Source organism: Panthera onca, chromosome F1 (genome assembly GCF_046562875.1).
Source record: "Panthera onca isolate mPanOnc1 chromosome F1, mPanOnc1 haplotype 2, whole genome shotgun sequence".
Lineage (NCBI taxonomy): Eukaryota > Metazoa > Chordata > Mammalia > Carnivora > Felidae > Panthera > Panthera onca.
Genome location: NC_138355.1, coordinates 15,048,336 through 15,192,514, shown reverse-complemented (window position 1 = coordinate 15,192,514; position 144,179 = coordinate 15,048,336). Strand labels below are relative to the sequence as shown.

General features: G+C 43.4%; 2 protein-coding genes and 2 long non-coding RNA genes across 18 annotated transcripts; 2 read left to right on the top strand and 2 right to left on the bottom strand.

Moving 5' to 3' along the window:
- The first annotated feature begins 23,410 nt into the window (after positions 1–23,410).
- SELP (selectin P) lies at positions 23,411–62,902 on the top strand. 14 transcript variants are annotated; one of them, XM_060643459.3, is made up of 17 exons: positions 23,411–23,529; positions 31,948–32,038; positions 33,646–34,032; positions 36,653–36,760; positions 37,212–37,397; positions 38,147–38,332; positions 38,933–39,118; positions 40,600–40,785; positions 42,605–42,790; positions 46,455–46,640; positions 52,530–52,715; positions 54,109–54,321; positions 55,591–55,776; positions 56,994–57,113; positions 60,216–60,246; positions 61,513–61,568; positions 62,230–62,902. In XM_060643459.3, exons 1-16 carry the CDS (start codon positions 23,527–23,529, stop codon positions 61,565–61,567), a joined length of 2,496 nt encoding a protein of 831 aa, XP_060499442.2. In that variant the 5' UTR covers positions 23,411–23,526; the 3' UTR covers position 61,568; positions 62,230–62,902. The 14 variants fall into 14 exon arrangements, with proteins under 14 accessions (XP_060499442.2, XP_060499446.2, XP_060499445.2 ...); XM_060643463.3 differs by lacking the exon at positions 23,411–23,529 and adding an exon at positions 29,796–29,866; XM_060643454.3 differs by lacking the exon at positions 23,411–23,529 and having other exon boundaries at positions 31,709–32,038; positions 56,997–57,113.
- On the bottom strand, positions 47,146–49,856 carry LOC145713347 (uncharacterized). The gene is made up of 3 exons (XR_014136416.1): positions 49,758–49,856; positions 47,932–48,081; positions 47,146–47,223 (listed from the first exon to the last, which is right to left on the bottom strand). It is a non-coding gene; the product is annotated as an uncharacterized LOC145713347 (long non-coding RNA).
- Positions 62,903–64,932: 2,030 nt separating the features above from the next.
- On the top strand, positions 64,933–141,586 carry F5 (coagulation factor V). The gene is made up of 25 exons (XM_078441172.2): positions 64,933–65,210; positions 69,433–69,524; positions 75,189–75,311; positions 96,121–96,333; positions 97,490–97,633; positions 100,069–100,290; positions 101,792–101,957; positions 106,868–107,045; positions 108,514–108,613; positions 108,987–109,198; positions 110,288–110,438; positions 112,318–112,530; positions 114,079–116,533; positions 119,205–119,379; positions 120,592–120,828; positions 121,673–121,889; positions 124,782–124,961; positions 127,077–127,193; positions 128,057–128,128; positions 129,364–129,464; positions 129,892–130,047; positions 132,476–132,620; positions 134,780–134,931; positions 137,925–138,107; positions 139,468–141,586. Exons 1-25 carry the CDS (start codon positions 65,053–65,055, stop codon positions 139,612–139,614), a joined length of 6,309 nt encoding a protein of 2,102 aa, XP_078297298.2. The 5' UTR covers positions 64,933–65,052; the 3' UTR covers positions 139,615–141,586.
- LOC144614914 (uncharacterized) lies at positions 97,995–102,377 on the bottom strand. 2 transcript variants are annotated; one of them, XR_013553223.2, is made up of 4 exons: positions 102,308–102,377; positions 102,113–102,222; positions 99,148–99,228; positions 97,995–98,044 (listed from the first exon to the last, which is right to left on the bottom strand). It is a non-coding gene; the product is annotated as an uncharacterized LOC144614914 (long non-coding RNA). The 2 variants fall into 2 exon arrangements; XR_013553224.2 differs by lacking the exon at positions 97,995–98,044 and adding an exon at positions 98,281–98,352.
- Positions 141,587–144,179: the final 2,593 nt, after the last annotated feature.

Genomic DNA, 144,179 nt, shown 5'->3' with positions numbered 1-144,179 from the left:
ATGGTCTTCCATAATCATTCAAAAATTTGAATCTGTAGTTAAAACTCTTGCCACAGAGAAAATACATATCAGGCTCAGATAGTTTTACAGGTGAGTTCTACCAATTTCCAAACCAACAAAGAAATCCCAGATTTTCCCACATATGTTCAACAATTTTTAGAGCTCTAAAGAACCATTCCCCAATGATTCCACAAGGCCAAAATATTCTTGATTCAAAAACCAGATAGACTTTGTAAGATAAAACAATGATTGTCCAATCTCACTCACGAATATACATGAAAAAATTTTAAACACAGTATTAATAAGCCAAATATAGCAGAAATGAAAACTATAACCTCATGTTCAATTTAGGTTTATTTTCGGAATATAAGGAGAGAATTCACACTAGAAAATCCTTAACTATAAATTACCAGATCAATAGATAAGAAGAGAAAAACCATGTACTCGTCTCAAAATTACACACAAAAAAGAATTTATGATTTTTAAAAAGGAAAAGAAAGCCGTTTGGCAGGCCAGAAATGGGAATTGCCTTAACCAACAACAACAACAAAAAAGAATGAGGATTCTCAGCAGATACTTCAGCAAGCATTATCCTTTGCGATGAAATGTTGGAAGCCGTGCGTCTTTAATCAGGAGTCATTCAATGATACTGACCAACTGCGGGATGGACATTCCCCCCCCACCCCCTCGGATCTCCTGTTCGAGGGCAGAGTTGACTGGCAATCCCAGCTGCTGCCACTCTGGATCCACCACCAATTTCACGCTGGGGCTACACATCCTTCCAGCTGCTCCCGGCCAGTGACTGATGACATTTGTGACACAGTACAGGCTCATCGTAGGGGTGTGGGGCTCCTCTTATGCAGGACTTGGCCTTGAGGATTCCCTGCCGGTCTGGCCAAAGCTGTGTCAGGGCTCAGAGTCTGCTCCTATGGCAGGGCTGCAGAGTCTCCTTCCCATCCTCCCTTCCTTCCCCCCTCCTCCTTCTCCGAAGGCTCTCCCTCCCTACCTCTGCTTTGCTCCCTTTGTCCTCCATGGGGGTTCCTTCCAACACAGCTCTTGAGCCAGAAGGTGAGTTAAATATTTAACTGTCTGCCCATCTAAATGCCCGTGTCTTGGAGAACCCGACCTGACATGCTATCACCGCGTCTAGTCACCATTACACCGTGTGCTGGGGTCTGGCTGGTGCCGTCTCTGGTCCTCAGTTCTAGATGCACTAGACGAGTAGACTTTCCTTGAACTGGCTCAGGTCCCAGGTCCCAGTCTCTTGTTTCCAGATCTTCACTGGAGCTGTTGCCTATACCTTCCCCAATCCCCACTTACTGACTCCCAGCCCATCCTACAAGACCTAGCTCATGAAAGGGGATTTCTCCTAAATCCCCACTTTGGAGTAATCTCTTCCTCTACTAACATGCAACTGCACTCTGTGGGATTATAGTACTGATCACAGTCTGTCACACATATCCGGTGTGTGTGTGTGTGTGTGTGTGTGTGTGTGTGTGTGTGTGATTCTTCTACCAGATGATTAGCTCCTGAAATATTGTCCCTGGCCAGATAATTAACTCCTGAAAACTGCTCACTGTTGAGCTGTGATCAACAAATGTTAGAATTAAATCAAGGTTTAAAAACAAATGTAATCCATCTATTTATGTCTTGTAAATAAGAAGAAAGGCATCTTGGGGCACCCGAGTGCCTCAGATCATGATCTTGTGGTTCATGAGTTTGAGCCCAGCTTCGGGCTCTCTGCTGTCAGCACAGAGCCCACTTTGGATCCTGTCTTCCTCTCTCTGCCCCTCCCTTGCCTGTGCTCGCTCTCTCTCCCTCTCTCTCTCTCTCTCTCTCTCTGTCCCAAAATAAAAAAAAATAGAAGGCTAAAAAAATTAAAACATTCGAACACAAAACGTTCTCACTCATTCCACCATATTTCATTACAGGGATAATAGAATAAATGTCAGGGTGGACCCAGACCCCACAGAGTTCTGGTCAGCTGCAAGATAATCTTAGCTTTCCTTTTCCAGGAAGGACCCTGAAAAGATCCTCCCTGGAAAACAAACAAACAAACAAACAAACAAACAACTGCAACATGTGATTAAACCAGTATTCGGAAAGTTCTTTACATCTAGCTCAGATTGTCTTGCTGCAAGCTCAGTATATTTTCTCTTCTTTGGGGGAACTGGTAGAGACAGATGTGATCGGCCCGCTCTTCCACAAAGGGAAAGCCAACGTTCTAGTCAACAGTTAACCCGAGATCCTTTCATGTTGACAGTCCTTGAGTGCTTTCAAATGTTTTAACAGAATCTGGTGGTGGTCCTGAACTCCTACTACTCCTACTGCCGCAGGATAGGGTCTTCTTCTCCTGGTTAGGGTTTGCATTTCGCCCATGTATGGCGGCGTTCTAGGCTGAGCCACTTCCTCAGAGCAGGGGAAAGATTGGGTGGGCCATCTGGAAAATTCCCTGAGGTTATAGGCCACCACTTCCTCTTCCTGCTCTATTGAAAAGTAAAGCCTCCCTGGACGAGCTCTAGTCGGTCCCCAGCTTGGCCTTTCAGTGACTACTCATCTGACACTTTCAGATGATGCCCAGAAGAAAGCCCTAGGGAAACCCGAGGCTGGGGCCTGATTCACACACTGGCAGCGACAATAGCAGAGGCAGACAAATAACGCATTCGGGCAGCAGAGTGTGCCGGCGGAGTAAGGGAAGATAAATTTAGCTTTCAGCTTTGTAATGCTGACAAAGAACATGCCAAGAAACTCACTTTTCCTCACAAGCCACTTGTTATTGCCAAATATCCTGTTCATCTGATTGCAGAGGAGGGTCTGTGTGTGCTCTGTAACTCTGTCCTGACTGTGGGCGCCCGCTGAGGAGCTTGTGGGTTAGCAAGAGAGACATGGCGTGCAGAATGGCGTTGGTGGTACCCAGCTCTGGAGCATGACAGATGTTGACGAATAATAAAGCAGCACATAGCTCAATCACCAATACCCACTTGTTCATTCGGAGGTTACCTTACCCTTCTTCCTCTGCCACTGGTTTTATTGGGCTTTAGAGAATAGTGAACCTGGAATTTCAAAGGGTTGAGCTTAAACCCAGGTCCCAAGTTTATAGCTGCGCCTCATTTTCCGTGGCTTTAAGAAGGGAGTATCACTTGTAGAGGGTCTCTGCAGCTAATATTAACCCTAATTTGTTCTTATGGACCCCAAATACACCCAGCCCTGAAAGACTCCGATGGAGGGCTGCTGCATAATTATCACGAGTGGCAAAGTCTTCTGTGGAAGGGGCCTCAGGGCTCCTACGCTGCATTATCCCGGGGGACACCATTTATGTTGGATTCCATATGGCTCATACCCCCTTGGGTCATGGAAAGCAGTCACTCTGGATACTATAATGTAACATTTGTACAAAGAAAAATCTCTGCCATTTATCGATAAACTGTCACAATCCATGCAGCAGTGTTGCAAGAAGGAATTATTATTTCCATTTTATAGATGGGAAATCAGAGGCTTAGAAAAGCTCTGTAAGTTGACCTCCCCTCCCCCCTAAAAAAGTCAACAGTTGAGGATGAGGACATAAGGTTTGAAATCTGTTTGCCTGACTCAAAAATGTGGATGTTTCCCACTATTCTGTCAATCTCAAACACCTCAGCAGTAAATGGGTATTCCTTCACCCATTCAATAGATATGTATCAAATACCATTAATAATGAACACACATTATGTACTGGGCTGAGGATACAGTATGAAACAAAAATGACTGTCCTTGCATGCACGGAGTTTCCTGGAAAGGAAAACTTCGGGCAACTAAGACAATAGCTAATACGTTTTGACTTAATACGTGACACACATTGTCCCACATAGTTTACGTACAGTTCACTTATTCCTTATACCAACCTGGAAAGTGGGTATTATTTTTGTCTCTTTTTTACAGACAAAGAAGCTGAGAAAGAAGAGTAACTTGCTCAGGATTACGTAGCTGGTCAATGACAGATCTGGGATTTAAATCCAGGGGGCTTAGCTCCAGACTTCGTGCACTTAACTCCTGGCAATACTAACAATGATCACGTAAATCACCGTTTCGTGACTACTGTGACACATGCCGTAAAGTAAAGGCATGCTGTTAGAGCACATAACATTGTATTTCTTTTTTATTCATCTGTTTTCATTAAAACCTATTGATGCATTTATATAGAGAAAAATCTAGGGATGTGTGTATATGTGTGTGTGTGCATGTATGTAGATATTTGACATCAAATTCTTAACCACACCTATCTCCAGATCCTAGGATTTCAAGCAACTTTTTAAAAATTATTTATGATTTTTGTAATATCTAATTTTTTTGTAGTTTTTTTATTTTGAGAGAGAGAAAGAGAGAGAGCCAGGGGAGAGGAAGAAAGAGAGAGAGAGAGAGAGAGAGAGAGAGAGAGAGAGAGAATCCCAAACAGGCTCTGAGCTGTCTGATTCTTACACTCCTAGTTAAGTGACCTTGCCCCCAGCATTTAATCTCTCTGAGGCTAGAGACATTGATATAGATATGTCAGTGCTGCAGGGTTGTTATAAGATTAATGTTCATTGTGAGATTAAACATCATATATGTAAGGTACCTGGCTCTTTGCTCAATAAATATTAATTTCTCAGTGAGTTAAACACCTTATTCTAACACAAATGCTCAGATTTATAACCCAAAGCATGTCAACCCTCCCCCACCTTCTTTTGGGTGAAATGTGTTAGCAATACTCAGCAGGTATTAAGAGAAACAAGTCTAGGGTGATATATGTATATATGTGTGTGCGTGCACACGTGTCTGTATGTACTGGTTATACACCGAATTCTTTACTATTATCTCTGGGTGATAGGTTTCAAGTGAACCGTCTCTGGCCCAGTCTGCCCTTTGTCAGAGCTGGCTCTGGGAGTGAGAAATGAAGACACGGCAGCAGATGGGGGAACAGATCTTGAGAGCAAAGAGAAGTCTGAAACTTCCATTCTGTGGCATACATTTATTCGCAGATTGTTTTCCCTGACAAGTTTTAAATACTTTCTACTCTCTCTGATAGGAAATAGAACCAAATTGCTCCTCCCGATACCTTTCTCTGGTTTACCAAGTGTGGTTAAATGCATGTATTGGTGTCGGAGGCACATTTTTGTCTTCTCAGAAAAAAAGAGAAAATACCCTATTTAAGGGCTGGGATCAAGGAATAAACCCATGCTGCTGTGCTATGTGGGGAATAAACCTATAAATGTAAGAAACCCACGACCCAAAAATGACCTAATAAGCCCAAGTTCTGAATTTTGTATTCCAGCTCCCCCCTCCCCCCCAAATTTGCCCGTTCTTAAAATGATTGATGGCTTCTTTTCTGGAAAGGTGAAACCACGATCAAGCCAGAATGCTGAGGCTAACTAACTTAGCCAGCTGTTATTGCTAGTTTGAAATGTTTGAAATATAAAATGCACACAAAGAAGGGTAGATGTCAAGGATGTATAGCTTGATGAATTTTCCCAAACTGAACACATCTGTGTAATCAGCACCCAGATCAAAAAAAACACACCCCAGAAGCTTCCCTCCTTACCTCCTCTAGTCCTTAACTGACCACACCCACCAAGGGTAATCCCTCTCCTGGTTTCTAGCAGCATAGGTGGGGTCCACCTGTTTTTGAACTTCATAGAATCTTTCAGTTTCAGTATACCTCCACTTTTTTTTTTTTTTTTAATTTTTTGGTCTGGTTTCATTCACCCAGCATGAGACTCGCCCATGTCGTATAGAGAGGGTTCACCGGCACTGCTTTTTTCGAGCAAACTGTTTCTCTGTGTAAAATCTCTCCTATCAGATATTCGCTTTCCACACATAAAAATAGTTAACATGCTGATGTTAAGGCTTTCTTTTTCCAATTTCTAACCCTCCCTCCCCAAATGGAGTTTCCTAAAAGGGTTCGGCAAGGAAACTTTTCATGATGGAAAGGAAGACGCCGAATTCCCGTTAATTCTGGTTTGTTTAGAGTTTTCTACAATGGAAGGTACTCACAGGGGAAGTATAAGGATGCCTGGGGAACGGCAGCCACTATTCATCATCCACATTTGCCAGGTTAGTGTAACCGGCTTCCTGTGTAATTTTCTAGCTGCTTGAGGACAGGAAGGGACGCTGCCCCCACGCGGCTCCTGTGGCAGTGCCCAAACCAAAGCGGGGGGCCTGGCCCAGTTGTGACGACCAGTCTCTGGTGCTGACCCATTCTGCTCGTCACCACCTGCTCTCTTATATTGCCCCTCAAGGAGGCCGTGATTATGACCGTCTTTTTCATCCACAGGTACATGCCACCTAGAAACGATGGAATCTGCTGGTCTGATTGTTTGTTTCGCCCCCACTTATCACCTCTGTTGGGATCTTAGTGATCATATGAGCAAGGCAATTTTTCGAGACCATGCCATGACGCTTTGTGTGTAATTGTGTCTGTATACCCGAGATCCTTGAAGATTGAGCATCTCTAAAGTAGAAGAATATAAGCTGAACAACTGAGTCACACAGGGAACCCTAGTGAGAATATGAATCTTCTACAGGCCGTAGGGAACAGTTTATGATTCCATACTCAGGGGTAGGGTCTGTGAGCACCATCAGAATTCTCCAGCAGTCAGGTCTGTCGCGCGCAGGAGATTGGGAGGACCCCAGAATCTGGTGCCTCCCTCGTGCCTCTCTTTACCTGCTTTGTCATGGTCGCACTGGGGAAATTCAGCTTTCCTCACTCTTCAAAATATTGGTCATCTCTTCCTTTTTCTTAGGCAATTGCTTGAACAACTTGCCTTATGTGAAGTGTTTGCTCAACAATAATGATCGTATTGTGCACGTGTATCTCTCCCAGGGATGATGGCATGTTAACGGAAGATCCTGAGGGCCTAAATCCAAAGAACAAATACCAAGTTTATTGGTTAACACAAAAATAATAATAGGCATTATGTTATGGAGCATTTGCTGGGTGCCGTGTGCTGTGTTAAGCTTGATAAAGGTATTATCTTCTTCAATCCTAGTCCCCTCACTTTATGAATGAAGCATAAAGCTGTAGTAATTTTCTCAAGGCCATATAGCTGACAAGTGGCCGAATTGTAATTGAGTTGAAACCAAATCCGCCTGACTCAAGAACCAAGTTCTCAATCGTAACAACATAGAGACTCTTTCATATTCTGCATTTCGTTTTCTAGAGCAACAATTCTGCGCTTTACTGCTTTCTGCCATTATTTTGTTAGCTCTGTCACACATAATGTGAACTTGTTTTTTTCCTCATGCCTGTTCCTGATGCCACTTCCTCTTTTCACTGAATCTAGCAGATAACAAGTGGTATGAAATAGTCTTCTGACTTTTCAGATTCATGAAGTAAAGCCCTTTCTGGAGGAAGGTTTTTGCTTAGCTTATGGCTTGGTTTCTCTGTGGCAGACAATATTTTATAACTTTTCAACCGTATCATATGATCTTTTTATTGTAGTATACTTGATATACAATATTATATTTGTTTCAGGTGTACAACATAGTGATACAACATTTATATATATTGCCAAGTAATCACTACCATAAATCTAGCTACCATCTGTCACTATGCAAAGATGTTACATATTATTAACTCTATTTCCTATGTTGTACATTGTATCCCCACGTCTTTATTTTAGAAGTAGAAGTTAGTACCTTTTAATCCCCTTTCCCTATTTTGCCCATTCTCCCACATTCCTCCCCTCTGGCCACCACCATCAGATTATTCTCTGTATTTATGAGTCTTTTTCTATTTTTTTTTTTTAGTTAGGCTTTTTTTTTTTTTTTTTTTTTTGGCTGTTGTTCATTTGTTTTTCAGATTCCACATAAGTGAAATTATATGCTATTTGTCTTTTTCTCTGATTTACTTCACTTAGCATAAAAACCTTTAGGTCCATCTATGTTGTTGCAATCGGCAAGATTTCATTCTTTTTTAAAAAATGTTTATTTATTTATTTTGAGACATAGAGAGAGTGTGAATGGGGGAGAGCAGAAAGAGAGGGAGACAGAGAATCCCAAGCAGGCTCCGCGGTGTCAGCATAGAGCCTGACTCAGGGCTCAAACTCACGAGTCGTAATATCATAACCTAGCAGAAACCAAGAGTTGGACGCTTAACGGACTGAGCCACCCAGGTGCCCCAAGATTTCATTCTTTTTTACAGCTGAGTAATGTTCTGTTGTATATATACACCACTTCTTTATCCACCCATCTATTGATGGACACTTAGGTTACTTCCCTCTCATGGCTATGTAAATAGTGTTGCAATGAACATGGGGTGCATACATCTTTTTGAATTAATGCTTTCATTTTCCTTGGGTAAATACCAAGAAGTGGAACTGCTGAATCATATGGTAATTCTACTTTTAATTTTTGAGGAATCTTCATACTGTTTTCCAGAATGGCTGCACCAGTTTGCATGCCCACCAATAGTGCACAGGGTTCCCTTTTCTCCACATCCTCACTGACACTTATATCTTGTCTTTTTGGTAATGGTCATTCTGACAGGTGTGAGGTGATCTCTCAATCTGGTTTTGATTTGCATTTTCCTGATGATTAGTGATGTTGAGCACCTTTTTTGTGTGTGTCTGTCAGCCACCTGTATGTTCTCCTTGAAGAAATACCTATTTAGATTCTCTGCCTGCTTTCAACTTGAGTTGTTTGGATTTTTGATATTAAGTTGTGTGAGTTATTTATATATTTTGGATACTAACCCCTCATAGTTATATCATCTGCAAATATCTTCTCCCATTCCGTGGGTTGCCTTTTCATCTTATTCACAGTTTCCTTTGCTGTTGCAAAGGCTGTTTAGTTTGATGTGATCCCATGTGTTTATCTTTATGGTTGTTGTCCTTGCCTTCGGAGACACTAGTTTAGTTTTTTATACGGTGTAAGAAAGTGGTCTGGTTTTGTTCTTTTGCATATAGTTGTCCGGTTTTCCCAACACCACTTATTAAAAACTGCCTTTTCCCCGTTGTATGGGTTCCTCTTTATTCTGAAGCATTTCTTTTCCCTACTATTTAGTTTCCATGATTTCGACTTGTTGATCTTCATTGGCTGTTGTCATTCACAAATTCGAACAAATAGTTTTAAGTAATCATCTTATGCACTGAAGCTTCTTAGGACAGGGGTGAAGTTGCAGGCCGTACAGAGTGGAAACCCTGAACTGCCAGCAGGTGGGCCACCAGGCGGGGGATCCCAGGTCCCATTTCAGAGGAATATCGTATATATATATATATATATATATATATATATATATATATATATACACACACACACACACACACACACACACACACACACTATGTAGTGTGTCCCCCCACGATGCACCCACATGTCAAGATTAGGCAATTTAGAGGAGGAAGCCAGACGGTGGCAAAATCTTACTCATTTGTGGGGCAGGATAGAGCCTTTGTGCCGTCGTTGCGGTCACCGGAAACACGTTAAATTACATTAAGGCATTGAAGGCAAGGAGGTCGCTGATGTTGCACTTACCCCATCATCTTCCCAGAATTCCTGCAGCCTGAGCCTCCGATCATGGAATCTTTTGAAACCGAAATAGCCCAGGGAGGATAGCTTTTAGAAGAGAAGCATCCCTGTGATCACATCACAGCTGCTGCCACTTGGCCTGAACAGAGCCCCACGGTGCCGACGTGCGTGAACACGCAACACGCACTTTGCTGCTGCTGTTGCAGCTCTGGCTTGTGCAGCTTTGTGCCCGGGTAATGCGTGCTGTGTAGGTGTTCTGGAAGCATTCGTGGCGCCACAGAGGCACACAGAGTGATGTACAGTGGCTCCTCTCTGGGCCAAATGAGGTCTTAGAAACCTGCCTGGTGACATGGAAAGAACATGAGCTTTGAAGTCAGACTTTGTGGCCTTGGATTCAGGAAGTGGCTCTAGTATTTACTAGATCTGCAGTCCTGGACAAGGCAATTAGCTGGTTTAAGCTTCCATCTATCATCTGTGAAGTGTCACTGATAGCCTGCAATCAATGTATCATATTCGTAATTACTGTGTTTAAGTCAGTTCCTCCCACTAGGTTGAGGCCCGTAGGCCTCACCTACCTTTTTATGATCTTGAGGTATGATCCTTCTGTCCCTACTTTCTTGAGGGTTTTTATCAAGGAAGGATGCTGTATTTTGTCAAATGCTTTCTCTGCATCTATTGAGAGGATCATGTAGTTCTTGTCCTTTCTTTTATTGATGTGATGTATCACATTGATTGTTTTGCAGATATTGAACCAGTCCTGCGTCCCAGGTATAATCCCACTTGGTTGTGGTGAACAATTTTTTTTATGTATTTTTGGATCCGGTTGGCTAATATCTTGTTGAGGATAATTGCATCTATGTTCATCAGGGAAATTAGTCTATCATTCTCCTTTTTAGTGGGGTCTTTGGTTTTGGAATCAAGGTAATGCTGGCTTCATAGAAGGAGTTTGGAAGTTTTCCTTCCATTTCTATTTTTGGAACAGCTTCAAGAGAATAGATGTTACCTCTTCTTTAAATGTTTGGTAGAATTCCCCTGGAAAGCCATCCGGCACTGGCCAGATATTTTTTGGGCAATTTTTGATTACTAATTCGATTTCTTTACTTGTTATGGGTCTGTTCAAATTTTCTATTTCTTCCCGTTTCAGTTTGGGTAGTGTATATGTTTCTAGGAATTTTTTCATTTCTTCCAGATTGCCCATTTTATTGGCGTATAATTGCTCATAATATTCTGTTATTATTGTTTTTATTTCTGCAGTGTTGGTTGTGATCTCTCCTCTTTCGTTCTTGATTTTACTTATTTGGGTCTTTTTTTTTTTTTTTTTTTTTTTTTTTTTTTTTTATCAAACTGGCTAGTGGTTTATCAATGTTGTTAATTTTTTCAAAGAACCAGCTACTAGTTTCATTGATCTGTTCTACTGGGGTTTTTTTGTTTCTTTCTTTCTTTCAATAGCATTGATTTCTGCTCTATTCTTTATTATTTCCTGTCTTCTGCTGGTTTTGGGTTTTATTTGCTGTTCTTTTTCCAGCCCTTTAACGTGTAAGGTTACATTGTGTATCTGAGACCTTTCTTCCTTCTTTAAGAAGGTCTGGATTGCTATATACTTCCCTCTTCTGACCGCCTTTGCTGTGTCCCAGAGGTTTTGGGCTGTGGTGTTATCATTTTTATTGGCTTCCTTGTACTTTTTAATTTCCTCTTTAACTTCTTGGTGAGCCCATTCATTCTTTAGTAGGATGGTCTTTGGTCTCCGAGTATTTGTTATCTTTCCACATTTTTTCTTGTGGCTGATTTCGAGTTTCATAGTGTTGTGCTCTGAAAATATGCAGGGTATGATCTCGATCTTTTTGTACTTGTTGAGGGCTGATCTGTATCCCAGTATGTGATCTATTCTGGAGAATATTCTAGGTGCACTGGAGAAGAATGTGTATTTCACTGCTTTAGGATGAAATGTTCTGAATATATCTGTTAAGTCCATCCGGTCCAGTGTGTCATTCAAAGCCATTGTTTCCTTGTTGATTTTTTGATTAGATGATCTGTCCATTGCTGTGAGTGGGGTGTTGAAGTCTCCTATTATTATGGTATTACTACCGATGAGTTTCTTTGTGTTTGTGATTAATTGATTTATATATTTGGGTGTTTCAAGTTTGGTGCATAAATGTTTATAATTGTTAGGTCTTGTTGGTGGATAGACCCCTTAATTATGATATAATTCCCTTCTTCATTTCTTGTTACAGTCTTTATTTTAATGTCTAGATTGTCTGATATAAGTATGAGTACTCTGTCTTTCTTTTGGTGACCAGTAGCATGATAGATGGTTCTCCATCCCCTTGCTTTCAATCTAAAGGTGCCTTTAGGTCTAAAGTGGGTCTTTGTAAACAGCATATAGATGGATCTTGTTTTCTTATCCATTCTGTTACCCTATGTCTTTTTTTTTTTTTTTTTTTTTTTAAATTTTTTTTTAACGTTTATTTATTTTTGAGACAGAGAGAGACAGAGCATGAACAGGGGAGGGTCACAGAGAGGGGGACACAGAATCCGAAACAGGCTCCAGGCTCTGAGCTGTCAGCACAGAGCCCGACGCGGGGCTCGAACCCACGGACCGCGAGATCATGACCTGAGCTGAAGTCGGCCGCCCAACCGACTGAGCCACCCAGGCGCCCCTACCCTATGTCTTTTGATTGGAGCATTAAGTCCATTGATGTTTAGAGTGAGATATGAATTTATTGCCATTATGTTGTTTGTAGAGTTGGAGTTTCTGGTGGTGTTCTCTGGTCCTTTCTAGTCTTTGTTGCTTTTGGTATGTATGTATGTATGTATGTTTTTATGTATTTTAATCTTTTCTCCCCTCAGAGAGTTTCCCTTAAAATTTCTTTCAGGGCTGGTTTAGTGGTCACAAACTCCTTTAATATTTGTTTGTCTGGGACGTGTTTTATCTCCCCTTCTATTTTGAATGACAGCATTGCTGGATAAAGAATTCTTGGCTGCATATTTTTCCGATTCAGCACATCGAATATATCCTGCCACTCCTTTCTGGCCTGCCAAGTTTTTTGGATAGGTTTGTCTGCTGCAAACCTGATCTGTCTTCCCTTGTAGGTTAAGGACTTTTTTTCCCTTGCTGCTTTCACTATTCTTTCCTTGCCTGAGTATTTTGTGAATTTGATTATGATATGCCTTGTTGATGGTCAGTTTTTGTTGAATAATGGGAGTCCTCTGTTCTTCCTGGATTTTGATGTCTATGTCTTTCCCTGGGTTACAAAAGTTTTCTGCTATGATTTGCTCACATAACGCTTCTACTCCTATTTCTCTCCCTTCCTCTTCTGGGACCCCTATGATTCTGATGTTGCTCCTTTTTAATGAGTCACTGATTTCTCTAATTCTTAAATCGTGCTCTTTTTTTCTGCTTCATTGTTCTCCATAAGTTTGTCCTCTATATCTCTGATTCTCTGCTCTGCCTCAACCATCCTTTCCACTGTGGCATCCATTTGAGATTACAGCTCAGTTATAGCATTTTTTATTTCATCCTGACTAGATTTTACTTCTTTTATCTCTGCAGAAAGGGATTCTAATCTATTTTTAACTCCAGCAGTATTCTTATTATCATGATTCTAAATTCTGGTTCAGACATCTTGCTGGTATCTGTGTTGGTTAAGTCCCAGGCTGTAGTTTCTTCCTATTTCTTTTGGGGTGAATTCCTTCATTTCATAATTTTTAAGGGAGAAAAGGAATTAATGAGGTGAAAAAAATAAATTAATAAATATTAAAATTAAAAAAATTAAAATTAAAAAATTAAAAACAACACACACACACACACACACACACATCAAATACATGATGCTAGATCCTCAGTGTGTTTTGGTCTGGGTGTTGAAAGGGGCTTGACAGATTAGAGAAAAAAGGGTAAAAAACAAAAAAAAGGAAATTGTTTTAAAATTTGAAAAAAATGAATACACTGAAGTAGAATAAAATGAAATGATGGAAGTAAAATAGAATTTGAAAAAAATTTACACAAAAGTAAAAAATATAGTAGAAAAATATTAAAGAAAAAAATTTTTAATAAAAATTGAAAAGAAAAATAAATTTTTTTTCTTTGCATTCAAGAAAAAGAAATGAAATGGAAAAAAGGGGGAAAAAAAGAAAGAAAATTGAATAGATGGACCAGTGAACAGACTGAAATACAATTGAAATTACTTCGTTTTCCCCTAGAAGTCAAACTATGACTTCTTTCCAGTCCAGAAACTAAGCAAGCGGAGAGATTTGTGTTCCTGAAGAGCGAGGTTGGCCCAGTTGCGCGGGGCTTAGTGTAACGGCTCCGTTCTCCACTAGATGGCGCTGCTTAGCTTACTGGGGTGGGTTGCTGTGGCGCTCGTAGGTGCGTATGCGCATGCGCGGGAATGGTGGCGATGGTGTTGCCCGGCTACCCGCTCTCTAGTATCGAACTCCCTTCTTCCGGATTAGCTTAGCAATCGTGTACCTGTCCTTTGTCTTCGGCTTCCGTCCACTACCCGCTTTTACACCATCTGCAACCGAGCCCCAGGCAGCACCTCCCTCCTGAGTTTTATCTCAGATGCGGCTGTGTCTCCTGACCCCTTACTTCTGAGGGACCGCGGCTCTGACCCTTTCTGCCCCTCTGCGGAGGGTCTCACCGAGCCATGGCCGGGTGCCGGCCGCACCCGGGAACGTTCGCAGGACCGTGCTGCTGCCGACACCCCGAGACACCCCGAGACTGCGGCCGGGGGCCAGCCCGCCCCAGAGAAAGTTCGCACGATCGTGTAGCAGCGGCGTTTCAGAGATTATGGAAAATCACGACACGCATCTGCCACCGGGCTCCGCCCCCAGCGACCTCGTTCCCGCACCAGCGAATGTGGCCATTCTCCCGGGTCCGCCGGGGTCTTTGCCTGTGCGGGGGCCACACCGCCTCTACCAGCTGTCCTCCCAGCGGGGGAACCGCCTCTCCCGTGTGGCCCGAAGCCCCCCGGACCCCACTCTGCTCCTGGGGATTCGCCCTTCCCACCCGAGTGCCGCCAGGTACGGAGCTGCGGAGTTTCAGCCTCTGCTCCCCCTGTTTATAGAGTCTTCAGGGAATTTACAGCCTCTCCTTTCTCCTTTCTCCCTTTTTAGTCCAGTCCCTGCGGCTGTTTCCACTTTCCCGCTTACTCTCCAGCTGCTTTTGGGGGGGGGTGCTTTTCCTGTATTTCCTCCCCTCTGCCCCCCATCTCCATCTCTCTCCAGACGCAAAAGAGGCTCCCTGTCCGCCGCAGTTCTGTCCCCCAGTTCCCATCTCTGTGCCTCATACCTGCTGAGTTCGGTGGTTCAGGTGGTTCAGATTGTTGTGTGAATCCTCAGATCCGTTTTCTAGGTGTGCAGGATGGTTTAGCGTTGGTCTGGTTGTATTTCAGGGACGCGAGACACACAACAAACTTCCAAGCTGTTCCGCCATCTTGGCTGCTCCCTGACCTCCTGGTTTTTAATAAAGACTTTTAGGGGCACCTGGGTGGCTCAGTCAGTTAAGTGTCTGACTCTTGGTTTCGGCTCAGGTCATGATCTCACGGTTTGTGAGTTCAAGCCCCACATCGGGCTCCACTCTGACAGGTTGGAGCCTGCCTGGGATTCCCTCCCTCTCCCTCTCTCTCTCTCTCTGCCCCTCCTCTGCTCTGCCTCTCAAAATAAATAAACTTAAAAAAATAAATAAATAAAAAATAAAGACTTTTATTTACCTAAAATGTAGCAGCCTCGTGTTCAGCCTTAAAGCAATAAACTTCTCAATAATCGATAAGTTTGACATTTGGATACATAATGGAAACTTTTTATTTTAAGGGCACGTGTCCCATCGGTTGGAGTTAGTACCTTAAAAAAAAAAAAGGCAGCTCTTGAATGGAATTCATAATGACATAAATGTTTGATACAGGCATTACTTTTATAAAATATGCTGGAAATCACATCCTGTAATTTTTTTAGATGAAACAAAAATAACAAGATTTCATCAGTATGGGATAGTTTAAATAAGTTATGCTGCATTATAAAATAGAATATTATATAGCCATTATAAAGGCTGATGTAGAAGTGTGTTTATTAACATGAGAAGATGTCTTTAGTGTGCAGTTTCATTTTAAAAACTAATATACAAAGATAAAACTTGAATCTATTTTTGCCGCAAATTTATCTGTGAATATGTCAACTAAAAAAGTCTGAAAGCCTACCAACATATTAACAGTGATTGTCTTAAAAAATACAGTGGTTGGGGGATAGGATAGTTGATAGAATGGATGGTTTACACCTCTTCTTTTTTGCCTTTTTGTATGGTCTGGATCTTTCATAAGAGAATATATTACTTTTATGTTTGCATTTTAGCAAAAGACTATTTTATTGTGGAAACTTACTTTCATTAATTAGATTGACAGGTGAGCTACAAAATTTTAGTTTTCTTGTAAGAGCAAAGAGCAAAACAACACATCAGCCATAGAAAGAGAACACTTATTAAGCACGGTGTGAGTACAAAACTGTCACCCAAATGAAAATCTCAAATTACGCCTTTTCCTGTCTCTTCATTGTTAAAAGGAAAGCAAATCCCTAAGTGGCTATTGTACCTTTTGGTAAAACAATTCCCTTTTATCAGGAGCCAGAATCGCAAAATTATTTGAAGATTAAAACTTTGGACTTGATTTGATTGCTTCCAGCCAAGGGACTTTATAACAGCTACTGTTTTTCCGGTTCTTTATTTTATTCTAAGCTATTGTTTAATGTCTTAGTTTACATGTATTTCAATACATTTTTGAGAACCAAGATATTTACAAGGACATAGTTCAAAATTACCTCTGCACTTGACAGACTCACTCACTCAAGCCAGCGGGATGTCCAGTTAAAGTTTACCCTCGTCCTATTCAGGCCTGGGGGCTCTGCGTCCTCTGGGTAAGAATCCACTCGGTTAGACTTCTTAGTCCCACCTTCAGGACAGAGATACTGCTCAGGAAGCCATTCCAAAAATACACCTCCAAATCTATCTGGGGGAAAAATGGGATTTCTTCAGTTTTATTATATTTATGTTTAATTTTTTTAATGTTTATTTTTGAGAGAGAGAGACAGAGTGCGAGTGGGAGGAGGGGCAGAGAGAGAAGGAGACACAGAATCCGAAGCAGGCTCCAGGCTCTGAGCTGTCAGTGCAGAGCCTGACGCGGGGCTCGAACCCACAGACTGTGAGATCATGACCTGAGCCGGAGTCAAAGGCTCAACAGACTGAGACACCGAGGTGCCCCTATTATATTTGTGTTTAAACAGAAAGCTGTGTCATGCGTAAGTTAAGTGTGTGGCAGGAAAGCACTGAATGTGACGGACACGGACGAGGTACCAGTCCCACCAGGGCTGTGGAGAAGCAGTGGTGGTGACCGGCCAAGAACTGATCACGGCTCTGGGCGCACGGCTTGTGGAGCGAGGGACTCGCTCAGAGGCAGGGAATCTGACGTGCTCAGGTTGATGGTTAGTGAGTATACTAGGAGTGGGAGGATGTAGGAACAACTGAGACGCGGTTCCTGCACCGGAGAAACTGACCGCCCGCTGAGGGAGACGAGGTCCAGGCCCAAGCAGCAGAGCCAATGCCTGAAGGAACCCAGGAGAACCCTTCCAGAGCCCGCAGCCGCCTCCACACAAGTGACCGTCTCACGGCTGCCATGTCAGGCTCTGCAGCAAATATGGTTCCTCTTCCGCAGAGAAGTTCTGCAACTACTTGTAGAGACCCTGCCCCAAACTCTTTTCCTTTCACAACGCAGGAGATGATGTTTGCCTTTCCTGACACTCCTCCTGATTGTCCTCCTCAGCTGGAAGCCAGGCTGACCAAGAAAGAGGACGGGATGGGTGCCTCTCTTGCATCCCAGCCTGTCCTTCCACTGTCCGTCGGCCTCCTCTCCCTTTAAAATCCCGCCCTCTCCTACTCTTTGCCTTGATGTTGTCTGTGGCCTGCCCCCCAACCGGGGTCAGGTCTCCTAAGGATTTGGTCCCACCCCCACCCATTTGACTCCTTCCAGGGCCTCCCTCACTTAGTTCCTAGGGACTCAACCCTCAGCTTAACCTGGCTCGGACCCTGCTCCCTAATAGAGTTCAGACCCTTCCTGCCAGTGTAAGGCAAGGGTCTCGAAGGAAGTCATATGTTTTTGACTCTGAATTTAGGCATTCAGGGGAAAGCATCAAAGAAAAATAATGTTCAACATTTACCAGACCCATAAGAAAGGTATTATAAAAAAATTGTTTAATGTTTATTTATTTTTGAGATAGAGACAGAGCATGAGCGGGGCAGGGGCAGAGAGAGAGGGAGACACAGAATCGAAAGCAGGCTCCAGGCTCTGAGCTGTCAGCACAGAGCCCAATGCGGGGCTCGAACTCACAAACTGCGAGATCATGACCTGAGCCGAAGTCAGACGCTCAACCGACTGAGCCACCCAGGTGCCCCAGAAATGTATTGTAGTTGAAAATAATATTAAAAAAAAAAAAAGCCTATGTATATGTGTGTGTGTGTGTGTGTGTGTGCACATGTGCATCAGAAGAAACTGTAGATGCATTTCTCCCCTGCAATCCCTCTCTGCTTAATCTGAAACTGCTCAGTTTCTAAAACCTAATAAATATTAGCGTTTTCAGAAATAATAGAATTGGCTATCTGGGAAGATTCACATCGTCTAGACTTGTCGCAAGTGCGAGATGCACTTCGTGTGTAGCCAGTTCCCAGCGAGCTGTCTCCCTGGGCTCAGGCTGCCCTCCCGGTCTGTGTGGGTCTGCCCCGTCTCAGGTCACCATCTCTCCCTTCTGTGCATGTGACCTACATCTCCAACCAGACCAAGGGCGCCCAGAGGCAGCTTTCTGCACAAACTCAGCAAACTGACTTTCAATAGCTGTGTCAAGTCCAAACCCTAAAACAATGTCCTACTCACAACAGCCAGTCAATAAATTGTTGATGATGATGCTGTTACATAGACCGATGCTTGCCTGAGAGGTCTCACTGCATAATTTGCTTAGTTCTCAGTTTAAAAAAAAAAAAAGTTCATTAACTAGAGGAGCACTTTTCTGAACCACAAGAGGTGCCTCTGAATGCCAAATTAGTGTTTTTAATTCTGTATTTGGCTGCCCTGCCTCTAGAATGCTGGAGGTGCTAGAAACAGACCTACAGAAACTGTGAGGCTGTTATTCGTCTCAAGAGCAGTTCGGGTCACCAAACCAGCTTTACTGGATGAAATTGTGTGATGAAAATATGTCAGGTAGGTTTCTCTCAGTTTGATATCCATTTCAGAGATGTATCCCCAAAGAAATAACTGACTGCAGAGAGCAGGCATAATCGTCATTAGAGGTAACATTCCCTTGTGTGCATCGAGAGAAAGAAAATTATGTGATCCAAATATCAGCAGCTCTTTAATCTTTTATTATATGCAAAACAGCGAGGCTCAGAAATTAGCCTGTTCTACTTCCCATCCAGTCTTGCCTTTTTTCCTCTGAATCGGAGCACTTTTACGTCTGCCTCACGTTTCCAGACAACAAATACAATCAGCAAGTTGGCTACAGTTTCCCTTTGTGATCAAGGCAATTTTAACCCAAGCAGGCTCCGTAACAGAGCCTCGGTGACCTGAGACGTGACACCATGTCCCGACATGGATGTGAGAAGTAGCTCGATTTCCTTTCACTCTGGACTCATCTTTCATTATCAGAGCTTTTGAGCATAGAATACTCGCCAGACTACCAAGAGAAGTGTGTTTCCTTTTTTCTGAAAAAAAAAATTCCTTTTTTTTTGAAAAAAAAAAGTTTTGAGAGAGAGAAAGAGAGAGAATATGCACGCACGAGCAGGGGAGGGGCAGAGAGAGATGGGGGGGGGTGGTCAGAAGATCTGAAACGGGCTCCACGCTGCTGACTACAGTGAGCCTGATGTGGGGCTCAAACTCATGAACTGTGAGATAATGACCCAAGCCCACGTCAGGCGCTGAACCGACTGAGCCACTCAGGTGCCCCGTCTCAATATCCTTTTCAATAAAATGCCGATCATAATAATTTCTGAGTAGTTGGACCAACTGTGCCATGGAATCTGCCTCAGAAAGTCGTTGTGGGGATTAAGTGAGATACAGATTTTTAAAAGCTTATCATAACGTCTGGCCTAAGACTAAGTGCTCAGTAATGGTAGCTCATAAAAACAGTATCTCTGCTTCACTTCCTCAGTGACTTTTAAATAGTCTATTCGTGGTGTTCATTTATAAACAGGTCACCATTGAATTGTGTTTCTAGCGTTCTATTGTAGGTGATAACCTCTCTGTGGTTATCACAGCCTTCTGGTAATCAAAGGGCCCCAGACGCCGTATGCTCTTGGAAGAGTAAAAATACTTTTAATGTGTAAAACCACTTCCTAGCTCATCTGCTGAGTTTAGAGTCTTTTCTGCGTGTCCGTGTCCAACCGCTGAGCTTGCACAAAAGAAGCCGGCTTATTCCACCCAGCCGAAGGGTCGTGTCCTTCCAGCACCTTTTCCAAACACCTCTCCACCGCCCCCAGCAGGCAGTTAGTTCGCTGTCCTCTCATGGGGTCTGTGCAAGAATGGGTGTATATACCGGCTCCTCTGTGATGTTCGTCATTATCTGTCTCTATGCCTGTCCCTCAAAGGTCTTTGACTCCTTCAGGACAGGACTGTGTCCTACATTCATTTATGTGACAGCACGGAGCACATCCTCACAAAAATATATGGGATGAATAAATGAACCCCTGGGTAGGGCTGAGAGGACATAAATATGGTTATGTGGGTGAACATGCTTACTATGGGAGACCTTTGCCAAGATGACTGATTTCACTGCCTTTCCTTCCCTTTCAAAAACTGGAGAGCAAAGATAGAGAAGAGAAATGCTTAATCATAACACCACAGGCCAATTTAAATGGAGTTTCAGCAGGAAGAGTTAGAAGCTCGAAAAACTTACGTAGGATGTCTTCCGAAAGCTGTACGGGCAAGATTGACGTATTTGTTCAGGACAGCGTCAGCTATCAGGGGAGGGACAGACACTTCAGGCGTATAGGCCACAAGGTCTCCCCTTGTGTGATAAGTTTTTTTTTTTCTCTTCTCCCGTTCCCTCCTTTCTGGGAAGTTTTGATAAAGTCCATTTAAGCCATGGGAAGATTGACTTTATCCTTCATTGTTCATCTTTATGTTGTAGGTGTATCTGTACTTACATCCAGTTGTATATTGGGGGGTTTTTTTTAGCTGTAACTACAGCAGAAATATATTTTAAAGCATCCCAAAAGTTTATGATATATTATCAAACAAAACAGAAAAAGCATCGTAATGAATGTACAATGGGATGCCAATTCCATTCCAATTCTGCAGCATCACGGGTGATTTGTTTCCACTTCCCTGTGCTTTTCTGAATTTTCTTTTCTTTTTCTTTCTTTTTAAATAAATTTTAAAGTACTTTTTTTTAATTTTTAAAACAATTTAAAATTTTTAAAAAAAAAATTTAAATGCTTATTTATTTTTGAGGGAGAGAGAGCGCACGCAAGCAGGAGAGGGGCAGAGAGAGAGGGAGACACAGAATCCGAAGCAGGCTCCGGGCTCCGGGCTGTCAGCACAGAGCCCAACGTAGGGTTCGAACCCATGAACCCATGAGATCATGACCTGAGCAGAAGCTGGATGCCCCCGCGACTGAGCCACCCAGGCACCCCTTAAATATTTATTTTGAGAGAGAGAGAGAGAGAGAGAGAGAGAGCGCATGTGAACACAAGTGGGGAAGGGGCAGAGAGAGAATCCCAAGCGGGCTCCATGCTCAGCACGGAGCGCGATGCAGGGATCAGTCTCTTAAGTGTGAGATCACGACCTGAGCTGAAATCAGGAGTCCGATGGGCAACTGACTGAGCCACCCAGGTGCGCCTCTTTTTTGTTGTTGTTAACAGCAAATACATTATATTAACAACAAGGGGGAAAACCTGTATGCTCTTTTTTTATGTTCTTGTCTGTCATCCTACAGCCTATTATGTAGAAAGTCCCCTAGTTTCTCTGAGTACAGGGACCAGCTGTGCAGGAGGAATTAACTGCCTTCCATCTCACCTGATGGCAGATGGTGCACGTGCTGACAGCTGTAACATGGCCGGAGACCGGGCACGGTCCCAGTGCTCCCTACTGTCCAGCCTCCTGTACCACCCTCCCCGGGGCTGTCCAGAGACCCCCAGGCTGCTCCAAACCTTGACTGGCCTAGAGCATTCTCCCCACCTGATGTAGTAATGTTTACTCATCATTACTTTCTCCAGCTCTGGAGTCACTTTCTCTGGGGAGGCTTCCCCAGGTCAAGTTCCCATCATATCCTTTCACGGTGCCTCATTTTTTTCTTTCTGCATTCGTTTGCGTGGTTTTTATGTAATGCCTAATGCCTCCCCCCTTAAACAAGTGTGAGGTCCGCGAGGATTTCACCGAATCCCTAGTGCTAGCAAGGGGAGCCTTGAAGGGATGCAAATATTCCTTGTGTGTCTGGATTCCTTGTGTTAATGGCCACATAAGTAGAAGCAACTTAAAATTTCCACACAGACAATATCCACGTGAGCAAATGGCGTTCAGCCTGAACAGCCTTTCAACAAAGTCAAGTTGTCGTCCTGCCATTCCTCTTCCCCCAAATCCTTCTCTCCTTCCCTCAGACTCCCTAAAAACTTAGCATTATCCGACTTAAAATGCATTGGCTGAGTCGGTTGAGCGTCTGACTTCGGCTCAGGTCAAGATCTCCAGGTCCGTGAGTTCGAGCCCCACATCCAGCTCTGTGCTGACAGTGCAGAGCCCGCTTCTTCTGATCCTCTGTCCTCCTTTCTCTCTGCCCCTCCCTTGTTTTCTCTCTCTCTCTCTCCCCTGCTCACCCTCTCTCTCTTAAAAAAAAGAAAAAAAAAAAAAGGAAGGCAATGCCAAAAAGAGGGTCCAAGTCCTTCCCGTAAAAATCCATCCATGGCCCTGATGCTTCCATGCAGCGACCACAGTCCTTGTTTATTACTAAGATAGCTGAGGGAACTGAGTCACAAGGAGGGTAGGAACTTGCTAGGGCACACCCCCGGCGGGCGAAGAGTAACACCCATTACTGCACAACTAGATTCCCAAGAAAATAAATCAAGAGTTAGGGTTTTCCGACCTGACGCTGAGTCCTGGAGACTTGATTTTGCTGGCTGATAACTCTGAGCCAGCAGAGCTGGCTGTCGAGCGCGACCGTGTGCCAGACATTGCTTCAAGCATCCGACCTCACGACAACCCTGTGGGGTGAGTTCTGGTACCATCGTTCTGTTTCACAGGTGGGAAGACAGGTATAGAGAGTTTAGGTCATTTGCCTAATGGTGAGACGCCTGTGCAGCCAACACGGATGTCAGGCAGCCGGGTCACAGAGCCCAGGTCTTCAGCCCCGAGCCCACAGCCTCCTATCCCCACACACAAACCTTCCAGTTTTACATCTTTCATTTTTTCCTGACACAAGAAGCAGAAACCCTTTCCTAATAACGACCCATGTCTCTTTTATATTTCGTGTCAAAACTGTTTCCAGCGATCGCCCCCAGTAGCCAGGATTTTCTCAGTGGTTTTTTTCCTTCCCCACCTTAATTATTTTTATTACAATTTTTGGTCCCTTGCCTCGCTTCTGGAATAGTCAACATTCATTGAGATTCCACAGTAACTGGAATATTTACACTAGGACATTATGATTAGGACAAAGCATGTTTTCCAGTTGTACAACCTTAAATTGGAGCTCGTAGCATAATCAGAGGAAACCTGACTCCTGGGGGGGTGTGGGCACTATTCCTGCACCACTTAGCCCGGGATGTCCTGAAGTGATTCACACTTGCCCCTGTCTCCAGACCCTCCCCCCCATTGAAGTAGGTGACCCCTGTCCCCTTGGTGACCACTGCTAACTATTATCAACCACTCCTGTGTTATCAACATCCAACTTCATGTGAAGGGCTGTGGCGAAATTCTGGAACTTGAATAGGAAGTTGCTTTTCTAAACAGCTTAACACAGAGGGGAGGCAGGGAGGCTATAAAGTCTGGGTTGGGCAGACAGCCTAGAGGAAGCCGAGGCGCAGAGGAGATGGTAAGTTCGTTTCTCTGTACTCTGGGAGGTGGACGAGATGCTGCGTGGAGGCTGAGTCAGGCAGGCAAAGGTTTAGAGAGTGCAGAAGAGCAGTGGTCGTGGCACTTTATGTTGAGTAGCCCTTTAGACTGTGAGCATCTGAAAACCTGCTGTCTGCTTTGACCCTCCCAACATCCTTGGGAGGTGAGGTTGCTATTTCCGTGTTACAAATGAAGTCGCCGCGCCTTGCAGAGACGAGGTGTTGCACCTACAGCCCCGCTGTTAGGCTTGATGTTGTCTGCATCTAGACTTCTGCCCTCTGGCTCCCCGGCGCCAGCCTACTAGAGCTTACAGAAACTCTCGAGGGCACAGATCTTGGTAAACCCTCGACCCCCTTCCCCAGGATCGGTCTTCTCTGTGGCTTGAGGGCAAGGCTGAGCAAATGCCCTGTGGCACACCTGTGGGTAAATGCTCTCTCATCCGGGCTCTCCTAGTTCCTTCTCTGAGCCCTAGGAGTCAGTTGGGACTCTTGCAGAGTAACCACATGGTTTCCATAGCTGCCTTAAGTCTCAGTGCTGTTAGTGACTCAGTTTCCTCATCTGTAAAATAGACATACATACAGTGCTCTGCTTTATTTTTTAAGTTTATTTATTTATTTTGTGTGTGTGAGAGAGAGTGTGTGCAGGGGAGGGGGAGAGAGAGAGAGAGAGAGAGAGAGAGAGAGAGAGAGAGAATCCCAAGAAGTTTCTGTGCTGTCAGCATGAGCCCGTTGCTGGGCTCAAATTCAGGAACAGTGAGATCATGACCTGAGCCGAAGTCAGGAGTCTGACGCTTAACCGACCAAGCCACCCAGGTGCCCCTATGGTGCTCTACTTTATGGTGTCATTTTGAAGATTAAGTAGGATTTGCTCTGAAAAGCGTGTAAATCTGAGGCTGGCACATGGTAACTGATTTGTCAATGTCAGCTATTATTGTTGTGAAAAAGAAAAAAATTCGTGGGGGTTTGGGATCCAGGGAAGATCCAAGGAAAACTAGGCATTCATGAACTTATCAACAGATAAGAAACACACGGTTTTACCCCCAACTTGCCAGGAGTCTCTCCCACAGTCCCAAACCCTGCAGTCCATGGCTAGAAAGGAACCAACCGAACATCTCTGTTGTTGAGCTCCTTTCTGCGGGATGCCAGAAGAGAGCAGCACTCACACATGATTTCAACCCCCTCTTTGCTTTACTATCGTTCACTTTTCAAATATTGGCAATGGGGATTTTCTGCGTTGGGGAGAAATAGAGATAAGAGGACTAGGGAGAGAGGGGAAAGGAGTTTGAGTCTGTCCTGAGTTTGAACTCCAGTGACAAAAGAACGTGGATTGCTTTTGTCTCCTCTTTTGCATATCAGACATTCCCGGTATTGGTCAACTTACATGGACAAGGACTTAGTCATCTCTTCCTTCTATTCTCTTTGGGATCCTCCTCTATTTCGGAAGTGTATTAACACATTGGACTGTGGAGTTCTTTGAGATTCTGGTGAAAGTACAACTCTCTGTCCCAGATGAAAATGCAAACATCCACATAAACACCGAGCTTTCTGGGCAAGGACAGGGGGTTCCCCAACCCCCACATGGGTCTCAGGTTAGGAAACCCACCCTATTGCCTCCTTTGCTTTATGCTCAGAAGCTCCTCCACTGGCATCTTGAAACTAGGTTGGAATACTACTTGGCAATGAGAAAGAATGAAATATGGCCTTTGGTAGCAACGTGGATGGAACTGGAGAGTGTTATGCTAAGTGAAATAAGTCAGGCAGAGAAAGACAGATACCATATATTTTCACTCTTATGTGGATCCTGAGAAACTTAACAGAAGACCATGGGGGAGGGGAAGGAAAAGAAAAGTTGGAGAGGGAGGGAGCCAAACCATAAGAGACTCTTAAAGACTGAGAATAAACTGAGGGTTGATGGGGGATAGGAGGGAGGGGAGGGTGGGTGATGGGTATTGAGGAGGGCACCTGTTGGGATGAGCACTGGGTGTTGTATGGAAACCAGTTTGACAATAAATTTCATATTTTAAAAGAAAGAAAGAAAGAAAGAAAGAAAGAAAGAAAGAAAGAAAGAAAGAACTGGTAGATGACTTGGAAAAAAAAAAAAGAAAAGAAACTAGGCTGAAACTCTGCAATCCAGGCCTGATGGCGCCACCTCCGACACTGTTTCATTATTCCAAAGACTAGACCTCTTCCTTCGCCCCTGAGCACATTTGGCCCCTGGGATTCCGGAACCTCAACCCTTTCTGTGTAAATTTGGCTTCAAGTTCAGAGTGGCTTCAGTTAACCTCTAGGACCTGAGGAAAGAGGTTAAGAGTTAGCTGGTGGGGTATTTTCCATCAGATGGATCTCAGGGAGGAGAGCCTTTGATTGAGAACTTGCAGTTAAGTTGCACTGATGTTGGGAGAGATGTAGTGGGCTAAGAGCAGGTCTGGATTCTCTGCCATTTTACACCGGAACCATCTGAGGTCTGTGGCTTCTATTTCTTCCTTCCATGACCTGTTTTTCAAAATGTCACTACGTGGTTCACACTCTCCTGGGCTGACCACTGGCTCTTAGAATATGTAGCTTCAGAATTCTGTAAGCAGAGGCTTATTAATCAGATCGTCAGAAGTCAAAATGACCTACCACGTGATGGGCAATACTGAGAAAAAGACCCTGGACCTAACCCTAGAGAGTAGGCCGTGGTGGTTTCATGAATGGCATTTATTACATTGCCTTCTAGGTGTCTCGCTTCTCTGGCTGAAAAGCAAACAGAAATGTTACAAAGTCACATACAAAATGATTCTTTTATGTTTGTAGGGATGTAGCTCAGCCAGGTTCCGATGGACTTTCAAAATTAGGTATGCTGCTTTATTTTTAATGCTAGTATATCAACCTAAACAATGGTGATCGGTAGTCTAATGTAAACACGTGCTTTGATTCTTAGCATTAATGTCCGGGGCTCCTTTCTGTCTTTATTTCTAACTTGCTGTTGGCTTGGAGACCTCTTTTTTCCACTGTGTTTCATGGTCTGCCTTTAAGCTGGGGCTACCAATAGCCGTGCTATGCCACCACCACTCCCATCCAGAACCTGAGGGAAGTGTTGTGTCCGTTGTAATGCCTTGTGAAACCTGGACTCTGCCACCAGCACCTTGCATAGTCCTGCCTCCCCAGTGACCCTCATATCTACCTCCCCACTTTGCATTCCCATTGACCCCAGCCCCAGCCCGTCCCCCATTTACTCCCACTGGGACTAGTACAGTAGTCTCCTCTCTCCACAGCTCAGCCTCTCTACCTCTGAGTCATCACAGCCACCATGGTTATGTGCACCTGTTCAGAACACTGATGGTTGGATCCCTTCTGCTGACATTTATGTCAGACCCGCAAGATCGGGCCCCAACTCACCTTTCCAGTTGACCTCTGGGACCTCCCAGTTCTTCACACCAAATGACCACATCATTGCCTCTCTTAAAATTCACACCCCCCGGCCTCTGACTCCTCTTTGCTCTTAGAACCAAATATCACCCCCCAGCTTCAGTTCCCAAAGCCCGGAGTGATCTGTAACCAGCTTCGTGTCATGCCCTTCTTGCTCATTCCATTCCAGCCACACTGATGGCTTCACGTTCTTTGAACTCTCCACACACACAGGGCTGCCACCCAAAGCCTTCACATTCGCTTTTCCTTCTGTCTTCAATGCTCTTCCTCCTGCGTCTCCCTGGATGGCTTCTTCTGGCCATTCTGCTCTCAGTTTCAACATCATCTCCTTGGAGAAGTCTGCCCTGAACTCCCTGCCTAAGGTGACCACAAGTCCCTGTATCCCATAGCCTCACCTTATTTCCCCTACTTCTCGCTAGCTTCCAGTTTTCACGTTTACTTGTCATGAACTGCCATGTATTTATTGGTGTTTCATTGCCTGTCTTTCTCAATAGATCATACATTCCGTAAGACAGGAATGATGTCTGTTTTTACCATTTTAATGCCGGTGCCTAGAAGAGCGCCTGACACATTGTAGGCACTTGGCAAATCAGTAGTTACTGAAATAGACAAGGGGCCAGGAAGTGCCTGTCTTGGTGACCGGTGGGGAAGGATCGATCGTAGAGAAGGCTCCTTTCAAGAGAAGATGTTTGGACTTATAGAGCCAGGCACACATAGAAGGAAAGAGTGCTCTGGGCAATAAGAAGAACATTGGGCACATACAGTGCCTTCTGGAAACTACGAGATGTTTCGTTACAAATGCATTGTAGAATTGGGGTGGGGGGGGGGAGAGGCACAAATAAATTGAAAATTAATGGCAGGAGATGAGACTTGACAAATAGAGGCCACATTTTGAGGGGTCCTATATGTGTCATCTCGAGGAGTTTGTAGGTATTGCTCAAGGGGTAGGAACAGCCGATGGATTTTAGGTAGTGAAGTGATGCGGTCAGGTTTTTGTGTTAGAAACATCACTCTGACTTCATTATAGAGAAACAATGGAAGATGGGCAACTTGAGGATAAGAGACCAGTCAGATGATGTCCAGGAAGGAAAGGATGATGTGTCTACTAGTTCTGTAGCAGTAAGCAGAAATCCGGAGAACGACCAGGTATCAGGTCAGAAGGTAAAGCCAGTGGGATTTGATGACAGGTTCATGTGAAGGGTTTGGGCAAAGGAGAGAAATGTGCTTTCTCATCCCCAACATCTAAGAGATGCTGCTATTTGATACCCTTCCCAGCTTTCCTGAAACATATGACCTATGTTAACAATCCTTGATTCCCGCACTTCTCCACATATCCCTCTATCTTACCCGCATGGCGTGAAGAGAGTGAGTCCTACTCATTTTTTCCCTCACGTGGGATGTGAACCATTATGCCCCTTGCTTCTCTCACACCCAAATAGAATGAGAAAAAGTGCCAAGATTATTTTTTTGCACCGATTTCTTATGCTCTTCTGCCTAATAATATACTTTCAAATGTGATACAACTACTGCTGTAGCCCTTAAATACTTAGGTCTAATGATCACATATTTTCCAACATTTTCCTACTCAGTACACCCTTCTATCTTACTTTCAGTCATTTCTCTGCCATTGCTCTTTATTTGTTCATCCATTCATAAAATATTTATTAAGCAGTAAGCACCTGCTCTCTACTATAGCTGAGATTCAGACCTAAGGCAGAGCCCTTGCCCTTGAGAAGCCTCTGCCAGCATCCTCCTCCAGCTGGGCGATCATTTGTTTGCTTTGCACTTGGATTGCAGACATCACGCTCAAGAGGGAAGTCAGGGATGGAGATACAGTGTTGGGGCCGTTGGCAAAGAGATGACCAGAAGGTGACCTCAGGACAGCAGATGAGTGATAAGAGAATAGGGTCATGGAGGCCAGAACCCAGGGAAATCTCTATCTCTACAAGTGCCAGAAGGGGGTCGAAGTAGATTCAGAGGGAGACTCATCAAAATTGCTCAAGATGTAAGAGAAGAATCAAGAGAAGGAACCACGGAAGCATTTTAAACAAAAGGAACTACTCAGCAGTATTTATTGCTGCAGAAAGGTCAAGGAAAATAACAAGGGCACATGTTCACTGGGTTTGGTAATTAGGATTTCAGTGATAAAGGTAGCAAGGGCCATTTCACAAGCTGGAGTTCGGAGGAGGCCGGAGAGTAAAGGGAGGCAAGGAAGTTAAGGAAGCTGAACCAGAGGAAGGAGAGAAATCAGATAGCATCGGGGCAGAAGGCAAAGGGTCCAGGGAGGGACTTTGTCAGTTCTGCTCTAAAAGTGCAAAGCTGTGGTCTACAATGTAGACAGGAGAACAGAATCCCTTTCCGCGGTATCATCTCTCCCAACTTTGTGCGCCGCTCGCAATGCCGGCAGCTATGGGACTTCTGCTGGCATCCAGTACCCAAGCCAAGTGAGGGCAAGGGATAAACACTTTCTCCTTCCACTTTCTCCCTGCCCCTCTCTTCACCCCATACTTGTAGTTCTTAGGAAAGGTAAAAGTTAAAGACAATCGCGGTGTGAAGTGGCTTTAATGAAGGTTTACGCAGGCACAGGATGTTATTCTAATGACCCAGTCTCAGACGGCTTCTCGGTGACTTCCAGTTTGAAGTGGGCTGCCAGAGAACATTAAAGATTAGCAGAGCGCATGGCCATTTCTCCTAGAGTCATTTCCTCTTGTTTCAACACTAAACAGGCTTAATAACACTAGGACACAGCCATTAACTTTCCAGGATCTTAGATCTGAAGACGACACTGTAGAACAGGGGCAGGTGTGGAAGGCCTGCCCACCCCAAGGAAGCCTCAGAGGAAAACGACCACTCAAAGGCGTCATCCATTCTCCACATAAAACCCTTGTCAGTTTCCAGTGAGCCAAGGTGCTGCCTTACAGTTAACAGAGATTCGAACTTGCGGTCCATTAAACGTGGACAGACTTAGAGGATCTATGAGTCTTCTGAAACTGTCTAAAAACATTGCAACTGTGCTTTTTTTTTTTTTTCTTTTTTGAAGAACCCTGACGATAGCTTTTATCTGGCTTTCAAAGGAGTTCAAAAGTCCCGCAAGGGTAATCACTATGCTAACCCAACATCCATCCAGGTGAGCAAGCTTAGGCAAATCATCTTTACTCATTAAAACTCATCTCAAGTATTCACGGTCCAAAAGATCTGCTGCAGAATGCTGGAGAAATGCTTAACTGACCTGGCATTAATCTTTATGGCCTCCTTTGTCTCTCACATAATCTGTGAGGAGTCATTCTTAATATTTAGTGATTTTTTTTAACGGAAAAATATGATCAGATTAAAGTAGGAGATGCATCATGTATTTCCCTTTCTTACATGTTGTGCTTGATCAGAAGCACCTACCAAGTCCTCTAAAACCTTGAAATGTTTAAAACCATCTCTCTCTCTCTCTCTCTCTCTCTCTCTCTCTCTCTCTCTCAATTCTGTTTAAACCAAACCATATTTCAAAGTTTAAACAAAGAAGTTACGACATGAAACAGCTCTTTTAGGATAGTGGCCAGAGTTGGACGCTGATAGGGAAGCAGGAGCCTCCCCACACACTTCCTTGAGCTTGCCCCAAGGCCAGAGAAACCCCTAGAAACGCTCTGCACAGGGAGAAAACCACTTCCAAAGGGCACAGGGAGAGCACCATTAGAGTGAAAATACTATACTTCTCTCTAGTCCTACTGGAGAAGCCCAGCGCAAGGTCAAAGGTGAATATTGGGGTCCCCTTCATGCAGCCTACGCTATTGTGCTCTTTAGCAGCAATATTTTTGTTCTTTGTGCCTCTGAGAGAATTCTGGAAAATTGTGTAACGCCTTACACCTGTCTAAGTGGAAAGCTAGTATTTTTCATCATCAGTTTTAAAATTAACAAGAGATGGGATTTCCAACACATTGTAAAGATTAGCCTTTTACAATAAGTGAATGTCCCATCATGTCTTTTATTCCAGTGGAATTAAATACTGTAGTGATCTGATAGCCCTCATCACTTAAAAAAATATATAAGCAAGCTCCTAATAATAGGAAATTTTATATTATTCATCTTCTCTCCTCCTCCTCTACAAAATTTTTACCTAATATAATGCAACTTTAAGCTTAAAGTCTTTTCTTGATCACTAAATCTCACTTCTTTTACAAAAAAGGTAATAATAAATCCACATTTAAAAGGTTCAACTTTTTGAAAGCATATGTGATTTTAGACTCACCAACATTTAGTACTTTCATGTGCAGCATGAGGGAGTTGGCCAAGGTGAGCATTCCCGGAACTTATTTGTCTCGAAACATTTTTTAAATGTTAACAGATTTCATGAAGTCCCCACAGAAGGGAGCCCATTAAATATAGTACTTGCTATTGATCCAAAGGGAATAGGATTATTATACATATTAATAAATATTAAATATATAGGTACCGCGCATATGTATTAAATATTGAACAGTACTGTGGACATAGGCCGCCAGTGTAAAGCAAGGAGACAAGACATAGGTCAATAATACAGAGCAGACGGCATAGCCCAGCACCATTTGTCGATTCCCTGTGCATCAAAGTATAGGTCAGACGTATCTGTGCAGATCGGGAAGTTTGCGTGCAACTTCCTATTATTTTGGGGTATGGCATACTGGTTCTTACAGGAAGATTATTGCATAATAATAATGACAATACTCTTCTTACACGAAAATTGTAAAATGTTTCGTAAATGAAAAATCTTAGTTGCACAAAGTAGTTACTTGATAAATACTTATCGAATGAAAGAAGAAACAACTTCTGTCCTCAGCCTGGGTGCAGAGCAGGGCTGGGAGCAGAGCAGGGAGAAACAAGAAGGAAGCAGAGCACTTGAACCTCCACCCTGCTGGAAACAAGGAGGATTAGAACTCAACACAATGATGACTAACAGGGATTGGGGGGGCCACGCTGATTTCACCTGGGTACTAAAAGGAAGTTTTCCTTTCTCGTTTCAGGCCAGCTGCCTAAAAGCCATCTGGAACTGGAGATTTCAGACGGTGATCTTCAGAACTGCCCAACTCCTTTGCTTCAGTGCCCTAATCTTTGGTAAACTTGGTGTTCACCTTTTGTCTAGGCCTGAGTAATGAGGGGAAGTTAAGGATGCTAGCCAGTTGTTACAAGGAATGGGAAAACTGTTCCCGCCCAGATGCCTTGAAGAAAAATGCACCCAACACCATCATATTGGTGGAAAAGCTCTGGCACAAACCGAAATGGACATATCCAGGACCAATTAGCCACTGGGCACAGCAGGCCCTGGCCCACAGTACTGTCAGGGACCCACAAAAAGGTCTTAGTATACCGTACTGATATGTATGTCTTTCTACTAATGCAATTATAAAATATAGTTTTTAGTATTTTATTACAGAGGAAGGAGCTTATAAAAGAAAAGCTGCCCAGAGTCCATGAAAGTCAATAACGCAGCCCTGGTGATGCCAAAATAAAGTCTTAGGGCAAAACAATGCAGTAGAGGTGTCAGTGGGGGAGGGACAAACATAAATGACCCTTGTGCGGGCAGCAGAGGACAGGGTTGAATAGGAACAAGATTCTATAAACAGGAAAAAGAGGCACTTCCAGGCCTGATTGCTTACATTGTACACCTCTTCGTGTGCGATCTGGCCTCTTCTGGCCCGGGTGAGCTCCCACTGGCCACGATAACAACAGCTTTCATCAGAGTCCCCCTTACACTTTCAGAGGGCACAAACTTTATTTCTACTTGCTGCCACAGGCGTTGCTTCAAACGGCTTGTTCTAAGCCCTATTTTGCCACGTGAGTGAGCAGAGATGGAGGACGTAGCGTAACTTATCAAAGAGGAACAGTCAAGAGCAGTGGAACGAGCGTAGGATCGCAGGCCAGGAGATCTGGTTTGCGACCTGCCTCTGCCACAAACACGTTGTGCTTCACTCAACAAGTATTTACTGAACACCTGTCAAGCACCATGCTCTGTGCTTGGTGTTAAGGACCCAGAGATTAAAATTCACAATCTGGCTGGTGTGGACCGTGTCATATGAAGAGACGTTCCAACGCCCAGAGGGCGATAACGGGAAGTGGAGGCAGAGACGTGCCTACCCGGGGAAGTCAAGGAAAGCAGGGCGAGGAAAGGTTTACCAGGCATAAGTGGGGAGGGCAGCCAGACTAGCAGGGAGCATGTGCAAAGCACAGAAGTGGGAGTTCTGTTTTGCTAAGAAGGTAAATATGGCGGGTGATGAGGCTGGCCCAGCAGGTAGGCTCCGGATCATAAGGCATCTTATTTTCCACGTGAAGAGGTTGAACCTGTAGATATGAGGCAGCCACCAAGACATTCTGTGTGTCCTTTAAACAGGACAAATTACTTACTATGTCTCTTCCGTTTACCAAAGGAGACTAGATGCCTCATAAGGTCCCTTCCAACTCTGTTCTCTTATGATTCCAAATCTTTCAGCACCAAGCGTCCTCAGAACAGTACATTTTCTTATTTTGACTTCACATATATATGTGTTTGGGTGAAAGATGGAAACCACTCTTCCTTCTTAAGACGACTAGATTAGACACAACATAGTCATATTTTAGCTCTTTGTCTTCCAGTCAGAACCCCATCTGACTTACACAGAAGCATATTTATGCTCACGGACTCCCGGTGAAGGATGCTAACCTGGCACTCGCTCTCCTTTACTCAGAACTAATAAAGCAGAAAGAAGTGGCAGCGTGGACCTATAATTACAGCATCAAAGCATATTCATGGAATTATTCCCGGATGTTCTGCCAGAAGCATTACACGGATTTAGTGGCCATCCAGAATAAAAAAGAGATCGCTTACCTCAATGATGTCATGCCTTACTTCAACTCTTACTACTGGATTGGGATCCGAAGGATCAATGATAAATGGACCTGGGTGGGAACCAAAAAGGTCCTCACCAAAGAGGCCGAGAACTGGGCTGACAACGAGCCCAACAACAAGAAGAACAACCAGGACTGTGTGGAGATCTACATCAAGAGCGTGTCGGCCCCTGGCAAGTGGAACGATGAGCCCTGCTGGAAAAAGAAGCGGGCGCTATGCTACACAGGTAGGAGCTTCTGTACTCTGAAGTTTATCTGTTTCAAAAAAAAAAAAAAAAAGCCTTCCCTGGTTCACTAATAGAGCCACTGAGTCAATAACATCGAGTCACAAAGTCAGGTATGTGAAAACAAAGAATAAATGACAGTTGGAGTGCTTGGGTGGCTCAGTAGGTTAAGCGTCCTGATTTCTGCTCAGGTCGTGATCTCACGGTTCATGAGTTTGAGCCCTGCATCGGGCTCTACACTGACAGCGGGGAGCCTACTTGGGATTCTCTCCCTCTGCTTCTCTCTCTCTCTCTCTCTCTCTCTCAAAATAAATAGATAAACTTAAAAAAATAAAGTAATTAAAAGAAAAAACTACAATCATGCAGCATTAAGGAGCACCTTGAAGAATATAAGATCAGGAGTAGAGAAACCTGGGTTTTTCTGAAGCTAGAAGGACATTTTTTTTTAATTTTTTTTTTTAACGTTTATTTATTTTTGAGACAGAGAGAGACAGAGCATGAACAGGGGAGGGGCAGAGAGAGAGGGAGACACAGAATCCGAAACAGGCTCCAGGCTCTGAGCTGTCAGCACAGAGCCCAACGCAGGGCTCGAACTCACGGACCGTGAGATCATGACCTGAGCCGAAGTCGGACGCTTAACCGACCAAGCCACCCAGGCGCCCCTAGAAGGACATTTTATAATCATCGGATCCACCTTCCTCAGTGTACAACTGATTAAATAGATGCTCAGGAGTTTCTAGTCCCCTAAAATTTATACCCAGAGCTTTTCGGCACCACTGCGCCCTCATATAATGGGCAGTATACGTTGGAAGATAACTTGGCCCCTAGGAGACACAGCTATAACTGATAGCTATTGTACATCACTACGTTATTGTGATGTTATTAGTTCATGGGTCGTAAGCCTGTTTCGTATTAGTTTCATTTAGTCCTAGTGAGAACCTCATCAGTCAGGTCCTCTCATTTCATTGATGAGAGGAAGGTCCAGGCTATGAAGGAATCTGCTCAAGGTTCGAAGCTACCTGATGGTAGAGTCGGTTTCAAACTCACGACTCTAAAGTTGGTGTTTTGTGGCCGCGTATGCTACGGTACTCTCTACTCTGCCTTCTCATGAGACAACACGAGAACAGGGCCGAGAATCGCAGATGCTTACAGATTCCCTTCGACGGCAGCATGTATTCAGGTGTGCTGGTAGGGACCAGCGGCATGAGGGAAGGGAACTGACAGTGAAGAGACCCTGCGAGTGTGTTCGCTTCTCAACAGAGTGAGCGGTTCCCGAGTAGGCAGACATGCGTGGAAGCGTGGTCCTCCTGGGGTCACGCGCCTACGCTGGAACCGGTTGCATCTTTCTGATGTGGCTTCTCCCGCCCCCTGTAGCACATGAGATCATTCTGAGATCCTTAGGAAGCTACGATCAGAACAAACCATGTGTGCTCCAAGAACATAGGGCACGGGTATCACGGCTGTAAGACATTGGTGGGGTCAAGGTGAATACGATGGAAGACGTGGACCAGACCTCCTGCATCTTCCCTTTACTCCGACCCTTCCCAGGGCCCCCGTGCAGCCCCACCAAACTTGCCGGCTGCCTCGGGAATGCCCTCCTGTAGAACCGGCACGACCTCTAGAATTCGAGCCTCTCAGAGTTGAGAGGGAATGTAGGTAGACATCATCTAGCACAAGCCTGAATGTGACATATGACTTCCCTCTTGTAATCAACCCTAAAGTGGCCCAATGTGTGCAGAGGAAACGCCACGAGAAAATATAGCCACAGGCCTTGCCCCCAGCTATGACCTCATCAGTGACGACATTCTCAGAACCCTCCATCGGGTGCATGATGCACACGCCCACAAAGAGTCTCTTGTAGGAAAGGAACCTCAGCCCTTCTCCACTGGGACTCACTGAGAAGGGTGTGGCTAGTCAGTCGTACTCTGCACTACCTAAGCCTGGCATATTTAGGCCCGTGAAACATCTCTCCATGGGATTGTTTGTCCTATACCACGAGGAGGTCTTAAGCGTCTCAGGTGGTTCCCCTGCCCCTCCATTGTGCGGCGCTGGGCACAGATTTGAAATCAACAAACAGTGGAAGGGCTTTGGCCCTAACCCGGGGCAGGCTGGCCTCGGAGAAGTCACTTGCCTGAGGTCCTGTAATAGTAGGCAGCAGAGCCAGGACTCTGATGACATATGTGTGACCCACCCACCGCCCCCCACCCCCGCCCCGCCACATCTGATGCCCAGCCTTTATGTTGTAATGCCCCTCATAGGGGTTTCCGTAATAATACAACTCTATACATATTCTTGGTTAAAAAGCCACAATCTATTTTGTACCACATAGAGGAGTTTCTCTGTCTACACATCGATCAGTGGCTCTTTTGTCTCTCTGGGCTACACAAAGCAATCCCTCCTTAGACCACAGCTTAAAATGGAAGCTATGCAATGCTCTGGTAGGCTTCCCCAATGCCCTTTGCAGGGAACAGGGTGGCACTCCAGAGGACACTGTAGTTTTGTGTTGCTTGCCTAGCTCAGTCTTATACCAAGAGGGGCTGAGTCTGCGGCTTGGAAAGGAATCTAACTTCTCTTCACACCTCCCGGGAACGCGTACCACACTGACCCTTTTGCATCCGTGCAGCGTCCTGCCAGGACATGTCCTGTAGCAAGCAAGGAGAGTGCATTGAGACCATCGGGAACTACACCTGCTCCTGCTTCCCCGGATTCTACGGACCAGAATGTGAATATGGTGAGGGCGCTGTTTTGTTGATATTATTGTGGCCTTTGGTCTTGTGCTGGAGGTGGTCCAGGAAGCAAATCATGCTGGAGACTCTCCAGGGGGTAAAGCTCATCCTGGTCCTCTCTGGGGTCAGTCAGCCAGCCCCACTCAAAGTGTCCCAAGACACGCCCTCTGGGTGAAACCTTTTATCCGTAGACCATTGGTTCAAAACAACCTACACGGTAAAAGGGAAGCAAAACAAAGGCTGATTTTGCTTGCTTGAAATAAAAACCACTGAAAGAATGATTATATCCCAAGACGTAGCCAACACAAAGGAACCAAGTAAAGATGACCAGGTTGGGTGAGACTAAGCCCAGGAAGACAGGATTAAGAGGGTCATACAAAGAGTTCCAACGTCCAGCAAACCTGACGTTGTCTTTAAACCTGCAATGAAAAGAAAATTAACGTTTTGTCCCCACAGTCCAAGAGTGTGGGGAATTTGGTCTCCCCCAACATGTGCTCATGAACTGCAGCCACCCTCTCGGGAACTTCTCCTTCAATTCAGAGTGCAGCTTCCACTGCGCTGAAGGGTACGAATTGAATGGACCCAGCAAGCTGGAATGTTTGGCTTCCGGAACGTGGACAAATAACCCACCGCAATGTATAGGTATGTGGACCGTACTCTTTCCATCCTCGACGATGACTAGAAAATAAGGGGAAAATAAGCTTTCTCCATTAAAAAACACAAGCGATTGGGGCGCCTGGGTGGCTCAGTTGGTTGAGTGTCCAACTTCAGCTCAGGTCATGATCTCATGGTTCACGGGTTTGAGCTCTATGTCCGGCTCTGTGCTGACAGCTCAGAGCCTGGAGCCTGCTTCGGATTCTGTGTCTCCCTCTCTCTCTGCCCCTCACGCTGTCTCTCTCTCTCTCTCTCTCCCCCTCCCTCTCAAGAAAAAAAAAAAAAAAACCTTAGAAAAATGTGAGAAATAATGAGCATCTGCATTCAATGGGGAATTCTGATTTTTACTACTACCCATCAATGAGAGTGACACTGATTTTGATTTTCATGATGTTTTGCATCTATAGAGTGAGGTGATCACCTTAATTCTTGATTCTCAGGCAAAAGCATCACAAAGGGACCTCTCTCCCTTTGCTTATTGCAAAGTGAACAGTATAGTAATGAGGACCTAGGGGTTGAGTCTTATTAATTTGATACTTTGACCTTGCTTCTTTAAATGCAACATGGGGATGTTTGGATCTTTCCAAATGGCTCCTGAGAGTACCATTGAACCAACCAGGTGTTTCACCTTGCCCATCACTTACGGAAGGTGCGGACGGCTGCTGGGGCATCCTAAGGTTTCACAGGTGCTGGGCATAACCCAAGGGCTCACACCTTTGCTCTGTGGTTGTTTGTAGTTGCCCAGTGCCCACCCCTGAAGACTCCTGAGCGAGGAAGCATGACGTGTCTTTCCTCTCCGGAAGCGCCCCAATACCGGTCCAGCTGCCACTTTGCTTGTGAAGAGGGATTTGCATTAGTTGGGCCAGAGGTGGTGCAGTGCACAGCCTCGGGGGTGTGGACAGCCTCACCCCCAGGGTGTGAAGGTGAGTTTCCGGGGGTTGGGGATATGCGACGTCTACCGTGCCAGTCCTTGCTATGAGTACGGAGGACAGTGGGGGTCTATGGATAAGCTGGCCTGAATCACCACAACTTGACTCTCCTTTCCACCTGCCACTTAGTACATCAGGATGGGAAAAGAGGGCCAGGCTCCAGAAAAATCAAGAGGCTGATCTGGCTACAAACAAATTTAAAAAGTCCTCCCTTGGCCTAAACTCAGAGCCCTCAAGCAGTTTTCAGAATGGCTCCATTCATAAATTTCACACAAGAAGGAAAGGATGGCATCTACATCCTTCTAGTGTCTTCTAGATACTAGAAGACCTACCACGACAGGTTTATAGAGATAAAGGGATAGAGGACATTATAAAAACCTTGGAGGAGTCTTTTTTTTTTTTTTTAAGATTAAGGTCACCCTGTGGATGGATTGTCCAAGTCTGGACAAATCATCACTAGGGTCTCCTGGCCCTTACAGATTTCTAGCTCCACCTGGATTTCCTGGACGAAGTTTTATCATTGCTTTCCAGCTGTGGGTCTGGGTTTTCTCCTTCCTTAGTATCTGTCTCTCTGTCCTTGGTTGTTCTCTCTAGTTGTGCGGTGTCCACTCCTGGAAGCCCCTGGCAAAGGGACCATGGACTCTGTTCATCCCCTCACTGCCTTTGCATATGGCTCCAGCTGCAGATTTGAGTGTGAACCTGGCTATCAAGCGAGAGGCTGGGCCACTCTCCACTGCATTGTTTCTGGCCAGTGGACCGCACCCTTGCCAGCCTGTGAGGGTAGGATTTTCCTTTAGTAGCCCTCTTCCGCCCAGAAAGGGGCCATGGCGCAGTGGAAAGGCTCAGGGTAGCCTCCTTCAGGTTCTGACATTGGAACAGGTTGTTCAGCCTCCCGGAGGCATGGTTTTCTCATCCGTGAAATGAGCTAAGGTGCTTTTGTGAGAATGAAGTATATAAAAAGGACACAGTTAAACAGCACGTAGAAAGTAGCTAGCATTAGACTGGGGATTCAATCAACCTTCATTTCTGCCTCATTTTTTCCCTTTCTGCCTCACTGGCAATACAAGCTGTGGGACAATGTCCTCTACTTGAGAGGAAGCCAGAATGGTGGCTATTAGGACAAAGAGGGGGATTCCCCATTAGCGTTTGGAGGTGACTTGGACAAAGGAGCGAGGCGCACTGCGTCCACAGGGGCCGTGATGCAACCCTAGGCGGTTACACAACAGCACAAAGCTGAATTCTCTGCAGTTGCCTCCTGCCCTCAGCTTCTGAGGCAGAGAGGGTGAACAGGGGAGCAGGAAACTGAAGACTGGATTAGTGAGTGCCCAGGAGATGGAGATCACAAGCCCAACTCTGCTGCCGTCCAGATACAGGACGTCAGGGAAGTAACTCATTCCTGAACCTTCCTTTTCTCATCTGTAAAGAGAGAAGCTCTGGAGGATCTTTGGTTCTTTGATGCTCCGATTCTGTAGCAACCAGAGGTCTAAGCCCAGGGTGTGATGGTGGTCTTCACACTCTGAAAAAAACCCAGGAATAGCCTGGAAATGAAATGCTTTATCAAGGATGCACATGAGGAAACTGGTCTGTATCAGAGCTAAGGCCACTCAGGGCTCAATTCTGTGCAGGAACTGTCCTTGGCCTGCACTCGCTTGGCAATTAGAGTCTGACGACGCTGACATCCTGTGTTTCAGAGATATGGCCCACTCAGGACCATTTTATAAACCTAGCTAATAGGATGTCAACAATAAGCCATGTTATTTCAGCTTTTTCCTTAAACGTCCAGCCTGTTATATATCTCCTCCTGCCTGATCCAGTTCTGCAAATATCCTCAGTAAATATTTAAAGAGTACCCTTCAAAGTACCAAACATGGCCAGGCTGTGGGACGCAACTAGGAACGTCTAAGCCCAGCCTCAGGGAGACTGTGGTCCAAGGGCAGGACCACAGCAGTCTCCGCACAGTGCAGGGGCTGTGGGGAGCACACTAGGGGAGTCCCTACCCCTGAGCTGCTGGGAGGGGGGCAGTCAGGGAAGGCTTCCTAGGGACAGTGAAGTCTAAGCTGAGATCAAAGGGCAGGTGAGTGACCCAGGCAAAGAGGGCACAGGAAGGTGTTCAAGGCAGCTTCCCTTTTGGAAAAGGGAGGATTCAGGGTTCTGAACGTACTGATAATACGGGTAGGAAGACGCATCTCTTGAGTGGCTCTTGTGAGAAAGAACTGAGCCCTTCCATGACCCAGTTTCAGACGACAACTTTTTCCATTTAGCCATTGCCTGTGAGCCACTGGAGAGTCCGGTCCATGGAAGCACGGATTGCGCCCCACTCTCGGGACCGCTTCCATACAACACCAGCTGTAGCTTCCGCTGTGCTGATGGCTTCAGGCTGAAAGGAGCCGACGTGGCCCAGTGTACTGACTTGGGACGGTGGACAGCGCCCGCCCCGGTCTGTGAAGGTAATGTGACATCGGCACGTTCCTTCTGTGTCTCTCAGCTTATTATGCAGTTAGCAGTCATTGATTTATTCCTCAGACGTTCACTAAGAACTACCCGGCCCTTTGTGCTGGCCCTAGGGACGAAATGGTGAGCGAAACACCCGTTCGTTACAGCATGTTGGAACTCAAGGTGAAGGTTTCACCGATTGAAACCCGCTGAGTGGTTTGGCGTGAAGAAGATGGGACTGGGAGGAAGGAATGATGCATGAGGAGCAACGTAGAAGAGTAAGGGGCAGGGCATTTAGTCTAGTTCTGTCATTCCCCGGCAACAAGGTTTTGGTCTCTCAGAAGTTCAGTGTCTTCTGTAGAGCGGGAGTATTATTATCTGCCTCACCTACGTGCCTCATTACTGTTGTGAATGAATGTGGGTAAAAAGCAAGCTTGAAATTGCTATGAGTTGAGGGTGCCTCGGTGGCTCAGTCGGTTAAGCATCCAATTCTTGGTTTTGGCTCAGGTCACGATCTCACGGTTCGCGAGTTCGAGCCCTGTGTGGGGCTCTGTGCTGACAGCGCGGAGCCTGCTTGGGATTCTCTTTCTCCCTTTCTCTCTGGCACGACCCAACTCATGGGCTCTCTCTCTCTCTCTCTTTCTCTCAAAATAAATAAATTCACTTTAAAAACTCCTATGAGTTTTACAAATGTATGCAAAATGATAATAACGTTACCTTATAAATTATATGTCTGTGATCTGATTTTACAAAGTGATCTTCTTTCAGTAGTTCATGTTTTCAATATTTTGCTCTTATAGGAGAACAAAGACACAGGGAAGTCATTAGGATTATGATTTTTACGAGGGGTACCCCACACAGAAGTCAGGTCCCAGAAGTGCAATGTTGGCATTTCACGTTGCTATTTACTGGGATCTTTGGGCAATTGATGTGAATCCCCTGCATCTGTGCTGACAGCACAGAGCGCGACGCGGGGCTCGAACTCACAAACTGCGAGGTCATGGCCTGAGGTGAAGTCAGATGCTTAACCGACTGGGCCACCAGGTGCCCCCGGGGATTGATTTTTTGCTATTCATTTTGATTACATACTCAGCATAGACTCGTGGGTCCAAAAGTATGAGGTTTAAAAAATTATTCCTGCATATTGCCAAAATGCTTACGATGCCTCAGAATTTTCTTCATAAAATCATTCATGTGTCATTGTGCCATTTCTCATCCTCCGGTTTAAACATGCCCTGTTCAGAAATCCCTGTTCTTTTTTTTTTTTTTAACTTTTTTTTTTTTTATTTATTTTTGAGACAGAGAGAGACAGAGCATGAACGGGGGAGGGGCAGAGAGAGAGGGAGACACAGAATCGGAAGCAGGCTCCAGGCTCTGAGCCGTCAGCCCAGAGCCTGATGCGGGGCTCGAACTCACGCACCGCGAGATCGTGACCTGAGCTGAAGTCGGACGCCCAACCGGCTGAGCCACCCAGGCGCCCCCAGAAATCCCTGTTCTTATAAGGGAAGGGAAACAAAAGTCATATAAAAACAGGGAGGGGGACAAAACAGAAGAGACTCAGAAATAGGGAGAACAAAGTGAAGGTTACTGGAGGGGTTGTGGGAGGGGGGGATGGGCTAAATGGGCCAGGGGCACTAAGGAATCTCCTCCCGAAATCATTGTTGTACTATATGCTAGCTAATTTGGACGTACGTTTTAAAAAATAAAAAGTAAAATTAAAAAAAAAAAAAAAAAGAAATCCCTGCTCTTGGCGCTAGACGGGATTAAGGGGTCAAAATGAACGAGAGCTCGCGTGATCCCCTCTCCTCACTCCCTTACTTCCTCACCTCTCAGCGCTGCAGTGTCGGGATCTTCCGGCCCCAGACCAGGCCCAGGTGAACTGCTCCCACCCGTTTGGAGCCTTTCGGTACCGATCTACCTGCAGCTTCTCCTGTGACGAGGGCTTACTCCTGGTGGGAGCAGGCGAGCTGCGGTGCTTGGGTACGGGGACCTGGAGTGCTCCTCCCCCACAATGCCAGGGTAAGCTGAGTTCTCTCCAGCGTCTGGGAAACCCAGGGTAGGCTGCATTTTAAAAGGCTGTATTTTCGCGGCGGTCCCTGTCTAGGGGCCAGAAGCTTGAAATGGACCGGAAAATTAAGAAACGCTTTTCATCTTGTGACCCAGTGGTCCCAAATGCGGGGCCAGGCAGGTAACACCAGTGGCGGGGTGTCTGGTAATCAGAGCTAGGGAACTACCCCCTGTGCACTCCTTACCAGGACCTTTACTAGGACCTGGAAGCTTCTATCAGGAACCAGGTCGACTGTTCTCATGTGGCTGAAAACAGTGCCTAGAAAGGCCAGAAGGGAAAAAAAAAAATAGCTTCAGGATGGCTGTACCAAGGCTGACCCAGCACTCTGCTCCTGGGGACCTTGGAGTATGACCTCTGGGGATAACAGTGCAGGAGAGGCAGGATCTACAGGTGCTGCAGATATCCTCCAAGATCTGCGTAGGAATGGAGAAGTAGACTCAGGGTAAAGTGAAGAGTGATGCAGAGAGGAAGCAATTAATCTATAAATGCAAGATTACAGGATCCTCAGTAGAGAAAACATGCATATTCAGCCTCAGCATGTATATATCCCCATTGTATGGAGCTGAAAAGAAAGCCAGGGTAGTCTGCCAATATTTTAAGAACCAGAACTGTCTCTGGTCATTTGTGTTTGCCAACTGAAGAACAGATAGAGGCTTTTCATACCCCTCGTGCCTTTTTCCACTCAGTGCATCCAGTTTTTCAGGCTTATGGCAATTGCTTTTACGAAGCAGGGTTTTCATTTATAAAAGCTACGGAAAAGTGAGAAATAAAGAAACACACACAAAACAATCGTCTTAAATACTCCCAGCCTGAGATAGGCATGGTTGGCATTCTCGTATGACTTCTCCCAAAATTTTCCCCACTCATTTTTCCCTCTAGGCAATTAGTATTTTCGTGATGCAGATTCAATTTTCATAATAAAGTCAAATAAGGATGATACTAGATAATTCTGCATTGTTTGCCTTTGCCTGTCACTTTGCACAGGCTTTCAACATCTGAGTGAAAGCAGGCAGACATGTGTTTTTAATGAAGAGGAAACCACTTGCTGTTCAGGTCACACTCAAGTGCACACACAGACACACACACACACACCACAGCTAAGTTAGGACAACAGTAAATGAGTGAATGAATGAATGAACTCAGCAGAGTTGGATGTCCTGCATTTCTAGGCATCAGAGAGCAGGCAAGCCACTGGTGCTGGGGTTGAATACACCTTCCAGCAGGGTCTGGAAAGACCAGAGTAAGGCTTGTGATTTAGCCTTCTCGGCTTTATTCCTGGCTACATTGCAGCCTGGATATATTCCAAAGTCCATGGAACTTTGGGGAAGAACTTGGAGTCCCCTAAGAGGGTTATCACAGGGATTAGAATTCTTCCATAGAATTCTATCACAGTAATCCGAATTACAGTTCGTTGCCTCACATTGTCCTGCCTGTGTTTCACAGCAACGAGGTTGACACTCACCACAGCTTCCTGTGACCTCCCAGTTCCCTTCTGCTTTTAGTTCTTTGTTTACTCCGACTGAACTTTCTCCTGTTGTTGCCGGGTGAGATCAAGTGAAATACCTGAGTGTGGGCTGGGCAGGAAGGCACCACGAGGCTTGCAATCCACTGGCTGATGTAAGACTTATGAGAGAGTGTTATCAGACAGTTTCCCTTTTCAGTGTCCCCTTTGCCCTGTTGCCTTCTGACATGCACCCCAGCTATCAGCGGGCAAAGCCACAAAAGCTGGACACAGACTCCAGGTCATCGAGACCCTCCTTTGTGTCCTTACAGTCTTCTTGTCTCCTCTCCTCTCTACCACCCCACACACATACACCCTGAACACAGAAAGACGTTTCGGGTGGCAGAAAATGCCTAGATCTTTGGGAAAGTCGATCAGACCGAGGAGAATGTACCTGGAGAGAGGAAGAGGTGAAGGGAAGAGAAAGGTATAAAAACTGCACTTGGAACCTCAGGCAGTTCGAAGTCAGCGGCTGGAGAATGGCCCCGGATTCAGCCCTGCTGTCACTGACTATGGTTCCGTCAAAGCAAACGGTGAAAAGGAAGCACCCCAAACCATACGTTTTCTCAGTCTTCATTTTTAAATGTCACCACGTTGAATCTAGACTTTATAGTTTCATTAGTTGGCAACTATTAACATTTACACATAGAGTGTTTTTGCTTTTGTAAAAATTTTGGAAGCTATGCAATGCTATTCTCCACATTTTCTTTTTTATTTTATTTTATTTTATTTTATTTTATTTTATTTTATTTTATTTTATTTTATTTTATTTTATTTTATTTTTTTGGGGGGGGGAGCAGACAGAGAATCCCAAGGAGGCTCCGCTTAGCACAGAGCCGCACACAGGGCTCAATCCCGTAACTGCGAGATCACAACCTGAGCTGATATCAAGAGTTGGATGCTCAACCGACTGAGCCACCCAGGTGCCCCTATTCTCCACATTTTTAAAGCGAAGAGATTGAGGCTCAGAGAGGTTAAGTGACTTGCCTAAAGTCACAGAGCATGATCTCCAACCCAAGCAAATGCCCTGGAGCCTCAAACTCTATATGCATAAACTACGGTAAAGAGCCATGAGATCTAATTTACCTTTCTTTGTAGGTGAACATGTACAGTCACTGGGGCTGGTCCCTGTAGGATGACATTGGTGGAAAGAGCTTTTGCAGGTGGCCAGTTACGTTATGTGCCTACTGCATGTCAATGACTTAAAAAATATTTTCAAACTTAATTTTTACACATGATTTAACTAGCTTATTATTTTATAACTGAGGAGCCCTGCAAGGCAAGGAGTATTATGTTTCCCATTTCATAGATGAAGCAACTGAGGTTCAGAAAAGTCTAGAGACACATTGCTAATAAGTAACAGAGCCAGGGTTTAGACCTGGATTCTTTATACTCCTTGGTTGGGGAAAGTAGATTTTGTGGGAGGAGAAAGTATTTTACTTTGTTTTCCTACTTCCAGTCATTTGTCATTGTTTTCTGGCAAGGTCACTAGGTCCCTTTCTGAAGGTGTCAAGGAAGCAGCCACTTCCACTCCTGTGCGGGGACAACTGAAATGAGCTGTGTCACTATCTTCCCAAAGCACCAGTTCCTTTTCAAATGACCTTGAGGGACTCCTGGGTGGCTCAGTCAGTTCAGCATCTGACTTTGGCTCGGGTCATGATCTCACAGTTCATGAGTTCAAGCCCAGTGAGAGGACATCCGGCTCTGTGCTAACAGCTCAGAGCCTGGAGCCTACTTCTTCAGATCCTGTGTCTCCCTCTCTCTCTGCTCCTCTCCCACTCACGCTTGGTCTCTCTCTCAAAAATAAATAACATTAAAAACAACAACAGCTTTAAAATGACCTCTAAAGCTCCCTGTGGGTGAAGGTTCCAGAATGCCAATCAACTGTCAGTCGCTATTTTATACAACCACGACCTCTACCTGGTGATAAAGCGGCATGAAATTCAAACGATCATATCTAACCAAATGCTGCCCCTGTGGATTCAGCACGCCCATGCACACACACACACACACGCACACACACACACGCACACACACACACGCACACACACACGCTGATGTCAGCTTGCCGTGTTCTAAAATGATCCTTCTCTCCTGTACCATGTTCTGGGTAGCCTTTACCTGCACACCTCTGCTAAGCCCTCGGAATGGAACAATGACCTGTGTCCGGCCTCTTGGAGATTCCAGTTATAAGTCCAGATGCCAATTCACCTGTGATGAAGGATTCTCTTTATCTGGACCAGAAATATTGGACTGTGCTCCATCTGGACATTGGACAGGTCCCCCACCAACATGTGAAGGTAGGATCATGGGTGTGTCCTTTCTTACGGCTTCTCGGATAATATGATAGAATGAAGAATCACCAGGGATTCATGTAAAACTGTTCTTAAGCTAAAGGAAACACCCTCTCCACAGAGCATTGGTAATCTCTGTCTCTCTCTCTTTGAATATTCTCCTAACTTAAAACATTGCACAGTTTTATAAAGCATTTTAATTGTCATCATGACACTTGATGTTTACCACCGTTCTGAAATATAACGAGGAAAGGCAGTATCCTCTCCATTTTCCGGAGGAGAAGCAGAGGCTCAGAGAGGTTAAGTAACTCGCTGAAAGTCACAGGTTCACAAGTGATGAAGTTCAGCTATGTCCCTGGGACTTTTACTTCCTTATCAAGTCTTTTTCCGCGGACTTAATTTATTCCTCCATGCACCGTCCGTGAGCACTGCTAACACCTAGGCACTGAGCTTATGCAAGGATGCGGATGATTTCATCCTGGCCCCCTGAGGATCTCAGTCTACTCGTGCACCTCTCCCCTGGCTCTGCCTCCATGTGGATTACGAGGTCCTTGAGGACGGGAACCGTGCCTTCTTCATCTTCGTGTCCCTGCAGCAATTAGAATCAAAGTGGCTGTGTGACAAATGCCGCTCAGCTGAAGCTTATCATTGACTGGTTACATTTGCTCAAGCACAAGCCTTATTGCCAGTGGATTGGAGGAGCTGGATCCTATCTATCTTTGTCTCCCCCAAAACATCTGGCTACGAGTTCCTAGCATGTAGTGTGCTCTAAAATAGGAGTTTGCTGAAGTAATTAATTCATAGCTCGCATTTACTTTCCAAAGGCACCAGTGGCCCAAGTTATTGTTCAGTGTGCTCAGTAATAATAAGACCAGCACTAATAGCCAATGTTTATTGCTTGCGTAATAAGTAGCAGCTATTTCACAGGCAGGATCTCATTCAATCCACACGACAACCTTGAACATGGCTATTATGATCCCCATTTTAATGTTTATTTATTTTTGAGAGGCAGAGAGAGACAGAGCGTGAGTGGGGGAGGGACAGAGAGAGAGGGAGACACAGAATCCAAAGCAGGCTCCAGGCTCTGACTATCAGCCCAGAGACCGACGCGGGGCTTGAACCCATGAACCGTGAGATCGTGACCTGAAACGAAGTCAGACGCTTATCCTACTGAGCCACCCAGACGCCCCACGATCCCCATTTTAAAGAAGAAGAAACGGAGACTTTGAGAGGATCCACAGCAGGCAAAGGCCAAGTAGCTGGGCAGTATGGAGCTGGACTCCAACCCAGGTCTCACCTGATTAAAGTGCTGGAGTTTTCACCACTACCCTGAACTGCCACCCTGTGGCAGAATTCCAAAGTCCCTTGTTGGTCTCCTAAGGGCGCTCTTTTCCACTGGCCAGGTTGCCACTCTAAGGGTTGAAATTGACTTCAGAGATGGCAGTGCCTGGTGATCAGACAAGAGAGAATGTTGATAGAAATCTATTAGTTATATGGAAAAAAAAGCGCTAAAATATCGTTTATTCCTTCTTGTGGAATGAATGCTAGATTAATACCCAAAGAACTGTATCGCTCTTCCCCAAATTCCTGAGCCATAAAAGTCCCATCACACCCGTGGGCTTCAGTTTTCTGGATTCCAAAAGGAGAGGAGTGGACGCAATCATGTCTGAGGTCTCTCTTGTGGTCAAGAATTCTGGGGTTAAAGACGTAGAATGCTGCCATCTGCTGTCAGAACGCTATACTACAGGCACCTGAGGAATCTAGACCATTTACGGGGGATTAACACTAAGGGTTTGTGCTTCCTCACTTGGTTTTCATTTGCTCATCCACCCATTCCATTGACATTTACCGTGAGTTCTGTTTTCCCACATTCTGTGGTAAGGCTAAAGAATAAAAAAACGCCTAATAACTATCTCACTAAAATTTGAAATCATACATGCAACCACTATGGTTGTTATAACTCTGTTCCCTGAAGCCCGTCCCCCCCCCCCAACACACCTTGCCAGCCCCCTGTCCTCCACGAGAAGAGGCATTTGCCCCCCACCATGCAGACCAGCCCCACCTGGGGCCTAGAACCAGTCCTGACCACGGACAGCAGCCTTAGCCAACAGCAGGCCTCCAATTCCTCAGCCTTGTCAGAGCCTGATCTTGAGCTCTGGTTTTTGGCCCTGTGTTTGCACCCCACTCTCCAAATGCATTCTCTAGATGTGGGCAAAGAGTCCCTTTTTTTTCTTACGTGCCTGAACCCATAAAGTTTTAACCCTTCAACATTGACCCCGGAACCCTGATTTTTGCACAGTTTTGCAGCATCCTAGGTTGAATCAGAGGGGTGTGGTATGAGGGCCACCAAGTTAGCAGGGCCAGTGTGGCAGTGGAGCGTTCGGTCTCTCACGTCAGAGCGCAGTGAGAGATTTCCTTCTTGAGTGGTTCCGCAGACATTTCCTTTCGAGTTAGAACCCCAGTTCCTGGCCTTCTGGGACTTGGGCGCTGCCTGATATCCCACTCTCCTCACTGCCTTAGTCCTCTGGGACCCAGAGTCCTTTCCGGAATTGCTTACATCTGGTTGCTATGACCCTCAGGTCCCCAACTGTCGGGGCACTATCTTGATTCAGACCATGGCTCTCCTCATCACTTTGTCATTGACGCTCTGGAGACCATGTTTGGACGCTGGACCCAACTCCTAATCATCAGCCTCCCCCTAGTGGGGAAAGGAGGTCCTTGTTCCAAGTCCCAGTCCTAGCTCTGCCCTTTCGGCCATGTCCCTGCTCACCCAAGTCCTATAATATAGCACACAAGTACCCTCTAAGCTCTGGCCTGGCTTGCGTCTCTGTTTTTCTCTCCCCTCCTCCAACATTTCTCCGACTCCATGGGGGTTCCAAGTGTTCATTTCGAAACTTTGAGTCTAGAACAGCCAACTTGGTTAAACTTATTATTCACACTGTATCTTCTTTCCAAAAGTTTCCTGACAGAAACGATATCTAACTCAAAAGAGAGAATACAAAGAAACAGAGAAGAATTAACTAAATCTGTCTAAAATAATACAAACCAGTATGCTGTCAGTTGACGACAGAGTGCCAGTGGACCCAACAATTTATACATTGACGTGCAATCACATACACTTACTTCATGGGTTACAGGAAGATGTCCGTGAAGGTGGTTGTGGTCGACAGAGCTGTCTCAGAAGTCCATGAAGACAGAGCACTAACCATGTGATAAAAGCAATCCTTATCTGTTTTCTATTCTTCCTGTAATCACTCAGGTTTGGGGACAGTTTTACAGGAGGCTTAAGAGTAGGACTATTTTTTCAAGTTACCCAAGAGGTCATTCTTTGGTAAAAATCTCTTCCTCTACGTCTGCCCTCAGCTCTTCCACAAATGTAGTTCGGCCATGTTTGCCGAGAGCCCATGATGTTCCAGATTGGGAGTTAGACTTCCCGTGTACCTCGTCAAGGCTGCCTCAGGCAGGAAAACCTACTTCCGCACTTGATTCAAAGTCAAATCCTTAAATTTATTTACAGGCCTTTGTTTGGGCGAGGTTAATTCTTACCTAAGAGGGTTCAGAGATTTTCACATACAAAACAAAAACAAAAACAAAAACAAACCAAAAAAACCACACACACACACACACACAAACCTGTATCGACAATCTTGGCAGAACAAGACTGACAAAACGCAGACCAAAGCAAGAGCCCCAAGTGGATTTAATGCTGCGGCAATTCTCTTTGTGTACTGAAAGTCACTTGAATCAATTTTTTAAAACAGTCACTTCTCTTCAGACCAGCTAAAAACACTTGTTAGAATGCGTCCAAATTAAATTGTGCTCACGGGCTTTTTTGTTCATTTGACAAACGTTTCTGGAGCCCCTACGATGTGCCAGACCCTGTCCCGTGGATGCGGTGTTGAAAAGATGACAAGGTCCCTGCTCTCCTGCCGCTGACATTGTGCATTTCCTGGGGTTTGAGAATGAAATCCCAAGAGTCTGAAAAAGTTGTTTTAGTGAAAATGTTCACAGATGATTTAATGTCTGTGACGTACACCAATAGATTTTTTAAATTTTTTGTAATGTTTATTTTTGAGAGAGAGAGAGAGAGAGAGAGAGACAGAGACAGAGCGTGAGTGGGGGAGGGGCAGAGAGAAAGAGAGAGACGCAGAATCCCAAGCAGGCTTCAGGCTCTGAGCTGTCAGCACAGAGCCCGACGTGGGGCTCAAACCCACGGACCACGAGATCATGACCTGCGTGAAAGTTGGGCGCTTAATCCATGAGCCACCCAGGAGCCCCACCAATAGATATATTTAACAAATGTTTGGTAAATGAAACTGACCTACCAACATACATTTATTAATTACTCAAAAATCTGAGCATTCTAAACTGAAATTCAGTGTGTTACTTCAGTTATTTGAGTGGACTCAGGCAATGAGGAGCCGCAATCTTTTGGCGGATAGCCTGTCACCGGAAAACACGTGGGGTGATATGGAAAGGCCAGAAATATCACATTCCCATGAAGTAATTACCTAGGACTTCAAGAGGTTTTATTTTCTTTTGTTTTTAAGGCAAAAGTGCTAAGCAAAATGAGCCTGACTGACCGAGGCACTGCTTTCAGAAAGCTTGGATTTAAAGAAAGAGTAGGGGCGCCTGGGTGTCTCGGTTAAGCGTCCAACTCTGGATTTCAGCTTCAGGTCATGATCTCACAGTTCATGAGTTCGAGCCCCACTGTCAGTGCGGAGCCTGCTTGGGATTCTCTCCATCCCCTCTCTCTGCCCCTCCCTTGCATGCTCACTCACTCTCTCTCTCTCAATAAATGAACAAATAAGTAAATGAAAAAAATAGTCACTCAGTTTGTCAAATATTTGATAATAAATAATAGTCTTATGTCAGAATTTAATGGAGAAAAAGGCATGATCCTAACAGAAATATATAACTGCAATAATTTGTAAAATGATTTTGAAGGAAATGGTTAATTAAATTAAAAATTCCTGTATTCATCCACTTGGCAAACGATTGCCGAACACTAGCCCTTGAGCCCCTGAAGCGTGAGCTGTGAAAGACACAAAGTCTTACGGCTCTTGGGTTTTAGAAGCGTTCCATCCAGTAGGTGAGGGGAGACGTGGCACGTGGTAAGACAACATAAGAGTTCAGACAAAAAACTGATGCGTTCGTAGGAGAAGCCTTTAGCCTGCGGTGATCAGGAGACGCTCTGCGGAGGCTGCATTCAGTCGGATCCTCCAGGATGGGTGGGATTTTTTTTTCAATGAAAACGGAAAGAAATTCAGGGCAGCATGAGCCAAGAACGAGAGGCAAGTCCACATGAAGTCAGTTCAGGGAATTTCCAGGGACTAATCTAGCTTAGCCAGGAGCTCTTCCGCTTTCCTGTTCTATGGAACTGTGGTATTTGAAAAAAAAAAAAAAAAAAAAAAAAAAGCAGCCTGAGGATCCAAATGGAGGCAAAAGTTTAGGACAGAGGACGGTCATTGTGTTTTTAGATATGTTGAATTTGAGGAGATGGCAGGCTACCTAAGAGGAAGCAGCCTCGGGCAGGGCAGAAGTGAGTCCTAGACTGAACCCATCCAGACTGGATAGGGAGAGCCATGGGAGGCACAGGCGCAGAGAGAAAAGGATAAAACTGTGGGTTCTTCAGTGTGACTGCTTAAATCCTTGACTTCATTTTTGTCCCTCCTACCTATACTTCCCTCTGTGTGCCCGCCATCCCTCCTCCTGCCTCTGTAGTAAATGGCCTGTGTCCTATTTTTTGTGGGACACCTGCTGCCTAGCAAAACACCTGACCTAGTAGGTGCTCAGTAAGTGTTTGTTCAATAGATGAATGAATGAATGAATTCAGTGCAAAACTGGCTTCTGAGGAAACTTGAAGATTGTGACCTCATTTCTTTGACTCTCCAGCCGTCAAGTGCCCAGAATTATTTGCCCCAGAGCAGGGAAGCCTGGCTTGTTCTGACACCCGCAGAGAATTCAGTGTTGGCTACACCTGCCGTTTCTCCTGTAACAAGGGCTTTAAGCTGGAGGGATCTAATGATGTTGAATGCACAGCTTCCGGAAAATGGACAGCACCTCCACCAACCTGCAAAGGTAAAATACACTCACTGAGACCACTCTTCTTCTGGAAACGTCTTCAAAAGTAACAAAAGCCCATATAAGCTCTTACTACGTGACAGGTATGCGTGATTGCATTATTATCGTGAAAGCTTTGTTTCTTGTTACGAAAAATCTGTTGGGATCTAGGAAACATAGCCTACGGATTTAAGAATTTATAAGGAGTGACAGGACTTCTCACTTTTGTGAAATAAAAGATATGTTGGTGCTGTTTTCTTTTTCCTTCTTTTGAGAGAGAGAGAGAAAGAGCATTGCACACATACACACGAGCTGGGGAGGAGCAGAGAGAGAGAGAGAGAGAGAGAGCATGTGCACACATACACACGAGCTGGGGAGGAGCAGAGGGAGAGAGAGAGAGAGAGAGAATCTTAAGCAGGCTCCCTGCCCAGCACAGAGCCCAATGCAGGGCTCGAGCTCACAACTGTGAGACCATGACCTGAGCCAAAACCTAAGCCATGACGCTTAACCGACTGAGCCATCCAGGCTCCCTGAAGTTATATTTATTCTTTTCTTGTTAAATGTTTATTTTTTGAGGTAATGCGAGAGACAGAGTGCACGTGGCAGGGGGGGTGCAGACAGAGGGAGACACAGAATCCGAAGCAGGCTCCAGGCTCCGAGCCGTCAGCACAGAGCCCGACGAGGGGCTTGAACTCACGAGCTGTGAGATGGTGACCCGAGCCGAAGTCGGACGCTTCCTCGACTGAGCCACTCAGGCGCCCCAATTCTTAAGCAGAAATTTTCTTTTGCAATTTTGGCCTCTTTTGCTCAGAGACCTTTACTGAGTCGATTGCATGTTCTTCATGCATTCACTGTGACGAGAAGTACAAGGCGTGGGGTCACGAACTCAGTTTTTCAAATCAAGGAACTGAGAGAGAGGTCCATGAGCATCTTTCTGCGACGTGGAAAGTTAGCGACAAAGCCAGTGGCATCGTGCATACCTTACATTTCGTGCTGACCTTTGACCAGCAGGCAATGCCACCTCCCAATGAAGCAGCGAGGGCAGGCAGTTGGCCTGTGTGTATTTCGCTTTCTACTGAATTTCTATGTTTTGGCAAAAATCTTCCTTTTTCTTTCTTCCTTTGTTTTTTTTTTTTCTTTTGTCAATACTGGTAACATTGACCTCATGCCCCACACCCCGTTCTTCCTGGGGCCTAGAGCATCACCTCCCCAAGGGTATTTTTCAGTATTTTTTTTTTCTCACCTGGTTTTCCATACCTGAGATCACCAATTTTCCTCAACTTCCTTGAGGAGCCGTCGCTAGAGCCTTCGTTGCTACAGAAAGAGTGGAAGGCACTTAGGCCACGCCAGTCTTCACGCCGCTACGCCCCGCGTGACTGGGATCTCTCTAAATGGAAACGCTTTTTCACAGCAGGTGTGGTACCAGCTCCTCTCTCAGAGGTTCGATGCCCAGCCCTCATCACTCTGGAGCAGGGAACAGTGTCCTGTAGGCATGGTCTGGGAACCTTTGGCCCGAATACCACGTGTTACTTTGGATGCCACGCTGGATTCACCCTCACGGGAGGCCGTGCTCTCAGATGCAGGCCTTCGGGACAATGGACGGCGGGAGCTCCCACGTGCAGAGGTAATGGCAACGGGGCAGGCGGTTGGGTGCTATCTTCCAGCTGGCGCCCACGCGCAGCGTCGCACCTACCTGTTGAAATCGCATCCAGCCCCAACGACCCCTTCACGCGTCGGCTCCTCGGTGAAGTCCCCACCGATCCCGGTGAGAGGTAACCTGCCGCAGGCGTGTCGCCGCTCCCCTTGCTGTGTCACAAGCGAGTGCCCTGCTCTCGAAGACGTAAGGGAGGGAACGCTTGTAAAATGTCCAAGTGTGCGAGGACAGCAAGCACGCGGAACGTGAAACCCAGCGTACGAGTTGTGAAATATACGCTGCCGTTCCACGAATTATGTGATAGTGTGAACATGCCATATTTTCATAGCTGGAACCTGAATGAAAAGATATGCCATGTATGATACCTCTGGAAGAGCTGTCACCCCCTGCGGGAGGTACCGTGTCTCTCCCGGCTTTGTATTCCCCATGAAGCACGGGAACAGGGCTTTGTAAATGTCACCATTTCTCAAGAATGTTTATTTGAGTTCAACTTTATTTCCTGAGCTTTAGTTTCCTATCTACGAATTAGGGACAATAACCCGAAGTTCCCTGAAGATAAGTTTGATTTTTTTTTTTTTTAAGGTTTATGTTTGAGAGAGAGAGAGAGACAGAGAGAGTGCAAGTGGGGGAGGGGGAGAGAGAGAGGGAGACACAGAATCCCAAGCAGGCTCCAGGCTCCGAACTGTCAGCCCAGAGCCCGAGGCGGGGCTCGAACCCAGGAACCGTGAGATCATGACCTGAGCTGAAGTCGGACGCTCAACCGACTGAGCCACCCAGGTGCCCCTCCCTGAAGAAAAGTTGAAAGGGGGTGACATTCTCTACTTCATTCAAACTTCCAGAGGCCAGCCATGCTGAACGCTTACCAAGTGTCTCAATAAACACGTGCTGCCATGCCAGCAAATTGCCCATGGCAATTTGCAAGAATAACATTTAGAACAGCGGTGCTTTTGAGAAGCCAAATATTGAAAATAGTATTTTTGTAGGTAAGATTGATGGAGCCACTAGGAGGTATTTATTGAATGCTCCCTCCTGGTTCTTCGGCTGTCATCCTCTGAGCGGACATCTTAGTATGTGTGATCTTGGAGGAGCTGGTGTGAATGTCAGCAGCGGCTCGTCCCCTCTGATCTTTCACATTCCTACGCCAGCTGCTGGCAACGCTAGCCAGGTCACAAATGAAACCAGAATCTCTGTCACCTTCCCTCTAAATGTTTGTTTTCCCCACATTCCTTCTTTCTGCAGCCGTCAAGTGCTCTGAGCTGCATGTTACCGAGCCAGGCACGATGAACTGCTCCAACCCCTGGGGAAATTTCAGCTACGGCTCAACCTGCAGCTTCCGTTGTCCAGAAGGCCAGTTACTTAATGGCTCAGCAAGAACCGCATGCCAAGAGAATGGCCAGTGGTCAACCCCCATGCCAACCTGCCAAGGTATATTTTCCGTATGGATTAGGAAGTCATTTGATAAGGAACATAACAAAATCAGTATTCCTTTTCTGTGTATTTCTTTATTTTTTCTTCTTTCTTTAGTTTAGAGGAGAGGGCATAAGTGGGGGAGAGGGGCAGCAGGAGAGAGAGAGAGAGAGAGAGAGAGAGAGAGAGAGAGAGAGAGAATCTCAAGCAGGCTCCACACTCAGCACGGAGCCTGATGTGGGGCTTGATCTCATGACCCTGGGATCATGACCTGAGCTGAAATCAAGAATCAGATGCTCAGCCAAGGGAGCCACCCAGGTGCCCCTGGTCTGTGTATTTCTGACAGTGGTCTCACTTTCACTGGGTTTCCCCTATGTTTAATAAATATTTCACAATGAATCAAGCACAATCTCCTTGCCTCCTGCAGAGCAGTGGGAATGAAATTCAGTGACTCTACAGACAATCCCCACCCCAGTGCAGAGCTCAGATTTGCCAGATGCACCTTCTCATGTCTTTATAACCTGTGTGTAATAAATACATCTTGAAGTTTCAGAACCTTTTTAATGGGAGGTTATTTCGTGAAGATTCCTAATTAATGATCTCAGAAGAATTTTCTGTACCACACGCCTCTAAAAACACATGGATCTGTTTAAATGAAGCTTCATCTGTTTATAAGGCTTATCTCACCCACCTTCCTTTTCCTTTTTCACTTTTTTCTCTACGGCTTGTCAGGACTACCTTTTGTTGCATAACTAAGTCTTTGATTGCCGAAGAAAAAAAATTACCCATGGTTTATTTTATTTGCTTAAGTTTCTACTTCTTTAATCATTTAATTCACATTTTTTTAGATTTTTATTTTTATTTTTTTAGTATAATTTATTGTCACATTGGTTTCCATAGAACACCCAGTGCTCATCCCAACAAGTGCCCTCCTCCCTGCCCATCACCCACTTGCCCCTCTCCCCCACCCCCCGTAATCCTTTCATCCACTTTATTAGGGCCCCTTCACCTGACTCCCTTGGAAATTACGTTTGATGTTGAAGCATTGGGAATAGAACTGGGCCCCGGTTAGCATTCTACTGCAGTAGTCTTATGGCTTCCGGATGTCTGGCGCCAGGCTGTCAGCACAGGACTTGATCTCACAGCTCCGAGGCCCTTCTCGGGGCCCTTCTGGAAGAGTGATGGTCTTCTGCACAACATGCTTCTCATGCCCTGCGTGTATGTTTGTTTTGCAGCAGGGCCGCTGACTATCCAGGAAGCCCTGACTTACTTTGGCGGGGCAGTGGCTTCTACAATAGGTTTGGTGACGTGTGGGACCCTCCTGGCTCTCCTAAGAAAGCGTTTCAGGCAAAAAGGTAAATAGGAAAGAGTCTTCTCCTTCTTTTTTTCTTTAGTGTCACGGGGGAGGGGCCATGAAACCACAGCGTCAGGAGTTCATGTTTGAAAACATGTTTGCGTTCAAAGGAAACAAGCCCAAGAGAAGTTATCTTGGGAACTGACCTCGCATCAGAATCACCTTTATAAAAAAATTACAGGGGCGCCCGGGTGGCTCAGTCGGTTGGGCGTCTGACTTCGGCTAGGGTCATGATCTCACCATCCATGAGTTCGACCCCCGCGTTGGGCTCTGGGCTGACGGCTCGGAGCCTGGAGCCTGCTTCGGATTCTGTGTCTCCCTCTCTCTCTCTCTGCCCCTCCCCGGCTCATGCTCTGTCTCTCTCTGTCTCAAAAAAATAAGTAAAAACATTTTTAAAAATTTTTAAAAATACAGATCCTTATAAAGAGAGATCTGGAAATTGGTCTGGAAAACTGAATTTCTCAAAAGCCCTCCCCTCCAAATTCTGATGATGCCCCTTGGCCCATTGGCATTTGGAGGCCTCAGGTCTAGGTAACCTTAGTTACCACCAAGACCAACTGGAAAGGACCATGCTCCCCTCCTCATCTTTCTTTCATGCAATAGTCATTTATTGGCCAGCAGTGCTCGGTAGTGGGACCCAGGGTAATGGCCATGATGTTAAAGACTGTGCAAGCCCAGTAGGGAGATGGATAAGTGAAATCTAAGCTAATGCAGAAGTAGTACCTGTGTGAGGCCAAAACACACCCTGGATATGGCTGGAACACAAAAGAGAGGTGTCTCAACCAAACTGATAGGTCTGCAAAGGCTCCTTTAAGCTCTACGTTGGACGGATAAGAAGGATTTCCCTAAACAGAAATAAATGGAAATAGAGTTCCAGCAGAGAGAATGGTGTGTGGAAAGACCTGAAAGGGGTAAGTGGCCAGGCAAGCGCGACGTTCAGCATTTTGGTGCCTCTGAACCAAAAATGCTGTGGAGGAAGCGAGAGATAGAGCCGGAGGCGTGGAGGGTAGCTGCTCAGTCATGATCTGGGGTGGCACACTGAGAGATCTGTACGTTCTCCTGAAAACTTGCGGGGCCGACGCAGGATGGAGGCAGGGAAGTGACCCAATGGATGAAGACGCTCTATGAGGGAGGCTGTGTTTATCAGACTGTTCATCAAATAGGAGCTCTAGGGGAGCCTGGGTGGCCCAGTTGGTTAAGCGTCCACCTTCAGCTCAGGTCATGATCTCATGGTTCGTGGGTTCGAGCCCTACATCAGGCTCTGCACTGACCATGCGGAGCCTGCTTGGGATTCTCTCTCTCCTCTCTCTCTGCTCCCCCCCTGCCAAATAAATAAACTAAAAAGAAAAGAAAAGAAAGGAAAGGAAAGGAAAGGAAAGGAAAGGAAAAGAAGAAAAGAAAAGAAAAGAAAAGAAAAGAAAAGAAAAGAAAAGAAAAGAAAAGAAAAGAGAAGAGCTCGGCCTAGGATGAAAGAAGGGAACCATCTCTTATGGATTAAAACGTTCTTTCTTTGTCTGGTCCGGATGCTCAGTCATGAGTTCAGAAACCTCTCTTCACACACTAATGGGGCTCTTCCTCATTTCTCATGGAAGGTAACAAGGGGCATCAGAGGGGTCAGGAATGCTCAAATGCAGGTGACTGAGAGTGGCTGTCATACCTGATGGAGCTCTCATGGAACTGACTTTCAGCTCTGATCATTAACTGCTCTAGGGCAGACCCTCTTGTTCCGCACTTGTAAGTTCTCTCCATTCACAGAATCACCATCACATTGAGGCTGGTGTTCTAAAGTTCCTGCACATACTCTCCTGTGGATGGGTGAGTAGGACGATAGACAAAGAAAGAGCGTCACTCTGCTTAAAGAGCTGCCACCAGTCCGTCTGTGCGACATTTCTGTTTCTTTAACCAAATCCAGAAGGCAGAAGCAAGAGTTCCTAAGACCTAGAACCTATTCTCCGTAACCATGTAGGAATCATATTATTCCTGCCTTCGCCCCCCCCCCCCCAGTTCTTTCTTTAGATTTGAGACGTTGCCAAAGAACCCTCCAGACCATGACGAGAGACCGGCAGCCGCCCATCCTCCAATATCTTTAATAATAAATAAATCTGGGGCGCCTGGGTAGCTCCGTTGGTCAGGTCATGATCTTACAGTCATGAGATCAAGCCCTACGCTGACAGCGTAGAGTCTGCTTGGGATTCTTTGTCTCCCTCTTTCTCTGCCCCTCCCCTGTTTGTGTGAGTGCTCTCTCTCTCTCTCTCTTTCTCTCTCTCTCAAAATAAATAAACTTTTAAAAATAAAAATAAATAAATTCATTTGTGAGGATGGGCGATTTTCCTTGACCCGTTGCAATGTGATTTTAACTTTATAGGACTCTATGGTCAAAATAATAGGAAAATGCTGCGTACTCTGTTCCTCTCCTGCAAATTCAAAATGCACATTCATTATCCCATTGAAGGCTCAATAGTGCCCTGTAATAAATATACTTGTTCCCCTTCATTTGGCTTAGTGTTTTCTAAATTTATTTAGCCATAAGATGCTTTCCCCTTTTATCTCTCCATGGGACGATGGGCAGGCCGGCTGCCATATTTAAAGTTTCCACTCTGCGAGCCCATTGTTTGGATTAAGGCAGGAGGCCCTGGTCACCCATGTTACCAGAGAAAGAAAACAGCCTTTGTTATGTGGGTATGGATTTGTTTACACAATCAGCTTCCCAACTAGTGGCTGGGGGAGTGTGGCACAGGTTGCAATGGCAGGGGACCTCAAGTGCCAAACAAATGGGTTTCAAGAACCAGCGATCTCAATGTCAACAGCAACCAAAAACAGCCGAGAGGCTGACGGCAAGGACCAGAGGACAAAGAAGAGGTTGTCACTGAAAAGCAAGAGAGGAAACATGAGTGGAGTGTGGATTACATACTGTCAAATGTTTTCATTCAGCCCCACACGGGTCCCAATGCACAGCTCGTTCCCAATGCACCCCTGATAATGAGCCTGTGTGAAAATCAGTAACAGACTTTCCCCAATGACTCTTACCACTGATGACCTTTCTCGTTCATCTAGGGTTTTTTTTCCTTTAAACCAATCATTTGTGTCTTCTTGCTTATTCCAGATGATGGAGAAAGCCCCTTGAACCCTCAAAGGTAAGAGAGACATGTTGCATGGTTGAGTAAATTTTTCTAGTTTGACTTTTTAACTCACTGTGATATATCAGAATGACTGTACATAATGTCCCCCTTTTGCAACAAAACTTTTGCAAAATCCCCGTTACTAATTCTAAATTCAAATACACAGATAATATATCCTAACTACACACAGTGTTTTTAAAAAATCAGTGATTTACTCATCGTAAAGTAAAGGAGAAATGAAAGGGAAAGTGATACATGATAGAAATAAAACGCTAAAGCCGAGGGACTACTCCAGTGGATGTGATGAGGCTTGCACCTTTGGGTCAACAGCCGTAAAGACCAACAGTCAGTGACCAGCAGTTTTTCGTGACTCAAACAGCCTCAGAGGCATTGCCAGCACCAACCTGATTTTTTTTTTAATGATGAATGACTCTGGTAAAGGATTGGAAAACCTGTTATAACCTTCTCTCAATTCACATGGCAATTGTAATTTAAAAGACACAAAAAATACGCTATTCTAGTTAAAGCAAGATAAGTTCTAGACTCAGAGGTTATTCACCTACAGGAATATTGAGTAGATATCCTAAAACCGTATGGAGTGAAGGATAAATCTTTTGCGTCGTGTGCCTATTAGGCTATCCAGTGCCCCTGGCCCTTTCCCCCACTAAATGTCAGTAGAACTCTTGATCATTGTGAAAATGAAAACAAACAAACAAACAAACGTAGGGGGAAGTACTACCATGCTTTGATAACTGTTGCCAGATGATCAGATATCAAGCCTGGGTATTTTCTAAGGATTTCTTCTCCCCAGGAAGAGGCATAGCGGGTACTCAGTACCTACAGCTCAACAATAACTTAACGGGGGTGTACGTGCCGCGCAAATTGCCCAGAGCTGTTAAATGGCATCTCCAAAATATTGCAGGCATTTAATTTTGTTACCATTTTTTTTAATGCTTATTTATTTTTGAGAGAGACAGAGACAGAACGCGAGTGGGTTAGGGGCAGAGAGAGAGGGAGACACAGAATGGGAAGCAGGTTCCAGGCTCTGAGCCGTCAGCCCAGAGCCCAACAGGGGGCTCGAACTCACGAGCTGTGAAATCATGACCTGAGCTGAAGTCAGACACTCAACCAACTGAGCCACCCAGGAGCCCCAATTTTGTTAGCGTTTCAAAGCAGAATTCCGGGGTCGGGTGTTCATGCATGGTGTCTCAGGAACTCTGTGCTGTGCCGTCATCAAGGCCCCAGCACCACATGGCAAATCTTTGTGTTTCTGTCCTTTAGCCACCTAGGAACATACGGAGTTTTCACAAATGCTGCATTTGACCCAAGCCCTTAAGGTAAGTCACCCGTGAAGATATTTTTGAAGTGGGGGAAAGAGAAAGAATACTAAAACTTGACTTTTTAGTATATAATCAGGAGTTACATTTTTAAGCATGTATTAAATTTTTAAGCCTTGAAGGAAATTGCGTTGGCAGCAGGGGACAGGGTACGTCAGTAGAGTGACAATAGAAAGTAAGTTTATGCGAGGATTTCCATTTCCTCCGGGATAGAAATGCTCTAATAAGACATAACTTCTTTCAGGATGTGTGACATTCCCATTAATGGCCGCTCGGTGGTATTAACAACACTGCGGACCTAAATTTCATATATTAAAAACAAAGAAACAAACAAAGAAAAAAAACACCGCGGCCTTGCTTGATGACCACAAGTCACACTCCTGGAAACATTCTACAAACTTTCATGCAGCCGGTCCCCTATGTGACCTGCTGGAACACAAAAATAATTGGTTACTTTCTCTGCCCCCCAAAGCTCAGTATGAGTAGTTGGGTTTCCTAAGGAAAGGAGCCTAAATGGCAGATTATCTAGAATCTAGAAAGAGCTTATGTTGATCCTCAGGGACAGAAATGCTAAGAGCTAGCTAGCTAGCTTGCTTGCTTGCTTGCTTGCTTGCTTTGAAGGCACATGTAATTATTTCAATTTCTTTCGTCTCATTTTCAGAGACCTGTCCTCCTCGTCACCTCACTCAACCTCCATAGGATCCTATTTTTGAACATCAGGCTTCCTGCCAGACTGGGCTGTAACTGTGGCATATTTGCTGCAGCTTTCTGGAAATACTTGTAAAAAAAAAAAAAAAAAAAAAAAGGCATGAAGTTTCCTGTAGATTAGTCCTGGATGACAGCAGAAGGATTGTGCCACAAGCCCGAACTCTCCACCCACCCTTCCTGCTTCACCTCTTCCTTAAGCCTCAGCAGCCAGGACTGGATGCCTGCAGTGGTCTGTGGTTTTTGCCCAGCTGTCCCTTTCTTGAAAGACTCATTAGCCAGAGACTGAAGCATCTGACTTACCAGAAGACCAGACTGTGGAAACATAAAAAAATGCCTCTATTTTTGGCTTGGAGGAAGGCATACTCTACTTTGTCGGGAGGCGGGTGGTGTCTGTGACTTGAGGGGACTTCTAGAAGATCTTCTGGGGTCTCCAGGGCTTGCCCTTCATGAAGCTTATCACACCCTGGCTGCAAGCCTTCCGAGAAGCCTCTGGTTGGCACCAGAGGGTGCAGAAGACCGAGAATCAAGACAGGAAGGCACGTGTCGCCTTCCCTCCACCGGTCAGTCCGCCCAAAAGGACCTCAAGACCAAAATTCAAATGTGCAATTAAAAGGATTCTTCCCAAATACCACGCTCTATTATTTGACGTTTTGTTCAAGAAGGTCTGTGTACATCATTTTGTTTACATCAGTGTAATGCATAATTACTGCTGTCCCAATGGTAGATTGACCCTTCATTCGGTCGGCAAATATATACCACACCACACCACCCCCAACACACAAAATCAGAGAAGAAAAAGAAGTCAGGAAATCAGAGAGGCAGAAAAAAAAAATCTTTATCACCTGAACGTTCTGTAAGAAAGAACAGATGTTCTTTATTAAACCACATGTTTAATGCATAGGTTGTTGAAAGTTACACAGTAGTTATCTGGAACTGATGCCAAAAAATAGCCAAACGGTACAGTTGCCTCGTCTCTGTGAGGCAGTAAACGTGTCATGCAGAACAAACAACACGTGGGTGCATATGCAGATAAAAATGGCAAAACCGTCTAGCTAAAGGGTTACAGTAACTTTGCAAGAGCTTCAGTGGTAACCTTGGGGGATTTAGGGACTCGCTGCTCTTCAAAAGCTTCTCATATACTGTCGACAGCATCTCTGACTGCTTATCTTAGGTCAATCACTGGGCCGGGTGTGGCAGGACGGTGGCCACCGGCCCGTGTCCAGAGTCAGAATCTGCCATTTGTAAAAGGTCCTCTGGGGAATTCTGATGGTGGACCCGCTTTCAAACCACTGCTGTCACAGATACAGAAGAGTAAGGCCCTGTTCCTGCTCTAACAGCTGATCACCTAATTGGGGAAACGATAGACATCCCGGCAAAGTAACAGAGGGCGAGCAATACGAGTGTTTTGTTTGAATACTGCTGTAGGAGCTCATAAAGTGGGAAAGGCAACTTGGGTCCAGAAGGAGACTCGGGAGATACTCCTACCGGGAGATAGGTAGGACTCGATTTGAACTCAACCAGTGGGCAGCAAAGACGAAGAGATGGGCATTGTAAGTTGGCAGAGTAGTATCGGCAAAGCAGCAGACAGAAAGAAGCCTGCGTGGAGGGAGAGTGAAGCCTGGAGGGGCCCGACGTCACGGGACATCACCTCGTGCGAGGTGCCCCATTACAAGGTATCCAATCTACCGAGACAAACCGTTGAGACAGAAGCTTGGAGGCCCGCAGGTTCGGGGAACCTCGGACAGCGATAGTGATGCTTCGGACAACCTAAGCCTCCGATTTTCTAGCAAGGGCAAAATAAGATCTTAAGGCCCCGTGAAACAGCCCAGTGCTCGGGGAGACACAGGGGGGCCCCTGCAGCGGGAAAAACACAATCGGAGTAATACGCGTGTGCGGGCTCCTCTCAGCCGCGGGCGAATCGGGCACCTCACAGTGTTCTTTTATCTTGCTAACAATTGCATCGGGGGAAAGACTCTCATCCCCCTCTCGGGCCGATGTTAAAACCGAGCTCTAAAGAGGTTGCGTCGCCGACCCAAGCCAGCACGGCGCGGGCAGTGGGACTGAGGTCTGCTCTACGGATTGCCTCTGCGGTGCTGCCTCCGTGGCCTCGGGCCCTCCTCCGGCCAGAGCCGGGCGCGGGCAGCAGTCAGTGCGGTGGTCCAGGCCCGCCGGCCCCGTGCCTGGGCTCAGGCCCCCGCTTGCTCCCCTGCAATTGCAAGGTGTCCCTGTGCCCCTACCACAGCAGAACACCCTTTCCCCCAGGTCGAGAGACCGACGCGGCTAGGGGCGTGGGGTGACGCCGCACTGGGAACTGCAGAGGGCGTAGCAGGTGTGGACGTCTTCGCGGTGGGTGGTGAGGGGGAGCGGGCTCAGCGGGTGCAAGGGCCGGACCGCTTTTGCCCGCGGCTCGTTAACCCCTGGGCCCCGCCCGCGAGGGCCTCCATTTCTGCCCTTCTCTCCACCTGCGGTAAAACATTCACCAACCCCTCGCCCTGCCTCCTCCCTCCCGTCCCCGCGGGCGGGGACCCAGCCAACCCCCTTTGGCCTGGAGGGGCGCTGGGAGGGGAAGACGGCTGGAAGCCGCGGCGGCCTCGGCGCCCCGGCCGAAGGGCGGGAGGACACCGCCACCCGCAGCCTCCCGGGGCGCATTGCAGCCGCGACGGCGGGCCGGCCTGCTGCGCGGGGCGCGACCGGCGGCGGACGCGAGCGCGGCCCAGGTCCCCGGCTGGCGGCGGCGGCGGCGGCGGCGCGCGGGAGCGGGAGCGGGGAAGCAGCCATGGCCCCGGGCTGCCCGCGCCTCTGGGTCCTGGTGGTCCTGGGCGCCGGCTGCGCAGGCTGGGGGCGCCCGGGGGCCGAGGCGGCGCGGCTGAGGCAGTTCTACGTGGCCGCGCAGGGCATCCGCTGGGACTACCGCCCCGAGCCCGCAGACCCGAGGTGAGGCGGCTGTGGTGGCCGGTGGGCTCCCCCCCCCCGGGGAGCATCAAGTTACCTCTTCTAGGGAGCTCTTCCTTTGCAATCGCGGGGCGTGCGCAGCAAAACAGAGCGGGAAAAACAAAAAAAGCAAAAAACCTTATCGCTAAGTTTGGAAACGGAATTGCCAGTTTTGCTTCTAGCGAGGCAGCGTATTCCACGATGCAGTGTGCGTCCTTCCGAGGTTATGGGAGACACAGGTGCCGCTTTCAAGAGTTGGTGAATACAGTTTCGTTAGAGCGGCTCATTGGGGGTTTAGTGCGGTGATGGATGCAGAAGCACCTCATTCGCCCTTCCTGCGAAGTCCCAGGCCAGAATTTGGGAAGGCTCGTGTTTTTCTAGAACCTCTAGTTACATATTGTTTACTTCGTCCTCCACATGGCTTCCTCTTCTAAAACTAAAGATGTACGCTTTGGCCTTCGTTACAAGCAGAGTGCCCAATCGCGGTCGCCAAATTGCCACAATTTTGTTGTGTTCTTACAAATGGCTTCCAGACCATCAGCGGTCCGTAAATGTGCAACATGTTTATTCCTTTACCTTGTCTTCCGCTTCACGTGGCTCGTTTTATTCACATTCTTAGTCCCTGGGATAAAGTCTACCCCGGGCTATTTTGGAAGGGTCCCTGTTAACAGACATATGTAACGAAAAGGTGGCTGAAATAATAAAACTCTATCTTTGAATTGCAAACTATTTTTCCTAATTGAAAGGTTAAAAAAATAAGACTTCCCAGCAATGAAACAAATTATAGGACCTACTCACTATTTCCAGTTATATTTTTATACTTTTTAATGGTAAACCTCTCAGTGTGACTCAAGTTTTTTTTTTAACTTAACATCACAGTTTACATGATTGTGAAAGACATGTTCCTCTTTTACAATTACAAAACCAAAGCAATCTGCCAAAAAATAATGTAATATTTCAAGAGTCTTGTAGCGTATAGCATTAGATCCTTCAAAGAATTGCTTTGTAACTGGGTTATTTTGGAGAGTACTACATACTATCTTGGTCTTGTAATAAGAAGAAATCCTTGCTCAAAAAATTTATTTTAAATATTGTCTTTCATTTTTTTTAAATTTTTTTTTTAACGTTTATTTATTTTTGAGACAGAGAGAGACAGAGCATGAACGGGGGAGGGTCAGAGAGAGAGGGAGACACAGAATCGGAAGCAGGCTCCAGGCTCTGAGCCGTCAGCACAGAGCCAGACGTGGGGCTCGAACTCACGGACCGTGAGATCATGACCTGAGCCGAAGTCAGACGCTTAACCGACCAAGCCACCCAGGCGCCCCTAAATATTGTCTTTCAGGTCGATGATCTATCTAGATCGCACCCATAGCCTTAGGAAACTGCCAGAAACCCCGAAGAAAATAACAGGCTTCCCAACATTAATCTCTGTTGCTCGTGGGCAGACAGTAACACGCTTTGCTGCCTTCGCGGGGGCACCCCGTGCTTGTGCTTGGAAGTTTGCTCTTCCTTCTGTAGTTGACTCCGAAAATGACAAGCAGAACCACACAGGGCAAAAGCCTGAGTCACAGAGTCACATGGTGAGTCCACAGGGCACCATGACTGGTTATCCGATCCCCTCACCCTGTGGTTGAGTTTCCAGAATTCGCGTAAGAGTCATAACCCTGGTGCCAATCATTGCTCCCAAACCGTGGAATGATAACCGAGGCCAACTGTCAATATCTTTGAACCTCAGATCATGTCATTTCTCTCTCTGGCACTTTCTAGTGAAAAATCTAACCCGTACATCTGGCTGCTTAAACTCAGAGCTTGTGCTCAAGTGGCCTGCACCCGCAGCTGAATGGCACTCACTTTAAGGAGATGGGTCTAGACAATTCCATTCTTTGCCAAAGTGTATTTTAGCACAAAGCAAAGATCTCCCCTCTTACTTCACCCAGTATTAGCAGGAGAATGCCTTTGAGAGGTGACATATATCCATTATTCTTGTTTGAAGTCTGAAGTAAATGTTTTTGAAAATTTCCCTAAGGAAACTTGTTCAGTCACTTACATGTATGTAGGTAACAGGTCTTGAAAACGAAAACGTATATTTTTTTCCCCTCTAGGGTTCTAGCTTTATATGATTCTTATTATGATCAAATCAGTTTTAGAGAATCCTCATAAATGAAAAATTCATCATGCCTGTTGTTGGAAATCCTATTATTTTCAGCTTTCTACTTAGATTATTTTTGAATAGCAATTCAGTTCGAAATCAAAACAGATATACCTCAGGATGTACACACAATATGTACAGTGAAATATGGTAGAAAGTATGCCCTTATTGAACAAAAATTAAAATACACACCCCACACAAAAGTCTGATTCTGCTTAGTAAAGCTTTTATGCCATCATCCGTGGTCATGTATTTCAAGATCGGGGGTGGGGGAGGGGAGGGTTGTTTTCGAATGTACTAAAGATTAAATAAATAGAAATGGATTCCCACATGAGGGACACAGCTACCATATGGAATCTTAAGATTCTTGGGTTCTAAGAACTCTCAGAGGTAATTTTGTTCATTTTTAACATCGATGTTTGACCTTCTACTCCCCCCCAACCCTAAGCACCAATCCTACCCCCCAAGTGGTTGTCTAGTTTCTACTGAACGCTTTCAGCGACTGGGAACCCAGTACCTTGAATAGCTAACTACTCATTTCCAAAATACTTTACTCATACTTCCTTAAATTCTGCCCCCAAACATTAACACAATTCTTGTATCCCACATTTTAAAAAGTTTAAGAATTACTGCAATTGACGATTTTTCTGCTCGGTAGGAAAACATGGAGACTAAAAACCAACTTTTATTACCTCTTAAAAATATGACTAGTTAGCACGTATTGGATATTTACAACGCGCGGGCTCCAGGCCCTTTGCAGGTAGCCGTTTACGTAATACTTGTAACAGCCCCTTGAAGATTTCACTATTATTCTCATCTCACACTTGTAGAAACTGAGGCACAAATGGATTAAATACATTGTTGAAGGTTAGACAGCTAACAAGGGGTAGAAACGGGATTCAACCCCAGACACTGAGCCCACAACGTGTTGTCTTAACTACTGCACTATATAGATACTGCAGCAAAGGTGGTGAGTATCCCATTCTGTGATGCCCTGATTTTAGGGGTGGGGGGGCCACCCTCTCTGGATTAGGAAGCCTCACAAAGCCAGTTTGTTCAACGGGCTTAGACATTTTTGAGAAATTTCCCCCAACTACCTTCCCGTTTCCTTTCGTCTGGAAGACCGCGCAGTAGGAACGCTGCGCCCAGCTTTAGCGATGCAGAAGGAAAAAAGGCCAGAAGCAAGCTCAGTGCTCTCCCTGACTCCCCTTCTGTGATACTTTACCATGAATACAAGGGTTTCACCTCTTTGAGTCTTGGCTCTGCCACTTTTCCATTGATCCTCGTCGGGACAAGTTACTCAACATTTTCTGAGACGTGGGTTTTTCATTTGTTTGTTTGGTTTCCAGGGTGAATCCGCAGGGCTTTTACTCCATTAGCCCATCTCCAACTTCTCAGCTAGAAATAGGGTCCACCAAATCAGTGGTTTTTTGCCGTGTTCCTCAGGTAATTTACATATGTATTTGATTCATCAGTTAAAGAATTGCCCATGTGTTTATTCGTATCGGATTTGGTTGTGGGTTTAGTCATTTAAAATCTAAGCCTAACGTTTGGGTTCACACGATGATCTTAGGTCCTTTTTTAGAAAATGGATTCTGGGGCGCCTGGGTGGCTCAGTCGGTTGAGCATCTGACTTCAACTCAGGTCGTGATCTCGTGGTTCATGGGTTCGAGCCTCGCATTGGGCTCTGTGCTGACAGCTCGGAGCCTGGGGCCTGCTTCGGGTTCTGTGTCCCCCTCTCTCTCTGTTCCTCCCGTGCTCTCTCTCTCTCTCAAAAATGAATAAAGATTAAACAAAAAAAGAAAAAAAAAAGAAAATGGATTTTGAGTACATTAGTTAAGGCAGACTCAATTTGGGAAAGAACAGTTATTTCAACAGAATATTCTTAAAGGGATCAATAATTGTTTTATTAACTTCACGTATTATTCATGTTTATAAAATCTTGGGTTTCTGAAACACAATTGAAATACTGGTGTTCCTACCACATATCTGAGGACACGAGAAAGCCATCTGTCTTGTGATGAGATATAGATGTCTTATATGCCTTTCAAATTAATTTTTGTATTTTATTTCTAGTTCGAATCCTTTTGCAACTTCCTTTCAGAAAATTGTCTACAGAGAGTATGAACCATATTTTCAGAAAGAAAAACCACGATCCAAAATTTCAGGTAAGCCCGAAGTATACTATTTAATTTTGAAGATAAACCTCTACGAATAATTTGATATTCATATATATATGTAAACCATCTATTTAGGACCATCTTTGTAGAAATGCGTGCTTTTGTTGTTTTTAACCAGTTCAGGCTACAGAATGTGTGGGTCCAAGTGCAAAGAGAAAATGTGGGGCCCCTGGTTCATGTTTTTGAGAATTTCAAGGCAGGGGGCCCTTCTTGCCCATGAGGTGCCATGGCCAGGAAGCTGGCTGTTTTTGACATTGATCAAAAAGCTCGACAAAACTTTGAAGTGTTTGAACTTTTAAGTTTATTCACGCATTGAACAGACTACTGTTGAGCACCCACTATGGGCTGGGCATTGAAGCAGGCGGTAGTGGACAAGACAGAACCTTACCTTGTCTTTCTTACCCTTGAGTGTGGATGAACCTTAACAAATAATCCGGTGCCTCTGTCTGGGTCCCTAGACTCACTCAAAGGAACCATATATGGCTGATTCTTTTGCATCGGTTTTCCCATCTCTTCTCCTGTTTTATTTATAGTGTGAGATGTACAACAGCTGTCAGTTTCGAAGAGAAATCTCTCCTTTTCCCTCCTCTCTTCTTTAATCAAGGCAAGTGGGTTGAGTGGGTTTTTGGGATCTTGAATATGGTACGATATTCCGCAGGAATGATAGAGGCCGTTAAGAGAGAACTTCCTCCAGCCGGGCCCCCTGGTCAATAATTCCCTCAACCTCCCACACTAACCAACTGAAGAGGGTCAACTTTCCCAAACTCCTCCTTCTGTCTCTCCGTGCAAACCGTTCTGTCCTGCCTCCTCTGACCGCCCTTTACCTTCAGTCTTCCCTTGGCTGGAGCCTACCCTTCAGTCACAAATCAACAGTTTTGGAGTTTTACAAACAAGAATACAGTGTCTTAAAATACCTAAGGGCTCAGGGGAAGCATCCAGTGGAAAAGGGGAGGATAACAATATCTGAGAAGAATAATTGCTGGAACCAGATTCAGAAGAAACAGGAAGTGAGGGGATTCAAAGCTTGGGCCGAATTAGCTGGAGATAGATGAGATACCACCTTCACGGGGGCTGGCGAGGCAACAGACGATAAGGTTACTAATAAAATTAAGTTTGTAGTTGAGGGCAGAAAGCTCAAGGATCTCCCGTCCTCTGTCACAGAGTCTATTCACTTTCATAGCTCTGGCTCCACGCTTTGTATGTACGACAGATACTTCAGAACTATTTAATTAAAATTAATTGTAGGTGGGTGAGGGGAAAATGAGCTGGGAAACATATTCATTAGGCCTGGAGAGAAGAAGAACTGGGCAGGTGTTTAGAGCCTTGCCTTGTGTGGCTTTTGCCAAGTGACTGAATTGAATCTCTGGTCTGTGTAAGCCACCATGCTGAGTGATGGAAAGGCCAGTGCCAGCCTGGAGACTCTCTTTTAGCCACGAAGGAGTCATTGATAGGTTTTGGAGAGGAGAGTGCTATGATCAAAATCCTTTGAGATGATTAACTTTTGTGGACATTTCCTGATTCAACCTCATTAATTAGAGGTAGACCTTAATCAGGGCGCCTGGGTGACTCGGTACTTTAAGCGTCCAACTCTTGATTTGAGCTCAGGTCTTGATCTCACGGTTCGTGGGATCGAGCCCAGAGTGGGGTTTTGTGCTGACAGCGTGGAGCTTAGGATTCTCTCTCTCCCTCTCTCTCTGCCCCTCCCCCATCTAAAACTAAATAAATAAACAAACTTAAAAATAAAAGTAGACCTGATCATTAATTTATGTGTAAGCCCTGTGCGCTTACAACATCACCCCTCTGTCCACCCCTGTATTTCTCATTACGCATTTGTTTTATGTGAATTCTGAGGCATTTTAACACCCGTTTTAAAAGGAGCTCCTTCCTGAACTCCCCACGTCACTTAACGATGAACCCCTGAAGGGCAAAGGTAGTATTTTATTCACTGGATCTCTACAGTAGCTGATAGAGTGGGGCAAATTTGGGGTAAAGGAAAAGCCTGAGAAGCTCTGGGTTTAAACACTACCATTGACTATGTGACCTGCCCCATCCCGCAGCCTGGTCCTGTGTCATTGGTACCTTTTCCCTGTTTCCTCCTCCACCCATCTGGCGGGTACGATTCTAGCCGAACCTGGAGCCAGTCATGAGCCACTTCTGCAGCGTGAGCCCAGAAGTCATTCGAATTGCGGGTGGGGGCTAGGCTGTAGGACCAGAGGTCTGAAGGTGCCTGGCCAGCGAGGTTTGAGGACCCGCGGACAGGTGGAGGGGCCAGTCTCATTTTCGGGAATCCTGTCTGGGGCTTGAAAATGGTTCGTTTTGACTCCGAATTTTTTCCAGGAGGATTAAGAAATGTTTGCTCCTGAAGGGGCTTTAAAATAACCCCACGACGGGCTTTCCTGTTTTCTGTAGTGCGCTGTTCACCTTGAGAGCAGGAGGCTGGGTTAGCTGGCTTCAGAGCCAGCTAATAGTTTTCAAGTCCAAAACCATTTGGTACATGCTGTGCTACCTTCTTGGGACCACAAGATAGGCGGCTCCTTCCCCCCACCTCACTGTCGGCCACTGAGGAGAGGGTGGGATGGGTCTCGGGCCATCTGGCCGACGGAGGAGCTGAACGGCGGCTCAGACAACGTCCAGGCCTGTGTTTGCCCACGTGCGGGAAGGTATTTGGGGTGCACTTACAAACACATCGCTTTGTTTTGCCTTAATTCCGAAGAAACCGAAAGGGAAGCAAATAAACATTCCACATCACTCACTGCAGCAAGAGGTCTTATTAGGTTAAATAACTTAGAAGACTTATCCTGGGCACCGGGCATTTGCAGCCCCATGATGCCAACAGACAAATCGCCAGGGCGAGGCGCCCATGGCAACGAAACCGGTGCACGCTGTGACACCATAGCCCTCTTGTGGGCTCCGGGGCATCCCAGCGGGTGGGAATAGCCAGTGGGGGCTTCTGTCGGCAGCTAGGACGGAGGGCAGCAGCCAGAAGACAGAGGTCAGCCAGTGGAGCCAGATGTGGTCAGGAGTCAGAAATGGTGTAGACACTGGAACCATTTCAGGAAAGGGGGGCTTCTGAACCCGCTCTGTGCGAGGTGGGAGAGAAAGGTTCAAGAGTCCGGAGATTTGAGTTCTCGCCCCAGCAGTGCCACCCAGTGACTGACCTTGAGCAAGCCACCCTCCCTGCCCCCATGTCCTGGGCTTTGTCACTGTCTCCAAAACGAGGATTGAACGACGTGACCTCACTGGCCCTGTGCAGAGCTAACACAAAAACAAACAAAAAGCTTCAGGCACATGATCAGCATAAAGCCTAGCACCGGGAGCTCAGCGAAAGGAATAAGAAAACTGGGTCCTGGGGCAGCTGGGTGGCTCAGTCCGTTAAGCTCCCAAGTTTGGCTCCAGTCACGATCGCGTGGTTCATGGGTCCGAGCCCCGCATTGGGCTCCCTGCTGTCAGAGCAGAGCCCGCTTCACATCCTGCCCCTCCTCTGCTCGTTCTCTGTCTCTCTGTCTCTCTCTCAAAAATAAATGAACTTAAAAAAAAAGAAAACTGTGGGTAAAAAGATAGGAGCAGAGAAAGGTAGGGCCTCTGTCTCAGAAGTCCCATTTTCTCTTTGCCAATAGGTAGGCATCCTATCTTTCAACATCCATTGAAACATCCTTTCGACATCCATTATCATTTCGACATCCTTATCTTCATCATTCCCAAGGGGCAGAACCCCTTCGGCCATATAAGGTAGCGTATTCTCAGGTCCCAGTAGTTAAGATGGGGACACCTCAGGGAGGGCCTTCATTCTGCCTACCACGCCCACCAAACAAAACCTTCCCACAGTGGCCTCCCTTTCAGAGAATGACACCTTCCTGCACCCAGCTGCCCAGCCAGAGTGTCACCGACCATCCACAGCAACTTGGACCCCTCACCGTCCACCCATATCCCATCCATTGAGGCCTGGCAGTCTGGTCTCCTAAGAGCTCTCTAGCATGTTCTTATCACCTCCACTACTGTAACTTTACGGTAACTCACCGACATCACCCCCCTGGAGCCTTCTATCTGCTCTCTCAACATCCACTCTGGATTCTCCTCGGCTCATCCTCCACCAACGCAGCCAGAGATTTAAAACCCCAAATCTGGTCCACGTCTCACTTCTGCTAAAAACTCTCTAATGGCTTTCAGATACTCTTAGAGGAAAACTCTGAATGGCCCAGAAGGCCCTACCTGACAGGGCCTCTGACTATGCCTTCAGCCTCACTTTCTGTTCCTTTCTCTTGCCTGTTAAGCTTCACCTTCGCCATGGCCATCTGTCAGTTCTCCAAAGAGGCCAAGTTTTCTGGTGCCGCGGACCCTTTGCACGTGCTAATCCCACTTTGACTTCAGTTAAAACATCGCCTCCTCAAGGAAGTATTTCCCAACCCTGATCCCCTCCATGCATCCGAGATTGGACGAAATCCCTCTGTAAAATGCTCTTCAGGGTGTTCTGTACTTGGCTTTCATAATGCTTACCATAGTTTGTCATCAATTGTTGGTGGGACTATTTGTTAAAATCTGGCTTTCCTACCTTTTTTGTAAGCTCTGTGAAGGCGCCTATTTTAGTCACCATTACAATGCTGACAGCTAGGACAGTGTGGGCACTCAATGAATATGTTTTGAGTGAATGAATACATATAGCATGGGGGTGGACTATTAAAAGGTGGTTAAAGGCTCAGTATGTAGAGTCTGATAGGTTAGCTGCCTCTAATTAGCTACATACTATTGGGCAAGATGTTGAAACTCTCTGAGGCTCAGTGTCCTCATCTGTAAAATGGGTATGTTAGTATCTCCTTGAAGATTTGCTCTGTGGTCACAGACTTCAACTGGCATTCATGGGCAGTGGTGATGATCATTATATTATCTCGATATTATATTGCTCTCCTGTGATTCCTAGTGGAGAGAAGCCAGCCCCACAGAGTTTACAGATGGCTTGGCAATGAGAGCGGTCAACTCTTGTCACTTGTCTGAAATAGGACTTCTGGTGACAGGTTCTCAAGATTTAAAGGACATCAGATTCAGTCAGGAGCACATGTTCTTCACAAAACCCCAGTGATTTCCCATTTCACTTAGGAGAAAATCCAGAGTCCTTACCATGCCCCCTAAGCCTCACATGACCCACCCCTCCCTCATCTGTTCTCACTCTGCCCTCACCATTTCTCTTACAGTTCTTTGGATCCAGCAAGCTCACTCTTGCCTCAGGGACTTTGAACTTGCCTCAGGGCCAGAGTACTGCATGATTTGCTCCCTCACTTCACTGAGGTCTCTGAGGTCTCCCACCTCAGGGAGATCTCATGGAGCCAGTCACCTTCCCTCAAACCACCTTGTGTAATTGAAAATGACCATCTTTCTTTTTCTTGACCAAAGACAAAGACAGTGATCTCCAAGAAATGACGGTGGGTCTGAATGGGGGGCGGACATGGTCAGAACTATTCCCCCTCTCTCTTGACTTGTTTTGGGCACAAGCCAAGCATTTCTGCCTTCCTGTTCTTACCTGCCTGCCATGTAGAGGCAATGAGCTGGTCAGCCTCAGGACCAGGAGGAACGACCGCCATTACTCATGGGGTTCATGCTTAGCAGCTCTGGCTTTGGTAGTCCTGAACACAGACCCATTATAAATCCTTGTTTCCATAGGACTTCTTGGGCCAACTTTGTATGCGGAAGTTGGAGATATCATGAAAGTTCACTTCAAGAATAAGGCAGACAAGCCCTTGAGCATCCACCCTCAAGGAATTAAATACAGTAAATTCTCAGAAGGTAAGAGGAATTTAATATCCCCCTGTCAGCGGAAAATGTACAACTCCAACAGCCGTGTCAAACATTGAAAAGCAGACTGGTAACCACATGTTAGAGAAATCTTTCCTTCAACTGGTAATTACGAAAGTTGTTGCCTTTGTAAATTTCAAAGAGGAAAATGAACGAGTGCTGGGGTCATCTGGACCTCAGGTTCTCACTAGGTTCTTGCTCTTATAGTTGGATGGACAAGCTACCTAATCTTCCTGAATTCCAGTATGTTCATCTGTAAAATGAGAATAGTAATACATGCACCTTGCAAAATGGTTTAAGGCAGGGAGGTCCACAGACTTTTCTGCGATGAGCCAGATGGCAAATACCGTTGGCTTTCGGATCTCTCTTGTAACTACTCAACAATACCTTTTTGCGCAAAAGCAGTCACAGACAACGTGTAAGCGAAGGAGTATGTCTGGGTCCCAGTAAAACTTTAATACAGAAACAGGCAGCTGGCTGGATTTAACCCATGAACTGTCGTTTGTCATTTGAAATCATGAGATAGGACTAGCCTGACAGAGGGCCAAGCTAACACAGAAAGCACACTTAATACGTGGTATTTTGTGGTGGTGCTTGTAGAAGTATGATTCAAATTTTGGACGTAGTGACGTGGTTAAGAACATACGCTTAGAAGGCAGACTTAGGTTCCCATTCCAGCTGTATCGCTTTTGACTCTATGGCCTTAACATCTCTGAACCTCAGTTTTATCATCTATAAAATGGGAATGGTTATACCAACGCCGTAAGGTTGCTTTGAGGATTAAGTGAGATCGTTTAGGTAGTGAACATGGTTCCTGAAACATGGGAAGCCCTCAATAAACGACAGTGATGATAAAGACAATGAGGGCAAAGATCACGAGGACGAAGGTGATAAAAGTGACTACATCAGACACACGATAGTAAGCACCTATTGTTGACATCATTCTAGTTATTTCCGTTATGCTGACGTTCAGACCACAATACTGGTATAAGCACCGATACAAGAAAATTGTGTCTATGTTGTAATAGATATTGGTATAATAACTGTTTTAAATAACTTCAGGCCCTTCGTGATTCACAAATCTTCTTCCTCCCCTGTGTTCCAGCCATCATACCTTTGAAGAGAGCAACTGAGGTGGAAAGTGGGTTGTAGCGCAGGTTCTAGAAGTAGACTGCCTGGTACAAATCCTGGCTCAGACACTTACTAGCTGTGTGACTTTTGAAAAGTTGCTTAGCATTTCTCTGCCTCATCTTTCTCATCTGTAAAATGAGAATAAGAATCATACCTGCCCCATATCGGTTTGTCGTCATGAAAGCCTTGAACAATGTCTAGCATATAGTAAACACTTGATAAACATTAGACATGATGGTAACATTGAGTCTTCAATCAACATGGATTCCAGTTATGTTATATCTCAGTGAAAAAGCTTTAAAATATGTTCAAATAACTCCATATTTGTCTGACAATTTATGGCTTACAAAGTGACTTTTACATTTATTATTTCATGCGTGAATTGATTCGTCAAACTCATTCCAGCTAAGGTATATATGACTGATAATAGGTCAATGAACTACCCTTCCCAGGACTATTTGCATTAGTGCTTGATCTTTGGATTAAGGAAAAACAATGAAGGATTAACTGTGAAATTTCAGGCATCTTAAAGAGCCAATTTGGCAAGACTCTGAGTGAGGTAGCATGCACCGGAGTCTCTCTTGTGTTCTTAAAATCATATGGCAGCGTAGCAAACAACCATTTAACCTACCTATGAGGCTTCCAGATGACTACATCAAGAATTCAGCAATGTAATGTGAGAGGGGAAAACCCCCAAAATGTCACATCCAGGTTCCATTTCAAATAGGGGAGGAGATAAGGTTTGTGGACTTTGTACTCCAGCCGGGCTGTTTGCACAGGGAGCAAACCTTGCACCCTTGCCCCCGTTTCTTTACTGTTTATTTGTTCCCACGCTCCGCCACAGCCAGTCCTTTATGAGCAACGATTTAAGATGCTCCCACCCCTTCCACTGGCCACCCGATTACTGCCACGAGTCTTCCAAATCTGAGAAAGGCAAATACAGATTGGTGGGGACTGTGGAATTTTTATTTTGGAAGTGAGATGCAAATCTAGTAAGTAGGTTGAGTGCCCTGCATGGCAAAAGACAAGCCTGTTCGTTTTAGTGTACCCTCCGTGTTAAAATAAAATATCCTCTTGCCCGACACTCACTCTGGCCCAGAGCCTTCCTCTATGGTTTGAAGTAATTTGGGGAGTATGGAAATCAACTAACTACATACTGACTCAGCTACATGAGAATCCAGATTCCTTTCTCGCAGAAGTAAGTACTGGAGAGATGGCTTGAGAGAGGACTCAAACCTTGCCCCTATGGCCGCCTCATCTAACCAGGGAATGACACCACCTTGACACTAATCCTACTTCTCTGGGAATTAATCCTTGAGCCCCACCAAGGATGTGGAGACCTACTCTCATTAGCTAGAAGGAAAAGATAGCCATGGAAAGAATGCTGGCTTTAGAACCAGGATGACCTGGTTTTAAATGTGGGCAATTTCTGGGTGCCTGGCTGGCTCAGTCGGTTGAGTGTCCAACTTTGGCTCAGGTCATGATCTCATGGTTCATGGGTTTGAGCCCCACACTGGGCTTTGTGCTGACACCATGGAGCCTGCTTCGGATTCTCTGTCTCGCTGTCTCTGTGCACCTCCACTGTGCTCTCTCTCTCCCTCTCTCCCCAAAATAAATAGACATTAAAAAATATTTAAATTTGGGCAATTTCCTTTACCCCTAACCCTTAGTTTTATATCTGTGAGATGAGCATAGCAGTTCCTCTCAATGAAGATTATTTCAGGGATTAGTTATAATATATGTAAAGTTCTTGGCACGTGTTTGACACACAAGGTCAGCCATTGTTGGTGTGGTTATGTCATGGCTTTTCACAGTGCAGGTGTTAAAGTTTGTTTCCAGAAGCTTAGATGAAGGAAGGCCTTGGCCTTGAATAGTGCTAATCATTTTATCTGCACTTGAATGAAATAAAACTCATAGATTTTAGATGTCAAAATGAACTAAAATTGCACAGAAAACCTCAGTTATCCGGAGCACAGAGAAGTCGTTTTGAATCATTACATTTTCCGGATGGTTTGGGGTTTATTTCTTTACGTGTCTAAGATCCTTAAAAAAATTTTTTTTAATGTTTATTTATTTTTGAGGGGGGGAGGGGCAGAGAGAGAGAGAGGGAGACACAGAATCCGAAGCCGGCTCCGGGCTCTGAGCCGTCAGCCCAGAGCCCGACGCGGGGCTTGAACTCACGAACTGCGAGATCATGACCTGAGCCAAAGTCAGATATCTAACTGACCGAGCCACCCAGGAGTCCCATAAGTACTTTTTTGAAATCACTTTGGGTATATGTTGTCCTTCCCCAGGCTCTCTTGAAACAGAGGATGAGAAGTAAAACTCTTATCTCTAAGCCATTCCTTCCAATCCACCGTGAGACTTTGCAAACACCCACAAATGTTAGAATTACGTGCAGTCTAAGTAAATGGGCTCTGAACGAAAGTCTGCGTTGTCGCCTATGGTGTTGCCTACAGGTAAAGATCCCGAGCTGTCACTCACGGGTTTTGTAACGTCTGTTTTCGTTGGCCAGAAGCCCTGTTGCTTTTCGAAATGTTTGGCTGTGCTTTCGTTAGGTTGGACATCTGAGTTCTGGCCGGGAAAGAGGCTACTTGGTGTGAAAGTCTCATCCTGGCCTCTCATCCATAAGCTGGCATCACCCGACATGAACGCCAGGTTGTCGTTGGCATTGCCGACCGCTTCTGGTTGTACCCCCCTCCCCAGGTGTGCCCGAGAGAGACCTCAGTCATACATAGGGCGGGATGAGTAACCCATTTGACAGGTCGCACAAGCCATGATTTGTAAAAATGCTCACAAGAACATTTCCTTTACACATGTATTTAAAAGGAGTGTGTGTGTGTGTGTGTGTGTGTGTGTGTGTGTGTAGAGAGAGAGAGAGAGAGAGAGAAAGAAAGAACTAGTGGGGGAGGGGCAGAGAACAAGGGAGAGAGAGAGAATCCCAAGCAGGCTCTGCACTGTCAGTGCAGAGCCCGATGCGGGACCCAAACTCATGAACTGTGAGATCGTGACTTGAACAGAAACCAAGAGTTGAACTCTTAACTGACTAAGCCACCCAGGCACCCTTGATAAGAGTACATTTTTAAGGCAGGAAATAAAATATCTTTAGCTGTACCAAATCATTTAAAAAGTTTCTATCGCTGAGAGTTTTGATTTGAGGTTAAAATTTCAGAGACTCTGTAGACTGCATGCCCTGAACTGTTTGTAATGATGCACCGTCGAGCAAATTTTGTTCTTCAGTAAGATTTTTGTAGCTGTTTTGGTCAATTAACTTTAAAAGTTTGTTTCAGAATGAATCTTAATATTATTCTTTTATTTGCTTTATATCCTCACTTGAATGTGTGAGTTGCGTTATGAGTATCAGATCACAAGATTACTTTTACAATATTCAGCTATCTGTTGGTAAGCCAACTCTGAATAAAGGAAGAAAGAAGAGGGGTGCCTGGGTGGCTCAGTTGGTTGGGTGTTCGACTTTGGCTCAGGTCATGATCTCATAGCTCGTGAGTTCGAGCCCCGTGTCGGGGTCTGTGCAGACAGCTCGGAGCCTGGAGTCTGCTTTGGATTCAGCATTTTTAAAAGAAAGAGAGGAAGGAAGGAAGGAAGGAAGGAAGGAAGGAAGGAAGGAAGGAAGGCATTTTCCACCAGAGGTTTGCATCTAGTGTTGCCAAATTCTCCATATGAAAACTTAGTCTTAGGGTTTTTCCAAAACATTCCAATACTTGACATAATGTAGGCAATGATATTTTTCCCTTTTCATCTGAGTATTTTGGCCTTATACAGATCCTTCTTTGGGTATATGGTAAATACCCAAACAACTGTAATGGCTGATACAACAATTCTCATAAGTCTCAGAAATGTGGACTCCCCTTCAAAAGAGACTTGCACATCCTGTGTTGTGGAACCAGGTTCCTTATAGAACGTCAGCATTCTAATTTGCCCATTACCTAAATTATAGCTTCTAAAGAAGGTTCTACGGGGTACCTGGCTGGCTCAGTTGGTTAAGTGTCTGACTTCAGCTCAGGTCATGGTCTTGCCGTCCATGGGTTCAGGCCCCTCGTGGGGCTCTGTGCTGACAGCTCGGAGCCTGGAGCCTGCTTCAGTTTCTGTGTCTCCCTCTCTCTCTGCCCCTCCCCTGCTGGTGCTCTGTTTCTGTCTCTCTCTTAAATAAATAAACATGAAAAAAATTTTCAAAGAAAGAAGATTCTGAATCTTCAGATGCACACTGAAGCATTTGCTAAGTTTATTAAATGGAGAGGAAAAGAGCTGTTCTAAAAATAAATAAGTAACAAGGGAGGATCTCAAGAATGAGCACCCTATTGGGTGACCAAAACAGGTCTTCTCGGACCTTTACTTTCCCAAAGCTTGTACGCAGCATTTTACATTTGAAAAAAAAAAATACCAAGGGCCTTTGGCAAATAATTGGTTCATCGTGACAAGAGTAAACAAATTGCAATGCTGACTATGAACTGAGCTGGCAGTGAACAGACTTAAGTAAATATAAAACAAAGGACTACCCTTGTGTAAAGAATTTATTCTCGCAAGAAGCTGAAGAAGGACTTTTTGTGCTCTAGCACAATAGTCCTTCCTGTCCATTTCTCCCCTCTTCTGTTAAGAGATTAGGCTTTTATTTTGATGACAAAGTCAAAATCAGATTCATCAAAAAATGCATTTCATAAATGTTTCCTTTAAGTAGCTGTTTATACTTCGTACCTCATATTAGGTAGGTTGTGAAATCAAAGATACACCATGCCTGGTTTATTTTAGGCTAAAGGTAAAATAAAATACTTGGAAGTGAAAAGAACAAAAACCACAATAAAATCATGCCCCAATTATCTCATTATCTCAGTCCTCAGTGTAATTGGAGAAGCTATGCCCATGTACAACTTTGTTTACTATTTATTTTAAGATGCTCATAATTCATCTTTTAAGTAGTATAGCAAACTTAATTAAAGCCATTCATTCAATTATTTGAAATGTATCTTACATGTAACTTCATATTCCTATTCCTTTCACAAGAATATGAAGTTCTCGATGATTTGCTTTGGTCACTAGACAGACACTTAAAAATCATCGTTGGTTCAAATAAAGCAGGATACAAAACCGTGACCATTTAAAAATAAATTTGATATCATTAGAGAATCAGTCTCATTGCCATATCTAGTATGTGTTAAAGCCTTTTAGGTGATTCTTAGATATTTATATTGTTTGATTGTAATTACAGATGCACAATGTGAACACTGTGGCTTCTCCACTGAAGTGGCCCTAGAAGAAATCTAGAGGTGAAACCCACCACAGCCGAGACACCAGCATGTACCCTACTGGGCTGTGGGTAGACTTCGGGTCTTACCTCTTTATATTTGCGTCCAGGAACCTAGCACAGAGCCTCCCCCATGCTCTGAAATTTACTAATTTTGTTGGTGATTGTGATCAACAGCCCAGTCTTATTACCAGTTTTTACCACTTTAGAGTAGATACGTCACCACCTCTAATCTTTCTCACATGTGTTAAGGTGAACACTTAAGATACAGCTAATCGGAGGTAAAACACAAAGGAAAGAGGCTGTATCCATTGCAACGTGGCTGAGAACGAAAAAGCCAACATCATGAAGTGTAGTGCTGTAGCATTGGTTAGGCGCCAGGCATTTTACATACAGTTTTTAGTTCTCATAACCCACCAAAGATGATAATATTATTACTAGAGAAAGGATTATATTGTTATGAGTGGGAAACGTGAGGCCCAAAGGCAGGTCAAGAAACTCCCAAAGTCACCCAGTCAATAAGTGATACAGTCAAGAAATTTCAATTCTGGCCTCAAAACTCATGTACTTTCTTTCACAATTTATCATCAATTATATAATCTCACAAATACTTAATTAAAAATTATGATGAATATTATATGTATTTATGAATATTTTTAGAAATATAAATATATATTCCATTTATATATCATATACACTTCATATGATATATATGTATGTATATATATATGTATATGTGTATATATATATATATACATATATATATATATATATATATATATATATATATATATATATACCAGAGATCAGGGAATGAGTAAACTGACATTTAGACTGATGTCTGAAGGTTGAGCATGCATTTATCCAGAGAGAGAGAGATGATGAACTTTAATAGTTATCTCTCACCCTACAAAGAATATCACATTTGTCCTCTTGAGAGCTTATGAAGGCAATAGAAAGAATGCCACTTTCTACTATAGGAATTTCCTGTGATGTTTTTTAACAGCTGGGACAGTGGAAGCATCATGTCTAGAAACATAAATTGGCTTCTTCTGAGGCCAAGAGGCATGAAGCATTGATTAAGGGCCCTCAGGCTTGATTCCCGATAGTTCTAGTCACTAACTTGCCATGCCAGTTCCAGTCAATAGACAAGGTTTGATCTGAGAGGGCAACTCTCCTTATCAGACCTGTTTGTTCTTTTCTACCGAAGCTATTTTGTAACTTTCCAGAGATAATACTTCCTGTTTATTAGCAGAGACTTCTCATAAACTCTTTTTTTTTTCTTTTTGATTAGACTGAAATAATAGTACTACTCTCAGGAAATTATTCAAGCTTTTAACATTTCTCAACTCCTAATAATTTTAATATTCAGATCCTTTTTATCATCAGAGTGAAAGTTCAGCCTAGAGTAAATATTGCTTATCGGCGTCAAACTATCTTTGAGGAGAAGAAAAGATACAACAGAATGCCACGTTAAGCTTTTCACTAGCACGAGGGTCACAATTCAGATGCCTATAGAAGTCAGGAGGCTAATTCAATGAAAAAAAAATGTGTCCTTTAGGGACTGGGGATCACAGAGCCACTGCCCCATCTAAAGGGGGTAACCAGGTATCAGGTCAGGCAAATTCCTGGATACAGGAATTTGGTTCAGTGTCGTGAAATGTCCATGCTTTAGTTGTTGCTGTTGTTTAAGAGAAGAGAGCAATCCAGATTCTTATATGATATCTACATAGTGTTAATGTTGGCATTTAATTTGCTTTAATGCCATGCAATCCTAACAAAACACCTGTGAGCTAAGACTCGATAGCTTTGGTTCTAGCCCACAGGACCTTATATCTTGAGTTCCATAAACACTCAGTGAGCACCTTCTCCACGCCAGGCACTGTGAAAGGCACCAGATGTGCTAACACAAATACAATCCAGCAGCTGCCTTTGAGTTGCTTACATTCCGGTGACCGAATATGCATGATACAATTAGTTGTTATCTAGTCGGAGAAAATGAAATTAATCATGCAATGCCACACACATTTAATTATAAATTATAATGAGTGAAGTAAAAGAAAAAATCTGTAACACAATTAGAGATCAGGAGTAAGCTTACATCTAAAGGATGAGCACGCATTTGTCAAAAGGAAGAAAGAGAAGAACACTCGAGGCAGAGGGAGTAGTATCTGCAAAGACCCTGAGGTAGGATGGAAAGGCTTGTTTGGGGAACTAAAAGGCAGCCCAAGAGAGTGATATGTAGTAAGCAAGGGGGAAAGTCACACACGATGAGAATGGAGAGAGAAGTAGGGGTAGGTCATACAGGGACTTGCGGTCCACGTTAAGAATTTTGTGAAAGTAGAAGCTATTATCAGGATTTCAAGCAAGAACATGGCAAAGTAAGATCTGGAGTTTTGAGGGATCATTCTGGATACAGGTTGGGAAATGGATTGGGAGGGTACTCTTATGCCAGAATCCCAGTTAATAGGCTAATTCTGGAGTCGATAGCTTTAGCCTGGGGTGATGGCAGTAAAGATACAGAGAAGAGTGCAAACTTGGGATGTATTTTGGAGGCAGTAGGTTGCTGTGGGAGTACAAAATGCACACAGCTTAGAGGTATGGAGGAGATCACCCTGGATAGGTAGACTGGGAAAACTCACGAATGACATCAGCCGCCATAGTAACACACTTGGACTTTTCCCTATGAGTAAGACAACACTTAAAAGGTTTCCAGAATGAGTGAACGCAGTTGGATTTGTGTTGCGTGAACAGTAACTTGATTCAGTTTCCTGTCTTTAGTGAAGACTTTGAGGTCCAGCTGTGACTGGTTTTCTTTACTGTGTGCCACCAGCTGAATCCCCAGCATTAAACTGTCAGCTTCTGAGAGCGTTAAAATCCATCTTTGTTTCCCATCTGTAAGACTGATATCATGACTATAATATTATCTCAAGTTTGGTTCTTTTCTCTCCCATGCATATAAAGATGATGCTCTGCCCTATGGAGATACGTAAGTAAATCTAGATACGCCGACTCAACTTTTCTATATTATGGCTTCTATGCTCAGAACCTTATGTTGTACAGTAATGCATGTTGCTGCTGTGCCTGAATGCCTCACTGATGATGGATGCATGTGCCTATTCCCCACTCCCATCTGGGGAGCCCCAAAATATGCCGATGCCTTGCAAGCTCACATGAGTGTTTGTGAGTAGAATAGATTTTCCTGATGATGGGCAGTTAAACAAGGGTAGCCGACATGGCTGCAATGTAAAATATTCTATGTAGAAATTTAACATCTCAAACTTGGGCTTTTGGAAAAGAGCTATCAGATTTACCCTTTTGTTTACCAACTAGACAGGCAGACAAAATGTATGAAACAGCAGTTTTCAGGCATCGAACAACAGACAACACAAGAGAATCCTCCATGAGAGAAGAATAACAAATGAAGTGGGCCCTACGAGTATTCAAGCTCCCTGCCTTGAGTGAGTTTCCAGAGCATAGCACAGAGAAGATGAACGGTCTCATGGTGAGCTCAACAGTCTCTTGGAGTTAAGGAAACGGAGACTTTTGGTAGGCCAAAGTGTCTGGAACTTGTGATTTATAGGGCAGAATCCTGAAGAGGGTGGTATAGACACAAAGAAAGAGTTCTTGAGAATCTACACAACGATCCTGTCAAGTCTTCAACTAAATACTGATCTGCACGTGCACGTGAGGAAAGTATTGAAGGTAAGGAAAATACCACCAGACAGAAACAGCCAGAACACTCCCTGGACCACACACATAAACATAGTTTATGTCCCCATCATCAAAAGTGGAAAGACCGCCTAATTAATGGGCACTGGGGAGAGTAGAATCATCAGAAGGCACAGGAGTTGGGTAACATTAGTCTAGGCTGCAGACTGCTCTGGAGGTGACAAGCATAAAACTCAATATTAGTTACAGGAATGCAATAAAATCCAGCAACCAACATGTGAAACTCACAAGGTTAATAAAAACTAACGAGCATTAAAAGAAGCAGGAAAAATACGACCCATAACCAAAAAATACTTAATCAAAAGAAACAGATCCAGAGAGAAAAGAAATAATAGAACTTGCAGGCAAAGACATTAAGACAGGCTATCATAAATATTCTCCATATGCTCCAGAGCATGATGAGAAGAGTGACAGAAGGTATGAAAACACGTAAGTGGAAACTTTACAGACGAATACAAGAGCCGAAATGGGAAGTACACAGATTAACAGCACTGTAGAAGAAAATATTAGAAAATATTATATATAGCAATAAAAACTATCCAAATGAACCATGAAGACAGAAAAGACTGAACAAAATGAACAGAGTATCACTAAGCTATGGGACAATATCAAGAGACATCACATATATGTAATTGGAATCCTAGAATGGGGAGAAACAGAAGAAATATTTAAAGAAATAGTGGATAAAAAATTCCCAAATGTGATGAAACTATAAGCTTACAAAGGCCTGACAAAACCAAGAAGAAGAAGCATGAAGAAAACCACTCCAAAGCACATCATAATCAAGTTGCTAAAGACCTGTGATAAACAGAAAATGTTGGTTGGTCCAATGGTAGTGGGTTATCAAGCTTATTAACATTAGTGTCACTGAAGTTGGTATACAACCCCCCACTAATAAATTTGACTAGCTTTGAAAAAGAATGAGAGAAAATGTTACAAGCACTGAAAAAAACAAAACCCCAGAAACAAAAATAAGAATGACAGTAGACATCATTAGAAACAATGCAAGCCAGAAGACAATTAGAGATATCTTTAAAGTACTGGTGTGGGGTAGGAGAGGGCCATTTGTCCACTTAGTATTCCATACCAAGCAAAAATACTCTTTTAAAACAAACAAAATAAAGACTGTCTTAGGCACGGAAAGAAGAAATAATTTCTCACTAGCAGACCAGAAAAACATGGTAAAGAAAGTCTTTTAATCAGAAAAAAATCATGTTAAAAGGATATTTGGATCCACAAGAAGCAATAAAAAGCTCCAGAAATGGGCAAATATAGAGAAAATTCTTCCTCATTTTGAATCTCTTGAAAAGATCATCAATTACCTAAACTTTAAAGCAAAAATAATAACAATTTATTGTGGGGTATATTATAAATGCAGAAGTAAAATTTATGTACAATACAAAATAGCACAGAGGCTGGGAGGGAGGAAATGAAAATATACTATTGCAAATTACTTTTATTTTAACAAAAGCATTAATTTTATTTATATTTTTTAATTCATTTATTTTTTAGTTTACATCCAAGTTAGTTAGCATATAGTGCAACAATGATTTCAGGAGTAGATTCCTCCTTAATGCCCCTTACCCATTTAGCCCAACCCCCTCCTACAACCCCTCCAGTAACCCTATTTGTTTTCCATATTTAAAAATCTATTATGTTTTGTGCCCCTCCTTGTTTTTATATTATTTTTGTTTCCCTTCCCTTGTGTTCATCTGTTTTGTATCTTAAAGTCCTCATATGAGTGAAGTCATATGATATGTGTCTTCCTCTGACTAATTTCGCGTAGCATAATACCCTCTAGTTCCATCCATGTAGTTGCAAATGGCAAGATTTTGTTCTTTTTGATTGCCAAGTAATACTCCGTTATATATATATATATATATATATATATATATATATATATATACACACACACACACACACACACACACATATATATATATATACACATACACACACACACACACACACACACACACACACACACATATACACATACATACATGCCACATCTTCTTTATCCATTCATCCATCGATGGACATTTGGGCGCTTTCCATACTTTGGCTATTGTTGATAGTGCTGCTCTACACATTGGGGTGCATGTGCCCCTTGAAAACAGCACACCTGTATCCCTTGGATAAATACCTAGTAGTGCAATTGATGGCTTGTAGGGTGGTTCTATTTTTAATTTTTTGAGGAACCTCCATACTGTTTTCCAGAGTGGCTGCACCAGTTTGCATTCCCACCAGCAGTGCAAAAGGGTTCCTCTTTCTCCACATCCTTGGCAACATCTGTTGTTGCCTGAGTTGTTAATATTAGCCATTCTGACAGGTGTAAGGGGGTATCTCATGGTGGTTTTGATTTGTATTTCCCTGATGATGAGTGATGTTGAACATTTTTTCATGTGTCGGTTGGCCATCTGGATGTCTTCTTTGGAGAAGTGTATATTCATGTCTTTTGCCCATTTCTTCACTGGATTATTTGTTTTTTGGGTGTTGAGTTCTTTATAGCTTTTGGATACTAACCCTTTATCTGATATGTCATTTGCAAATATCTTCTCCCATTCTATCGGTTGCCTTTTAGTCTTGCTGATTGTTTCCTTTGCTGTGCAGAAGCTTTTTATTTTGATGACGTCTCATTAGTTCATTTTTGTTTTTGTTTCCCTTGCCTCCAGAGATGTATTGAGTAGGAAGTTGCTGTGGCCAAGGTTTTGCAAAGAGGTTTTTGCCTGCTTTCTACTCGAGGATTTGATGGCTTCCTGTCTTATGTTTAGGTCTTTCATCCATTTTGAGTTTATTTTTGTGTGTGGTATAAGAAAGTGGTCCAGGATAATTTTTCTGCGTGTTGCTGTCAAGTTTTCCCAGCACCACTTGCTGAAGAGACTGTCTTTATTGCACTGGATATTCTTTCCTGCTTTGCCCAAGATTAGTTGGTCATACATTTGTGGGTCCATTTCTGTGTTCTCTATCCTATTCCATTGATCTGAGTGTCTGTTCTTGTGCCAGTACCATACTGTCTTGATGATTACAGCTTTGTAATACAGCTGTAAGTCTGGGATTGGGATGCCTCCAACGTATGGTTTTCTTTTTCAACATTGCTTTGGCTATTCGGGGTATTTTCTGGTTCCATACAAATTTTTGGATTATTTGTTCTAGCTCTGTGAAGAATGCTGGTGTTCTTTTGAGAGGTATTGCATTGAATATGTAGATTGCTTTGGGTAGTATTGACATTTTAACAATATTTGTTCTTCCCATCCAGGAGCATGGAATAATTTTCCATGTTTTTGTGTCTTCTTCCATTTCTTTGATAAGCTTTATATAGTTTTCAGCATATAGATTTTTCATCTCTTTGCTTAGATTTATTCCTAGGTATTTTATGGTTTGTGTTGCAATTGTAAATGGAATCGATTCCTTGATTTCTCTTTCTGTTACTTCATTATTGGTGTATAGGAATGCAACTGATTTCTGTGCGGTGATTTTCTATCCTGCGACTTTGTTGAATTCATGGATCAGTTCTAGCAGTTTTTTGGTGGAATCTTTTGGGTTTTCCACATAGAGTATTCGTGTCATCTGTGAAGAGTGAAAGTTTGACCTCCTCCTGGATAACTTGGATGCCTTTTATTCCTTTGTGTTGTCTGATTGGTGAGGCTAAGACTTCCAATACTGTGTTGAATAACAGTGGTGAGAGTGGACATCCCTGTCTTGTTCCTGACCTTAGGGGGAAAGCTCTCAGGTTTTCCCCACTGAGGATGATATTAGCGTTGGGCCTTCCTATATGGCTTTTATGATCCTTCTATCCCTACTTTATTGAGGGTTTTTATCAAGGAAGGATGCTGTATTTTGTCAAATGCTTTCTCTGCATCTATTGAGAGGATCATGTAGTTCTTGTCCTTTCTTTTATTGATGTGATGTATCACATTGATTGTTTTGCGGATATTGAACCAGTCCTGCGTCCCAGGTATAATCCCACTTGGTCGTGGTGAACAATTTTTTTAATGTATTTTTGGATCCGGTTGGCTAATATCTTGTTGAGGATAATTGCATCTATGTTCATCAGGGAAATTAGTCTATAGTTCTCCTTTTTAGTGGGGTCTTTGTCTGGTTTTGGAATCAAGGTAATGCTGGCTTCATAGAAGGAGTTTAGAAGTTTTCCTTCCATTTCTATTTTTTGGAACAGCTTCAAGAGAATAGGTGTTACCTCTTCTTTAAATGTTTGGTAGAATTCCCCTGGAAAGCCATCCGGCACTGGCCAGATGTTTTTTGGGAGACTTTTGATTACTAATTCGATTTCTTTACTGGTTATGGGTCTGTTCAAATTTTGTATTTCTTCCCATTTCAGTTTTGGTAGCATATATGTTTCCAGGAATTTGTTCATTTCTTCCAGATTGCCCATTTTATTGGCGTAGAATTGCTCATAATATTCTGTTATTATTGTTTTTATTTCTGCAGTGTTGGTTGTGATCTCTCCTCTTTCGTTCTTGATTTTACTTATTTGGGTCTTTTCCTTTTTTTTTTTCTTTTGATCAAACTGGCTAGTGGTTTATCAATGTTGTTAATTTTTTCAAAGAACCAGCTACTAGTTTCATCGATCTGTTCTACTGAGGTTTTTTTGTTTGTTTGTTTCTTTCAATAGCATTGATTTCTGCTCTCTTCTTTTTTTTTTTTTTTTTTTTAACGTTTTTTATTTATTTTTGGGACAGAGAGAGACAGAGCATGAACGGGGGAGGGGCAGAGAGAGAGGGAGACACAGAATCGGAAACAGGCTCCAGGCTCCGAGCCGTCAGCCCAGAGCCTGACGCGGGGCTCGAACTCACGGACCGCGAGATCGTGACCTGGCTGAAGTCGGACGCTTAACCGACTGCGCCACCCAGGCGCCCCTCTGCTCTCTTCTTTATTATTTCCTGTCTTCTGCTGGTTTTGAGTTTTATTTGCTGTTCTTTTTCCAGCCCTTTAAGGTGTAAGGTTACATTGTGTATCTGAGACCTTTCTTCCTTCTTTAGAAAGGCCTGGATTGCTATATACTTCCTCTTATGACCACCTTTACTGTGTCCCAGAGGTTTTGGGCTGTGGTGTTATCATTTTCATTGGCTTCCTTGTACTTTTTAATTTCCTCTTTAACTTCTTGGTGAGCCCATTTATTCTTTAGTAGGATGGTCTTTGGTCTCCAAGTATTTGTTATCTTTCCACATTTTTTCTTGTGGCTGATTTCAAGTTTCATAGTGTTGTGCTCTGAAAATATGCAGGGTATGATCTCGATCTTTTTGTACTTGTTGAGGGCTGATCTGTATCCCAGTATGTGATCTATTCTGGAGAACGTTGTAGGTGCCCTGGAGAAGAATGTGTATTCCACTGCTTTAGGATGAAATGTTCTGAATGTATCTGTTAAGTCCATCTGGTCCAGTGTGTCATTCAAAGCCATTGTTTCCTTGTTGATTTTCTGATTAGATGATCTGTCCATTGCTGTGAGTGGGGTGTTGAAGTCCCCTGCTGTTATGGTATTATTATCAATGAGTTTGTGATTAATTGATTTATATATTTGGGTGCTTTCACATTTGGAGCATAAACGTTTACAATTGTTAGGTCTTGTTGGTGGATAGACCCCTTGATTATGATATAATGCCCTTCTTCATCTCTTGATACAGTCTTTATTTTAACGTCTAGATTGTCTGATATAAGTATAAGTACTCTGGCTTTCTTTTGGTGACCATTAGCATGATAGATGGTTCTCCATCCCCTTACTTTCAATCTGAAGGTGTCTTGAGGTCTAAAGTGGGTCTCTTGTAACAGCATATAGATGGTTCTTGTTTTCTTATCCATTATGTTACCCTATGTCTTTTTATTGGAGCATTTAGTCCTTTGACGTTTAGAGTGAGATATGAATGTATTGTCATTATGTTGCCTACAGAGTTGGAGTTCTGGTGATATTCTCTGGTCCTTTCTAGTCTTTGCTGCTTTTGTTTTTTGTTTTTGTTTTTCTTTTTGTTTTTTGTCTTTTCTCCCTTCAGAGATTTCCCCTCAAAATTTCTTGCAGGGCTGGTTTAGTGGTCATGAACTTTTTAAATTTTTGTTTGTCTGGGAAACTTTTTATCTCTCCTCACTTGAATGACAGCCTTGCTGGATAATGAATTATTGGCTGCATATTTTTCTGATTCAGCACATTGAATATATCCTGCTACTCCTTTCTGGCCTGCCAGGTTTCTGTGGATTGATCTGCTGCAAACCTCATCTGTGTTCCCTTATAGGTTAAGGACTTTTATTCCCTTACTGCTTTCATGATTCTTTCTTTGCTTAAGTATTTTGTGAATTTGACTATGATGTGCCTTGTTGATGGTCGGTTTTTGTTGAATCTAATGGGAGTCCTCTTTGCTTCTTAGATTTTGATGTCTGTGTCTTTCCCCAGTTAGGAGAGTTTTCCACTATGATTTGCTCACATAAAACTTCTACCCCTTTTTGTCTCTCTTCATCTTCTGGGACCCCTATGATTCTGATGTTGTTCCTTTTTAATGAGTCACTGATTTCTCTAATTCTTAAATTGTGCTCTTTTGCCTTAGTCTCCCTCTTTTTTTCTGCTTCATTGTTCTCCATAAGTTTGTCCTCTGTATCGCTGATTCACTGCTCTGCTTCAACCATTTTTGCCACCGTAGCCTCTGTTCGAGATTGCAGCTCAGTTATAGTATTTTTTATTTCATCCTGACTTGCTTTTACTTCTTTTATCTCTGCAGAAAGGGATTCTAATTTATTTTCAACTCCAGCTGGTATTCTTATTATCATGATTCTAAATTCTGATTCAGACATCTTGTTTGTATCTGTGTTGATTAAGTCCCTGGCTGTCATTTCTTCCTGTTCTTTCTTTTGGTGTGAATTCCTTTGTTTCATCATTTTGAAGGAAGAAAAGGAATTAATAAAGTAAAACAAATTTAATTAAAAACAACACAAAAAAAATCAAATAAAGAATGCTAGATCCTAGGTGTATTTTGGTCTGGTTGTTGAAAGGAGCTTGGTAGATTAGAGAAAAAAGGTGAAGAAAAAAAAAGGAAAAAAAGAAGAAAACGTTTGAAATTTTGAAAAAAATGAATACAGTAAAATAGAATAAAATGAAATGATAGAAATAAAATAGAATTTAAAAAATTTACAAAAAGGTAAAAAATATAGTAGAAAAATTAAAGACAAATCTTTTTAATAAATATGGAAAATAAAAATAAATATCTTCTCTTTATTCAAGAATAAGAAAAAAAAATTGAATAGATGGATCAGCGAACAGACTGAAGTATGATTGAAATTACATCGGTTTCCCCTGGAAGTCAAACTATGAAGTACTTTATAGTCTGTAAACTAGGCAGGCAGAGAGGTCCTCAAGAGCACGGTTGGCCCAGTTGGGTGGGGCTTAGTGTAATGACTCTGTTCTCCACTAGATGACGCTGCTTAGCTTTCTGGGGTGGATTGTTGTGGCTCACGTAGGCAGGTATGCGCATGTGTGGGAGGGGTGAAAATGGCATCACCCAGCTACCTAGTCTCTAGTATCAGAACTCTGTGCTCTCCCTTGCCGGCAATCAAGCACCCCTCCTTTGTCTCGGGCTTCCGTCCACTCCCAGCTTTTATACCGTTCATGACCAAGCCATCAGCCTGCCAGGCGGCACCTCCCTCCTGAGTTTTATCTCAGATGTGGCGGTGTTTCCCAACCCCTCACTTCTGTGGGACTGTGATCTTGACCTGCCCAGACCTTCTGGGGGAGGGTCTCATTGAGCAATGGCCTGGTGGCTGCCTGCCTCCAGGAATGTTCATGGGACTGTGTTGCTGCCGATGCCCAGATACTCCAGCCGGGTGCCCGCCCGCCACAGAAAAAGTTCACATGATTGTGTAGCAGCAGCATTTCAAGGATTATGGAAAATCACAACACACATCTGGCACCAGGCTTCACCTTTAACGACCTTGTTCTAGCACCAGCGAATGTGGTTGTTCTCTGGGGTCCGCTGGGACCTTTGCCTGTGGGTTGGCCACATAGCCTCTACCAGGTATCCTTCCTGCAGGGGAACCGCCTCTCTCCCATGTGGCCTGAGGACCCCTTGGACCTCACTCTCTGCTCCTGGGGATTTGCCCTTCCCACCAGAGCACCACCAGGTATCGAGCTACAGAGTTTCAGACTTTGTGCTCCTCCTGTTTGTAGAGTCTTAATGGAATTTAAACACTCTCCTTTCTCCCTTTTGTTTGTTCAGTCCCTTGCGTACTCTTCCTTTTCTCTCCAGCTGCTTTCTGGGGGGGGTGGGAGGGGTGCCTTCCCGTACTCTCTCCCCGTCTCCATCCTCTCTCCACAAGCAAAAACAGCCTTACCCTCTGCTGCTTCTCTCTCCCCCAGTTCACCTCTCCGTGCCATGTACCTGCTGAGTTGTGTGGTTCAGGTTGTGCAGATTGTGTTAATCCTCAAATCTGTTTTCTAGGTGTGCAGGCTGGTTTACTGTTGATCTGGCTGTATTTCATGGATGAGAGACGCACAAAAACTTCCATGCTGTTCCGCCATCTTGGCCCCTCCCTCTATTGCAAATTTCTTATAAGTGAAACGATACCATATTATCTGATGGTAGACTGAGGTGTTAAAGTTGTATCTTGTAAACTGAAGGGCACCGCTAAGAAAATAAAGCGAAGTTAATAAAATAAGTGGAGATAAAAAGAAACAATAAGAAAATACTCAAGCCAAAAGAAAGCAAGAAAGATAAGGAATAAAGACATGATGGATAAATAGAAAACAAGAGCAAGATCATGGACTTCCACTCAACCATATCAATAATTACATTATAAGCAAATGGGCAGAACACTACAACTAAGAGACAAATTGTAAGACTGGGTAAAAAGAAACACCCTACTATGTGCTGAATTTGAGAAATCCACTTTAAAGACAAAGACAGGACAAAGTAACAGATGGAAAAAGATCTAGCATACTAACACTAACAAACACAAGGGGGTGTATAATGTGTTTTTCCATTTGTATGTCCTTATGGGAAAGAAAATTATAATGACAGAAAGCAGAGCAGAAGCTGCTGGGCCCAGAGGGTATGGGAAGGTGCTGACTGGAAATGGCACAAGGAACCTCCTTGAGATAGAACTATTCTGTACCTTGATTGTGGAGGTAGCTCTACAACCATATACATTTGTCAAAATTCAGCAAATGTTCTACTTAAAATTGGTGGATTTGATTGTACGCAATTTATACTTCAATAAAGATGATAAAAGGCAGAAAAAGAGAGAGGAAGGAAGGGAGAGAAGGAGGAATAAAGAGACAAAAAGGAACAAGGAAAGAGAATGGAAGGGAAGAAATCAATCCTTTGTTTTCAAAAAGCACAGTCACTTCCGTAAGAATAGCTTGCACTGGCCCTTTACCCCATCACGTAAAATGTTTTAGTCCTTTTTCCTGATCCTAATTGTCTGCCAATGTCTACACTCTGATGATCTCCCTTCCGCCTCAAATTTGTCAAGCTGCTGCACTGAACAGGAGAAATTCTGGCACTAGATAGTGATAGTGAAACTTTCACCTAATTAAACGCGGCACACCTCAGGCACTTGGCTGTCTACAACACTGACCTCTCCCCTTCCTGACCTCCTTTGCTTCATCTCTGGCCACATCTTCCTTTTGTTGTTGAACGCCCCGCCCAAGCCTTTGCCCCTGTTTTCATCTTCAGAATCCTAGCTCCCTCTCTTCAATAAGGAAGACCCATTTCTACATCCCCCACCAGTCCGGAAAGCCAAGTACGTACATAAGCCAAGTACGTATGTTAGCGGTCGGTTTTCAGGTACACAAAAGACAGGAGTGAGACATCTGAACTTCAGAAGGTAGACACATTTCATACTTGCAAGGGCAGCTAGACTGCCCAGAGGAGCTGGACTCGGAGGCTCTGGGGAAAGTGAGACTGATCGGTTGGTGGAAGCGTGACACAGCGATCAGACAGGGCTGAGGGTGGCAGAGGTTGGGAAGAAGATACGAAATACAGAAGAAACACAAAACAATATGGAAACAGCTCTGGGTATACTCCCATCCCATGCTAATAGGAAGTTAAATGGAAGATGTCTTGTCAAGCACCACAGAGAAAATAGAAATAGAACTCATTCTCTTGGGGCACCTGGGTGGCTCAGTCGGTTAAGCGTCCAACTTCGGCTCAGGTCATGATCTCACGGTCCGTGAGTTCGAGCCCCGCGTCGGGCTCTGTGCTGACAGCTCAGAGCCTGGAGCCTGCTTCCGATTCTGTGTCTCCCTCTCTCTCTCTGCCCCTCCCCTGCTCATGCTCTGTCTCTCTCTGTCTCAAAAATAAGTAAAACATTAAAAAAAAATTTTTTTTAAAAAGAAATAGAACCCATTCTCATATTCTGAGATGATTTACCAATCAAAGGTGATTCAGCTCTCTGATTTTATTTAAGTAATAATCATTTAGATACCCTGTAAAATTAACTTCTTAAACTTTAACAAAAATATACTCGTAGCATTTTTTATTCACCTCAGATCACTATGGATACAAAACCCTTACAACTGCGTAAACACAGAAGTGGGTATATGTGAATCTTTCCAACTAATGAAGGTCCACTGTGGAAAGGTATATACATCTCTGTAGAGATCGGACATTCCCCCATATTTGAAGAAGATGAAAAAGTAGTCCTCAGAAACTGTCCAGATGTTTTCACGCTTTTCTTCTCCAGGTGCGTCTTACTCTGACCACACATTCCCTGTGGAAAAGCTGGATGATGCTATAGCTCCAGGCCAGGAATATACCTATGTGTGGAATATCAGTGAGGACAGCGGGCCCACGTACAATGACCCTCCTTGCCTCACACACATCTATTACTCCTATGAAAATTTGGTACAGGACTTCAACTCTGGGCTGATTGGACCTCTGCTTATTTGTAAGAAAGGTAAGGAAAAATCAGCAACGATTAAGATGTTGAAAGGGTAAAAAGTGCTCTCATGGAATGAGGCTCGAGAGAATCTTGGTACCTTTTTGTAAATCAGGCAGAGGGAGAAGGGGGTGGGACGCCAGCTCTTTGCCTGACATTGGTATCTGAGGGTTTGGAATCTTCGTGTTTCCCCTAATCCTTCCTTCATCTCAGTGCTGGGAGACTCTCCCAAGTAAACCTCTGGCCAAGTCTCTTTGAAAGTGTACAGCAGCCTATATGTTGCTGAGAGTACTTGGAAAGAACTTGGACTAATGTACCTGAGGTTTAGGTTGGTAATTTGGTTTACAAACACACAAAACACCAGCTTCCTGTCTTATAAACAAGCTGAACACTTTGGGTGGCAGGTTTCAAACATATTCAGTTGACTTTATAACAAAACTTCATCAGCTGGGCTTAGGAGCAAGCGTGAATTTTCATTTTACACCCCCAAAGGATTCAGCCCGTCTTCCATTAAAACAACAAACTACCACAGCGAACTGCACTGTGGGAAATAATGTGATTGATCCAGCGTCTGTCTATACATACAGGCATACCGCATATACATACCTTCCTAATTCATTTGTTCACTGCACAAACACATGTTTTCACTGCCTGGCCTATCAAAGACACCGTGATGGCTCTGACAAAAGATATTTCAAACTTATAAAAACCTCTTCTTTTATTTGACTCTCAGCTGCGTTTCCTCCTCACATGAGAACGGATTAATCTTGACCTGCTGTCTCACTACACGTCCAGGCAAGATGGCTATATTAAACTTGAAACGTCCTTGGCCAACTGAGCTAACATACCTATTTATGGGCCTGTTGATACTGGAGGAAATAAACGCTTTTCCTGAAGCCTTGACAGTCCCAAATGTTTTTTCTCTGTGCAAGATCAAATTTGCCATTAAGTCCCCATTCCTCAAGGCTCTGAGGTATCCAAGAAAATACTTAAGGTGGACACCAGAATTTTAATAAGCTTCTAGGCATTATTACTTGCTAAAGATGCTATTTTTTAAAATAAGCATTTCTTAAAGCTATTATGACTGCTTGCCTTAGATTTTTTTCCTATGTAGGAATACCTCACGAGAGTCTTGTGCCTAGGATGCTTAAAAAGCGTGTCTTTTCTTTCACAGGCACCCTGACTGAGGATGGGATTCAGAAGATGTTTGACAAACAACATGTGCTGATGTTTGCCGTGTTTGACGAAAGCAAGAGCTGGAGCCAGTCATCGTCTTTAATGTACACGGTCAATGGTTACGTGAACGGGACAATGCCAGGTAACCCGCGGGCCGCACGCTACCCGGCCACAGCAGCACCATTAGTGCCTTTGATCCCGCTGTTTTCCTTAAAGCCCCACGGAAGGTGACCATACTCATATTCGCTGTTTTTCAACTCCTAATCAGAAAGATAACATAATCGAATTCAGTGGTTCTCCAGATTCTATCATCCTTTTCTTTTTTTCTTTTTTTCTTTTTTTTTCTTTTTTTTTTTTTTTTACAACAAATACAACAAACAATTGGAAGCTACCTAGAAGGAAGAGTGTGCAGCCTTATTATATGTAAGGTTCTAGGCAGGCGTCACCTTGGCCTGTGCCTCCAGGAAGACCTCCAAGATATTAGCTCAGTCTCCTTCAGTGAGTTCTGTGGTCCCTGCTGCGTGGTGACCATGCCTTCTTCCACAAAGGAAGCCTTGCAAAACAGAAATTCAAAGTCAGTCCCTGGCAGGAAGGGTCAGCAGAAAGAATACAAGGAATACACGCACAGTGAAGGTTGATAGATTAGGAGAAGGACCCCACATACAAAACTACCACTGGCATTTCACAAGGTGATGGATGAGGAATCGTCAATGGCATGTAGGAGGTTTTCTCTTTCCATCTGTATGGAGGTTCTTGTGGAAAAGCAAAATCATAGCCACTATTAAGAGAAAGAAAAACAAAACTGATTCCCATCCAGACTTCTTCCACCCTTCCAATAGAAATGACTTGGAACCAAAGATCCTGAGGAAAAAGAATGGAAAATGAGAATATTATTTTATTAAAGAAGCCCATACTTCTCAGAGGTCATTTTCTGTATCTGAAAATCACAAGTGGCTTTGCTTACTAAAAACGAAACTTGTCAAACTTGTCAAGAGTGGAGGTCTGGATATTGCTTTTAAATTGCATTCTGTTTCATTTGACTCTGTCTTCCCGCCCGGGTTGTTACAAACATACTCCGATGACTCTGGTTTCTCCATTCAGAGTTCCAAAACTTAGTTAATTGCCCTCTATCTTAGGAGGTCTGCGTTCAAGCCTTGCTCACTTCTCTAGCTTAGTGTGGCCCTTGGAAATCCATTGTCATTGTAAATGTGCCTATTTACAAAAATGGATCAACCATTTATCCTGGTGCAGAGGGGTGTGGAGGAATTTTCTTTTTTTACATATAAAGTAGCATTTCCAGTGCTATAATCCTTAGAGAGGAGTGGTCAAGGAGACATTGTATCTGTGTCCTGGAACAGTGAATCATTTGTGTAAATATGTAGAAGTCAAACAAAAGCAAGCTACATGCAAAAAAATTAGTAATTCGGTCAGGGCATCGAGTTTATGAATTTATAGTACAAAAAGAGTATTTGGGCTTAGGAGAGGCAAGATAGGGGGTCATTAGTAGAAACTGAGAAAAGTTAATGCTGTGCAATTGTCTTTTGGAGCATGGTAAATTAAATATATGATAAATGCTAATACAGATGTTATCAAATGCTTAATTCAGCATAAGCATTTTTTATGGGGTAGATAAATACTTCCATCAAAGCCTCCTACCTTCTAGCTTCTTGCTTGCAGCTTCTAGCTTCTTGTTCTCATCCGTGATACCAGGAATCCTTGCCTGGTTACAATGGTCTCCTAAAAAATACAAGCCCCTCAGTCTCTCTGCAGGTAAGGGACTGATTCTCAGCTCCATAATGTCACATCTGGTAATTATGGATCTGAAATTTAAACCCCAAGTCAAGGATGGAAGGAGGCTTAGAATCTCCCAGAGAAAATTAGCACGTTCCCAGTCACAGTGAGCACAAAGAAGGAGCCAAACTCAGCTTTTATTCTCAGTTTTCATTACTTCATCCATGAAATGCTCCAGTGGCCTAGTGCATTAAGGAGAGCCTATATCCCACAGAGGAATTCATTGCCTTGTCACTTAAACAATCAACAAGTGGTTAAAGAAGTGATTAAAAATTTCTTAAAGCATCGTCACATCTCTCCCTTAGGCAGAGCTTCGACCTCTATCCAGTTGAGAAGTTTATGCCCCTGAACTCAGCCTTATTGGAGGCTCTGGTGCCTCCCTCCAGTTGAGCCCAGATTGATTCTAGAGTGACCAGCTGCCCAGGCTTTCTCAGGGCTTTCCCGGCTTAACACTAAAAGTCCTGCATTCTGGGAAACTCCTCAGGCCCAGGTGAACCAGGGTGGTTGGTGACCTACTTTCCCTCCCTGGCCTCATCTCTTAGCAATCCTTGTGTTTCTGAACTAACTTTCCTCATCTGTGGGCTCTATTCTTACCTCTCCATACCACTTGCTTGCCCGTCACTCAGATGTCTGCTTTGCTGGGGTAGGAACCACAACTGGAGTGTCTATACCCCCTGAAACAATGCCTGATGCATAGCAGGTGCTCAGTACATAGGTCATGAGTGATTTTTTTTTTTTATTACAAAGTGCTGACTGCCTGTTTCACTCCCCATCTCTCCCTCTCAGATATCACTGTTTGTGCCCATGACCACATTAGCTGGCATCTGATTGGAATGAGCTCTGGGCCAGAACTGTTCTCCATTCATTTCAACGGCCAGGTCTTGGAGCAGAATCATCATAAGATCTCAGCCATCACCCTTGTCAGTTCTACGTCCACTACCGCAAACATGACTGTGGGCCCAAAGGGCAAGTGGATCATATCTTCTCTCGTCCCAAGTCATTTTCAAGGCAAGAAATTCTTCCAAAGTTTTGCTTGTGAACATGGGATCCTTTCTTCCCAGGCACTAACTCCCTCATTCTCCTTTGCCCTTTCAAGCCACCCACACCCCAGACATATATGCTTAGTCCTGAGAACAGAATTTAGTTATTCAGCTCTTAGACTTAATATAACGCATGAGTTGGAGGAAGTGGGGAAATTGACAAAGGCTTTTTAAAATGAAGCAAAAACTAAAGAGGGCTCTACTTCCTCAAAAGGGAAAAGAAGGAAGGAAATAAACTCATACATAGAGATATTCTTCCTGGGGGTATTTAGTATGTAGCTAAAGAAAAAAAAAACCTAGGTACCAGAACAAATAAAACATGTGCAAGCACTATATAGCAGCACCAAGTTACAGAAAGTGCAGAAGATTTAACATGAAAAGATTATCTTTTATAACAAGATGAACACAAAGCCTGGGACAAGGAGGAACCCAATGGATGTGTGTTTAATGGAAAAAACATAGAATTAAACTAGCTGAGCAGTGAGTTTAAAGAACATCAGTTGATTTTGGTGGGGAAAAAAATCAGCCCAGGTTGTTATGTGGTATCATGTAAACACAATAACTAATTGTTCTATTATTACACATTGTTGTTTTAAAACTGTTGGGGAAGAAGGGCGCCTGGGTGGCTCAGTTGGTTAAGCAGCCAACTTCAGCTCAGGTCATGATCTCGCAGTTCGTGAGTTTGAGCCCAGAGTCAGGTTCTTTGCTGACAGCTCAGAACCTGGAGCCTGCTACGGAGTCTGTGTCTCCCTCTCTCTCTGCCCCTATCCTGCTCGTACTCTGTCTCTCTCTGTCTCTCAAAAATAAATAAATGTTAAAAAAGCTGTTGGGAAGAAGGTCTATATAAACAGAGACTAAAATGTAAGTAAATGATATCGCTATAGAAAATTATTTTGGTACCAAAACAATGTATACAAAAGCCAGACACATAAGAAAGGGACACTTTGATGGGGTCATTTTGTTTCCTGTTCACACTGAGCAGTCAAAATTATATTTGAAATCATGAAATTGTCATAATACCCCTAGGAGATAGAGTCCCAAATAATAAAAAACAACAAAACTAACATTATTAAGGCTAAGTGCTTTTTATATTAACTTATTTAATTTTTAACAACAATTTTATACAGTATGTACTATTATTATCATCTCCATTTTACAAATAAAGGGACAGATGACAGGGAAAATGAGAAATCAACAAGACCTAAGTCGTAAGATTTTAAGGATCTGGAAGTTACATTTTTTTTCCTCTAAAAGAAGCAAAGGAAATCTTTCCAAATTTCTTCCCTAACCCATCCTCTCTTTGCTTTTTATTCTTGCCCCTTTCTCTACTGTGCTAAAAGAACTATAGACCAAAACGTTCAGAAGTTGCTTGAGCATTACTTTTACTGTTATTATTTAAAAGATTTACATTTTGACCAGCCTCAGTTTCTTCTCTCAAAATCTCTCCCTGCCCTTACATTCTAATTCAGCCGGGATGCAGGCTCATATAGACATTGCAAGCTGTGCAAAGAAAACCAGGAATCCTAAAAAACTAACTCGCGACCAGAGGCGGCACATGAAGAGGTGGGAATACTTCATTGCTGCAGAGGAAGTCATTTGGGACTATGCACCGATAATACCAGCGAATATGGACAAGTGAGTTTTGGGGGGTCTTAACCACTGTGTAAAGAAAGGTCCCAGAGTCCTAAAGGCATGGCGTGAACTGTCATGAACTGACATCTCTCAAGGGAATACGTGTATTGGATTCGGGTCTTTTTGTACAAATCAACCTGGAATTACTCTAAACTCACCAAGGGAACTCCGCAGCGGCAGCGGTAGTGGCTGGTAACAGCAGCGATCACTTGTTGAACATTTTCTGTTAGTTTTACTTTAATGCTCCAGGTGAGACACAGCTTTTATTCTGTAGATTAGAAAGGCTGTCAGAAAGGGGGAGAAATTCAGAAGTGCAAGTAGCTCTCAAACGCTTGAAAAATCGTCTCACTCACCATAAGAGAACTGCAGATTACACTTCACTGAGATACTGTCTTCCGCCTCTCAGACCCACAAGTGCAGATGATACAATCTGTTGGCAAGGCCGTGGGAGACGAGCACTAGCGCACATTGTTGGTGGAAGAGTACACTGGTACAGCCATTCTAGAGGATGATTTGGGAATACGCATCACAGTTACAAATGCATAGGCTCACAATTGTAAATGCATCGTACCCTCTGACCCAGCAATCTTGCTCTGGGAACTTACTGTATAGATATACTTATTCACCTGTGAAATGGTGTACGTACTGGATATTTGCACTGTTAGTAGTAGCAAAAGTTTGGAAACCACCTAAAATGCCCTCCAATAGGAAATTAGTTTCATAAATTATGGCACGTCCGTATGATGGAATACTATGCCTCTGTTTTCATTTAAAAAAAAAAATTTTTTTTAACGTTTATTTATTTTTGAGACAGAGAGAGACAGAGCATGAACGGGGGAGGGTCAGAGAGAGGGAGACACAGAATCGGAAACAGGCTCCAGGCTCCGAGCTGTCAGCACAGAGCCCAATGTGGGGCTCGAATTCACGGACTGCGAGATCGTGACCTGAGCCGAAGTCGGTCGCTCAACCGACTGAGCCACCCAGGCACCCCATGTTTTCAAAAGAGGTTGTAATCACTCTCTCTACACTAATATAAAAGTTGTCCAAGATATATATTTTTAGATTAAGAAGTCAAGGGAGGAAAAAATGGCAGATTAGGAGGTCCCCCGATCGTATCCCTCCATAACAGTAGTAATTTGACAGCTGTCACAAACAAAAGTGCTTCTGTGAAAGCTTTGGAATCCAGGTAGGATTTGAGAAATTCCAGGATCTTCCCAGTGGAAGCCAAGACCAAGGAGGGATATTTTTAGAAGGCACCTCATGCTTAGGAGATAGGTTTTCTGACAGTGCTCCCATCTACAAACTTGGAAACAGCTTTGTCCCATTTTGGACTCAGCCACAGTCCCACTTGGTCTTTGTCTTGACACGAGCACCATTTGCCAAGCAGTTGACAAAATTCAACATCTTTTCATGATAAAAACTCTCAACAAGTAAGCTATGGAAGGAATGTACCTCCACATAATAAACCCAAAGCTAACATCATATTCAAAGAAAGCTTTTTCTGTAGGATCAGGAACTAGACAAGAGTGACTACTCTCACCATTTTTATTCAACATCTTACTAGAAATCCTACCCAGAGCAATCAGGCAAGAAAAAGAAATAAAAGACATCCAACTTGGTAAAGAAAAAGCAAAACTGTCTCTCTTTGCAGATGATAACTCTTAAGACTCCACCAGAAATCTATTAGAACTAATAAAAGTATGCAGTAAGTTGCATGATGTGAAATCAATGTATAAAAATAGGTTGCATTTATTAAACTAACAGCAATATATACAAAAAAGACATTAAGAAAATAATCCCATTTCAATAGAATTAAAAATAATAAAATGTTTAGGAATAAATTTACCCAAGGAGGTAAAAGATCTATACACCACAAACTGTAAGATACTGATGAAAGAAATTGAAGAAGAGACATCAAATAGAAAGATGTTCTATGTTAATGGATAGGAAGAACTAATTTGTTAAAATATCCATATTAATCAAAGTGGTGTACAGATTCCATACAATCCCTATCAAAATTCCAAAGGCGTTTTTCATAAAAATAGAAAAAAAACAATCCTAAAATTTATATGGAACCACAAAGACCCTGAATAACCAAAACAATATTGAACTAGAAGACCAAAAGCTAGAGGCATCACACTCTTTATTTCAAATTGTATTACAAAGCTATACTAATCAAACAGACCAATGAAGCAGAATAGAGGCCAGAAATAAACACATGCATATATAATCAATGAATCTTTGACAAGGGCACTAAAATATACAATGGGGACAAGATAGTCTCTTTAATAAATAATGTTGGAAAAACTGGATAGCCACATGCAAAAGAATGAAATTGGACCATTAGCTTATAGGATACACAAAATTAACTCAACATAGATTAAAGAATTGAAGGAGAAAAGGTAAGGGAAAAGCTTTTTGACACTGATCTTGACAATGATTCTTTTTTGGTATAACACGAAAAGCACAGGCAACCAAAAAATAAGTGGGCCTACATCAAACTTAAAAGCTTCTCTACAGCAAAGGAAACAATCAGCAAAATGAAAAAGATATTTATGGAATGGGAGAAAATACTTGTGAGCCATATGTCTAAAATATATAAAAAACTCAATGGCAGAACAAACAAACAAACAAACAAAAACCCAACCTGATTTTAAAATGGGTGAAGGTAGGTGCCTGGCTGGCTCAGTCAGTGGAGAGTAGGACTTTTGATCTCAGGGTTGTGAGTTCAAGCACCTTGTTGGGTGTAGAAATCACTTAAAAATAAAATATTTTAAAAAATAAAGTAAACTTTTAGAAATGAGCAAAGGACCTAAGCTGACATTTTTCCAAAAAAGACATATAAATGGCAAATCGATACATGAAAAGATGTTCAACATCACTAGTCATCAGGGAAATGCAAATCATATCCACAGTGAGATTATCACCTCATACCTGTGAGGATGGCTACCACAAAAAAAAGAGATGACAAGAGTTGGTGAGGATGTGAGGAAAATGGAACTCTGTACACTGTTGGTGAGAATGTAATTTGACATAGCCATTATTGAAAAAAGTAAGAAGTCTCCTCCAAAAATCAAAAATAGAAGTAGCACAATATCCAGCAATCCTACTGCCGAATATATATCCAAAGGAAATGAAAGCAATACCTTAAAGAGAGCTCTGTGCCCCATGTTCATTGCATCATTATTCACAATTGCCAAGATATGGAAACAACCTGAGGGTCTGGTGAGGGATGAATGGGGAAAGAAAATTCCAGACACACACACACACACACACACACACACACACACACACTGAAATATTACTCAGCCTTAAAAAAGAAGGAAAGCCTGCCACTTAAAACAACATGGATGAAGCTGCAGAACATACTGCTAAGACACATCCCAACACAAAGTGACAAATACTGTATGATCTCCTGATCTCACTTAAATGTGGACCTAATAAGCAGTATGGTGACCATAGTTGGTATCGTATACTTGAAATTTGTTAAGACAGTAGACCTTAAGTATTCTCACCCCCAAAAACGAATATAGTAACTAGGTGAGGTGATGGAAGTGTTAATTAACTTAATTATGGAAATCACATATATACGTATATGAATCATCATCAGAAGTACAACAATCATGTTGTACTTCTCAAATATATACAATTTTTGTTTGTCAAAATCACCTCAATAAAGCTGGGAAAATACAAGACAAAGTCAAGGTGTAGCACTAAGTATAAAATACCTGCCTGTTTGCTAAGGAATGAGAATATAAGTGTATTTATATTTATAACTCATAGTTGCATAAAGATGCTCTAGAATTATACACATGAAATTAATGCAAGTGAATATTTAGAAAATTCAGGGATGGTCAGAGACGTGGGATTGATGGGATATAGTGTGTGAGTGAGCATTTTCACTGTAATCAAAATCATTTGAATGTATTTGCTATTCAAATCTGCTATTCAAAAAATGTAACTGAGAAAGAAGGGCAGAAAAGGAACTTGCTCAAGATTAGATAATAATAATTGGCAGAACTGCAATAAGGTTCCAGGACTCTGGCAACAGTCTGTGCTTTTTATTGTGCAAAATAAAGGCATAAATGGATCAGTTCTATCATGGCGCTTCTGTTTTTGGAAACTGAGGCAATAAAGAGGACCAAAAGGAAAAGTGGTTCGTGTTGCTGCCCCAAATCTTTTATCATAAGAGCTACAGAAGATGGGTGAAGGTGATTGCTTTTTAGTTGGCACTGGGATCAGGTGGATGGTAGAAGGGATAGACCAACAGCACAGAACTACGTCTAATAAAAATAGTCAGAGCTTCCTGGGTGGGAACATATCTTTAGAGATTGAGAAATACCTGGTCAGTCACTAAGGGTACCACAAATTAAGTGATAAGGAGGACTTGAGAAAAAAAATTCACAGTATATCCTCTCATTCCTTTTGTTTTTTTTTTAATATAATTTATTGTCAGATTGGTTTCCATACATCACCCAGTGCTCATCCCAACAAGTGCCCTCCTCCCTGCCCATCGCCCTCTTTCCCCTCTCCCCCACCACCCATCTACCCTTAGTTTGTTCTCAGTTCTCAAGAGTCTCTTATCCTCTCATTGCTTTTGGATAGCTCTTTTTCCAGAGATTTCTAAGGTCTGTTCTAGTGACCAGAGTGACAGGAAGTTCTAGGTAGCCTTTTCTAACCATGCCCACAACTTTATCAGTGGTGGAGAAGACAGACAGATGAGAGGTTTCCAGTTTTCCAACTAGAGAGCAGATATTGGGACTTTGCAAACCACGTTAAGAATTTTTTTTTAAAGAAAATTAGCATTTTAGCTAATTCAAGAGCAGAACTTCTAAGCATAGGGTTTCCTCATCCTCCTGGGGTCTTTATTCGAGCGAACGGTTTAATTTTTTTAAATTTCATTTCACTTTAAGAAAATACAGATCTCTGCATTTGGATAATTTCTCAAACCAAATTGGAAAACATTATAAGAAGGTTGTCTACAAGCAGTACCAAGATGAGTCTTTCACCAAACGCATGGAGAATCCCAATATCAAAGAAGATGGGATCTTGGGTCCTATTATCAGAGCCCAGGTCAGAGACACACTCAAAGTAAGTACCACAAATATGGAACCATGGAAGAAATTAAATAGTGAAAGACAATGTATAAATATGTCCATTATAATTTTTGATTCAAATGCAACTTCAGTTTTTATGTAGTATTTGCTCTGATTTATAGCCTACCTCACAACATAAACAATCTAAGACAATTCATCAAATTGTAAAAGGATAAAGCAAAGAACCAATTTCATTGAGGTGAAGGATAATGTGGGGACAAAGAAAATAAAGCCATGGATAAATACAATGGAACACACGCCGTATGTTCCAATTGGGTTGTCTGTAAATTTTGTCCAAAGCATTCCAGCAGCCGAGTGAAAAGGGAAATATGTCAGGGCAAGATTCGCAGTACTCATAAAGAAAGTATCGTTTTCCCTGATACTGAGATCAGTTTCTCCCATGGATCCTTAAAAAGAGGATGCTGTATAATACAGTGGATGGAATCCTTGATAGAATCCCTATAATTGGTATAATAAATAAGTTGCATAGCTTTTTAATATAAGGGTTGTCCTCATAGCTGAGAACATAACAGTAAACACAACTGAGTATAAACAATTCATCATTGTGCTCTAGGTATGTAGTTCTCCCATAAGCTGGTCTGTGATGAAGGTAAATTTAGACATGTATCAAGAACACCGAGTGTTCTTCAGGCAGCTTTCCTTAAATATATGCCACATCAGTCAAGCTTTTGATAAGAACTGGGCAGCAGAAAATTAAAGGTTGGCATCTTTGGCAAGGTTCTAGAATGCAGGTAATCTACAGATTAAGGATGAGCCAAATGCTTTGGCAATCGACCAGTAGGAGATAAGATTAAGGTTCTCTTTTGAAGATTAAGAAGGCTAACTATCGCTCCTGTGTAAATAATGCTCCTCCTTTCACCCCTTCCTAGGGGTAAACTAACATATCCGCACACAAGGTCAATTCTGTTCATTTAAAGATAACAAAAGGATAGGAAGCAGCCTTTCTCTATTCCTCTTTCCCTTCCGCCATTTCTGATTTCCCTTTTAGGTGCTCTTAGCAAGTGTAAATATACCTCATTGGAAATTCAGGATCTGGCTATTTGTATGCCCCTCAAGAAGATAATGTCAAGGACAGTGTCCTGGGAGGTGTGCCAGGCTGGAGAAGGGAATTATGGTCTAGAGAGGAGAAGGAACAGATCTGAAGGCAGATGTGGTCCAAGTTGAGAGGAGAGGGGAAGGGGACAGGTTTGGAAAGAGTGATATACTGTGAGGAAAATACAGGGCAGACTTCTCTTTCCATTTTCCACCCTACCGTGTGAGTGAAATTCTCTCAAAAGTTTCTTCCAGGTGATGGGGAGAGGTTGCTGCTCAGAGAAACAGAACTAGTTTGCGAACACACACACATAAGCACGCCCTCCATCAAGTGCGTTTGCCAAGCTAAGCATCCCATATCAATTCTCACGATTGAGCTTAAGTCCTGAAATAATGAATTAACTTTGTAGATCGTGTTCAAAAATATGGCCAGCCGTGTCTACAGCATTTACCCTCATGGAGTGACCTTCTCTCCTTATGAAGATGAAGTCAACTCTTCCTTCACTTCAGGTTTGAACCCGAGTCTACTGAATGAAACTGTTCACCTCTGAGAGGCTGCCACGCTTTCCTACTGTCCTCTTTGCTCAGTAACATGACTTGTGCAGTCAGGCAGTATACAAGTAGGGGTGTCCTAAAAGTCACAACGAAACCCTGCTCACTTCAGGGATTTATTTACCCTAAAATGTGCTGTTCTTTGTTAGTGCCATAGCGGCCTCTAGTGGAGCGATTTCTAACGGCGACACGTAATCCAAGGTTCTGTCAAGTGGAGCTTAGTATACACATATTCCTTCCCTAATATTACCTGGCTCTAATAAAAATTTTGCTGTTTGTTTACTGAAATAATTTTGAAAGTGAAGACGATTTTACCTTCATTTTCTTTCAGGCAATAACACTATGATCAGAGCAGTTCAGCCAGGGGAAACCTATACTTACAAGTGGAACATCCTAGAGTCTGATGAACCCACAGAAAATGATGCCCAGTGCTTGACAAGACCATACTACAGTAATGTGGACATCACCAGGGACATTGCCTCTGGGCTGATCGGGCTACTTCTAATTTGTAAGAGCAGATCCCTGGATAAACGAGGCATACAGGTATTCTGTCCATGGAGTAAACTTTTAGAAAATCTAGGAACTTCTTCTGGCTGACACAGATTAGGTCTTCTCACTAGAGAATGAGCCTTCTTCTAGAGAACAGAAAATGCTACGTTGTCCTCTTTAGTGCAAATGTGACAACATAGATTCCTTTTTTTTTTTTTTTTTTGTCTTGTCTATTTTCATCTGACTCTCACTGCAGAAGGCAATCATCCTATAGAGTGATGCAGTATTTTGTTTTAGTTTGAAATTCCAGATATTTTGCTATGTGATCGGCAAGTCACTTCGCCTTTCTCAATTTCTTCCTTTGGCTAATACCCCTCCTAAAAAAATTTGACACGGCTGCTTTGGGGCTCAGTGAGATACCACCTGGTAAAAGGGTAAATCTCTCTACTAGTCCTTGTTATTTTTAGAGACCTGAACTAGGGAGAGATGAGAGAGATAATACTTTGGAGAGATAGCATCTGGTGAAGTTGGACCCAGACAATGGTCCATCTCTAGTGAGACTAAATTATACAAAAAAAAAATGTGAAAAAATATATGGAACTTCATCAGAGACTAATAGTCTCATATTAGTAACTTAAAATTCCCAACCAGGCTAAGCTGTTATTAAAGAAGTTCATCCTAAGGCATACACCACAAATATATGTTTGGAAAAATTTTTTAAATGGACATTTGGAAGACCCTAACTTATTGAGCTAGGAAAGGACACAGATAGGAAGATGGATAAAGTTTTCCTATTGCAACCTTCTGTTTTATCCTTTGCAACTATTTGGAGCACATCTGGTCAATCTTGCAGGTTGAAAGGTATTCACTTACAGAGATAGAACACAATTACAGCGGCCGTGAGGAGATGGAATTTTTCTACTAAGATGTTTTAGTCTCTGAATTTCCTGATCCGCTCAGTTTGCCTTTGCACATTACCTTTGGCCCTAATGAGGGCTTTGTACAAAATGGTTTTCATACATGCCTGCATTTGTGGCTTCGGTGGCCCCAGGGACTGTGCCTCTTTGGTTTCTGAGAAGAGCTCAGTGCTGCGGGCGATGGGCTGGCACATCAATCACTGAACACAGCACTTCTACCCTCCAGAGGGCAGCAGACATTGAGCAGCAGGCTGTGTTTGCTGTGTTTGATGAGAACAAGAGCTGGTACATTGAGGACAATATCAACAAGTTCTGCGAAAATCCCGATAAGGTGAAACGTGATGACCCCAAGTTTTATGAATCAAACATCATGAGCAGTAAGTCAAATCACTGTTTTCGTCCGTCAGTTTTTCACTCCGGTGCTTAAAGTAGGACTGTGCCTAAAGGCGGAGACATGGAGTAGAATCCACTCACCTCTTATCCTCGCTCTCAGTCCTCGCTTTGATGACGAAATTAGTGGATGATATTACAGAAACTTCTTTACGACATGAGGCCAAAAGCTTGTGACCCTTAGGAAGTCTTGGTCTCATGCTCCAGATGTGCGTGCTCTGGGCACATACACTCCGGAGGAGCAGGGTGAGGGGTGGGGGTGGTGAGGAGAGCGGGTACAGGCTTGGTCAGTGGCATATGGGGATTTCAGACGGGGGGTGGGGGGCAAGGTGAACGCTCATGCTAGCAGGGCAGAAACTGAGTAAGTAACCCAAAGCTGGACTGTCCAGTCAAACTAAGGCAAAATGCATATGGGGAGCCAAGCGTCTTAAAGAGCCAATCCACGAAGAAGTTTGAAGGGAGCAGTAAGAAGTTCAGAACAGAGGGAGTGACCTGAGCCAAAGTCCAGGCATTTGCTGCGGTTTTCAGTTTCAGTGCCCAGAGCCACTGCTCTGACAAGTCTGAGAGAAATTTGACTAAGCCAGCTGGAAGCAAACACTGCCACAGTGGTCAGGGTCCTCACCACATTTCCTTACACTCGAGAGTCATTATGACCACCTTCTCTGATAGGTGATCGTAGATAGGAGGATGGCTTTTATGCAGTCTGTTCATATGGCTTCAGATGACTGGCAGCTGGGGATTATCTGAACGGCCAGGTGCCATGGAAATCACTCAAAACAGGGAGTTACTCCGCTTTCTTTGCATAATTTCATTTCGGCAGCGAATCTGTCATAGTTCTGGGCCAGCGCTGTCCAGTTTGAAATTATGCGTGAGCCACAAATGCGATTTAAACTTTTCTGACGGCCGTATGAAAAACTGAAGAGAAATACATCCCGAATGTGATCATTTCAACATATAACCAATATAAAAATTGATGAGGTTTGCTTTCTTTATTTCATATACTAAGTCTCTGAAATCTGGTGTATATTTTACCCTTCGAGCACATCTCCATCCAGATTCTCCACCTTTCAAGTGCTCAGTGGCCCCTGTCACTACTGGCTACTATATTATAGAGCTTCCGACCATTGAGAAGAGCCTCCTGAATGAAATACAAACTAAAAACATATGTCAGTTCTTCTGTAAATATTTAAGGGTTCACTAGTGCTAGGCCTCATACTGGGATCAGGGCTAGACTGGTAAACCAGGCAGATGTGGGCCGTGTCCTCAAAGAATCAAGCCTGTGATTTTATTACCATGCCTAGAATCTGAGTAAAGATACTGCCTAAAGCTGTGTCCCTTTGAAAGATAATGAACATGTGTGAACTCAATCCCTGCATGAAAACTATAGGTTATCTCAGTGCTAAAAGGGCACAATACAAGTTGCAAATGTACTAAATATGCATGACTTTTAGGGACATTACTTCTTATTCACTAACTCATGTGTCAAGACGACTTTCTTATATTATGCTTTCCTTCCAGGTAGAATTAGTCTAGATAATATTCTAAATTGATGTTCAGAATATCTTTCAAAGCAGACCGTGGAAAACAAAGTATCTGATACACACTTGACAATGAAGAAGTCAACATGAATGAAAAGCTTTGTCTTTATCGGAGTATTTCTCCCTTGGCTAACTTAGGAAATTAAATTCTCCTTTGGGAAATCTGACTTTGATCTTCTAGTCACATGTTAGACCTGGTGGAGCTTATCTCAGATGATCACTGCTTTGACACAACCAAGTTAATATTAGGGCATTAATCCCAGGTATAATTAGACACATGTCCTTTTGTTGGCGGAGGCCTGCGTGTTAACAGATTTTACTCTTTCAGCTATCAATGGCTATGTGCCTGAGAGTATACCCACGCTAGGATTCTGCTTTGATGACACTGTCCAGTGGCACTTCTGCAGTGTAGGGACCCAGGATGACATTTTGACCATTCACTTCACTGGGCACTCATTCGTCTATGGAAAGAGACATGAGGACACCTTGACGCTCTTCCCCATGCGTGGGGAATCTGTGACCGTCACAATGGATAATGTTGGTAAGAGCCTAGACACTTGAAGAGGCATCTCTGATCTCTAAAGGTCTGCTGCAGCTCTCCAGACTCCCACAGTTCCTGGGTTTATCTTTCTGATCCCTTTCAGGCTTGCCTTTCAGTATTTCTCATGATTCATATTGGGTGGAATTAATTACCTAAAGGGTCCAGTCGCTTAATGTGGGTTCCATTTATCCTTCTCTGGGCTAAGTGAGAAGTAAAGACACAACAGCAAAGAGATAAGCCATGACTTAGAGGAGGAAGTGTGAACATTCAGCCGCGAAAGAGCATTTCTTTTATCAAAAAAAAACCCTTTTCAGGTTTTGTTTAATGTTTATTCATTTTTGAGAGACAGAGTGTGAGCAGGGGAGGGGCAGAAGGAGAGGGAGACACAGAATCTGAAGCAGGCTCCAGGCTCCGAGCTATCAGCACAGAGCCCGACGCTGAGCTCAAACCCACGAACCGGGAGATCATGGCCTGTGCCAAAATTGGATACTCAACTGACTGAGCCACCCAGGCGCCCCTACCTTTTTTAGTTTAGTTTTTTTTTTAATATATATAATTTATTGTTCAAATTGGTTTCCATACAACACCCAGCACTCATCCCAACAGGTGCCCTCCTCAATGCCCGTCACCCACCTGGGGAGGAGGGGAGCCAGGCGTGGGTGTGGTGGTAGGTCAGGGGCTCAGTCTGCAGTTGGAGAAAGTGATTCCCTTTTTTAGTTTTTAAAGGTAGTCATTCCACCATGCAGTAGTGACCATCAGATATAGTGCCTTAGAGGCTGGCCTCAAAGCCAGCAGTGCCGTGGAAAGCACATGGGCTTTGGAGTTGTTCAGATGCGCTCTGGCATTCAGTATGGACAAGTGACTTGACCTCACTGAGCCTCCGTGTTTTCATCTGAAAAACACAATAACAACACTTTACAGAGTTGCTCTGACCATTAATTGTAATATCCTAGCACTCGGCAGACACCCAACGAGTGCTAACTATTGGAGACTCTCCAGGAAATCTGTACGCCAGCAAATAATAGCATTTCAAAGAGATTCAAAGTTTCCCTGGGCCCACCCAAATCATTTATTGCTTAGAAATATCTATATGTCTCTTATTTGTTGGGGTGAACATCATCATCCTCCCCTCACCCCAATTCGCAATATGTGCAGCTAACAGGATGGTTATGGTATTCAAAGCCCATTTTATTCTTCATTCATCCTTTTAAAATATATTCTAAAATAGTGATTCTCAAACTCTCTATGCTAACTCTTTTATCCCTAATCTCCACTGACCAATCCTTTGGGCCGATACTGATCACATGCTTGGATGTCACAGCAATGTCAAATTGCTAACGGGCTTTCTAAACACCTTAGACCAACTGATCTCCTTCTGTCACTGTGGAACACTAATCAATAGTTCACGGATCAGTGGTGGCCCACAGACCATGCTGGATTGTCCCTGCCCTGAAGTTCATTGAAAATCATCTGCCACAATGGATCCTAGTGTTTTTCTATATTTTTTGGGACTTAGAGCTCTCTGTTTTCTCTGTCTCTCTTCTGTAGGAACTTGGATATTAACTACAGTGAATTCCAGTCCCAGAAGCAAGAACCTAAGGCTGCGATTCAGGGACGTTAAGTGTATCCGGGATGAAGACGAAGATTCATATGAGATTATATATGAACCTCTGGCATCTACAGCCATGACTACGCGGAAAATGCGTGATTCTTCAGAAAACAGAGGTGAAGAGGACGATGGTGACTATGATTATCAGGAAAACCTGGCTTCCTGGTTAGGAATTAGGTCATTCAGAAATTCATCACTGAATCAGGAGGAAGAGGAGTTTAATCTTACTGCCCTAGCTCTGGAGAACTACTCTGAGTTCATTCCTTCAAGTACTGATCCAGCTATTCGTTCAAATTCTTCTTTCCTGAGTAGCATTAGCAGGCTTATTGTCCATAACTTTGCAGGACCTCACAAAACGCTTCCTCGCCCAGAAGCCACCACAGCTGGTCCCCCCTTGGGACGCATTGGCTTGGACAAGAAATCAGTTCTCAACTCTTCCACAGCAGAACATTCCAGCCCTTATTCTGAAGACTCCATGGAGGATCCTCTCCCATCAGATATCACAGGGATAAGCCTTCTTCCGCTCGATGCAGATGGTTTCAGGAATCAAAAACATGCTAAGCACAATGGATCCGAGAAAGGAAGAGACCACACAACAAAGCATGGGATCTCCCAGGTGGGACTTTCAGCATATAAAACTGGGAGACATTTAAGACAAGGCAACTCTTCTCCTTCCAGAACAGGAGCCTGGGAAGACCTTCCTGGTGACCTGTTACTCTTAAGACAAAAGCACCCATCAAAGATTTTGAACGGGAAATGGCATCCGGCTTCTGAGAAAGGTAGTTATGAAATAGTCCAAGATGCCGATGAAGACACAGCTGCCATTAAGCTGCTGAGCAGCCCTCAGAATGCCTCGAGGACTTTGGGAAAAAGCAGCCCTTTCACAAACAAAGACAGAAAGCAGAGTGGCCACCCCCCATTTTCTGGAATTAGAAAGAAATTTCTGCAGGAAAGACCGGATGGAGGAAACGGTAGATTGAAGAAAAGCCCTTTTTTCATTAAAACACGAAAAAAGAAAAAGGAAGAGAAGTTTGCACACCATATTCCTCTATCTCCAAGGGGCTTTCATCCTCTAAGAAAGGCTAATACCACATTTGCAGACAGGAGACTTAATCACTCATTGTTATTCCATAAATCCAAGGAAACACCTTTTTATCCCACAGACCTCGATCAGACATTCCCCTCTGTGAATCTTAGCCTGATAGCCTCACTTCCTAACCATAATCAGAATCCCCCAAATGACACCAGTCAGACGAGCTCCCCTTCAGATCTTTATCAGACAATAACCCCCGTAGAACGCTATCAAACATTCCCTATTCAAGACTCTGATCAAATGCACTCCACTACAGAGTCTAGTCCTGGATCTCTCCCAGAGCCTGGCCAGATGCTCAACTATGACCTAAGGAACAAGTCCTTCCCTACTGACATTGCTCAGATGTTCCCTTCCTTGGAGCCTGAAGCCTGGCAGACAACCATCTCTGCAGATCTCAGTCAACCAACCCTTTCCCCAGACCTCAGCCAGACAGCTGTTTCCCCAGACCTTGGCCAGATGCTCCTTTCCCCAGACCTCAGCCAGGAGCCTCTCTTATCAGACCTCAGCCAGATGGCCGTTTCTCCAGACCACAGACAAACAACGCTTTCTCCAGACCTCAGCCAGACAGATGTTTCCCCAGACCTCAGTGAGATAACCATTTCCCCAGATCTCATAAAGATGAACCTTCCCCCAGACCTCAGCCAGATGCCCTTCTTCCCAGACCTCAGCCAGGAGACTCTCTCATCAGACGTCAGCCAGATGCCTCTTTCCCCAGACCTCGGCCAGGAGACCCTCTCATCAGATGTTGGTCAAACAACCCTTTCTCCAGATACCAGCCAGACAACACTCTCTCAAGACCTTGGTCAGATACCCCCTTCCCCAGACATTAGTCAAACAGCCCTTTCTCCTGATCTCAGGCAGACATCGTCTCCTCCAGACCTTGATCAGACATCCAACACCTCTGAATTTAGTCATTCATTGCTTCTTCCAGAATTTGGTCAGACTTCCCCTTCTCCAGACCTTAGTCAGGTGCCATCTCCTCCACTATCTTCTATAGTAAATAACACTTTTATACCAAGGGAACTTAACCCACCAGTTGTAATAGGCCTCAGTGGAAATGATGGAGATTACATTGAGATTATTCCAAGGCAGAAGGAAGAGAGCAGTGAAGAAATCATTGATGACACTGATTACGTGGCCTATGATGACCCTTACCAAACTGATGTTAGGACAGACATTAACTCTTCCAGAGATCCCGACAACATTGCGGCATGGTATCTCCGCAGCAACAATGGAAACAAGAAATATTATTACATTGCTGCTGAAGAACTATCCTGGGATTATTCAAAATTTGCTCAAAGGTTTGGCCAAATTTTCTCCGTTGATTTTCTCATTTTTCCACTACTGCTAAAAAGATTACAATAGTCTGAGGAGATAATTCTGGGCAAATTATACTAATTCTGGGAAAATTTAATTCCCCTATTGCAATTTGTCCTATACAATTTCCTTTGTCAATTCTATGATTAACCTCTCTATATTACATGACATTTGGACAATATAAGAACAATCACTGTAAGAAGTCTGTGATATTCTCTAGAGAAGCTCCCTCCTCTCTCTTCTTTCATCACTCATGTTCCTACCTCCTTTTCTCGCCCAAGTGCAGAGCCCAGCCTACCCATAGCTATCTGCTAATCTGGCTAATCAGAAGGAATCTCCTTTTGCATTTGTTTACGGAAAAACATCTTTTAGTTGTTTGGTGATCAATATAAAGTGTATAGCATCTTGGTGAAATTTAATTCAAATTACATGAGATTCCAGTGGCAGAGGCCAAAGATATAAACCAGCTTAGAAACAAAAAGGCAAGTTTATACCTTCAACTGAGGCAGTCATAAACAATGATTTCTTTTGCTTTAAATTTGAATTTTAACTTGGCTTATAGAATGAGTGCTTACTCTCTCCTAAGTATTGTGCTAAGTGTTGAGACTACAAAATAGAATATAAACATACATGACTCCTGCCCTCATGGCACTTGCATCTAGTTGGGCAGGTAGATAAGAGTCAAATGCTCACATAAATAAGTGTAAAATACAACTATGCTAAAGACCGAAAAGGAAAGGCAGATACACGGTGATACGGTGATATGAGAATTCAGGAACCTGACACTGAACATTCTAGATAGAGAGAATAGCATAATGAGGCCACAAGGAAGGAGGAAGCCTGAGGCCTCTGTAGCTGGAGCTCAAGAAGGGGGTGAGTGTAAGAAAACGTTGGGCTCGCTCTACAAAGACCAGATGCCACTAGGCTTTGGGAAGAATTTTGGTGTTTATCCAAAGAGCGTTGAGAAGCCCTTCAAAAGCTTTAGCCATTCTTAGCTTCACAGATTATGTCAGTTCCTTTCCTGGACCTTGTTACTTTCATCTTTTAAATGAAGGAGGTACACCAAATGTCCCCCAAGATCCTCTTCTGCTTTAACATTTCAGGTTCCAGCCATTCTTCAACCAGAGATGCAATTATGTAAGTGGCCTAACTTACAACAGAGGGTTCCTAAGGGATCTACATATGTTTTTAAACGGTTTTCAATTCAATTCTGCTTAAGGATGGAAAGCCATATTGGGCTGGACTCTGGACGTGGCCTGTATTCTGGGATGACAATATAGAGAAAGAAGAGGTTGGGGGCAGGGGGGACAAGGGGCAAGTCTTAGCAATATTGGGAGAATCACAGCTTGGTGACCATGCTCACACCATGTCTAATATATAGTTCACAGATTTTATAAAAGCTAACAACTACACTGAAAATCAAAAGCCAAAGTGTAATTAGAGTAAGCAAACACAATATATGGTATGGCTTACAGAAATTGTTTCATTAATCGGATGCCTGGCATTTCCATATTAGAACTCTGTTAGCTTAAAACACATTTTCACATGACTTCCTATTTAAATGTAGCTCCCACTGCTATATGAGAATAATTTATCTAGGGATTTCTAAGAGAGGCCCTGAAAGAGTAAGATTTAGGGTGTTTCCAAAGCAGAAAGGGATAGAACCAGGTCCTTCAAAATCTTACGTCCCATTCCAGATATGCAACCCATGTTTATGGCACTCACAGCTGCTTTGCTGATCCCCATGTGTTCTGTGAAACTATGCTTAGGGTCTGGAAGGATGGGGTCAGTGGTGTAGGAAGACCAGGAGGAAGACAGAGCGGGATTCTCTGTTGATGGCTTGTGGTGCATGACAAATTCTATGACATGGATGGATGAGCTTTCGGCCCGTTTCCATAGGCTTGAGAAATGTAAGAGTCAGTGAGAAAATCTGATGTGCTCTGGCCCCAGACTGAGCTGGTGAACTATGTGAGGAATGATCCGATTTAACAACAGCAAACACGAGAAGCGTGGCTACTTTCATTCACAGGGGTGACCATTGTCAACTGACAGCCCCAAGCTGCCAATCCCATTGCATGGCTTTGTCTGCTTCTGATATTAAAATCTGCTATGTGACTATATGATTATAATTATTCGTTCATTAATACATTAAACAAAAGTTGATCCAGTGCCTGTCATGTGTCAGATGATTTGCCAGGCACTGGAAATTAAATAATGAGCAGACTAGGCACAATCCCTGACCTCATGGGACTTTCACTCTAGTGTCAGAGTCAGATTTTAATAGATAATATCACAAATAAATGATATATACTGTACTGTACATAACAGAGAAATTTAAGAATACTACAGGAATATACTATATACACTATGGTAATACTGTGAACACTTAGAGAATAATATAGACAGATTTCACCTACTCTAAAGGATCATAGGAGCCCTTACCAAAGAAATGATACATGAGCTGGGATCAGAAGGATATTTACTGGCTTAAGTTTTTACTCATTTATAGTTTCGTTCATTTGTACATTATTTATTAAATATCTCTGCTAGACACTGTATTCAGAAGCAGGGATAATTCCTCCAATTCTTCAATGGTCTTTCATTTGTTCTTTTAAACAAATACTATTATTATTGTTGTTGTTGTTATTATTTCAGTGAAGTAGATAATGAAGACATTGACGATGTTCCAGAGAACACCATATACAAGAAAGTGGTCTTTCGAAAGTATCTTGATGGCTCTTTTACCAAACGTGATCCTACGGGGGAGCTTGAAGCTCATCTCGGCATTCTTGGTCCTGTTATTAGAGCTGAAGTGGATGATGTCATCCAAGTAAGTCATCTTTTGAGCATTGTTAAGATCGTCAGAGGAATTTCCACAAGCATCAGGGGGTTGTAACAGTGAAAGGGGCAGGAGGGCTATGGGTAATTTATTTACTTTCCAAAATGAACAAATAATAACACATCTTTTCAGAGACTGCTTGCCAAGTACAGTAAAACCTTAGATTGCAAGTAACTTGTTCTGCAAGCATTCCACAAGACGAGCAAACATTTCTAATAAATTTGAACTTGATAAATGAGTGATATCTTGCAATATGAGTAGTACATGACGCCGAACGTCACATGATCACAACTGAGCCAATGGTTCTTAAAATTCACTTTGACATACGAGTGCTTTGGATGACAAGCATGTTTCCGGAACGAATTATTTTTGCAAACCACGGTTTTACTGTCGTTTGATAATCTTCAAGAAAAAAAATGATCTCATGATTTTATTTCCCCTTCTGCTGAGCTCCCATTCATCACTGCAAGGGTCAGTTGTTTTCCCTAAGAAACTTTTTTTGCCACCCCAACCTCTCCTGCACATTTAACCGAATAGCTCCTTCCTGGCATTCCCATGAACCCCATTCATACTTTGTTTACAACACTTTTGATCTCCAGATTTTTTAGTTTATTTATTTTGAGACAGAGAGAGGGTGAGCAGGGGAGAGGAACAGAGAGTGGGAGAGAGAGAGAATCCCGAGCAGGTTCTGTGCTGTCAGTGGAGCCCAACACAGAGCTGGATCTAATGAACTGTGAGATCGTGACCTGAGTCGAAATCAAGAGTCGGTTGCTTAACTGACTGGGCCCTCCCTGTGCCCTGGGTCTCCAGATTTTTAACTTGAATCCATATGTCCACGTGTCTCTTCATCAGGAGGTTGAAAGCTTATTGTTAGCAAGACCCAAACTGCATTCATCTCCACATCTGCAGCACCTATTGTGATCATTTCATTCGAACATAATGTCAGTACTTTTGCTTAGCAGAAGAATAAACATGTTTTGGTATTTCTAGGGTAAACTACTTGGGCCCTATCTCATAGGATATTGTAAAAATCAGGTGAAATAATACATATGTGACTTTGAACCTGCATGCAATTAATATATTCTACTGTATATAGATCTAGGTCTAATTTAATAGCCATCTACTTGGGCCTATAATAATGACATTCTTTAATTTGGATTTTTGTTGATCTTAAGTACATTTGTGGACCATTCCTTTTTCTAGGTTCGTTTTAAAAATTTAGCATCCAGACCATATTCTCTTCATGCCCATGGGCTTTCCTATGAAAAGTCATCAGAGGGAAAGTCTTATGAAGATGATTCTCCTGAATGGTTTAAGGAAGATAATGTTGTTCAGCCGAACAGCAGTTATACATACGTATGGCACGCCACTCCAAGGTCGGGGCCAGAAAACCCTGGCTCTGCCTGCCGGGCTTGGGCCTACTACTCAGCAGTGAACCCGGTAGGTACATCCATTAAAAATTTCTGTCATTCCCCTAACCCTATAACTTGAGTCCACCAAATGGAAGGGTCAAGTTGATCTCCTGTTAGATGTCTGTCCTGTTTTCCATGAGGAATGTGTGAGGATTGTGGCCAGTCGTCTACAGCCACTTGTGTTCAGAGGTCAGCGAGAGAGAAGCAAGTGTTCAGGAAGGGCAGTGGGGATTACTTAAATTGTTGAACCTGGTTAGAGTGACTACGTTTGCAGAGGAAGACGTTTATTTGCAATGTCCTCGAGCAAGTATTAGCTTTCTTTAGCTCTGCCTTTATGAAACAGCTACAAAATCAAGACTCGTTCGTTTGGGGCATGGGAGAGAGAGAGAGCACAGACTTCGAGTTCAACCCTCCTGTCACTTCCTGCGTGGGCCTAGGAAAATTACTTGACCTCTCTCGGCCTCAGTTTCCAAAAGTTAAAAATGAGAAAACAGTAGATAGCACACAATAGGCACTTGGTAATATTTGTTCAGTAAATGAGTTTCTTTGTATTTAATATACAGGATTGTTGTCTGAATTAAATAAGACACTACAGACAAAGTGTTTTGTATATTGGCAGATGCTCAATAGTGATTATAATAGTGTCGATATTGTCACTAATTGCAACATTATCATGACTGCCATGCTGAGATAAAGGATTCATCAGAGGAAGGGAATACGAATGCCACAGTATTTGATAATGATACCTAGGCTTAGTAAGCTATTTCTTTATAATCTTCCAACTCGGGGCCCTGAAGTTTCCTTTTCTGTATCATCAGAGGAAATCCTGCAAGAGAGCGAAATATGTGCAATTTGTCCCTGCTGTCTTCCAGGAAAAAGATATCCATTCTGGCTTGATAGGTCCCCTTCTGATCTGCCAAAAAGGAGTACTTCATAAGGAGAGCAACACGCCCGTGGACATGAGAGAATTTGTCTTACTCTTTATGGTCTTTGACGAAAGGAAGAGCTGGTACTATGAAAAGAAACCCCAGTCTCCCAACACTTGGAGACTGTCATCCTCTGAAGAAAAAACCTCCCACGAGTTTCATGGTATCGTCTTCTGACTTTGATCTAATCTCTGACCTAAATCCCCCTGGGTGCACGTGATTCCTGCCCTCGGTCTTCATAAGATTAGACATGAGGTGCTTCTAAAGAGGTGCTTCCGATGTCGCCCGGCAGGTGGCGCTGCAGGTGAAGGGGACAGAGAAGTCTGAAAGCTGGCGCAGGAGCCCGCAGAACTGACCCAACCAGCCAACAAGGAGCCAGTGTGCATCAGTCTATGGTAGCTTAGGGATTAGCACTATTCTGCAGTGTAAACAGTTAATGAACCTGTTCCTTGATCTAAAGGAACAACCATGTATCTAGAAGAAGTGATCACTCATGTGTTCTTTTTTTTTTTTTTTTAATTTTTTTAATGTTTATTTATTTTTGAGACAGAGAGAGACAGAGCATGAATGGGGGAGGGTCAGAGAGAGGGAGACACAGAATCTGAAACAGGCTCCAGGTTCTGAGCTGTCAGCACAGAGCCCGACGCGGGGCTTGAACTCACGGACCGCGAGGTCATGACCCGAGCTGAAGTCGGCCGCTTAACCGACTGAGCCACCCAGGCACCCCTCATGTGTACTTTCTAAATAAGAACATGACAGTTCCAGCCCTCAGCACTTCCCAGGTGGCATCGGAAGCATCTAGAACAAAATGAGATAGGAAACTGGGTAGTTGGGTCACAGGAGAGTCATGGCAAGAGAGCATTGCTGGGGGGGGGAGGGGTGAGTGGGAAAAGCAAATGTACTCTGAACTCCATTTAGGAATTTTGTCTGCAAATTGTCACTGAATTAAACCTTGGTTTGTGAGCATAATTTGTCCCGGAAACATGCTTGTCATCCAGAGCACTTGTATATCAAAGCGAATTTCAAGAACCATTGGCTCAGTTGTGGTCATGTGATGTTCGGCATCCCGTACAACGCATATTGCCAGACAACACTCATTTATCAAGTTAAAACTTATTAGAAATGTTTGCTCGCCTTGCGGAACACTCGCAGAGCAAGTTACTCGCAATCCAAGGTTTTACTGTAGTTTTAGAGAAAGGCAGAATTTAGAATTAGGTGAAAAACAAAGAGAATGACTTGGGGATTAGAAAAATAAATGAAGACTGAGAAGCCCTGCTTTTAGAGTTTGATGAATGGAGGGAATTGCTGTAAGGTTTCTCATCAGGATGGATCTGTGCTTTGGGTATGGGTAGGTCATTCCATGAAACAGGAAAGGAGAAGGTTGCTTGAGGAATTAAAAAAAAGACTTATATACCACATCCACTTCAGTGCCACCACCACCCCTCCCCCAGCCAGTCGCCACGGCTAAGTAGGTGTATTTTGCCTCCCCTAGCCCATTTACACACTCAGGCTGCCCTTCTGATCTGATCTCACCCGTATAAACGCTTGCGGGTAGAGGAAGGTGAACAACATAATTTATGATCTGCTCCAAAACCCTACCCTCTGACTGCTTATCACACAAAGAAGTTAAAAAGATTCTCTTAAGCTTTCTAGAAGAGTGTCAATGGAAAGCTGACCAATAACTCTGAGCGGAGCTTCCTTTTCTCTTCTAGCATTTCTAGGTTTTTCAGCCTAGGCTACTTGGTGTTGCGGGTGGCAAACACACGCTTCTGAAAACCTCCCAAGCTGGTGGGAACGCAATGGCTGCAGACTCAGATAGGCTTGTCAGCTGGCTGTCCCCTTTCCTGTTCAGTACCCTTGAGCCACTGCTTCCGATTCCTCAAAGAAAGAGTAAAATGCATCCGGGATAGTTTAGTTTGAAATGTACTCTGTAATTTGGTAATCCCCATGGCATAGTATTGATCAGGGTATTTGGTAAGCAGACCGCCCGAGTTCCCAGCCTCAGACTCAGCACCTGGCCTGTGCAGTGCGTGCTTGTAACTAAGTGGTGAAATAGGGAGTAAATGAAGGAATTCTATTACTCAGTTCAATTTATCAAACCTTTACTGAGCACCTGCTATGTTGAGAGACTTCATTCCACATCCTGATGTAATGATTTAGCAATGCTGACCCAATAATTGCTTGAGACACGTTTCACTCTTAGGAGATCTATTTCCTGCACAGGTGCGGGGTTAGGCCTGGTGTGAGGAGTAGGAAGATAGGTACTCTTTACTTGATGTAACCTTAAGGGTGCCAAAATGACCTTAACTCCTTTTGCTCCCAAAATTCACTCGCGCAGTTCCTGAAGTCCCATAGAGTTCTTTTTACTTTGGAAAAACACTACTAATAAAAACTTCCCTCACTTCAGTCTCAGCTAAATGCATGGTAGCCCAGAGCTTTATCAGTAAAATTTTGTATTATTTTTTAAGGTGATCAAATTTGCGAAGTGCTTTAAACACACACACACACACACACACACACACACATACACACACACTTCACCGAGGGAGAGTGGACGAAGCCTGAGAACCCCAGACATTTAAGCTGGGAAGAGGGCAGAGGAGCTATCATACAAATGAGACAATAGACATGAACCCTTATGGTCTGCCTTCCTAATTTTGCCTGGAACTTTCTCTGAATTTAGGAGGCCTCAGGGTGATGTGCTGTGTGTGCTCTCAGACTTTTTCCTTTAACCACTGGAGCTCACCTATCTGGCTCGTGTCAGTCTTTCTGTTTTGGTAGTGCAGGCAAATGTCAAGGGTAAGTGAGTGGAGCCCAGGGAAGAAGTGTGAGGTCCAGGGTGAAGAGTGAGAAGCCACATGAGAAGCTGCTGTGGGCTGGCATGAGGAGGAGCTGGAGGGCCCGTCTTAGCCTCCCCCTGGTAGCAGGACACACAGGGGTCCGGACGGGTGGAGTGATAAGAAGATGGGTGGTGAACAGGACGCCTCCTACTTCCTCACCAGCCCCTCTGCCGGTGTACATGGATTTCTAATCGATTGCACCTCTGTCCTTGCAGCCATTAATGGGATGACTTACAGCTTGCCTGGCCTGAGAATGTATGAGCAAGAGTGGGTGAGGCTGCACCTGCTGAACCTGGGCGGCTCCCGAGACATTCACGTGGTTCACTTTCACGGCCAGACCTTGCTGGAAAACGGCACCCAACAGCACCAGCTAGGGGTCTGGCCCCTTCTGCCTGGTAAAGATCTGCACGCTGTAAAGAGGTCCCGGATGGAAAAAATGGCTAGGGAAGGCGATCTCGGCAATGTAACTGTCCCTCATTCCGTCCTGTGCATTTGCTTCCTAAGGGTCAGGAGTGGGTTCTGGCACAGATCCTGGGCACAGCCATTTCCCCAAACTGCAGACAGAGTATGACAAAGTCAGCCAGTGTAGGCACTGCGTGCAGCTCCTGCGTGCAGGCTCAACTCGGTTCTACGGAGATGTTCCGTCTGACGCAGTTTTTTCCAAACCGCACTGTGTCACGTAGGCCAGGTCTTAAACAGATTACAAAATGAATCCCACAGGGCTCAGGCTGCTTTAGCAGCTTTCTGTCGGGAAGGAGATTAAAAACTTACTAGGGTTTTGGGATTCTTGCCTCCGTGAATTCTGTTCCGTACACTCTGACCCTGATACCTTTGGGCAAGTGACTACAGGAATCTTAATCTTAAACTGACTCATGAGGCTGTTGGGGCAGTGCCGGGGTGGGGGGGGGGGGGGAGGGGGGGAGTGTTTTTAAGGATTATAAAAGCTAAAAAATAAGAGGGGTATTTAGAGCTTTCATGTACAAAGTAATGAAAAGGCTTAAACAAACCAACCATCACAAAGGATTTTTATGTGCCAGTGAGTTGTTTTATAGGCATATCTGTGCATTGCAGGGGTGTGAGTGGGGGTGTGAGTGCCAGGGACCCTGATTCTCAAACTGCAATAGGCATAGTGAAATTCTAGGAAGCCGGTTAAAACATAAATGCTAAGGCAGAGATTTTGCTTCTGGAGACTTTGATGTCAGACAAGGGCCCAGGACTCTGCATTTTTAACAAGCAGCTTTGCTTCCACAAATGCTCTGAGAAGCTAGGCAGGGCAGTCAGTCCTTTGCCAGAACTTTGGTTGGGAATTTCCTATGTGGGTCAGCCTCAGTTAGGCACAGAAGTCCAAACAGGACTGGTTTGGTTAAAGGTGGGGGGAAAGAGTGTTCTTGGTTGGTTTGTTCAAGCCGGTGGCTCACTAATGGAGCTATGAAGACCCACTTTATTAAAATCAGGGACAGAGGGGATTAGGTCAAACTTCTGGCTTTTTACCAAATGTAAATTAGCAGATCCATCATCCTTCCCTTGAGCCTGAGAAGCTGGAATTGGCTGGCCCATCCAAATCTTCAAATCTAAATATCTCCGTTGGAGAGTGGAAGGCTGGAATCTTTTTTCGTGTGTTAGAGGAGGACCATCAGCTATTACTTTTTATTCACCATCTGGGACATAGTCACGAATTACAGTCAGCAGAATTTAAGTGTAAACTGGCAATGAGTAGCATTGAAATAACAGAGTGGGTAATCAGAGGTTTCAGAAATGTCCTTCAGTGATTTTCTGAGTCAGTTTATGTGTATCTCTATCCAACTCTGTAAACCTAATAGAAAATTTGAAAACATGGGAGATAGATGTTTTATTTTTATTTTTCTTATGTAAAAAAAGAAACAATAGTGAAATGAAGGGGGAGGAAGGAAACACATACAATATTCCTGAGGCCCAATAATGAGTCATTCAAGGCCGCTTTAATACTTAAGACTGTGAAGCTGTGTTGTATATGGGTTAGCTTGTGACATTAAATGTAGATCAGTAAAAGTTACTTTCTAGTAAGGCATGCTGGAGATTTTTTAAAGTCTGGGCCAATTAACTTTTAGTAATGTGTGTGTGTGTTGTTTCATTTAAAAAAATTTTTTTCAATATTTATTTTTGAGAGACAGAGAGAGACAGCGTGAGCAGGGGAAGGGCAGAGAGAGAGGGAGACACAGAATCTGAAGCAGGCTCCAGGCTCTGAGCCGTCAGCACAGAGCCTGATGTGGGGCTTGAACTCATGAACAATGAGATCATGACCTGAGCCGAATCAGACACTTAACTGACTGAGCCACCCAGGCGCCCCTGTTTTGTTTCGTTTTTGTCTGTTTGTTACAACTCTAGCCCTGCCTAAAGAGAAATGGATAATTCATAAGTTCTTTTCTAAAACTCCTTGTGATGCAGGGATTTTAGGATTCTTTGACAGCTGTCGACTAATATTAACTTTTAATCTTTGGGTATGTAATGTCGTGCTTCGCTTTCTATTTTAGGTTCGTTTAAAACTCTTGAAATGAAGGCATCAAAATCCGGTTGGTGGCTCCTTGACACAGAGGTTGGAGAAAACCAGAGAGCTGGGATGCAAACACCTTTTCTCATCATAGACAGAGGTACACTCCGAGCTCCATGGGATGTTTCTAGCAGGGCAGCCCCTGCTAGAATATTATTAACTTTTAAGTTTGAAATACTCAACTCTGGGACTTCTGCATGACAGAGGTACAATCTGTAGCAGTAGCTGCTTGTATTCTGACCCGTGGTCTGATTATACTGCAAACATCAGTCTTCTAGGAACCTTAAACCACATGCTTCAGCCCAAAGGCATGCCTTTCAATTGGGGAACCAGTATAAAGAGTCTTCCTTCATGACATGTGATTCATGGGAAAGTGAGTGGAAGAATTTTTCCAGACTCCTAGAGCAGAGGAGGGAAAAGATACCAGGAATTAAACAATGACTAGGATAGTCTCTGAACTTGGCATTTCAGTATTTGAGAAACAGTTCCCATACGTCCATCCATGCAGCCAGCCAGCCAGCCAGCATTTATTAGGTACCTGTCAAGTACCAAGCACTGTGTCCACATCCAGGTATCTCAGTGGCTGGTATTTTCTTTTGTGATCAGAATGTAAATAGCTCTGTAATTTTTGGTCCAACTTTTGGGAACATAGACTTATAAGGGTAGTACACAATGTTGTAAAATGGCTTTATTTTAAGATACAAGCAGATGGAAATCAGTTTAAGACTAACTGCATTTCAGGACGTCAGTGGTTTTCCTCTAGGGTATCACTATTTGTTAGAGCACCAGTCTTGCGAGTACATTTACCTCTTATGATCCAACATATTTAGGTCAGTGCCATACAAGGTAGGTGAAACTATTGAATCACTGACCCACCAGAGGTATAATCTCTAGCCACGAAATTTTACTTTGTTAATATGTATTTTCTAAGCAAAAATTATTCATTGTTCTGTTTTTTTGTAGAATGTAAGATGCCAATGGGACTAAGCACTGGTATCATAGCTGATTCACAGATCAGGGCTTCTGGGCATTGGGGTAAGTAGTAGCATCATAGCCTACGAAAGGCACCTCCTAGAACTGTGCAGTATACAGCCTGAAAAACCATCCGTGACAACCCTGCCTGTTGAATCTATGGATCATTGCTTGTCTCCAGGCTTTTCTCTACCACAGGAAAGCACCTCTATCTTAAGGTGCTCATCTGGTAGAAGAAGGAGCAAAAAACCTGTTGGCACTCCTTTATCACCGCCTCCCTCCCTGGTGTATAATGTTCCTAAGGAGTCTCTCCCCCGGGAGACCAAGAGCTAGGGGTCCTCAGAATCTCTACACAGGCAGTACAGCCTCTCAGCAGGGATTGAGCAAGGAGTGGATCTCTCTCTCTGAGAGAGAGAGAGAATCTGAAGCCAGTTCCATACCTAGCACAGAGCCTGATGCAGGGCTTGATACCCACAAACTGTGAGATCATGACCTGAACAGATATCAAGAGTCAGATACAACCAACTGAGTCACCCAAGCACCCCCTTTCTTTCTTTCTTTTCTTTTCCTTTCTTTTTCTTTTTCTCTTTCTTTTTCTTCCTTCATTTTTCTTTTTCTTTCTTTCGTTCTTTCTTTCTTTTTCTTTCTTTTTTTCTTTCTTTTTCTGTTTTCTCCTTCCTTCCTTCCTATCCCATACTCTCGTGACCATGTGCCCATTTCCAAAACTCCCCACATTCATCCCCATTCCACATTTGATCACAAATGAGATATTCCAGCCAGATTCCCAAGGTCTATTGGCCACATGCCATACTGCCCTCTAATAGGGCCCTTTGCTGTGCTAACCATTCATCTATTCAGAAACTTTGCTGATCACCCACTTTGTGTCAGGATCTCCTTCTAAATTGCCTCTCTGCCTCAAAGCCTTTCCCAAGATGAAGAGGTCAGTTGCAAGGGATCACGAGCTTCCCATAATCCCTCCCATGTCCTCCGCTTAGGCAAGGCACACTCAGCAGCAACCACACCAACATAGCTGAGAAAAGATAAACACAACCTGCATGCAAGAAAGGGGGTGGGTGGTGGTTGACACCAACCAAGCACAGACCTGAAGCCGAGATTTCATAATCATGAACTGACTTAGTAACTGAGGCCTGTGACAACTGCCTGGTTGCCTAACTTTAATAGAGGCTCCTGCAGAGATCTGGTTTTCCACGGGGACTAAACTCACTTGGGAAATTTCTAGTTGTATGTTTTGGGTTTTTTTTAAGTTCAGAATAAATTTTTTTCTCTTTTGAATTTAGGTTATTGGGAGCCCAAACTAGCAAGATTAAACAATGGTGGATCATATAATGCTTGGATCACAGAAAAGCCTTCAGAAGTTGACCTTAAACCTTGGATCCAGGTATATCTTATTAACCTGATAGTATTTACTGTGCTATAATAATAAAATGACAGTGATTTCATATTTCTCTTTCTTGTTCTTGCAGTGTTTTAGGCACTATTCTAAGTGCTTTACATATTCAAAATGAACCCTATAAAGTCAGTTCTAGCGTTATCCTAGATATCCTTTTTACAGATGAAAAAAACAAAGAAATGGAGGGACTGATTAACTTCCAAAAATCACACACAGCTAGTAAGTGGTCAAACTTGGATTCAAGTCCAGGTACTCTGTGCTCAAATATGGATTGTATCTAGCCAGTTTATTAGTTTGCTGACTTGGGTGCTGGCTTTTTAGTTCCAAAGAAAGCTGGTTACACAATGAATTAAGGAAGGTGATATGTGAGTTGTCGACAAGGACAGATCTGCTTAATGGCTTTGCTCTGTTGCAGGTTGACATGCAGAGGGAAGTCATCCTCACAGGGATCCAAACCCAAGGTGCCAAACACTATCTGAAGTCCTACTACACCATGGAGTTCTATGTGGCCTACAGCTCTGACCAGACAAACTGGCAGATCTTCAAAGGGAACAGCACAAGGAACGTGATGGTCTGTGGACAGTTTCTTTCTAAGTCTCAAGACTCACCCTAGGATTACTAGGCTACTATGCCTATGACTATGTCTTTTTAAAAAATACCTTTCTGGGTGGTAGAAATACAAATGGCTTTCTTAGGGCTTTATGAAAGAAAGTGGCAAAATCATGGGTCTGTTATACAAATTAAAGGGATAAGCCTGATTTATGGAACTTCAAAACTCCACACACACAAAAAAATCACTTTTCGATCAAACTAAATGCTCATGCTTCTCAGATTGGGAGATGGTGTAGGGCATTTAATCTGGTTTTGTGCCTTAAGGAGCTCATGCTCCTTAAGCTTGGAGCTTGGCCTCCACGTTTTGATAATACTAACTTTTACATTTTATTTTGTTCTTTGTTTCAGTGTACTTGAAGGAAATAGCAGCTCTGAGGCAGTGTGCTTTTCGGAATTTTTTTTTTTTTTTTGCTACCCTGCCTGCGGAGTGACAGTCCCCTGCTGGGTCTTTCAGAGGCTCAGCGGGATTATCCCCAATAACCCGTATGTACCAGCCCTAACTCTTCTCTTCCTCCCTAACCCCCTTGCCAAAGAAAGTTATCAGAATGTAAGGCGTCAATCTGCCATTATGCTGGTAACTTTGAACCTGTTTCATTTTTCCTGTAAATCACTTACCATTTTACTAGTTTGTATATTATTATTAGCTATCCCTGGTAATAAATTATTTGCACTATACCTTAGAACAGATCATGAAAATCTCAAATTATCGTCCCTACTGATCAGTTTTGGAAAGAGAACACAGGTTACAGTTACACTTCGTAGCTGAAAGACTTTTGCCCTTATACTTATGAGGAATGTTGGTGTGCGGTATTTTTTTTGTACTTTTTTTCTCGTTTTGGTATCAGAGTAATACTGGCTTCATAAAATAATTTGGGAAGCATGTTCTGTTTTCTGGGAGAGATTTTCTAGCATTGGTGTTAATTCTTTAAATATTTTTAGTATTCAGCAGTGAAACTATATGGGCCTAGAGATTTTTTTTTCCAGGAACTTGTAAATTACAAATCCAATTTCTTTAGTAGTTACAGGCTGTTCAAATTACCTATTTCATATTGGGTGAGTTAGATAGTGTTTTTCAAGAAACTGATCCATTTCCTCTAGGCTGTTAAATTTGTGTGTAGAGTTGTTTGTAGTATACTCTTATTATCCTTTTGATGTCTGCAGATCTATAGTGATATTGCCTGTTGAATTTCATGTTGGTAATATTCACCTCTTCTGTTTTTGCTTTGTCAGTCTTGCTAGATGTTTGCCTTTTTTTTTTTTTTTTTATCTTTTCAAAGAATTGATTCTGTTTCCTTGTGTTTATCTACTGTTTTTCTGTTTTCAGTCTTGCGGCTCTTATCTCCTGTGTTAGCTGGCTCTTTCCTTGCTGGCTCTTTCCAGCCTCTTTCCAAGTCCAGGTTCTCCACTAAAGGGGAGCTCCTTTTTGCTGTTGGGTGGGGACGGGATAGTGTCCACTGATACGACGGTGGTGGGAGTCGTGTTAGGAGCTGGCGGGGATCAAAGTCCTGGATTCCTATTTGCCCTTCTCTGACACAATCCCAGTGAGGGTGCTGGGGTGCCTCATTACAATCTCATGAGCATGGAAGTCTAGGCTCCCCACTTGGCCTTTGATGCTGTGAGTAGAGGAAGGGCCATGATGTTTTCTATAATGCTGAGCTGGACATAGATCGGTTATCATCTGAGAATTTTCCGTCTTGCTGAGCTGCTCTTTCCTGGGCCTGTGGCTAGAGAAAGCAGGTTTTCATTGGGACTTTTTTTTTTTTTTTTTTTTTTGGCCGTACCCATTGGTGTTTCTTGGTTGCTGGCTTCTTTGCTTCCCAGTCTGGGGCATATGAGGCAACAATAAAACCCAGGGAGCCCATCGCCATGTTGCTCCTTGGGTCCCAAGGACCCTAGCCAGTCTGCCTTCTTTTCTCCCCCTCTCCGAGGCTCCTTATGTTTTAGTAGTACTCAGCAGAAGGAACGAGGCAAAATATGTCTACCTCATCTTCCTGAAGTGATCTCCAATTATTTTTTTTATTTAAAAAATTTTTTTTCATGTTTTTATTTATTTTTGAGACAGAGAGAGACAGAGCATGAGCAGGGGAGGGGCAGACAGAGAGGGAGACACAGAATCTGAAGCAGGCTCCAGACTCTGAGCTGTCAGCACAGAGCCTGACGCAGGGCTCGAAGTCACGGAGTGTGAGATCATGACCTGAGCCGAAGTCGGACGCTCCACCGACTAAGCCACCCAGGCGCCCCTCCAATTATTTTTTTTAAAACCAAGAGACTTAATTCAGGTCACATGAAAACTGAAAATGACAATATTAAATTAATCAGAATTTTATTACAAAATCACTTTATAGAGAATTGTTACATAACTAAGCCTTCCTCTTTTTTTCCTCTAGTATTTTGATGGCAATTCAGATGCCTCTACAATAAAAGACAATCAGTTTGACCCACCCATCGTGGCTAGATATATTAGGATCTCTCCAACCAGATCCTACAATAGAGCTGCCCTTCGCTTGGAGCTACAAGGCTGTGAGGTTAACGGTAAGGAACTAAGACGCATTGTTGTCCAACCACCAGGCAGAGAATCAAGTAGATATGGAAGAATGGCTAGAACTTTTAGTTCTCTTCAGTCACTTGGGTGCCTAGAAAAACCTTGGCGAAACCGGTTCTGCTCAGGTGAACTCTCATTGTGATCTGGGCCAAAACTGGTTCTACCAGCCAAAGGGCAGGCACCATCTCTGAACAGTGCCAGGATGGCATGGGCACCGCCCTGACCCTGCGAGGAAGGGCCCTAGCTTAGAATAACTGCATCAGCCCATTTCAATAAGAACTAAGGTTCAGACTAGGCCTGACTCTTCCATCGTTCTCCAGGTCACCCAGATTTTAATGCAGTAGAAGAACATAGCAACATTACTGGCATATATTAGATGTTCGATGAATGTTTTCAACGAATCTAAACTTCTTGTCAACCTCCTGAAACTCTGATTGAACTCTTCGTTCTCTTTGGCACCCAATGTAGGCGCTCAAGCTCTTTCTCTGTAAGCTGCTGTTTTTCAAGGGATGTAATGTGACCTGTGGTATAAATCAATCCAGGTACCCACAAATGGCCATAATAAAATTCTACCATGTGGAACAAAGATGTTTAAGAATCTGATCAACTATGCTCCTTTGCTGACTCTTAAAGTAGAGCTCTCCACATTCTTTCACTTCAAAGCGCATCTAGAAAATATCTGTCTAGCAATCTGGGGTAAGAGAAGGCCCTGGCTAATCTTCCGTTGCATCTCAGCTGCCCCAGGGCTCTGAGCGGGAGGGAGATCAATACATAGCGCACCTGAAACGTGCATTTCTCCACCTGTTGGGGAGCTACAGTACCTTCTCGGTCTCGCACGGCTCACAGTGGACAAAGCAGCTGAAACTCGGAATCCGCTTCTTATCGAGGCAGATAACGGTATCCATTATACTGCCGATACCACGAGGGGCATGGACGTGGGCATTTTGTCAAAGCGCAGTTAGCAGTGGTATGTAACACCTCCCATATAAAATGCTAATTCTGTATAGCAGGAGCAGTCCTTGAGACAGCTCCGTAAATCACTGGCCTTTCTTTCCCTCTGGCACATGACGTAAATGGTAGTTTGTTCAGGTCATAGAGACAAGCCACTCTAAAATGTGACATTCAACTCTGTTAATCTATTTAAAACATTTATATTCTATTCAAGAAGCATTACTTTTTAAAAATCTCTTCACTTTCTTGGGGCGCCTGGGTGGCTCAGTCGGTTAAGCATCCGACTTCGGCTCAGTTTGTGAGTTCGAGCCCCGCGTCGGGCTCTGTGCTGACAGCTTGGAGCCTGGAACCTGCTTCGGGTTCTGTGTCTCCTTCTCTCTCTGTCCCTCCCCCTGCTCACACTCTGTCTCTCTCTCTCGCTCAAAAACAAACATTAAAAAATAATAATAAAAATCTCTACACTTTCTTGATATAATTATTAGAGTAGATTTTCTTTTTTAAAACTCTTTTTTTTCCATGGAGAAAGATATCACTTCAAGAAAACGTCAGCATGATTTACTAACAAGAACAAAGTGTCACAGAGGTGATGATGATGCGTGGTCAGCTGGGCTCACTCACTAGTTACGTTTCTTACATTCGCAGCCCAGCCTTGAAGCCTGACGTTCAAGTTCACATCTTGGCAAAATTCATAACATGAACCACCCTCAAAGGGTTAAAAATAAAATATTGAATGTGACTCCCCAGGGATCTTCTTCTTTGTAGCTTTTCCTTAGAAAGAGAAATAGAGTATATTCTTATATACAGAGATAGTTTAGGAGTATTTTCTACCTCAAAGAAAAGACAGTTTCCATGATTCTCTGAAGGAGGAAAATGAGTTTAAATATTTAGAACGCGGTGTTTGGTGTCAGACTTCCTGCGCCCCAGTTTAGTTTCTGATTCTTCTGGTAGTCTTACTTCAGCAAGTTACTCTTTCTTGCTCTGGTTTTGTCTTCTCATTTGTAAAATGGAGGTGGTTAGCAGCATCAGATAATACACGGAGAGCCTAAAAATAGGATTTGGCACACGGGCAATAATGTTCACTGTCGGCGATGGTTGTTTTGTTGTTACCGAGTATGAATACTGTCTCCTCTGTAGTGCAAACCACCACACAGGGAATACTGGTGGTGCATAATTAATCACATTACTTTTCTCTTGACAGGATGCTCCACACCGCTGGGTATGGAAAGTGGAAAGATAGAAAACAAGCAAATCACAGCTTCCTCATTTAAAAAATCTTGGTGGGGAGATTACTGGGAACCTTTCCGTGCCCGTCTCAATGCCCAGGGCCGTGTGAATGCCTGGCAAGCCAAGGTAAAATAACGCCTATGAGTGGAGTTCTCTCAGCCTTCTAGAAGAAAACCACGGCCCTCACTACAAGGAACATGGGCATCTTGGGAAGCAAGAATATTATCTCCTGTTTCTGCAGATTATGATCCTAGGTCCTTAGACCTAGGATGTCTGTTGACTTGATAGCTGTAGCTCTGACTTTGGCTCAGAGAGAAGTTACCATCTCCTTGGTTTTTGGTCTAGTCTTGATTTAGACGAGGCTGGGCAAATTTTTTCTGCAAAGGGCCAGATAATAAATATTTTAGACTTTGTGAGCCATACATTTCTAGTCATAACTACTCAACTCTGCCACTATAGCAAGAAAGCAGCTATAAACAATAAGTACATGAGCATGGCTGTATTCCAATAAAACTTTATTTACAAAAACAGGCAGGGGGCCAAATATGGCCCTTGGGCTATAGCTTGCCACCTCTGAATTAAGACAACTTAGTGATAAATGATTTTGATTTCCAACACCTTCTCTCTTTTTTCACAATTTAGCAATATTTTTCATTTTCTTAATAGTGCTATTTAAATGTTTTATGTTCCCATTTTTTAGAATTTTGTGACATTCCTTTGGACAATTGGAGGCACAGTAAAATGCTACAAAACCGGGGTTATAAATCAGTGGCCTAAGTTTAATAAGCATCTTCCAGAGAGTAATATTGCTCCTAATATTAGCCCATTGAGTAATTCCAGTGTCTTAGTTTTTAGGGTAACTGTTAATATTGACTCATTTTTATTGCACTTTTCAACTGACTTGAAAAATTACGGTGGCATCAGAAACCAGAATAATTCTATCAGTCAACTTAACCCTTCCTTATTTTCTATCTTCCTTTGTCCCTCCCTTAAGACACCTACATTCTAGTTCCCTGGACTCCATAGAATTCCAGGTCCTAACCCTAAGTTAGGCTGTCAGAAATGGAAAGAGAGCTGTGGTGGGAGTAGAGAAAGTAGAACAGCTTGGACCCCATACAGATAGTCTTGGGAACTGACATCTGTATCTCAGAACTCATTTCTAGTCCATCACAGACTCACAGAATAGAAAACACTGAGGGGGTTACAAAGCATATGGTCCAGACTTTTCCTGTTAAGTTTAAACACAGAGAAGATCGCATCATTTTCGCTTAGTCTGGTGGCAGAATCAGGAAACCCATTCTCCCGATAAACAGTTTAGTGGTCCTTCCGCCATTCAAAGCCACCCAAACCCCTTATTATGCAATTTCATGGAGGGGGAAACAGACCTGAAGAAGTTAAAATTAAAAAAGTAATAATGTATTACATTATACTAATATAATTATATAAATAAAATGATAAAAAATGAAAGATTAAGTTACATAGAGATGTCATCCAATTTTCTCCCAGATAACTCTTTAGATATGTTCATGGTATAACTGTGTCACCCTACTCCGTATTTTACAACTTTCTGAAATACTTTGCTCTGTATATGATTTGCACTTAGTCTTTGTAATATAATAAGGGCTTCAAAGATGAAATGCTGATTTTAATTTTTAATGCTGTCATTTTAAACTCTGGAATTCTTAATCTTCTTCACTTAATCTTCACTTAATCTTCTATTAGGATCATATGTCTTTAAAGGGTCTCTTTAGAGAGGCTGAAAATCTAAGCCAGACCTATGCAAGTACACACACAGACTGAGGTGTCTCTACCTCTGTCATGCCTACGAAAATTTTCATGCCTTCAAAAACCCTCTAGCAATCTATATTCTATATCACCGGTACAACTTCGATTGGATACCATACAGTTTAAAGGTACACTAAGAAACCACCAAATACCCTTGGGGCGCCTGGGTGGCTCAATTGATTAAGTGTCCAACTTCGGCTCAGGTCATGATCTCAAGGTTCACAAGCCCATGTCCGGCTCTGGGCTGACAGCTCAGAGCCTGGAGCCTGCTTTGGATTCTGTGTCTCACTCTCTCTTCCCCTCCCCTGCTCTGGCTCTCTCTCTCTCTCTCTCTCCCTCCCTCTTTCTCTCTGTCTCTCAAAAATAAAACATAAACATTAAAAAAATTTCTAAAAAAGAAACCACCAAAGTCCCTAGAGAGTGTTACAAACTTGACAAAAAATTAATTAACATAATTTTAATTCAGTTAATTTATTTTAAAAATACATATAGTATATGAGTATATACATATATCTGTGTATAAATATATACACATACATATGTGTACACATAAGTGATGATAAAGAAATATGTCAATATTCACTATTTCATATAGAACTGAATGAGACTATGGGGCATGAGAAATCTCCCAAAGGTGAAAATTTCTCTTAGATTACTCTCGTACTCAGTCCTTCTGATCCTCTTTCTCCAAGTATGTATCAGCGAACATATGATTAGGCATTTTGTTAGGCCAGAAGGCAGGACAGCTACCATGCCATAAAGTCCCAGGTATGGCTTTATCAAGGCTCTCAAAGATTACATTTATTTGAAGTATCAGAAGAGAAGAAATTGGACTTCTCCTCGTTGATATAAGCAATGGGAAGAAAAGTGGGACTTTTCTAAAGTAAGTTAAATAGAGATTCTTTCCCTGATACCCTCATGGCATTTACACACATTTATTTAAGAGAATAATATTTACAGATAACTTAGCAATATGATATTCTTTCTCAAGTAGGATTCATTTATGTGTTCATTCAACAAATATTTGTCGAACACCAACCATGTGCCATGCATTGTGGTAAGTACGTGGAAACAAAACAAATTCCGGCCCTCGAAAAGGAAGGGATACAAAGAAGTAAGTCATTATTGTACAGTGTCTGTGAGACTCAAGTAAAAGTTTATATATGTCGGTGCCAACAAACACGAAGGAATAGGGAAATCCTCTGAGAGAAAGGATCTTAAGGGATGAGACAGAAAAGAAATCCTCTTGAGCTCTGTACATTTCTGAGTATCTTGATCTAAAAAAAATCAAAGGTTTTAATTGCCTCATTCATATGTCCTCATCATTTTCACAGGCAAACAACAACAAGCAGTGGTTACAAATTGACCTACTCAAAATCAAGAAAATAACTGCGATTGTAACACAGGGCTGCAAGTCTCTGTCCTCGGAAATGTACGTGAAGAGCTACACCATCCACTACAGCGACCAGGGAGTGGATTGGAAATCGTACAGGCAGAAATCCTCCATGGCGGACAAGGTACCGGCCGGTGTCCCGGCAAAGACAAAGCAGTTCGAAAGCTGCTGTGATGAGAAAAGTACCCTACATTTATTTGCACATAGCTTTTGGGATTTGACAAATAGGCACAGACAGGCACCTCCTCTCTAAGAATTCTGTATGGAGAGAGATCCCATGTCTCCCCCTCTTTTTATGAGTACATTAATCCCGTCGTGACGGCCCCACCCTCCCGATTTACTCTAATCCTAATTACCCCCCAAAGGCCCCGCCTCTTAATACTATCTCATTGGGGGTTAGGGTGTCGATGTAGGAATCTGAGCGGGATGCAAACATGCAGTCCATAACAGGGTCTAGAAAACTTTCCACCGTGAAATAACATCATGTTGGCATTACCTTGGGTATACTTGTTATTCTTGACCGATGCCCAGCAAATGCCCATGCCCCAAAGCTTTCTGTATCATATTATTAAGCAGGAGACAATTGTTAGCCTCGCTGATGAGGAAACTAATTTCCTTCAAGATGAACTACGCCATTATTCTCCTTAATTCCCTGTCATATGGTGTTAAGATGCTGCTGGGGCAAAACTAAGGACATGAGCCTAATATTCCAGAAATGGAAGTGAGGCTGGAGCCAGGTGGAGGGGCAGTGCAGGAGAAGGGGGTGACATTTACTGACTGCTCAGCTTGGGCTCAGCACTTATCTCAGCAAATGAGTTTGAACCGCTCTCTCTTTTTAAACTCCTGGGTTGTTTGTCTGGTCGCTTGGTTGGTTCAGTTTGTTTTATCTGTCACTGTACCAGGATGTCTTTCTAGCTTGATAAGCATCACTGTCGTAAACAAATAGTGATTTAGTTTCCAGTGTATGTAAATCTGGGGGGAACCTGCTGGGAATGCAAAACTGGAAAAGAAAAAGGGGGGGGCATAAAACACAGTTCAATTGAGGATATAAGGCATTTGGCAAAAAGAATAAGTAAAAACACATATCGTTGCATTTTATTTTAAATGTTGGTGACCCCTACTCTCTGGCACTTGTCATATGTGTACATACTTAAAAAAAGTCTTTATAACGCCTTCTGTGAGGTAAACTTTTATTATCCCCATTTTGCCAATGAGGAAATAGAGAATCAGGGAATATAAGTAACCTGCCAGAAGTCACACAGCTATAATGGGACCGCGTCAGACGTCAGATTTCTTTATTTTCCCAGCTCGGATCACTGGTGAGGTAGAATCCCTAAAGAGGTCTGTTAGGCACATGATTTCATAATTGACTGAAGATCATCTCTGATCATGATGTCTGTGTTCTTTGTTTTTAAAAAAATCACCTATAAGATTTTTATATCTGTTACATCATCATCAAAGATCTTCTCATATTTTCCTTTCAGATTTTCGAAGGAAATAATAATGTCAAAGGACATGTGAAGAATTTTTTCAACCCACCAATTATTTCCAGGTTTATCCGCATCATTCCTAAAACATGGAACCAAAGTATTGCACTTCGCTTGGAACTCTTTGGCTGTGATATTTACTAGAATTGAATATTCAAGGACATAGGAAAGACTCTTAAAGATATCAAGCGATTTAGAGCGGGCAATGTATTTTATAGCTATTTTAAATATTAATAATTTTGATTGTTTCCCTTTTCTCTATTAGAGAATAAAATTTTATGTATGAAACTTTCATAATGTAACTCCTTGCTACAATTCAGTGAGGTGATGGCTATTATTTATTCAGATATATGGGAAAATATCAAGAACCAACAAACAAATGGCTTATCTGTCACAATGATTTAAAATGCTATATAAAGTAATATTTATGTAGTTAGCATGCTTCATTATAGTTCTGTTGAAACCTAAAAACACTAGGGGCTCCTGGGTGGCTCAGTCATTTACGCGTCCAACTCTTGATTTCGGCTGAGGTCATGATCTTGCAGTTTGTGGGTTTGAGCCCTGCATCTGGCTCTTTGCTGACAGAGTAGAGCCTGCTTGGGATTCTCTATCTCCCTCTCTTTCTGCCCCTTCCCGCTAGCGTGTGCTTCTCTCTAAGAAATAAACACTTTTTTTTTTTTTAAACCTGTACACACTAATAAAAGAGATATTACTTTTTTAAGCCATTTATAGACCTGGATAGCTTTCACACCTACCTTAAAAAAAAAAAAGAACTATGATTTAAGAGTAAAGGAAACAAATAACATTTTTAAATGGTTCATTTTTCTTAACATGAAGAGAAAAATATCTTACCATATGAAATAATGAGTCATTAAAATACCCTGCCTTCCTTACGTGACAATGATTTTTCTGACCCTCTATGAGATAAAATGATGTCCAGAGTTAGGGGTCTTTAGATACAAAACACAACCCAAATAACCATGGGAGAAATGAACCCTTGGCCTCACTCTAGCTGACACTACAATGGTATACTGTTTTTTCAAAGCATAGGTTCACCTAAGGGAAAGCTAAAACCTGTAAAGCAGCATTGGAACCACTGGCCCAAATGCAGCTGTTCCTGCTAAAACTGGCAAGCAATTGTGGCTTTCTTTCAGTGCCCTTCCTTCCAGGGCCCCAACCTCCCCCTCTCCCTTCCTCAACAACTTCCCCTTTCAGCGCTCCCTTCCATGGGAACTTGGCATCCAATGATCCCATAGATACCGTGAGACTGGGGAGCTCTCTGGTCCACTTCAGCCACATGGGATAGGCAGTCACTGGTAAGACTATCTTTCTGTGGAACAAACCACCCCAAATCTGAATGCTTAAAGCAACACGTTTATTCTTTCTCATGATTCTGTGGGTTGACTGGGCTCGGCTGGGTGGTTTGACTCCTGACTACATTGTGGGGATCACTAGTGAGGTCATAGGCAGGGCTGGAGGCAGAGTCATCAGAAGGCTCAATGGGACATTGAAACAGCTGATCTTCTGTCACTTCTCAAGTGGTTTCAGGTCATTTCCTCATGACGTGGCAGCCAAGTGGTCCATCCGTTTGCTGTCTCCGATAGGAGAGTTGGGCTTCATGTAAGGTGGTTCAGGCTCCTCAAAGGAAGTGTTCATGGTTTAGGAAGCAGAAGTTGCCAGTCCTCTTAAAGGTTGGGCCTGGAACTGGCACAGCCTCACTCTGCAGCGTCCTATTGGTTAACACAAGTCACAGGTGCATCCCAAGGAGTAGAAATCATTGAGAACATCTTTAAATACTATCAGAGTTACCTATTGCATCCATGGGTGGGCTGAGTCCTGTGAATGCATAGGGGAGCTTCAAACATCCACAAAATATGGCTTTCTCCCCCCCCCCCCCGCACCTTTATTAAAATATATTTGACAAATAAAATTGTAATATGTTTAAGTGCAGAACTTGATGATCTGACATATGTAAATGTTGTAAAAGGATTCCCATTGTCAAGTTAATTAACTCATCATCCTCTCACCGTTACTGTTTTGTTTTGTTTTGGTCAGAATGCTTAAGATCTACTATCTTAGCAAATTTCAAATATAAAATACAGTATTATCAACTATAGCCTCCATGCTATATATTAAATCCACAGAACTTATTCATCCTATAATTGAAAGTTTATACCCTTTTTACCAGGTTCTCCCCCATTTCTTCCACTTGCCAGCCCCTGGCATCAGCATTCTACTCTTTGCTTCTATGACTTCAACTTTTTATTTTAATTCTGAATAGTGATACCATGCAGTATCGGTCTTTGTCTAGCTTGTTTCACTTAGCATAATGACCTCCGGGTTCATCCATGTTGTCACAAATGGCAAAATTTCCTTCTTTTTTAAGGCTTCATAATATTCCATTGTATATATACCACATTTTTTTTATCCATTCATCTATTGACATACACTTAAGCTGTTTCCATAGCTTGACTATCATGAATAATGCTGCAATGAACATGGGAATATACATATATTTTAAGCAGATGATTTGGTTTCCTTTGTACATATATCTACAAATGAGATTGCTAAATAATATGATACAGTAGTTTTGTCTTTAATTTCTTGAGGAAGTGCTATACTGTTTTCCATAGAGGCTGTACCAGTTCACATTCCCACCCAAAGTGTGCATCTTCACCAGGATTTGTTGTCTTTTGTCATTTTGATAATAGCCATTCTAACCAAGTATGAGCTTATATCTCATTATGGTTCTGAATTGCATTTCCTTGATGACTAGTGACGTTGAGCATATTTTCACTGGCCATTTCATTTCATCTATTGGCCATTTATATGTCTTCTTTGAAAAATGTATATTCAGATTCTTTGCCCATTTTTTTATTTGGGTTATTTGGGTTTTTTGCTATTGAGTTGTATGAATTCTTTGTGTATTTTGGGTATTAATCCCTTATCAGATATGTGGTTTGCAAATATTTTCTCCAATTCAGTACATTGTGTTTTCGTTTTGTTGATAGTTTCCTTTTATGCCCAGAAGACTTTGAGTTGGATGTCATCCCACTTGTTTACTTTATGCTTTTTGGTGTCATATCCAAAAAATCATTGCCAAGGCCAATGTCAAAGACCTTATCTTCAATGCTCTAGGAGTTTTATGATATCAGATCTTATATTTGGGTCTTTAACCCATTTTGAGTTGGTTTTTCTGTATGGTGTAAGCTAATGGTCCAATTTCATTCATTTGCATGTAGATACCAACACACTTATTAAAGAGACTATCCTACTCCCATTGTGTATTTCTGGCATCTTTGTCAAAAATTAATTGACCATACATGCATGGGTTTATTTCTGGGCTCTCTATTCTGTTCATTGATCTATGTCTGTTTTTATGCCAATATCCTACTGCTTTGATTACTATAAATTTGTAATGTAGCTTGAAATCAACTAGTGCGATGTTTCTGCCTTGCTCTTCTTCCCCATGATTGCTTTGGACATTTGGAATCTTTCGTGGTTCTAGATGAATTTTAGGATTTTCCCCCTATTTTTGTGGAAAATGTCATTGGAACTTTGATAGGGACTGCACTGAATCTATAGATCACTTTGGGTGGTGTGGACACTTTAGCAATACAAATTCTTATAAGCCATGAGAGGTTAAATAAATTTAACCAAGGTGGTTAAATTTATTTGGTTAAATTTAACCACCTTGCTTAAATTTATTCCTAAGTATTTTATTCTTTCAATTCTATTGTAAATGGGATTTTTTTCTTAATGTCTCTTTCCAATAGTTTGTTGTTAATATATAGAAATGCAACTGATTTTTGCATATTGATTTTGTATCCTGCAACTTTGATGAATTTACTAGCTCTAATTATAATATATAAAATACATAACACCATAATAATAGTGCTTTTGTGTTGTCTTTAGTGTTTTCTATATATAACATCATGTCATCTGCAAATAGAGACAATTTTACTTCCTCCTTTCTCATCCTTTCATTTCTTTTTCTTGCCTAATTGCCCTGGCCAGGACTACTAGTACTATTAAAAAATATTTTTTTTAACATTTACTTACGATTGAGAGACAGAGAGACACACAGCATGAGCAGGGGAGGGGCAGAGGGAGGGGGACACACAGAATCTGAAGCAGGCTCCAGGCCCTGAGCTGTCAGCCCAGAGCCTGACACGGGGCTCAAACTCACAAACCACGAGATCATGACCTGAGCCGAAGTCAGCCACCTAACCGACTGAGCCACCCAGGCGCCCTTATCAGTATTATTTTAAATAAAAGAGGCAAGTGTGGGCATGCTTGTCTTGCTCCTGATCTTAAAAGAAAAGCTTTCAGCTTTTCACCAATGAATATGATGCTAGCTATTGGCTTGCCATATTTGGATGGTCTTTTTATGTTGAAGTACATTTCTTCCATACATACTTGAGAGTTTTTATCATGAAAAGATGTTGAATTTTGTTAAATGCTTTTACTGCATCTATTTAAGTGATATTGTAATATGGATTCTTCATTTTGTTGATGTAGCATACCACATTTATTGAAAGCATACATTGAACTATCCTTGCATCCCAAGAAAATCCCACTTGATCAAGGTGTATGATCCTTATATCGTATTCTCAAATTCATAATGTTTTGTTGAAGATTTTTGCATCTGTATTCATCAGGGATATTGGATTGTAATTTTCTTTTTTTGCATGTCTTTGTCTGGCTTT

Coding starts and splice junctions, on each gene's coding strand:
- F5 (XM_078441172.2), top strand. CDS start 65,053: ATGGCCCCGGGCTGCCCGCGCCTCTGGGTCCTGGTGGTCCTGGGCGCC. Junction 96,334..97,489: donor TCTGCTTATTTGTAAGAAAG/GTAAGGAAAAAT, acceptor TTTCTTTCACAG/GCACCCTGACTGAGGATGGG. Junction 138,108..139,467: donor AATCCTCCATGGCGGACAAG/GTACCGGCCGGT, acceptor TTTTCCTTTCAG/ATTTTCGAAGGAAATAATAA.
- SELP (XM_060643452.3), top strand. CDS start 31,735: ATGAAAGAAGAAACAACTTCTGTCCTCAGCCTGGGTGCAGAGCAGGGC. Junction 55,777..56,993: donor CCCCATGCCAACCTGCCAAG/GTATATTTTCCG, acceptor TTTGTTTTGCAG/CAGGGCCGCTGACTATCCAG. Junction 57,114..60,215: donor AAAGCGTTTCAGGCAAAAAG/GTAAATAGGAAA, acceptor TGCTTATTCCAG/ATGATGGAGAAAGCCCCTTG.